General features: G+C 36.1%; 7 protein-coding genes and 1 pseudogene across 11 annotated transcripts; 6 read left to right on the plus strand and 2 right to left on the minus strand.

Moving 5' to 3' along the window:
• The first annotated feature begins 478 nt into the window (after nucleotides 1–478).
• LOC126689648 (uncharacterized acetyltransferase At3g50280-like) lies at nucleotides 479–1,819 on the plus strand. Its single transcript, XM_050384872.1, has one exon. The coding sequence runs from the start codon at nucleotides 479–481 to the stop codon at nucleotides 1,817–1,819; it is 1,341 nt and encodes a 446-aa protein (XP_050240829.1).
• A 7,670-nt stretch (nucleotides 1,820–9,489) lies between these two features.
• LOC126689858 (uncharacterized acetyltransferase At3g50280-like) lies at nucleotides 9,490–10,810 on the plus strand (annotated as a pseudogene).
• Nucleotides 10,811–31,831: 21,021 nt separating this feature from the next.
• On the plus strand, nucleotides 31,832–33,348 carry LOC126689860 (uncharacterized acetyltransferase At3g50280-like). The gene has a single exon (XM_050385028.1). It carries the CDS (start codon nucleotides 31,832–31,834, stop codon nucleotides 33,179–33,181), a length of 1,350 nt encoding a protein of 449 aa, XP_050240985.1. The 3' UTR covers nucleotides 33,182–33,348.
• A 1,979-nt stretch (nucleotides 33,349–35,327) lies between these two features.
• LOC126732797 (protein IN CHLOROPLAST ATPASE BIOGENESIS, chloroplastic) lies at nucleotides 35,328–69,928 on the plus strand. Of its 2 annotated transcripts, none has more exons than XM_050435823.1 (11): nucleotides 35,328–35,482; nucleotides 66,032–66,115; nucleotides 68,094–68,168; nucleotides 68,263–68,305; nucleotides 68,388–68,445; nucleotides 68,529–68,696; nucleotides 68,792–68,854; nucleotides 68,944–69,038; nucleotides 69,141–69,222; nucleotides 69,354–69,464; nucleotides 69,610–69,928. In XM_050435823.1, the coding sequence occupies exons 2-11, from the start codon at nucleotides 66,100–66,102 to the stop codon at nucleotides 69,748–69,750; spliced, it is 852 nt and encodes a 283-aa protein (XP_050291780.1). In that variant the 5' UTR covers nucleotides 35,328–35,482; nucleotides 66,032–66,099; the 3' UTR covers nucleotides 69,751–69,928. The 2 variants fall into 2 exon arrangements, with proteins under 2 accessions (XP_050291780.1, XP_050291779.1); XM_050435822.1 differs by lacking the exon at nucleotides 35,328–35,482 and adding an exon at nucleotides 65,722–65,903.
• LOC126732795 (uncharacterized acetyltransferase At3g50280-like) lies at nucleotides 61,726–63,355 on the plus strand. Its single transcript, XM_050435821.1, has one exon. It carries the CDS (start codon nucleotides 61,841–61,843, stop codon nucleotides 63,182–63,184), a length of 1,344 nt encoding a protein of 447 aa, XP_050291778.1. The 5' UTR covers nucleotides 61,726–61,840; the 3' UTR covers nucleotides 63,185–63,355.
• A 1,567-nt stretch (nucleotides 69,929–71,495) lies between the features above and the next one.
• On the minus strand, nucleotides 71,496–81,065 carry LOC126732794 (filament-like plant protein 7). 2 transcript variants are annotated; one of them, XM_050435819.1, is made up of 6 exons: nucleotides 80,615–81,065; nucleotides 79,721–79,868; nucleotides 78,162–78,306; nucleotides 74,193–76,689; nucleotides 74,000–74,090; nucleotides 71,496–72,295 (listed from the first exon to the last, which is right to left on the minus strand). In XM_050435819.1, exons 2-6 carry the CDS (start codon nucleotides 79,817–79,819, stop codon nucleotides 71,801–71,803), a joined length of 3,327 nt encoding a protein of 1,108 aa, XP_050291776.1. In that variant the 5' UTR covers nucleotides 79,820–79,868; nucleotides 80,615–81,065; the 3' UTR covers nucleotides 71,496–71,800. The 2 variants fall into 2 exon arrangements, with proteins under 2 accessions (XP_050291776.1, XP_050291777.1); XM_050435820.1 differs by having other exon boundaries at nucleotides 74,030–74,090; nucleotides 80,615–81,060.
• A 12,970-nt stretch (nucleotides 81,066–94,035) lies between these two features.
• Nucleotides 94,036–104,993, plus strand: LOC126732798 (OVARIAN TUMOR DOMAIN-containing deubiquitinating enzyme 7). 3 transcript variants are annotated; one of them, XM_050435827.1, is made up of 14 exons: nucleotides 94,064–94,228; nucleotides 95,091–95,321; nucleotides 95,441–95,547; nucleotides 95,808–95,883; nucleotides 96,539–96,688; nucleotides 98,180–98,241; nucleotides 101,478–101,562; nucleotides 101,682–101,831; nucleotides 102,013–102,143; nucleotides 102,963–103,089; nucleotides 103,219–103,313; nucleotides 103,986–104,128; nucleotides 104,221–104,270; nucleotides 104,486–104,993. In XM_050435827.1, the coding sequence occupies exons 4-12, from the start codon at nucleotides 95,863–95,865 to the stop codon at nucleotides 104,113–104,115; spliced, it is 951 nt and encodes a 316-aa protein (XP_050291784.1). In that variant the 5' UTR covers nucleotides 94,064–94,228; nucleotides 95,091–95,321; nucleotides 95,441–95,547; nucleotides 95,808–95,862; the 3' UTR covers nucleotides 104,116–104,128; nucleotides 104,221–104,270; nucleotides 104,486–104,993. The 3 variants fall into 3 exon arrangements, with proteins under 3 accessions (XP_050291782.1, XP_050291781.1, XP_050291784.1); XM_050435825.1 differs by lacking the exon at nucleotides 95,091–95,321 and having other exon boundaries at nucleotides 94,036–94,228; nucleotides 104,224–104,270; XM_050435824.1 differs by lacking the exon at nucleotides 95,091–95,321 and having other exon boundaries at nucleotides 94,038–94,228.
• Nucleotides 104,994–125,135: 20,142 nt separating this feature from the next.
• LOC126732799 (floral homeotic protein APETALA 2-like) lies at nucleotides 125,136–128,833 on the minus strand. Its single transcript, XM_050435828.1, has 10 exons — nucleotides 127,719–128,833; nucleotides 127,584–127,609; nucleotides 127,437–127,467; nucleotides 127,218–127,305; nucleotides 126,872–127,017; nucleotides 126,703–126,747; nucleotides 126,488–126,582; nucleotides 126,229–126,401; nucleotides 125,915–126,127; nucleotides 125,136–125,819 (listed from the first exon to the last, which is right to left on the minus strand). The coding sequence occupies exons 1-10, from the start codon at nucleotides 128,249–128,251 to the stop codon at nucleotides 125,619–125,621; spliced, it is 1,551 nt and encodes a 516-aa protein (XP_050291785.1). The 5' UTR covers nucleotides 128,252–128,833; the 3' UTR covers nucleotides 125,136–125,618.
• Between the last annotated feature and the right edge of the window lie 15,346 nt (nucleotides 128,834–144,179).

Here is a 144,179-nt window from a genome sequence, read left to right on the forward strand (position 1 = left end):
TCAGATAATTGAATAAGAGATCTAGAGTTTAATTTCTGCCTAAACCAAAAATCGATTGATGTCTTAGTCTAATAATAAATAATTATTATTATGATCAAATGTCATAGTTTGAAACTACAAAAAAAAAAAAAAAAAAAAATCCAATCTATTTAAAACCTAATTTTTCTTACAACAACTTATTATTTTTAAATATAAAATTTCAATGAAAAAGTATATAATTTTTTAGAAATTAATTGTTCATGTCTTATTTTAAAAATGCACACATAAAGTAAATTTAAATTAACTCAGTTCCTCAAAAAAAAAAAAAAATTTGAAGTCAAGAAGTAAAATAATTATAGTGAATTTTGGTTGGCTAACCCCGGAGGTAGACTTGAATTTAGGCTAATTAACCGCATTAATTTGGTGCTTGCTATTTTGTGTTATGGTGCTTGCTATATTACTATTATTTTGCTTGTATTTTCACAACACAAAATTTAACATGGTTCGCTTCCTATCCACCAGTACCATCCGAGCAACGAGTCACAATGACTCAACTAATAGAGTCGAGTTAACTCCATGGGATCTCCGACACCTCATAGTTGGGTATATTCAGAGGGGCCTCCTCTTTGTCAAACCTACATCTTCACAAGAAAAACAACTTGATGAAGAAAACAATGTGATCGATCACCTAGCATCCTCCCTCTCTCGCACATTGGATATATTCTATCCTCTTGCTGGCCGACTTGCCATGATTGAAAACAGTGAAGATGATACCACCTCCTTCTTCATTGACTGCAATAACCAAGGAGCCCAATTTGTCCATGCAGTTGCAGATGGTATCACTGTGGCTGATATCCTTGAGCCTATCTATATCCCTGATCACATTATTGATTCCTTGCTACTTATGAACAGTGTTCCGAACTATGAAGGCGTTTCCAAACCATTGCTTGCCGTGCAAGTAACTGAGCTTGTTGACGGCATCTTCATCGGTTGCTCTCTAAACCATGCCGTTGCTGATGCAACCACATTCTGGCATTTCTTTAATACTTGGTCTGAGATTTCTCGAGGCAACAGTGACAATTTGCAACCGTACCCCATATTTGAACGTAGTGGTTTTGACGGTGTTATCAACTTTCCCATTCACATACCAAGCCCTCTAAAAGTAAAAGCTGAGAAATTCATTCCTGATCAACAGCTGCAACGAAGGTATTTTCACTTTACAAAGGAAAAAATTGCAGAACTTAAAGCAAAGGCCAACAAAGAAATGGACACTGACAGGATCTCATCTCTGCAAGCAGTCGTGGGTCATTTTTGGCGATCCACAACTCGCTGTCGGAGTCTAGATTCCGGCGAAAAGGTTATCTGCATTGTAGCTCTGGGGACGAGGCATAGAATGCAACCTCCATTGCCAAAACAGTACTTTGGGAACGCAGTGCATGGGGAGATAGTCATAAGCACAGCAGGGGACTTGATAGAACACGGAATCGGCTGGGCGGCTTGGCGTATAAACAATATGATTGCTTCAAAGACAACACAAGAAGTGAGAAAGTACTTGGATGAGTGGGTGAAAAATCCTTGGGTGGTGAACACTACCAGCAGCCCAGCCATAAGTAATAAAGTGCTCTTAGGAAGCTCGCCATGGTTCAACGTGTATGGTAATGACTTTGGTTGGGGAAAACCCATCGCGTTGCGAGGCGGTTTTGGGGCTAAATTTGATGGGTCGTTACTTGTGTTTCCTGGGAAAGAAGAGGGTAGCTTTGATTTTGAAGTTTGCCTTTTGCCTGAGACTCTAGTTGCTATGGGAGAGGATGCAGAGTTTATGGAGGCTGTGGCCACATGAACTTATGAGGCTGGTTTAGATTGAAGAAGAGTAAAGTAGAATAGATCGAAAATTCTCAATCCAAACCGACCAATAATTACTTATGGCCAATAATTAATGGGTGGCTTTACTTGGGTTAGTCCAAATTGGATCGTAAGAACTGGATGCTTTTTTAATTTTTCGTCGTCTCACTACTATGGTCAATTTACTTTCTTGGGATCTTTAGTCCGAACATTTTATTATTTTGTGTCTGCATTTATTTCTTGCAAATTTCTTAGCCATCATGTTTGTCAAACTTATTCAGTTCAAAGGTTAATTCCCTTGTACTTAGGAGAACAAAGAAATTTGCAGTAAATGGAGACTATCTATAGACTTTCTCTTAATTAGGTCTTGTAAACCCTCTTTTTAGAATAATGAACAGGCGTTTTGCTTTATGTTTGATGTCATGTCAGCTAATTGTTGTACTCTGTTGCTGTTTCTCAGCTGTACCCTTTGTTGCTGTGTGGCAATTTGTTCTAAATAAAGATTTCCCTTGATTATAATTTAAAAAAAAAAAATGTTGCTTCGTTCATGGATATGCCACTAGTCCCAGTCATTTTTGTCACATTTATTATGTACAATGCTTTTCAAAACAACGAACAGATGACAAGAAGTCATGGTGCACCCCTAGTTTAGCAAAACTTATATTGCTTCATTAAACTGTTTTGGGCATGTCAATTTGTTAGCAGCAGCAACAGAATAAGAAATCTAAGAGAGATGGTGGGGAGAGGAATCAATAAGTCTAGACTCACAAATTTTTTTCACTACGTACTGTTTGATGTGTTGAGTTTAAATTAGTAATTGTAAAAAAAAAAAAAAAAAAAATTTTTTTGAGAAGTTATTGTGAAAAAAAATTATTTCACTAATAACAAGAATTTTTAAATATTCTTTGCCAATAATCACGTAAAACATGGCAGGAGTTATGATCAATTGATCATATCTCATGTTGGCAAAAGATATTAAAAAGATTATTGTCAATGAAACCCCAGCTAGTTTTCGATTAATTAAGAAGGCTGATTGCTCTAGCTTGATTTTTGTCAATGAAACCCCACCAATTCTCCACCGAAGCCGTGTCCAACCGGATGGAGGAGAGAGAGAGAGAGAGAGAGAGAGAGAGAGAGAGAGAGAGAGAGAGATATTAATATATATATATATATATATATATATATTGTTTTGATGATGGTGTTAATTAAGGTACTGTTCATTTATTATTTTTGCTCAACGGAGTGTTGAGCCAAATGCCCGTGGGTGATCTCCTCCTTCAAAGCCCGTGAAACTTGACCTGGCCGAAATACAAAAATTTCAGTGATTTTTCAAGATTTTCAACGAAGTTCATCAGATCTAGTGAGTTCTTTGCACAATTTGGTGGAAATCTCTCAAGATCCAACGAGATCTCAGCAAGATCTTGCTGAATCTAACGAGATCTTACCACTTTTCGGTGGTTTTTGGTTTCACCTAAAACCAATCACCACCTAATGGAGACTCGAGCTAACGAACCCAATATTGTTATAGGTTGGCTGCGGGTTTGGAAAATACCCACCCAATCTAATCGGGTCGGTTGTGGGTTGGGCACAAACCCAACCCAAATCGACCCCTATACAACCCTAGTTGGAATGCAGGATGTTGTGAGATGTGTTGTAGCTCCATATATTGTGATTTGATGAAAAAATTGATGTGTTTGAATGTTTGAAGCTGAGGGTCTGTTTGAGATCCGCTTATTTTGCTGAAACTGAAAACTTTTTCCTGAAAGTACTGTAGATAAATGTAAAAGTTAGCTGAAATAGTATAGTGGAACCCATGAATAGTACCAAAAAATGCAATGAGACCTATGAATAGTAGCGAAAATAAGTTGACAAAATTAATTTTTGCCAAGCGAACACTAAATGTGTTAAAGATCTAAGAAAGCTAATATTTTCTCTCATAATTTTTGTAGCATCTCACCACTCTTAAATTTTTAATAAAACTCTTAAGTCACAAAAAGTTGGAATCCTCTAATTTGGTGGTGGGGGTGTGCTATTTATAGAGGAAAATGTATTACAAAGCTTGAATTTTCCTCATTTCCATTCCTGTAGGAGTTTTTGAAGTTGTTTTTATCCTCATGCACATTTAGTGTCCGTTTGACATGATTAATTTTACCAACTTATTTTACTATATTCAGCTTATTTTTTCTACTATTTATGGGTCTCATCGTACTATTTTACCTAACTTTTACCTTTATTTACAGTACTTTCAGTAAAATAAGTGGATTCCAAACAGACTCTTAAACTATGTTTCAAGTTGATAAAGTGTGCCAAAACTCGAATTTGCCAGCAATTAGGACACGGGTGCCAATTGGCACCTGTGTCTGGGCATATTTTTACTCCAACTTTGATTTTTGGCTGGTTTCGCTTGATTTTCAAATTTTAATTTGAGGATAATTACAAGTTTTCAAGTCATTTTAAAGCCACTTCATAATCAGAATATTCTATTAATGATTTCAATTTTCAATTGTCCCTCTCCTTTCAAGGAGGGAAAATTAAAAATGGTTTAATTTATCTCATAACTTTTTTGATTTTCCGTAATTACATCATTGTCTTAAAATTAAACGAATGAAATTTTGACATGAAATTAATTGTAATTGATCCAATTAAGGGTCAATTAGAGTTAAACACTCATAATCACATGGTTTATACTATACTAGCTTGTAACCCCATGCATATGCATGGATACACCTAAAAAAGATACATAATATAAATTCCTATATATAAAATTTAAATACTATTGATAGTCATTTTTATATTTTGTTAATTCTTTAAAAAATTTTGTAGGGATATTATTAAGTATAAAATGTAAATTGTTTAGGAATGGCAATAGGTTGGGTTCGGGCCGGGTTTTTTCATATCCGGACTCGACCTGTTTATTAAACGGGTTTTTTTTCCCGAGGCCTAGACCCGCCCCGCCGGGCTCCGCGGCCCCACGGGCCCCGTCCAGCCAGGTCAGATTTGGGCCCAATTTGTTGGCCAATCAAAAAACAGTCCAAAAATGCCACTCCGTCCAGCAAAGTCTTATTTTTTTTTTTTTGGGCCCAATCACCGTTCAATAATGTCTTTTTTTTTTTTTTTGGAGGCACTGCATCAATAACAAACACAAAAAACAAATCAAATACAAACCAACTCTCATAAAAAATAAAAAAAAATAAAAAATAAAAAACCTACAAACCAACCACAACAAATCAACTGCAATGAACTAGCCCTAAAACAAACCCAAAGTTATTAGAAAGACAAAAAATAAAAAAATTGGACTAAAACAATATGATTGGTGACCTAATCCCTTAGTTTTTAACCGGAAAAGATTGAAATGAAGCAATGGCCGTGAGAAATGAAACTGTGATGAACTTCAGGGTCGGCGGTGACAGCGCTTGAGGGTCGGCAGTGAGAGCTTGACTGCTTGAGGCTAGCGGTGAGATCGAATGATGGCCGGTGGTGATAGAGCTTGAGACTAGCGGTGATAGCGCTTGAGGGTCGGCGGTGAGATCGAGGGATGGCCGGCGGTGATAGAGCTTGAGGGTGAGTGAGGGTGAGTGAGAGTGAGGAGAATTAGGGAAATGAGAGGGTAGGGATGGGGCGGCTGAGTGCTTGAGTGAAATGAGAGGTAGGGTTTTATTAGTTTATATATATATATATATATGTGGTTTTTTTGGTAATTTTCTATCTAAGCGGGTCGGGTCGGGTTTTTCTCAAAACCTGGACCTGACCTGGACTCGCTTCGGGTTTTTTTTTAAAAACCCAAACCCGACCCGATTCTTTATCGAACCGGGTAAAATAGGGTCGGGCCGAGCCGGGTACCAGCGGGTTGGGTAGAAATTGCCATCCCTAAAATTGTTCATGTTTTTTTTTATTTTTTATTTTTTATTTTATTATTGTGAAGCACTTGGATAAATATTTAAGACCTCACTTGGATGAATATTTATGATGTGGTTCCATATTTGATTCTAAAATTAAGAAATAAAACTCTTTAAGATTAAATAATTTAAGACACATGGCGCAAAATTGGAACTCTAATTTGAAATTTTAATTTGAGTTTCTCTCAGCTTCACCTATTATTATCTATATAGATATATAGACTAGTGTGTAACCCCGTGTACATGCACAGGTACATTTAAAAAAATCATAATTATATATATGTGTGTGTGTGTGAGAGAGAGAGAGAGAGAGAGAGAGAGAGAGAGAGAGAGAGAGAGAGAGAGAGAGAGAGAGAGAGAGAGAGAGAAGGGGGGGGGGAAATTAGGTGCTCTCAAAAAAGAGATTTTTGGGTGCTTTTTCAAGGCACCTCTCTTTTTGGGTAAGCGGTGTGGAGTCACCACATATTTTTTATACAAAAAAATAAGAAAAAATTAAGTACAAATTTACATGACTGAATTGTTCTATTCTCATTGATTGAATAAAAATACAAACTTAATAAATTGAGTATTACATGGTGTTGGGTCCTAGTTACAAACTACCATAGGATTACATGGCTCTTTGTCCTAGTTACAATCTACCAAAAAAAGAAAAAAAGAAAAAAAGAAAGAAAGATAAAGCCTAGGTCTACCTATCCAAAGATACTAAATTTGGAGGCTAGGTTACGGAATGAGAAGGTGTTAGGCACCCATTCCGCCCAGACAGAGTCTGGTTTTATAAACTCTCATGGCCAATGTACCCTTTTATGCATGCTATGAATGATATGTTGTACACATGAAACACTTTAACCAAACTAAGTCACATAAGTCTATTTATGAGTGTATCCTCTTCTTAAAAAAAAAAAAAAAAAAAAATCAAATCTGTCTTGTAATAAAAAAAAAAAATGATTTGGTTTAAAAAAAATCAGATTTGTTTTTGTATATGTAAAAAAAAAATGGTTTTTGGTGAAGAAAAAAAAATCAGATATGTTTTATTAAGTAAAACAAAGTCCTTTTGTTTTAAAAAATATCAGATCTATTTTGGGAACTAATGAAAAAAATTGGTTTTTGGTTTGTATGTAAAAAAAATCAGATATGTTTTGCAATAAAAAAATCAAGATTTGTAGAGAATAAAAAAATCAGACCTGTTTTTTTATGTGAAATAATTTTTTTTTTCTTTTTTAAGAAGAGAAATACATTCATGAAATAAACCTACGCTACTTGCATCAAACAAGACAAAACATTACTACTCATAACCTTCTTTTTTTATTTCAAAATCTGCTATGTTTAAAAAAATTCAGATCTATATCTAAAGAAGATATAGATCTATTTTTGTGTTAAAAAATCCAGATCATATCTTAGGAAGACACAAATCTGTTTTTGCTTTGAAAAAAAATTCAGATTTGCATCTAAGGAAGATGCAAATCAGTTTTTGATTTTGAAAAATTCAGATCTGTATCTAAAGAAGATACAATTCTGTTTTTTTTTTTTTTTTTTGAAAAAATTCAAATCTGCATCTAAGGAAGATGCAAATCAGTTTTTGATTAAAAAATTCAGATCTATATCTAAGAAAGATACAAATCTGTTTTTGATTAAAAAAATTCCGATTTGCATCTAAGGAAGATACAAATCAATATTTTGATTTTGAAAAAGATGTGATGACAAGCTGATTTTTGAAACTAAAAAATAGATCATAACAATAAAGACATCAGGAACATATTTCAACAAAAAAAAAATATTGACCACACATGATATGAACATTTAGAAATTAAAACTAAAAAACATTTACTCATACATTACCAAATTAAAAGAGACGGAAGAAAAAAAAAGTAAAGAAAAACTACCTCTTACATGGACGTACTCTTCTTATTGAGGGAATATTTTAGGGTTCAAAGAAATTTGTTCAATTATCTTTGAAACCTAAAATACCTTGCTTACAAAAAAAAAAAAAAAAAAAAAAAATCTTAAGGTTAGAGCCTCCAGAACTTCTTTAACGTAAGAGTAAGAATAATAGAAAGGAGAGTCAGAAAGAGGGGAAATCTGAGAGCATAAAAAAGTGTGCTGAATTCTGAGATGCAGTCTCTATTTATAGAGGTTGGGAGGCTCAAAAAAATAGCTAAATGATCAGAATACAAACTGGGACACGTCCTTATCTCTAAAAATCGAAAATGATGAGGTTTATCTCGATCTAAGTGCCCTCGGGCCAAGGGTTGAATTTGTGCCAATCGGCACTCCAAAAGTGCCGAATGGGTGCTAGACCCTCGTTTGAATTTTAGTCCATTTTGGACTCCTTTTTTTTGAGATTTTTTGAGCTAGGACTTGCACTTAGACGCGTTTTTAATTCACATTCTAAAAATTAAACTCTTTTCTAAATAATTCAGGTCTTTTCAGTAACCATTATCTTGTAGATAAATACTCTAAAAGTCTTGATTATCCATAATTTAATTGTTATCCAATTATCTCATTTATTCCCATGCAAGCAAACCTATTTTTGACACTAACTAACAACCAATCACAAAATCATTTAATTAATTTTAATTGTTTAACCAATCAAAATTAATTTAAATTAATCATGCGTGGTTGATTCTACCTAAACACAATGCATGCTGATCGTGCAAACTTGATCATGCGATATTTTTCGATCCGGCGGTCTGATTTGGAAACTGGGCATACCGTTGTGAACGTTAGAATATCAAGATCATTTTTATGATATGCAATGAACAAATTAATTCATGTAATGCAATCATGAATTTTGGGTACATGAATGGTCACTTTAGTCATCTTCCTTGATTAAATCATGGGTGCAAGATCTAGTGTCTACAATATATATATATATATATATATATAATTTAGAATTTAATTGGATTTAGACTCTTCGGTTTTTGCACCCAATAATTTACTTGCAACAAAAATTAAAAAATTAGATGGGACACATGATGCAGAATTGAATTTTAATTTAAAATCTAATTGAATTTAGACTCTTTGATTTTTGCACCTAATAATCCACTTGACACAAATTTAAAAATTAGATGAGCATGTGGCGTAAAAATAGACTCCAACTTAGAATTTAATTGAATTTTCTCTTAGTTTTGCCTGTTAGGCTAATTTCTATTCAACTCCCCTCAACTCCGTCTCCTTTCCCTCAATCCAAACAGGCCATTAGGGTTGTGGATAACTTTTAAGAGATAATTAGTTACTAAGGGCTGGTCGTTTTTTTTTCCCCTTAATTAAAGAAAAAAAATGCTAATGTAGAAAGTTGTGTTTAAACTTTAAACCAAATTTGTATCCTTGGAAAAAAAAAAGAGATTTAATCATATAATTTCTTGGTATCACATACACACACGCATATATTGTTAAACTTCTCCATATATTATTGCCCGAATTTCCTTTAGTATACAATAAAATATGAAACCTTACTACGTAAAATAGTTATTGACTTATTGCAAAAGTTTGTGATTTAGTTTATATGTGGTACTACAATTACTTATAAATATTAGCTCTACTTTAATTTGACCTATATTTTATTCTTTTGTGTTCTCAAATCTCCCCTTCCTCTTGAACCCAGCATCTCTATATATGTTATACTTGTCCTGTATCCCTAGCTATAGTACTATAACTTGTACTTGTCAAATTCTCTTTTGGTCTAATTCTCACTCTCTCCCTCCATCCTTGCATCACTACTAGTTTATAGCTTATACTAGTTTAGAGGAAAAGCAAATTGTAACATGGTTCGTTCCTATCCACCAGTACCATCCGAACTACAACGGGTCACAATGACTCAATTAGACGAACTGAGTTAACTCCATGGGATCTCCGACATCTCATGATTGGTTACATTCAGAGGGGCCTCCTCTTTGTCAAACCTACATCTTCACAAGAAAAACAACTTGATGAAGAAAACAATATGATTGATCACCTAGCATCCTCCTTCTCTCGCGCATTGGATATATTCTATCCCCTAGCTGGCCGACTTGCCATGATTGAAAACAATGAAGATGATACCGCCTCCTTCTTCATTGACTGCAATAACCAAGGAGCCCAGTTTGTCCACGCAGCTGCAGATGGTATCACTATATCTGATATCCTTGAGCCTATCGATGATGCCCAGATTGTCGATTCCTTGTTACTTATGAACAATGTTCTGAACTACGAAGGCATTTCCAACCCATTGCTGGCCGTGCAAGTAACTGAGCTTGTTGACGGCATATTCATTGGTTGCTCTCTAAACCATGCTGTTGCTGATGTTACCACGTTCCAGCATTTCTTTAATACTTGGTCTGAGATTTCTCGAGGCAACTGTGACAATTTACAACCGCATCCCATAATTGAACGTAATTTTTTTGACGGTATCATCAACTTTCCCATTCAAGTACCAAGCCCCCTAAAAGTAAAAGCTGAGAGATTCATTCCTAAACCGCTGCAACGAAGGTATTTTCACTTTACAAAGGAAAAAATAGCAGAACTTAAAGCAAAGGCCAACAATATTGAAATGGGCACTGACAGGATCTCATCTCTGCAAGCAGTGGTGGGTTTTTTGGCGATCCATGCCTCGCAGTCGGTGTCTAGATTCTGACGAAAAGGTTTGGTGCATTATAGGTCTGGGGACAAGGCATAGAATGCAACCTCCATTGCCAAAACAGAACTTTGGGAATGCAGTGCATGGGGAGCTAGTCCCAAGCACAGCAAGGGAACTGATAGAGCACGGTCTCGGCTGGGCAGGTTGGCGTATAAATAATACGATTGCTTCGAAGACAACACAAGAAGTGAGAAAGTACTTGGATGATTGGGTGAAAATTCCTAAGGTGGTGAACCGAAGCCCCCTCACATCTGCTTCATTATTGATCTTAGGAAGCTCACCATGGTTCGACATGTACGGTAATGACTTTGGCTGGGGAAAACCCGTGGCGCAACGTGGTTCTGGGCACGAATTTGATGGGATGTTAGTTGTGTGTCCTGGGAAGGAAGAAGGTAGTATTGATTTTGAAGTTAGCATGTTGCCTGAGACACTAGATGCTATGAGAGAGGATGCAGAGTTTAAGGAGGCTGTGGCCACATGAACCTATAGTTACTTCTAATTAACTAGCACTGTGTGACTTTTGTTGGAAGTGGTAGTAGACCAAATCGTGTCATTTGATTTTTTATGACAATTTTATGTCTTTGTATTTTTCACGTTCTAGATTTTTTTTTGGTTATGAATTGAAAAGTCATTTGAATAAAGACAACTCTTGTAATCTCATTTGGTTGAAACTCTATAAAAGGAGAAGAGGCGTGGTATGAAAGAGTGAGGGAAAAAAAAATGTAGTGTTCTCAAGGTAACAACCTAATGTCTTCTAGTATGTGTGAGATAAATTTTTGGAGGCTGCTTAAGGCAGTAACCTTATTTGTGAAAGTTCTGTTCAAGGCAGTAGCCATATTTGTGGAGAATTATGTAACCTGATTTCTCATTGTTTGTGAGTTTGAGCTTTGAAGTACTCTAATAAAAACTATCATTTTCCCTCTTTCTTGTGAGTGTTTATTTTTCAGTAGGCTTTGCAAAGCTAATAAAGTGGTATCAAAGCTTTCGCCCATTCCAACAACTTTACTATATGGATGCTTTCAGTAGAATCTAGTGATGTCACGGAAGCCTAGAGAAAGCACACACGATGCTCTCTTGATGGAATAGAAACTAAACTGTTAGTTTCTGGTAGTAAACCTCGAATCCACGAGAGGTTTCCCTAAATCTACAAGGAGAAATAAACTGGAATCCACCAGAAGAAAATTTGACAAAACGTCTGTTTTTATTGATAATAGTCTAATTTGCCACTGACGGCTTCAAAACATATAAATACTGAGAAAAACGTCTAAAAACCCTAATTCGCCCTAATTACGCGATTAGGTCACAAAAGTACCGAATTTTACCAAAAATGGCAAAATTGAGTTAAATGCAAAATCATAAACTACTGACCTTAAGGGTCGTCCCAAAACAGACAGGACCTTATTTTAACTTTTAAATTAAAAGTTATTAAGGAAAAACAAATATTACTATAAATAGCAAAAACATTGTTTTCGGGGTCTTAATGAAGGAATTTGCCTAAATTTTGGCGACATTCATGATATGACTCTGGATCAGAATGCCGTTTCCCTTCAACCTGCCAAATTTCATGCAATTCTGACTCTGTTACCCCAATGGCCCCTACTGGCACCCCCCTTTGATCTTGCGTTGTGACTTCCTACGCCCCTACTGCTCCAGGAATGCATGTGCTTTCTGTTCTACATCAGTTTTGTCCCCCCCACTTGAAAAGAACTCAACCCTGAGTTCCTACCATTTGGTTCATTAGGAGGATGATAATCATACAAGTCAGCAACATTGAAGGTAGAAGAAATGCTTATGTCTGGAGGAAGAGCAACCACATAAGCATTGTTGTTGATCTTCTTAGTAATCTGAAACGGCCCATACTTCTTGTCCTTCAATTTGTTGTAGGTACCAACAGGAATCTCTCTTTTCTAAGATAGACCATCACTAAATCCCCAACATTGAATATCTTACGCCTCTTCTTATCAGCAGCTTCCTTGTACTTGGCATTTGTAGCTTCAAGTTTCTGCCTCACCTCCTCTTGCATGGCCTGAATATGTTCAGCCATATTTTCTGCTGCTTGACTCACTCCTGGAAGCTCAGGTAAAGGTACCAAGTCCAAAGCGTGTTTTGGGGGCACGTAGTAGACAATGGCAAATGGAGACTTACCAGTGCTTCTATTGACTGAGCTATTGTATGCAAAGTCTGCTTGGGACAATGCAAGATCCCACTGCTTGGGCTTCTCGCCTGAGATACACCGGATTAGATTCCCCAAAGTGCGATTAACTACTTCTGTCTAGCCATCAGTCTGAGGATGACTAGTGCTGCTGTAATTCAAGGAAGTGTCAAAACGCTTCCACAAAGTCCGCCAGAAGTGACTAATGAACTTGGTATTAGAGGTGATGGACTTTGGCACTCCATGCAAACGCACAACTTCCTTAAAGAACAGATTGGCCACTTAAGTAGCATCTGAAGTCTTCTTGCATGCTATGAAATGGGACATCTTCGAGTACCTATCAACCATAACAAAAACAGAATCCATACCTCGCTGGGTTCGAGGAAGACCCAGTATAAAGTCCATAGACAGATCCTCCCATGGTGCTTGTGGAACTGGCAAAGGCATGTATAAACCAGTATTCTGAGATTGGCCCTTAGCAATTTGGCAAATTGGACACTTCCTCACATGATTGCCAACATCCCTCTTGAGTTGTGGCCAATAATACCCCTCTTCCACCAGTGCTATAGTCTTATCTCTGCCCATATGTCCACCTAAACCTCCACCATGCAGCTCCCTAATAATCTGCTCCCTCAATGAACTTTTAGGGATGCATAATTGGTTACCCCGAAAGAGGAAACCATCCTGGATGTACATACTATTAATAGCAGTATGAGTTTGTTGACACTTACCCCAAATATCACCAAAATCCTCATCATTCTCGTACAGCTCCTTGAGGCAATCAAACCCGACAACTTCAGTATGTAGGGTGGTCAACAAAGATGCTCGCCTACTGAGTGCGTCAGCCACCTTATTAGTGACACTAGACTTGTGCTTCAATGTGAAATGGAAGCGTTGTATATAAGCTACCCACCGAGCATGCATCCTGTTAATGCTAACTTGACTATTGATGTGCTTCAATGCCTGATGATCCGTGTATAATACAAACTCCCTCTGAATCAGGTAGTGCTCCCAATACTTAAGAGTCCGTATTACAACAAAGAACTCCAACTCATAGGCCGACCATTTACTTCGAGCTTCACAAACTTTCTCATTGAAGAATGCTACTGGTCTGTTGTCTTGTGAAAGAACAGCGCCTATCCCGATCACAGATGCATCACACTCCACCTGAAACACCTTATCGAAGTTGGGCAATGCCAAAACCGGGGTTGTACTCAACTTTTCCTTGATCAAGGCAAAGCTTTGTTCTGCCTCCTTTCCCCATAAGAACTTCCCCTTCTTCAAACACTCAGTGATAGGGGCTACTATGCTAATGAAATCTCGAACAAACCTCCGATAGAAGGTTGCTAGCCCATGGAAGCTTCGCACATCATTCATTGTCTTTGGGGTTGGCCATTCTCTGACTGCACGGACCTTGTCCTCATCAACGTGAATCCCATCTGTATTGACCACATACCCTAAGAACAGCAACTTATCAGTCAAGAAGCTGCACTTCTTCAAGTTGATATACAACTCATTGCCCTGTAACACCGCTAATACTTCTCGCACATGATTATAGTGGGGTTGCTTCTGTCTTACTGTAAATCAAGATATCGTCAAAATAAACTACCACAAACTTTCCAATAAATGGTTTCAATACCTGATTTATAAGTCTCATGAAAGTGCTGGGAGCATTGGACAACCTGAAATGCATTACCATCCACTTATACAACCCCTCCTTTGTCTTAAAAGCTGTCTTCCACTCATCTCCAGGTCGGATTCGAATCTGATGATACCCACTCTTGAGATCCAGCTTGGTGTAACACTTGGACCCACTCAGCATATCAAACATGTCATCTAGTTGAGGAATAGGAAATTGATACCTGACTGTGATCTTGTTGATGACTCGACTATCCACACATATACGCCAGCTCCCATCCTTTTTTGGTGTTAACAAGGCCGGTACTGCACATGGACTCATACTCTCCCTGATATGTCCCTTGCTTAGAAGCTCATCCACCTGCCCTTGTAGAATCTGACCTTCTTGAGGATTCATTCTGTAATGTGGCAGATTTGGTAGACTAGCCCCAGGAGCTAAATCAATGCAATGCTGGATGTCGCACATTGGTGGTAAACCTGCAGGCAGCTCTTCTGGAAAAAGCACTTCAAACTCCTTGATTAATGGTTGGATTGCCTCTAGTATTACAGTAACCTTCTTTGGCTCGCCATCCGTCACCACTACAGCATATACCTATTTTAACTCCTTACACTCCCTATCAAACTCATCTTCATTGTTCACTATAAGGAGTGCTGGCTTCCCCTCTACTTTAGAAGTTTTGGGTATACTGCCTTCCTTAATAGGACCAAGGACAATTTTTTTGCCATTCTTAAAAAACACATACACATTATCCTTACACCTATGAGTAGCATCTACATCATATTGCCAAGGTCTACCCAGTATTAAATGACATGCATCCATTTCAACAACATCACAAACTACTTCATCTAAATAAAATTTACCCATAGAAAAAGTAATACGGCATCGTTGAGTAACAAGAGTTTCCGTACCTTTCTTGATCCAACCTATCTTGTACGGAGAGGGATGCTTTTCTGTTTTTAGTCCCAGCTTGGTAACCAAACTCTTCAACGCAATGTTCTCTACACTGCCACTATTAATGATCAAATCACAGACCCTCTTACTGATGGTGCATTGTGTTTGGAAGATCTCACTCCGCTGATCACCATATTCCACCCTTGGTGTGAGCAACAACCTCTGAATCACCAAAGATTGCCCTAATGGCACGCCTTCCTCGTCCTCTTGGGCCTCATTGGGATCATAGGCATACGGATCAGCATCATTATACACCTCTTCACCCTCCTGTTCACCTTCTACCTCGCCCTCTTCTGCCACCACCAGATTCATTGCGGCTCGCTTAGGGCAAGTACTAGATCGATGTCCTGGTTCTCCGCACCTATAACACTTATTCCCAGTTGGCCTAACATAAAGGTTGGCATTCGTTATCGGTTAGGCTGCGGAACTTGCTACTGCCACGGTGGATTGGTTGACACCACTATTCTCCCTAACCATGGGTTGTGATCGTGGTGTAAACATATGTTGTTTACCTTTATTGGCAGTTGAACCAGAGGACTCCGAATTGCGGTTGGAAAACTTCGAACCTGCCTTGAGATGCTGATATTCTATTTTCTTGGATAAGGTTACAGCCTCATTCAAAGTATATAGGGTCTGTAGGGATACCTGATCTCGGATGGAAACTCGCAACCTGTGTACAAATCTAGATATCCGTTGATCTTCAGTTTCCTCCAAATCATTGCGATTCGCCAACCTGTCAAACTCCTCCATGTACTCATTAACTGTCCGGGTTCCCTGCCTGCAATCCTGGTATTGTCTGAACAACTCCTGCTGGTAATCTGGTGGTAAGAACCGATCTGCCATTAATCTTTTCATTCTCCTCCATGATCGTATTGGAAGCTTCCGTTCGTGGGTACGATTTAACTGAACATGATCCCACCATGCAGATGCTCCTCCCTTCAATTTGTAGGCCACCAAACACACCTGTTTGTCATCTGCTGTACCCATATAATCGAAAAACTTTTCCACCTCACTGACCCAATCTAGATACTCTTCAATGGAGACATTACCATTAAAGGATGGTAACTCTACTTTCATCCGATAGTCCCTTTGCTCCTGATAATCTCGGCCATTATCCCTCACGGGAACATGATGATTTCCAAGGACTCTCTTTGCATACTCCTCGTCTTCACTGTCTTCTTCATGGTAGTCTTACTGCCTGTTCCGGTTTGGGCCACAATGGGGAGGGCCACGCGCTCGGTTATCACGTTGCTCTTCGTCATCACGATTACGGTTTCGGTTAAGCAAGGTGGCAAGCGCTTCTTGAATCTGGTCCAGAGTTTGTTGGGTTGAATCACGAAATTATTGATTTTCATCACGAAAATCAAGGAACTCAGCCCTAGTGAGGACTGGGTTATCAACGTCGTCATCGCTGTCATTGTTGTGGTGGTCACCGTCTCGTCGGTTAGCCATTAGACCAGGGTAAGTCAAGGCTCTGATACCAACTGATGTCGTGGAAGCCTAGAGAAAGCACACACGATGTTCTCTTGATGGAATAGAAACTAAACTGTTAGTTCCTGGTAGTAAACCTCGAATCCACGAGGGGTTTCCCTGAATCCACAAGGAGAAATAAACTGGAATCCACCAGAAGAAAATTTGACAAAACGTCTGTTTTTATTAATAATAGTCTAATTTGCCACTGACGGCTACAAAACATATAAATACTGAGAAAAACGTCTAAAAACCCTAATTCACCCTAATTACGCGATTAGGTCACAAAAATACCAAATTTTACCAAAAATGGCAAAATTGAGTTAAATGCAAAATCATAAACTACTGACCTTAAGGGTCGTCCCAAAACAAACGGGACCTTATTCTGACTTTTAAATTAAAAGTTATTAAGGAAAAATAAATATTACTATAAATAGCAAAAATATTGTTTTCAGGGCCTTAATGAAGGAATTCGCCTAAATTTCGGCGACAATCATAACATGAATCTGGATCAGAATGCCGTTTCCCTTCAACTTGTCAAATTTCATGCAATTCCGACACTGTTATCCCAATGGCCCCTCCTGGCACCCCCCTTTGATCTTGCGTTGTGACTTCCTACGCCCCTGCTGCTCCAGGAATACATGTACTGTCTGTTCTACATCATCTAGTGATGTTCAGTTTATGCCCTTCTTGTTGCTTGGTTGATGGATGTGCCACTAGTCTTGGTTTTTTTCACATTTATGTACGATGCTTTTAAAAACAAAGAATTGAGATGACAAGAAGACATGGGGAATATGCCCCCAGTTTAGCAAAACCTATGGCTTGATTAAACTGTTTATATAGGGCATGTGAAAGTGTCAATTTGTTAGCAGCAACAGCAGGAAAAGAAGAAAATGAGAATTACAATTTGTTCGCAGCAATTTTAATTTAGTAAATTACAATTTTAACCTTATTTTTTTATTTTTTAAGAATAAGAATTATCTAATTAGATTAAGGGTATTTTTTACATTTTTTGAAGGCATAACTAACTTTCTGAATCTTCTTCATATATATATATATATATATATTAATATAAGCAGAGATCTCATATCTCAAAAAAAAAAACAGAAATCTCATGTGGGAAAGCATGAGGTTCTGCGAAGTGACACATTCTATGTAAAAAAAATTGAAATATTCTCATGTGCAACATAAGAGATAAGAACAAATTAAATATTGACATTTTGTTTTATTTGGTTCAATATTTCAAGACTTTTTTAATTAAAAAATAAATATTCTTTATATCATTTGGTTTAATGTGCAAAACTTTTTATCCCTCACACATATACATAAGTCTCTTTGCATTTTAATACACCATTTTCATCACTTTACCTTCAATTTTTAATCTTTCATGTCTCACTGCCACGTTCAATTTACTTTCCTGGGATCTTTTGTCAAACATTTTTTTACTTTGTGTTTGCATTTATTTCTTGCAGATTTTAATTAGACCATCTTGTTTGTCAGACTTATTGTTTATACAAGGATCTACTGCTATTTGTGCCTTCTACGTTGCTTGGTTGATGGACGTGCCACTAGCCCACTAGTCATGGTTTTTGCCACATATACGTTCAATAAAAACAAAGAATTGAGATGTCAAGGAGTAATGCTACTTGTAGCTTACAGAACAATAGCTTTTCCCACATAGGTAGGTAGACGAGCCGCAATAGAGTAGATCATGCCTTGGCTAGACGTGAGAGGTAAGTATTCTTTGTCATTGTTAGTTTGGATGAAATCTATTCCCGGTGATGATTGATATTCAAATCTCTCTTGAAAAAGATTGTATTTCATAGTTGGATAAAAGTTAGTTGTGCTGACACCTAGGTACGGAGGGAGACTTGGACATGGGGGCAATGCTCCTATTTTTTTTTAATTAATATATACATAGTCATCAATTTTAGTAATTTTGTTCTATAAAATCACACTTTGCTCTCCTTAATATTATCATTGATTCTTTTAGGAGTACTACTCTAGTCACAAAATTTTCTATAACATTTTTACAAACTGTTGTGGGAGTAAACTTTTATTAGTTTGTATCTGGGCCTATCATTTACATCACATTTTTATTTACTAATAATCACTCAACACATTAATAATTTGTAAAAAAAAGTTTTTAATTCTAGCATTTTCCTCCTTTTAAAGACCAGATCTAAAATCTAAATCTAAATAAACAAGCCCAAAAAAATTATTCAATAACAAAAATTACCAATAGTAAAGCTAAAAACAATTAAACTCAATCAACCAATTTTACCTAAAACAAACAACCTGACCCTTAAAAAAATTTTAAACAAAAAAATTTTGTCCATATCTGGATGCACACATAAAAAAACACACACACACACACCAAAAAAAAAAAAAAAAACTTATTAGCTATTACGCAACTAAGCCGGAAGCTAGAGCCACCGCATGCAACTAACAGCAAAACTGCCCCCTCTAACTTCAAGTTCTGGCTCCGTCCTTGCTGACACCCCCACCTCCCCCAAAGAAAATTACAATTCAAAAATCTACATCAAATTTATAACGCAAAACTCTCTCTACTTTTTGTTTGATTCCAGATCTTAGCTGCATGTCTCACTCCTTAACTCAAAATTTTGGAAACATCCTAAATGCTGAACTCAGTTTCCATGAGTCTAACTCAAAATTTTGGATTTTGAATTATGAAACACAACTCAAAAACTAAACCAAACAACTTACATTTTAATAGGGCCTATATTTTTTGAGTTTTGGATGATGAAAATTGAGTATATAACTCAAAACTTATCAAACCAAACATGCTAGCTTGTAAAGTCATAAAATTGAAGAAGTGTCATGTTTGATGAAAAAAATCCACAAGCACCTAAATTCCCAATGGATCTTCCTCAAAAACTTGGATTTTAGTGTGAACCCCTCCTCTTATAAGAGAGGGAAAGGGTATTGATTGATGAGTTTTAGAATTTCCAATTATTAAGTCAGATAATGATGGATTCATCAAGGGAAAAAAAAAATGATAACAGGCTGAAAATTTGCGCATGGAGCAACAAGTGTCGAATTGTTGACTATGTGCCGATTGGCTCTTGGTTGGGGCTCCAAGTCCCAATTCACTTCTATATTTTTATTATTATTTGCACCTTCAAAGATTTTCTTCTTGTTTTTGGGTTCAATTTGTTTTTGGGACCTAATTTTTAGCCGTTTTAAGGTTAATTGATACCGGTGGATATTTCAATTAAAATAATAATTTCTAAGATAATAATTTTAAAAAAAAAATCCAATCATCTATTAAAATACTAATCTTATGTTTATTGATACACCCTTATCCTAAACCTAGACCATCATTGATTATAATTAAACCTTTAGGCCCGTTTGATTGGAGCAATTTTAATTAGGAGGGATGGAAAAAAGAGAGGAGAGAAAATGAGAAATTTGTGTGTTTGATTGGACAAGAAAATAGGGTGGAAAACTAGTGGAGATCAGATATTTTCTTTCTGAACTCACCAAAATGCTATCTTCTCAATTTGAGGAGAAAATGAAGATTAAAAAACACTTGAGATGCGACTTGACAGAGACCAAAATAGTCCTAGGCTGTGCACAAAGTTTCCATTTGCTTCACGTTTCTTCATCCTTCTGTCCTTTTCTATTACTTTTCTCTGGTTTGTATTTCTTTTATATTTTGTCTTTCCTCATTTGTCTTGGCTTTTTAAATTTTTTTTCATCCTTTTTTCCTTTTTTTTTTTTTTTAATGAAGTGCACATTCATACACAAAATTTTAATAAAAATATAATTTCTTACTTTTTTTATTCAATAGGAGAATGAGAGTAAATTTATACAAACTATATTTTCCATTATCTCAATTTTCTTCTCAACCAAATAAAAGATTTTTTCATCCTCTCAACCAAACACACATGAGAGAAAATTAAATCACTTCTACAATTCCACTTTTCTATCTCTTCTTTCCCTCTATTTTTCCATCCTCCCAACCAAATGCCTTTATGAGAAAACTAAAATCTATTTTATCCTCTCACTTTTCATTCCTCTCAACCAAATAAACCCTTAAAGAACCAATCATAATTAGTTAGCTATAATCACGCGTGTCTAGTCTTAGTTGTAGAAAGGTATGTATGGTTACTGTTAAATCTTAATTCAACTTTTAACTTTTAATTTGGTGATCCACTTACGCACATGGCATATTGTTTTAGTTATTAGAACTTTTAGATTTGTTTTTAATGGAGTATTGGAAAATCTAATGACCAAAATTGCAACTTTACTCGTATATATATCATGAAGTAAAGAAATTACTCCTTGAAGTGAGATAGAACGGAGATTGCTAAATATGACATCCACAATCTTTTATAAACTTAATTTGAACTTATCTCATTTGATAAATAAATAAACAAAAGCAATTTTTTTTTTAGAAAAATCCAAACTTTAGAACCCAATAGGCAACAACTCTCGTCGTATTCAATTTTGTACCATTGTGAGAAATCAATCACGTGATTCACGTCACTGGTGAGAATCTAGTCCATCAATTAATAGACCAATTGAGGCCAAAATAGCAAAATATCATTTTCATGCAAACTTTTTAGTAAAATGCACATATAAACTTTTTAGCAAAATGTCAATGTTTTGAAATTATCTAGGAAAATGCTTCTATTTGAAAATCGAGTTTTTAAAACTCGAGTTCCAATGAAAAATTCGATTCACCCAAAATCGAGTTATAGGCAAAAACTTGAAAAAATTTACATGGAACTTGAGTTCTATGTAAATTTTTTCAAATAACTCGATTTTCAAAACATGAACATTTTCCTAAATAATTTCAGAATATGAGTATTTTATTGAAAAGTTTGCACGAAAGGAGCAAAGGCCAATTTTCTCCACCAATTGACTGGTACCAAAAATTGCAATATGTACCGATTGCTTGCTAAGCATTAAACAATTACTGTCCATGGAAAATATAGAGTTTGTTTCGTTAAAAAAAAATTCAAACCAAAATTCTTTTTGGAAATTCACTGTACATGTAGAGAGTTTGTTTCGTTAAAAAAAAATATATATATATATTAAACCAATTTTTTTTTTTTTTTTGGAAATTCACTGTCCATGGAAATTTTAAGAAAATGTTTTGCTTGAAAAATATTCAAGTCAGTTTTTTTAGTTGGAGTAGACGGTAGAGTGGGACTCACGAAGTCATTTTTATTTTTAATATTGTTTAATTTTTAATTTTATAAAAATGCCACTCATCTCAATTTTTTGTATATTAAAAAACCAAATACTGAAAATAAAAATCATACCCAAACATGTTTTTATTTGGTGAGAGTGAGACACAAGAAATGAAAACAGAAAAAACCTGGTTTCAAAAAAAATGAAAACAGTAAAAACCTGTTCAATGTGCCGTGTGGTACCACTAGTTTGTTATTTTTTTAAAGAAGAAGGATAGAATGAATTTATTTAAGAGAAATGTTAATGGATACTCCAACAGAATTAGTTGAGGAACCATTTTAAAAAATATTTTATTGAAAAATGATAAAATAATTAATTTTTTTGACAGTTTTTATATTTCTCATTAAAGTTGTGTTAAAACTTTCCCGAATATGATTTAGGGTAAGTTTAGTTAAGCTTTTTCAAATTGTGCTTTTTGAAAAAGTGACGGTTTTAAAAAGTGCGGTATGAAATTGAGTTTTTTAAAAAAGCAGAGTGTTTGGTAAAAACCATCAAAAAGTGTTTTTTGAAAAATTTGAGTGTTTAAATAGCACTCATAAAAGTGGTGGTTTGAGTTGTAAATTACAAATAAGGACAAGATATATATATATATATATATATATAAAAGAGAATTTTTTTTTTTTTAAAGCTCGAAATTGTGTAAAAACACAAGAACTTGTTTAGACCCTAAATTAAAAATTACGGCTTGGTTGATTTTACTCTAATTTAATTAAGTGTGTAATAAGAGTAAATGCGATCGAACACACAATAAAACTACTCTACGCCATTTTCATCAAATAACAGCAATAAAATGAAATTTAAAAAGAGTTGGGAAGAAGGATGCAAACACAAGATAACACTGCAATGTGTTATCGAAGAGGAAACCGAAGAACTTGGCGAAAAACCTCACTGCCACCCTCCAAGCAGTAAATCAATCCACTAAAGAATAAGTTAGAGTACATAAATAACAAAAGACCCTCCAAACCTAGCCGACCCCACGAACTTGAGCTCTCCAAGCTCCTGCTATCAATTGACTTGACGAAACCTTATCTTCTCTAGCTCTCCGGATCACGCAATTCAGCTCGATTGCATCCGCCAAACGATTGGTTTCTTCCAATACTTCCTAGCAACTCCAAAACCTCAGTTTACACTCAGAATGGGTATAGTAAGTGTTTGGATATGGAGAGGTAGGAGTTGAGAAAAACCACAAAGGATTGTGTAGAGGATTGTGGGTATAACAATCTCTAACTCTCAAGGGTAATATCTAGGATTTTCTCTCTGAAAAGCACTTCTTACAATATGTGGGTAATATGAGTATATATAATATGGGTGAAGACATGATGTAGCAGATAAGCCAAAATAGCAAAACAGAATGTTTCGTGGAAAAGCCTTACACGTGAATTACTCGCGAAAACCAGCTGTCATGACTCTTCGCATTCCAATCATGTGCTCTACATATGACTCACTTCGTGGGATATCTTCTCGCGAATCTTCTTGCGAAATCCACTTTGTCTTCAATAGGTGCTTGAGTCTTCACACTCTCTCTCTCTCACATAACCCATACAATAAAATCCCACATAAAATATAGGGTACATATGATTGAACAAAAATACTATCAAATTTGACACGAAATTAAAACCAACATAAAATAGTTGTAAATAACAACTTTACAGCTTTAATTACTTCCTTCTTTTTAATAATAATAATAATAATAATAATTGTAAGGACACAAAATCTCCGACGGCCCAAGGACGATGTTGGGCTCGCACGCGGAAAGTCCCTCACAATAGTATTTGTAGAGAGTGGGCTTGAAAGGCCAACGTTGGATCACAGGGCGACGTTCGGGCCGGACTGTAGGTGAGCCAATACGAGAAAGAGCTTTGGGCTGGATATTCAGGCCCTTCAACCTTGTATCTAGGAGGATTTGGCTCCTCGGATCATGTCCGAGGAGCGATGGTGTTGTCCCCGGTTACCCGTCGGCGGGTTTTTAGGTGGTGTCCTGCGTATATTCTCCAGGCATTCTCTTTCATCCAGTCTTTTTTAGAAGTTCGATGGGAGACCTCCTCCCTTATTAGTTTACCTTTCCTTTTATACTAGCCTACGTTTGTTGTCCCTCGTCCACGTGTAGGGTCGATCTTTCCAGGACAGATATCTGTCCCATCAATCTAATCCCAAAATTACTGTAGATGATCCATAAAGCCTAAGATCCCGGCTCTGTTAGGGGCAGTGTCATGTCAGGGAAGGGCATTAAAGACAACTTTCCCAGGATATTTTCTGATCTTTCCAGCTTACTCGTGTTCCATTCCTATCCCTGAGGTTTTGGGCCTGCCGAGGACGAAACCGTCCTCGGCTATGTCTTCGGGCTATTTTTAGGTTTCCTAGTTTCGAGTTTGGGCCCTGGCCTCCTTCAGTTTAAGACCGGTGGGCTTCCCATAAGCGTGTGGGCTGGACCCATAAATTATTGGACCCCACAATAATAATAATAATAATAATATTATTATTATTATTAATGACTTCTCAATAGTAATTGACTCTTTTAATTTTTCTTAGAATGGAATACATCATCATTATCTTAAAACTTAATAATTTTAGTTGTATAAATCTTTGTAATAAGTTTTTATTGAGACTTATACTTTTCTTTTAGTAATTATTATACTCATTATTATTAATACTAATGAACTCTTTTAAAATTATTTTTTTCCCTTAATAAAAGTTATGCACTCAACATTTTCACAATAAATTCGCAATAAAGTCTATGTGATAGATTGTTAATGGTAGATATAAAAAAAAAAAAAAAAAAAATTTAATGTCAGTAGTAGGTCCAGATGATAATCAATAACAACTTGCTACGAAAAGTTTTTTATGAAATTATTATGAAAATATTGTGTGAATAGCACTATCTTTTTTTCTAAAGAAAAATAACACCAATTTAAAAAATTTAGGGAGACAATAAAATGTCATAATATTTTTATTACAATATTCCGTGTTTTTAGTTCTGATCAATCCTAGTATAATATTTTATTAATTAATTATTATTATTATTATTTTTTTTTACATATGAAATATTTGACACCTCAACTGTTGTGAAAAATTTTGTAATAATTTATTGTGTCCTAATTTTATAAATCTCCTTACATGTATCCCACTCAACCCACTTTTTATTTTTCTTTCTATTTTTTTTTCTTCTCTTTTTTTCTCATCCACCCATTTCTTCCCAATTCCCATCAAATATCTTTTCTTTCCTCCACCCACCAATGTCTCTATTCTTCAGCTCCGCTTCTTCACCCTAAACACAAGAAGAAGAAGAAGAAAGAGAAGAAAAAGAAGCCAGAAGCTAGCAGCAATCTGAACTCTAAGGTCGAGTTGATATTTTTTTTGTTAGAGATTTTTTTTGGCTTAAAGATCTCAGTAAAATTGGGATTTCAAAATAAAAACAAGGGTAATTTGGGGATAATATGCAGAACTAGCAATGATAACAATGCAAGCTTGGAGTGCGTTTTCGTATTCCATCTTAGATGGTACATTATCAAAATGTGCTTTTGGGTCGATTGCAATTTCAAACGCATGATTTGGAAATCTTACCAAATGCCAAAAAATGAAAAAATCCTGATTTAAAATCGCAATCATGTGTTTTGGCCCAAAAACACTGAACCAAACGAGCACTTATTAACAATTACCTTAAGAGTACCTGTTAACATGACCCTTTATTCAATAGTGAAAGTGTTATGATCCTAGTGTCTCACATGGATTAAGAATAAGCTTAATCATGTGTTTATAAGCTCTTGGGCACCCTCCCCTTGCAAGCCAGTTTTCACGGGTGAGTTCTACCCATGGGTTGTAACATTTGGTATAAGAGCCAATCACCAACCCGATTAATCGGGCATAGCTCATTGAGTATGAGATTAAATGAATTGCGGTTTTGTGGTCGAATCTCGAAATGGGCGACCTATAGGCTAAATTAAAATTACTGATAGTTGAGTGGAGCCACTAAAAAGAGAAAGGGCTACCAACGGGTTAGTGTCACTAGATTGAGCCGTCGTGGTCGTCGGTTGCAGAGCATGGTGGTATATGTTATAATCCTAATGTCTCACATGGATTAAGAATAAGTTTAATCATGTGTTTATAAGCTCTTGGGCACCCTCCCTTTGCAAGCTGGTTTTCAAGGGTGAGTTCTACCCATGGGTTGTAATAAAAAGGAGTTGCATAAGATTTTAGAGCATATAGAGAACTACCCTAAGCTTCAAAGAAACGCAAAAGGATCACAAAATAGTGGTTTCCTCGATGAAGACATGTATTGTACAAATAATTGTAGGGTTTTATTGATATATATTCTTAGGGCATCTATTAATAAATTATTTTAAAAAAATTATAGGAAAATAAAAAACTAACTATTTTTTTCAATTTTTAATAAAATTTTTATTAAAATGAATGATTAATGTAGGCAAATATTAACCGAACCCATAGTAATAAAGAGAGCTGCCCGAAAATGAAAATAAAAGTTCAAAGAGGTAGTCCCAAAATTGCTAACGTGGGAAAGAAATATTTAAGATAGAAAGAAACTTCCAATATTTTGCTAACCGTTTTAAGAATCCAATTTCTTTGGCCAGAAAAAAGTTTAGTGTCATATCATATGCATGATTGGCGATACATAGATAAGTGGTGATATGGAGAAGCTGGGATAGATATGCATTCTCTACATTTTTATTAAAAAAAAAAAAAACTATGTTTACAATATTTTTACAATACTTTCACAACAAATCCTAAATAGTACGTTGTTACTGGCTATAATTTAAATAGTGAATTCAAATTAGAAGTAACTAGTTGCTAACTTGTGCTATGCACGGGAACTTACCTATTTGTGAGGTAGACTAAAGTAATTTTATAAAATCTTAAATTGATTAAGAAATTACACCATTGCATGATTTGCTTTTGTATAATTTCAATTTGTGTTACAATTTGATGAAGAAGTCATTACTTGAACGTGCAACGGCTTATAAAAAATTTGTTAGATAGCTTCAGATACTATAAAAAAATAACTCAAAAATTCAGATATTAAAACTTCTAAAAGACCAAAAAATATTAAAGAATCAGATGATTCACTGCTTAAAAATTATTGAAACAAAATAAAATATATATGACTGAACAATAGAGAAATATGAGTTACATTCAAAAGAATAATCCATAGTTATAACTATTGAAAAGAATCAAAAGATTCAGAGCCTACAAATAATAGATAATATGTATGTGTGTGCGTGTGTGCGCACACGCGTGTGTGTGTGACTACACAAATTCAGATGTTAAAACTTCTAAAATGCCAAAAAAGATATATAATTAAAGAATAAGTTATTGAAACAATTCAAAAAATATATGACTATTCAAATGAGAAAAAAGAAAAAAGAAAAAAAAAAAGTACACGAACCCATAAAACAATGAGTTTTAAATTTTAACGGAACTAAACTTTAAACGAACCTTATCAGCATGTGGCCCACGCTAAAAAATGTTGAGCAGGAGCCCACGTTGAAATAATAAAAGGCATACCTCCTCTTAATATATCGTATATAAACTTTTTGCCCAAGAAATTAACATACTTTCATATTGTGAGGTAAAACAAAAACATATGCAATAGCAGCAACCTTAAATTTCAATTATTGCAAGTTTTTTTATCTTATAAAAAATGGTTAAAGAGAGTTTGATGGTTCATGTACAAAAAATATTTTTTAAAAAATACAGGAAAAATCATAATATATATATATATATATATATATTAATATTAACAAAGTAAAGGAGAAGAAAATAACATAGGAATGGCTCATATCTCTACTTAGCCTTTAAAAAATATATATTAGGGTTTGCACTGTTTTTATAGTGTTCATGATTAACCTCGCAAATTTTAAAGATAAATTATCAACGTTTGAGTTAGAGTTTAAGTTGAACTTGTTAGAGAGATAGAATTTCACTCCTTATTAAGTTTGGACTAAATAAAAATAATTTTGTTTTAAAAAAATGATAATGATGAATTTGAGTTTGAGTTTAAGTTGGACTTATTAGAGAGATAGAGTTTCACTTCTTGTTAAGTTTGGAATAAACAAAAATAATTTTATTTTAAAAAATAATAATGATGTGGCAAATTCTGAAGAGGTCAATAAAAAGTCAAATGCTTCGGTTTTATATATATACTAGTATTATGCCCATGTGATGCACGGTTTAATAAAAGAATTATATATAAATTTTTTTTTAAAAATATTTTTAGATAATATAATTAAATTTAATAACAAATAAAATAGTAAAAATATTTAAAAAATTTATGGCAAGTTGTATAATTCTAAAAACTTTTAGTAGTAAACGTGTGTTGCACGGTTTTGGTCATAAACTGATAGCATGAATAATTTTATTGAGGAACACTAATTAATGATTGAAGAGAAATGCTATACCTGGTCGGATTAAGACATAATTTTTACTTGTTGAAATAGCAATTAAAGTGAAGTAGGGTGAGGAACAACAAATAATAATTATAACATACCGACGAAATAACATTTATATTTAATTATAATATGTCAAATTAATAACAATACTGAACATGACATGTTTATGTTAATTAATGTAAATAAGCATAAAATTAATATCAACATTTGACACCCTACTATTGCATGAATTATGATTAAAATTGATCTAATATTTTTACTTTAACCCAAGAAATCATCCCGAATTTATAAATTAAAAACTACCCAAATTTATAAAATAAAATAAAAAATTGAAGCAAAATTCACTACAACACACACATAAATATATACACACAAAGAAACTCCTAATTTAATAATAAAAATAATAATAAAAAACAATATAAATTTCTAAACATTAAAAAAAATGGAATTCGAGTTAAAGTAAAAACACTCACATGAAAATTGAATTAACTTTGACAACAAGAGAGAAGCAAGCGAAGTCATGTAGATTTCACATCATCTTAAATATACATTGTTTTTACATCACAATTAATTTTTCGTCTCCATTCTTTGTGGAGTGATGTTCATTATCATGGTTTTGGATGTTCAAATCTTGGTCTCATGGCTACCTGTGGGATCTACACATACTAGAAAAAATCAATGATAGTGCTTTACTTTTATATATATATATATATATATATATATAAAACAGATCTTTCAAAAAGCAAATAAGATTTTTGTTAAAATTAATCTGTTAGTTCTCATGGAAGATATACCATTGATTCTAATGACCATAATATGCATATAAATTAGATCAAAGTTAGCAAAAATAACTTAAAACAAAAGGCAATCTACACACAAAACATATTCAATTTGATGAAAAAAAATAAAGAAGGGAATTTTATGAAAAAACAAAAAGAAGAAGGCAAATACATACTTGCAAGTTTCATAGGTAAGGTAAGTATGAGAAGAAAAAATACATCAAGAAACCATAAGTTAGGAAAAGGGGAAAAATACACCAAAACCATATATATACCCCCACTTTTATACTTTTTTAGATAATTTAAATTTGTGAAGAAGTTGATAACTTAATATGAACAAAAAAAACAAAAAGGATTTTACGTAATCAAGAAGTTTACATTAATTACATATTAGTTTTTATTTTTATTTTTTATTTTATCAAAAAAAAAGTTAACGTTATTATATATATATATATATATATATTTTAGTTTACGTTAAAGTTAACACATATTAACTATATTTTTTTTAATACTTTATCTAAAAAAAGCTTTTTTTTAGAAGAAAAAAAATACTTTCAAATTTGTTACTTTATTATTAGGAAATATATATGGTGTGGGATAAATGTTTATCCCAAATATATATATATATACACACACACATACACTCACTAACATAAGCTAAGAGTAAAATTGTTACTTTATAAAATTTAAAAAAAAAAAAAAAAAAAAGGAAGAAGAAGCTAATATAAACACTTATTGTTACTTTATCCAAAGAAGTTAATAAGATTAAAAAAAAATAAAAAAAAATAAAAAATAAAAACCTTCTTGTTTTTACCTAAAAACTTACTGCAATTTAGTGGAACTACTTGGTGCAATCAATTACACATATATTTTTACAAATTTCTGCAATTTGGTGAAGCTACTTAGCGTAACCATGACTTCTAAGCCCAACTTTTATTATATAGTATATGATATATATATATATATATATATGAGATAGGTTCAAGTTATACTTGGTGTAACTTTAAAGAGTTACGCCTTTTTTAAATCATTGGATTTAAATAGATCCAACGGTTAAAAAAATATCCTCATTAATGCTAATATTCTCTTTCTTTTTATTTGCATGTCTCTCTCTTTTTAAACCATGGCTTCTTTTTCTCTCTTACGTTAACGTTACACCTGCATGTCTCTTTCTTTTTATCTTTGCACGTTTCTCTCTCTATCTCCTCCACGGCTTTTCCACCTCCACGGCCAGGTTGCCGCAATAACAAAAAAAAAAAAAAAAAGAGCACTGAACATGTTTTCCAGTTGAACTGAAGCAATGATTATTATTGAGATTTTTTTTTCTTTTCATTGTTTAATATGTTCTCTAGTTATGCTGGAATGATTTGAATCCCAATAATCGTCACAGAAAGATGGCCCTCGAATTTTTTCAAAGAACTTAACATAAAATAAAAAATAAACTATATAATCACATTAAAGTTATTACAGTCTCCAGATTAAAATTTTTCTATATAGTCTCCAAATGAAAATTTTGTATGCTCTATTTCTTTAATTAACCACAACACTTTCCTTCATCAATATCTTTTGTCTCTTGTGACATTTTCTTTTTATGATATCTTCGGCCAACCATGTCACTCTCTTATGGTCATCAGAGTTGTTGTCGTCAATCCACTATTCGTCGTTGTCCATTGTTATTGTCGATGTTTGTCTTACATGCATGTGCAATCCTTGAGTCACCGTTCTTCTGTTGGTATCCTCTAGTCTCTGTTATTGTCAATGTTTGTCTTACATGCATATGCAATCCTTGAGTCACCGTTCTTCTGTTGGTATCCTCTAGTCACTAGTGCATTGTCCTCCAACCACAATATATAGTCATCTTTTGGCCCCCATCCATCATTAATTAATAGTTGTCATTTACTATGATCCTGGGCATTTCAATTCATGTCAAGTTCAATCCATTCTACATCTAATTTGGTCATTTATGGCTCGTGGTTAATTTCTTCTGCAGGAACTTTCATTCCAAACTCGTGACATCTTCAAACTTTCATCTTGAATTTGAGAGGGGATATTCAAATATATTAGGATGTTGTTATAACTATGTAGACCATAGCTTTGTAGAATCCTATGAGCTATTAGGACAATTGAGCTCAAAACCAGCACACACTTGTTCATAAATAATAAAAAAAAGAAAAAAGAAAAAAAAGCACACAACCTATTGTTTGTGAGATTAAAGCGTGAACCCATGTCTCATATGAGATTACACTAGGTGAGATTAAAGTGTAGTAGAGATTAAAGCATAGTTGAGTTTAATTTACATATAAAAAAAAAAAAAAAAAAAAAAAAAAAAAAGCACACAACCATATGAGATTAATGAAACTAATACTTGTTTGTAGTGGGTTCTTGTTGAAAAAACAACCTTCATGATCATGAGAAAAGATCTAGAGTGTTCATGTTGATGAGGCAAGGAGCATGCTGGTGAGATTGGAATTAAGAGAAAGGCAATGAAATTGATTTGGAGAAAAGCGATGGAGGAGAAAGAGAGAGTAGAGAAAAACGTGATTATGGAGGAGAGAGAGAGAGAGAAACATAGACTTTCTTTTTTTGGGTTTAGAGATAAGTATAAAATGTATAAAATAAAGGATAATAAATGAGATCAATTAGAATATTATCATTAACGAGGGTTTTTTTTTTTAACCGTTAGATTTACTTAAATCTAAATAAATCTAACGGTTTAAAAAATGTGTAACTCGATGTAACTTGAACCCATCTCTTTCTATATATATATATATATATATATATATATATATATATATATATATATAACAGCTTACTACATTACTCCGTAGCACTTCTCTTACATATAAGCTCATGCTTGTGCACGGAGAAAGCAGTTGCATAAACTAACATGGCAGGCATTCGACTCATCTCAACGAGTACTGTCAAAGCCGCGAGTCACAAGCCGGAGCACCCAACTCAGAGAATTGAGTTAACTCCATGGGATCTCCAGCTCCTTCTAGTAGACCCCATCCAAAAAGGACTCCTTTTCCACAACCCCAAAACCTCACAAGCCAAAGAGGCAGAGTCAGAGTCAGGATCAGAAATCACTCTCTTAGTCCATCACCTTAGAACCACCTTATCTCGCACGTTAGACTTCTTCACACCCTTTGCTGGTCGCCTTGCCACCATTGAAAACAAGGATAACAACACCATATCCTATTTCATTGACTGCAACAACGCTGGAGCACAGTTTGTGCACGCTGTAGCCAATGGTGTTAGCGTTGCTGACATCCTTGAGCCTGTTTACGTTCCCCTACAACTTGTCAACTCGTTTTTCCCACTCAATGGTGTGCGCAACTATGAAGGCATTTCTAAGCCCTTGCTTGGAGTGCAAATCACTGAGCTTGTTGATGGCATCTTCATCGGGTGCACCATTAACCACACAGTTGTTGATGGCACGTCGTTTTGGCATTTTTTCAACTCTTGGTCTGAAATCTCTCGGGGTTTTGATCAAATATCCAAACCTCCGGTCCTTCAACGTTTTTTCCTTGATGGGATTGATTGTCCAATCAAAATTCCTTACGGGAAAAAACTCTCTGATAGTGACAGTTTGATCACTCCCCCAACATTGAAAGAAAGAGTTTTCCATTTCACAAAAGAAAACGTTGCAAGATTGAAAGCAAAGGCCAATTCAGAGATTGGCACCAACCGGATATCCTCTCTACAAGCACTCTTAGCTCATTTCTGGCGGTCTGTAATTCGTAGCCAAAATCTTGACCCAAATCAACGAGTCCTTTACCGGTTGCTAATAGGAGCTAGACCAAGATTGCACCCACCATTGCCTGACGAATACCTTGGAAATGCAGTGCAGGCAGGGACTGTGGCAATCAAAGCAGGTGATCTACTCAAACGTGGACTTGGCTTTGCAGCTTGGGAAATGAACAAGATGGTTGCTACGCACACAGAAGAGAAACTTAGGAGCTTTTTGGAGTCATGGGTAGAAAAGCCTGAGATACTCACAGAGAGTAGCATGGCCAGCACTGCTTTGGTTACGAGCAGCTCGCCGAGGTTCAATGTGTATGGCAACGACTTTGGATGGGGAAGACCAGTAGCTGTGCGAAGCGGTGGTGGGAACAAAACTCATGGAAAGATCACAGTTTTTCCTGGGGTGGCACATGGTAGCATTGACATTGAAGCTTGTCTTTCGCCGGAGATATTGAAGGCTATAGGAAATGATTCAGAGTTCATCGATGTTTAATTAGTTTCAAGCAAAAACAGTAACAATAATCATCATGGGATTTCTATTTTGCGTGTTTTTCTTTCTATCATAAAATTGATTTGTCAATTGAAGATTGTCATGTATTTTTACAACACTTTTTCATCTATACATACTTTCACAACACTCAAACAACGTTAATAAAACAACATTACCAAATGGGCCTGACTCTTACAACACATTTATTCTTGACAAATGTTTGCATCAATCATCTGAATTGGTATGCAATATGCAAATAAATGAATAAAAGTACATTCTTACTTATAGTAGATGTTTTTCTTGATTACATTTTTTTTTTTTAAGGATTGTTATGTCATTTGTGGGTTAACTAATTCAAACCAAATTCTTCCAATATCTCTATTAACCATCTCTTCACAATATCCAACTAGGAATTTACTATTGATCAATTGTCATCAATATCGATATTCTACTCTACTATAAATTTATTACAAAATTTTTATAAACTTATGCAGTAATGAATGTGGTAAATAAATGTTTAATTTATTTTTTGGTAATTTAAAATACATCCATTTGTAAGTTTTATATAACAAATTTTTAATAAGTCTAACATCACTATTGATCTAAAGATTAAATTTTATGCAACTTTCACTTAACAAAAAAAGATAAAACAAAAAGTTTTTGGTAGCAAGACAAAAATTCTTATAATTGTTGAAATATAATGATATGATTAGTGTTAACAAAAGCGATGTACTTAATGAATTTATGTAAAAATATATATATATATATATATATTTTTTTTAGATCAAGTAAGAGTAAAAATAATGTTACTCGAATCACAAATTACTACGTGTTCAATTAGGAAAAAATTTAATAAAAAAGCTTATTTGTGTGCGTTTATGAAACAAAAAATGCTAGGATCAAAGTTTTTGACACAACTTACCCATATGACAAGTTGTGAGAAATGGAATAAAATGCGCAAAGTTAAGAAAAAGATTATAAAAAAGCAAATCAATTTGTGCACGTATATGAAAACAATCCGGTCTAACTAGGCCTAACTCATGGCTGCTAATGTCCTAATCAGGCCTAACTGACACAATGTCATCATCTTCTCCTGCTCTTCAGTAACAAGAAGTAAACACTCCACCTAATCCTTTTGGACTTTGAGCCGTACTTATATCCCTACAAACGCTATAGGCCTAACTAGACCTACTTAATCAGCAGTTTAAGTGGGCCTTCAAATATATTTAGGATAAATTTCTTCATTGAATTATTGGGTAATGTTCAATCTCTTAGGCCCAATCTAACCCAAAACAAAAAATTGAAAAAGAAAAAAAGAGATAGAAAGAAAAGGACGAACGAGCCAATAACATGAGGCGGTATATGCTGTTTCCATTGCATGTATCTTCCTCCTCCCATGCGAGGGAAAAGATACATGCAATGGAAATAGCATGTATTTTCTCCGATAGCAGAGACTTGTAGTTGTATTAAGGGGGGCTTCTTTTTTTTAAGCCAAATATTAAGTTTTTGTGAAAAATATTTTTTGAACAAAGTTTGACTACAACCTTAGTTTTAGCCTAAAGTTACAAATTCCTTTAAGATAATTAACATTGTTACGTATTTGAAAGTTTAACATTTAGATTACATGTTCTTTGTGCTCATAACACACGTGTTGTAATTGATTAATAACATAGTTATTGATCTTTGATTTTCTCAAAATTTTGCAAGCATGAAGGATATAAAAAGAAAATGAAATTCAATTTTGAATTTATCAAAATTCACATCTAATAAAAAAATATTAAGTGAAGTTTTAGTTTTAGGCTACAACTAAATTTGTAACCAAGCCTTGTCTAAAAATATTTTTCACAAAAACTTAATATTTGGCACACAAAAAAACCCTTAGTACAACTACACCTATTTATTTAGGAGAAATGCTAATGCCACAAAAAGTTTCATAACTTTTATTACAACTTACCGCATAGCGGGTTATGGCAAAAATTGTGAAAACTTTTTGTGGTTTATTTAATAGTGTAAGTAGGCCTTCAAACTTGGGTACCTCACATTTTCAACCATGAGCAATGTCTTAGGCCCAATCTGACCCCAATCAAAAAGAGATTGAAGGAAATGGACGAACTTGAGCCAATAGCAGAGAGAATTGTAGTAGAGAGCATTTCATTTCATTTGTAGTGTGCGTGTAAGCTCAAAGAAGAAAATGAAGGTGGGGTGGAGTGGTGTATGGCGGGCCACGTGGCACCGCTCTGCCCACTCTACTTCTTGGTCAAGGCAGGGCTCGCCTTCGCTGCTATTCTTCCTCTCCAACTCCAGGTATGTACCATGTGCAGTTTGACTGTGAAATGTGAATTCGTTCATTATTATTTGGAAAAAAGAAAAAAGAAAAAGAAAAAAAGAAGTGCTTGCTTCAAAATTTGATATTTGTTGGCATTTGGGTATTTCATTCAGACCATATAACGTTCATAAAGGATGTGGCAGCGACTCAGCCTCCGCAGCATTTGTGTCACTTGTTAAGAATGCTTAAGACCAAAGGTGGGTCATTTTTTGTTCCATGTTTTTTTTTTCTTGTTCCTAGATTTTTCAGAACTTGGTATTATCGTTTGCTTTGTTGTCACTTGGGTTTTTTGATGTCTTTGGCTATGTGCGTGTGTTTGTGTGCTCTATATGTTAATTTCAATAAAATGTACTTAGAAATTATGCGTGCAAAATGTTTTAGAGTACTGAGTTGAGTGCTTTGTAATTGAAGTGCAGAGCCTTTCAAGTGAGAATTTATGGTTATGATTGAATGCGCCATATTGGGTCCTTGATTTTTGTATTCCCCTGTTCAGAAAGCTATTCAGAAGGCAAATGCCTGATATTATTTTAGGTTCTGAGATTTATCTAATTCCCATAGTTTGCATTTGGATTTTGAGGATTTAAAATCAATGGATTTGAAGAACAATTGTTAGTATAAATTGCTTCATATGAATTTAACAACACATAATAATGTGAGCTTTAGAGATTTTGTTAAAAGAAAAACACTTAGTAATATTATTGATTTAAAATGACTTCTTACACCTAGTTGTTTCAAATTCACATATTAATAAATCTCCAAATCCCATCATAGAATTCATCTATTATAAAACTTCTATCATTTCATACTTTATTCAAGTAATTTAAACTCAATATTGAAATCCAAAGCCTTCTCTTTAAATTCCTTTATCCAAATAACACATTAAGTCATTTAAACTAAAAATTGAAATCCAATTTTTTTTCATGTCTATCCAAACGAACCAATATTGCTTTCCTTTTCCCTGTGCGTTTATTATTTTATCGATTTCTGCCATGTTTAGTGGTACAGCTTTTGCTTGTCTTAAAAACCATGTGGAAAGGATTGGTTTAGACCCCAATTCGATTAGGCAGAATATTAATTAATTATTTACCAATTAATTATATGATCACAAGTTTAACAATTTAATCACAACCACAGCAAGTACCAAATCTGTAAATAAAGTAATAAATGACAGATGCCATGCAGATTCGGTCACGAAGTGAAAACCAATGGAGAGCAACTCCAAAGGAAAAAACAATCCAAGGGGGACACTCCTCAAATACCCTAGACACTACAACCAATAGATGAACTTACTGACGCTACCCACACCGGTTTTGGAATGTCTGAACTCTTCATACATGGAATCTTTGACGAATGACCTGTCCATAATTGACCAGAATTTCTGACTGATTCCAAGGACCCCAACAGCTATTCCATCCCCGTTGTCCATTGAGCCCGCTCTGAATAATCCCCCCTTTGCCGGATTATTACCGATGTAATCATAAAAAGCCAATTTTTCAGGAATTTTAGACCAAGCCTCTGATAAACTTTGATTTTCGGCTATCCCAGCGTTAACTCTTCGATATATTTCTTGCTGGAAGTATCCCTGATACCATTGATAACGCCTTGAAGGTTTGAATACTTCAGTGACACACTGGGATGTTGGTTCTGTGACTTCAATTTTGATCACAAATATGGCAGCAACACCATTGTTAAAATCAGCTTTCTGAATTTATGGGTTATACAATTAAGGCTTAGAATATCTCTCTTTAAGGTGCACGGCTATAGCCTCCAAAACCCTTATGAACTTGCCTTTTACATGTTATGCAAGTAGAGTACAAAAACCAAGGCAGCCGACTTCAGAAATTAAAACACATTAGAGTCTGCGATTTCTGATCGATCAAGTGGAGATTGAGAGCTGTTGAAAATCTTCTTTTGATCAATTGAGAAGCAATCAAATGTCTGTCAAAACTTGGATTTCAATTGATCGAATGGCAGTTGAAATACTGACAGAACGTCCTCTTTGAGCTGCATCTTCACACTTTGAGCTTGAACATTGTATAACACAATCATTGATTATTACATTGTCATGGAATTTGCCAATCTAATACCTAAGACTATGTAGCAAGAGGCTTTTCATGTCTTTGAGTTTTCACTGTCCTTGATATTCCAGTCATGAACTTCAGTTATCAATAGTCCTAGCATCCAGGGAGATAACAAATCTGGATTCAGCATAGATATATTCTCTTTTTACAGTGCACAAATACCATGCATTGACCAACATTTGTCCCACATGTTCTATACCTCCTTTTTTTTTCAACTGGTAAGTGCTTCTTGTTCAGTTTTCTCATAACTAATAGAATCCTAATGTGATCTATCACGTTTCTTGCTTTGTAATAGGTGAATCCATTTTATCTCCTGGGGCCAAGCAAGGGTTAATCCCTCTTGCCATTCCATTGTCAAAAAACAGCTCTGGTATGGCTAAGGCATTGCATTTGCATATGTTTGGCGTTGGATATTCCTGAGAAATATTGGACCAAAAATATAAATACCCAAAAGAAGAAACATTTCCAGCAGAACATCAACAATGTGTTTAGCATTTAATACCTGGCTGAGAGTAACATCACCAGCCATTTAATACTCAATCCCAGCAACCAGCTACTATACCCAAAATAGCAAGATATCCTTAAAAGAGATCTTATCAATTTTAGCTAAATCCATGAAATAAATGCTGAATATTCTCTCTAGTAGTTTGACATCATCCAGCTGACCTCATCTACTTCAACCCCAAGCAGCAGCTATCCTATGACAACTACGACAGCTTTTTCAGAACTGATGGAACAGCTAACCTAACGGCCTTAACATTATAGATTTTCCCTATTTGGCTAAAAACCAAAACTAATCAAAGAAACTATCATTTTCTTGCTAAAATCCTTTTCTTTTTTGCTGGTCTTTCCTCTAGCTGCTATTACTCAAAACAACAAAAACTCCTTAAAGCTGAACATACCATTTTGGCCAAATCCTAGGATGGATTTTTTGATGATTTATTATTGATTGGGATAGATTTTAGCTAAGATTCTTTACTAAATACTCCCTTAAACTCAACTATAAATAGAGCCCTTCACCAACATACCAAAGCACACCAATAAAGAAGAACAACTCTCTTGTAAACTTCTCTATTTTCTCTCCCTCTAATTATCTTCTTAAACTCTTAATGAAGTTCTGAGCTTCTGAGTTTTTAGTTTCCAAATTAGGAACTAAACTCTTCAGGCCTTAACTTATAATTGCCCTCATAAGCCCTTATCCATCCTCCCGCAGAAAATCCCAGCAACATTGTTAAACACACTACAACACCATTACTCTTCTTATACTCATTCTCTCATTCTCCATATTTAGAAAATATATCTATCTTGCTTCTCATATCTCCAAATATCTAAACACATCTTCATACTCTTCTCTTACAAAATCTTTCCTCTTGGAAAGCAATCTCTACAACTTCTCCAACAACTATAATCTCATATCTTTACTATCTTTAACCTCCATATCTCGCATACTTCCATGTATCTTACAAATTATAAATATTACATCTCACAAAACATTTATATCTTTTACCATCTCCATACTTCTCAAGAGATATTAAACACTCATATTAAAAGCCCTTCTCATAGAAGACATAAACTTCCAATACTAAAGCCCTTCTCCTAGAATGTACAAATACTTCTTTCCAAAGCCCTTCACATGGAAGGCACAAACCTATCTTACAAAAACCTTTCCCATGGAAGGCAATACTATTCATAGCTTCACAATAACTAAAAGAGTATTATCAAGGGGAAATTCATTTAAGTGCATGATAAAGGGGACAAACTTAACCAACCTCTACACACAGCTGGACATACTTTCTCTCCCCCCAGTTGCACCCATTTTTTCCATTCAATCTTGAAGTTATCAAGGCAAACTGTCTCTCCACCGCTGGAGTCATCCTACTGGACTGCTATAAACTCATTGATGCTACACAGCTGGGGTTACAAATCATACAAAGATAAGTCACTATGTTTTCATATCTTTAAATCTACATTATTGAATACATGATTTCTTCCCTTTTAAATACGTATTAATTTATTTCAACTACTATTACCACTATTAATCACTATTATACTAAACACATATTATTTATTTATTCAATCATTATCATGATTCTTAGGCTTTGGGCTTTACCTATTTTGTAGACCTAAAAATACGCCGGTAGCTATTGGACTACATGGCCCAATGTTGAGTTCCGGATGCAACTCCCCAAACATATTCGAGTTTAGCAAAGTCACCCCTCCAACGAACAAAACGTGGCTGCACACCGAAAAATGGCCCCCCAAAACTCATCAAACCAAAAATGCTAGCTTGTAAAGTCATAAAATTGAAGGAGTGTCGTGTTTGACGAAAAAATCCACAAGCACCTAAATTCCTAACGAATCTTCCTCAAAAACTTGGATTTTAGTGTGAACCCCTCCTCTTATGAGAAAGGGAAAGGGCATTGATTGATGAGTTTTATACTCTTAGAATTTTCCATTATTAAGTCAGATAATGATGGATTCATCAGGAGAAAAAAAAAATATGATAACGGGCTGAAAATTCACGCATGGAGTAACAAGTGTTGAATTGTTAACTATGTGCCGATTGGCTCTTGTTTGAGGCTTTGAGTCCCAATTCACCTTCAAAGATTTTCCTTCTTGGTTTTGGGTTCAATTTGTTTTTGGGACCTAATTTTTAGCCGTTTTAAGGTTAAATAACATTGGTGGATATTTCAATTAAAATAATAATTTCTAAGATAATAATTTTTTTTTTAAAAATCCAATCATCTATTTAAATACTAATCTTATTGTGGGGACCAGCCCAGAATAATAGGTTAACTAGGCCCTGGGCCCGTTTGAGGACCAATCCGTCCGAGGAGACATCGTGGCCCAGAATCCTTATTTTAGGTCCACTGGGGCAAAGAGAATATGTCTGAGGAGGAATTCCTCCTCGGACGCTGCAAAATCCAGATCAAAGGTGCGCCTCAGCCACTGTAGCCCATTCCCCGAATACGCAAAAAGGAAGGAGACCCAAAATATCTCAGCAAAGGCTGCCACCACCACATTAAATGTATCACAACTACTCTCCTGGCCGCATTAATGAGGAGAAGACCCCTGAACAGTGCTACATTGGCCACTGCAACTCACAAAGAACTGATAAGGGTGTCTGATGGGACAGATGCTCAAGTAGGGGTTTGGATGATCAACAAGTGTAAAGCCCAGATGATAGGAGAGAGCCTATATAATATGTAAAAGTCTCCCAAGAGAGGGGGACGGGAGACAGAGAGAAAGAGAGAAGAGAACACTGTAGAGAATTTTTATTTGCATGAATCTGTGCCCATTAGTCAAGTTGGAGACCTGATCATTTGAGAAAGATCTCTCTTCACTGCTACCTCTTTTTATTCTTGTCTCTATACCCCCTGAGCCCATGCAACAAACCATTCAAGCTAACTGAAACCAAGTTTTTTAGCCCATACTCTACAAAAAATTCATTGTGTGGGACCTTTTGGGCCAAGGCCTGGCCAACAAGGATCGGGTCAACTAAAACCGTGTCCCGACAATTGGCGCCGTCTGTGGGAAGAACTAAAATATCAGTAAGTACAACGGTCGAACATGGCAGAACTAGGTCCACACTAGGAGAATCCTCATCAGGCTAACCCTCAACAGACAGAACCCATTGAGTCCCAACGGCAAAATAATCCTGCCAACCCAGGCAGCACAAGAAATCGTGAGGGAAGCGTACATACTACCCAGATGAGCCAAAGTCATACCCAGATAGGTAGTCACGTATCCCAAAGGCGAAACAGTCATCAGGCCATGCAGCGAGAGATAGATGACCTGAAAAGGAAGTTGCGACGTGCGCAGCGAAAGCGATCTCCCTCCAGCTCAGATGTGTCCTCTAACGAGGAGGTCGTGAGTTATCGACGGAGATCAAGAACACCCCCAAGTGAAACCTTTTCTTACGAGAAGGAGTCTCGCCCTGTACGAAAGTATGAGAGCCCATCCAGCAAGGGTTTGGGCAATGATGCTATGAATAGGGCATTAGACCAGATTTCAAGATCACCCTTCATGTACAGAATTGAAGGGGCTAAGTTGCCTCGACGCTTTAATCAACCAACGTTCGCCATCTACAATGGCCGAGCAAACCCGGTGGAGCACGTGAGTCAGTTTAACCAAAAAATGACTATCTACTCGCAAAATAAAGTCCTAATGTGCAAAGTCTTCCCATCCAGCTTGGGACCAATGGCGATGAGATGGTTCAACAGCCTGAAGACAAATTCCATAGACTCATATAAGCAGCTCACTCAGGCTTTCTGCTCTCGCTTTATTACAAATAGCAGAGTCCTTCGACCCCTAAGTTCGTTGTTGTCCTTATCCATGCACGAGGGAGAGACCCTGAAGGCGTATTCGGATAGATATTGGGAGATGTATAACGAGTTGGATGAGAACCATGATGATGTCGCTATCAGCACATTTAAAAGCGGTCTCCCCACCGAGCATGGCTTAAGGAAATCTCTCACTAGTAAACCAATTGCCAACGTTCATCAGTTGATGGACAGGATTGACAAGTACAAAAGGGTGGAAGAAGATCAGCTACAAGGAAAGGGAAAGGAGAAGATCATTCCCCCCAAAACGAATGATTTCAGGTCGGAACGATATAACCATAACCAGCCGAGGAGAGATTTTTCGAGACAGGCTGGACAAAATAACATGCAAATGGTGAATGCCGTGTTCAGAGAGCCAGTACAACAAGTGCTGGAGAAAGTGAGGAACGAACCCTTCTTCAGATGGCCGGAAAAGATGGCTGGAGACCCTTCAAAACGTAACCAGAACTTGTATTGCCACTATCATCAGGACCATGGACATACCACTAAGGATTGCAGGAATCTATGGAATCACCTAGATCAGTTGGTCCGAGAAGGAAAGTTACGTCACCTTTTACACCCCTCGAGCGGTCATCCAGGCCAGGCAATGTAAGAGCCTCGAAAAGATGTATCCTTAAGACCCCCTACAAGAACGATTCATGTCATCCTCGCCGCTCCAGGAAGAACCGGGTCATTTCCTTCCAAGGTGCTGTCTGTGGCTTGGCTCTCTGCCGAGGACGGGGGAAGAGAATTTAAAAGGCCTAAAAAGGGAAGCTCGTTAATATTAGGATTCTCGGACGAGGATAAGAGGGGAACTATCCAACCTCACGACGATGCCTTAATGGTTACGCTAAAAATCGGAGGCTTCGATGTGAGAAGGGTGCTGGTGGACTAGGGTAGCGCAGTAGAGGTAATGTACCCTGATCTATACAAGGGGCTAAACTTGAGGCCGGAGGATCTGACGGCTTATAACTCTCCCCTTATCAACTTCAAAGGGAAAACTGTTACGCCAAAAGGGCAGATCAGACTACCCATACAGACTGGGTCAGAGGTGGTGGAGGTGAACTTTATCGTGGTCGATGCCTACTCGCCCTACACAATGATAGTAGCCAGGCCATGGATCCATGCCCTAGAAGCTGTATCCTCCACACTTCACCAAAAGGTAAAATACCCGTCCAGAGGCCAAGTAGAAGAGATTCGTGGAGATCAGGCCATGGCCAGGTAGTGTATGGTGGCCGCCATCTCATGTAGGTCCCATGCAGAGTCCTCGGCCTCTGAGAACTTATAGCAACCAGCCACCTCGGCAGGGTAGGTCAATGAGTCAGCCGAGGAGATAAGGTGTTTAGAGAAGTTTATCGTTGACAATGACCCGGAGAGATTTTTCCAGGTCGGCTCCGAGTTGCCTCCTCAAGAAAAAGAGGAACTGGTCGGATTTCTGAGAAGAAATGTCGATGTGTTTGCATAGGACGCTTACGACGCCCCAGGAGTTGACCCTAGCCTTATTTGTCACCACTTGAATGTTAACCCATCTTCCATTCCAAAGAAGCAACCACCCCGACGTCCCTCAAAGGAACATACCAGTGCCGTTAGAGATGAAGTGACAAAACTGAAAAAGGCAGGGGCTATTAAAGAGGTCTTTTACCCCGAATGGCTGGCAAATACGGTGGTGGTAAGAAAGAAAACGGGAAAGTGGCGAGTCTGCGTCGACTTCACAGACTTGAACAAGGCCTACCCGAAAGACCCATTCTCGTTACCTCGAATAAACTGACTGGTAGATGTGACTGTAGGCCACACTCGAATGAGCTTCCTGGATGCCTTCCAGGGCTATCATCAGATACCTCTGGCATTAGAGGATCAGGAGAAAACGACGTTCATGACACCCGTCGGAAACTACCACTATAAGGTGATGCCTTTCGGACTAAAGAACTCAGGGTCAACGTACCAAAGGATGATGACCAGAATGTTTGAACCGCAACTAGGCAAAGTTATTGAAGTCTACATAGATGATATGGTGGTAAAAAGTAAGGTGGTGTTCGAGCACGTGAAAGACCTAGAGATCATTTTTGGCATCTTAAGGGAGCACAAGTTGCGGCTCAATGCCTCCAAGTGCTCATTCGAGGTCGGGTCTGGGAAATTCCTAGGCTATATGGTAACCCACAGAGGGATAGAGGTAAGCCCAGATCAAATCAAAGCGATTAATAGCCTACAGGCTCCTCGTAATCCGAAAGAAGTGCAGAAACTCACTGGCATAATCGCAGCATTAAACCGGTTCATATCACGATCTACAGACCGATGTCGACCTTTCTACCTCTTGATAAATAAGTGGAAAGGGTTTGAGTGGTCAGAGGATTGTGTCCAGGCCTTCCAACAACTTAAGGAATACTTGTCGCGACCACCCATCATGTCTAGCCCTGAGGCAGACGAGGTACTGTTTGCATACATAGCCGTAGCCCCTCATGCTGTAAGCCTGGTACTGATACGGGATGACAATGGGGTATAGCGACCAGTATACTACGTAAGTAAATCATTACATGAGGTCGAAGTACAATACTTACCATTGGAGAAAGCAATTCTGGCGGTAGTGCACGCCACATGGAAGCTCCTTCATTACTTTCAGGCACACACGGTCATCGTCCTAACCCATCTTCCCCTTCGAGCGTGCTTCGAAGCGCCGACTACACAGGAAGGATCGCCATGTGGAGTGCACTTTTGGGAGCCTTTGATATTAAATATATGCCTAGGTCCTCTGTCAAGGGTCAAGTCCTCGCGGACTTAGTCGCAGAATTCGCTGAACCTTCTGTAGAAACAATAACTGAGAAGAAAGACATGGATGGAAAATCGATTGGCACAATCTCAGCACGGGAGACCTTGCGTTGGAGGGTCTACGTGGATGGTACGGCCAACCAAAGAGGATCTGGAATTGGGCTAGTTTTGATATCACCCGAAGGTATTGCCATTGAGAAATCACTAAGACTCGGGTTCTCGGCTACGAACAACGAGGCCGAGTACGAAGCCTTACTTCAAGGGATGATGATGGTTCAAAAATTGGGCGGAAGGGTAATGGAAGCGTTCTTGGACTCCAAATTGGTCGTTGGCCAAGTGATGGGTGAGTTAGAAGCTAGAGATGCTAGAATGCAAGAGTATCTCGGACGAGTCAAACGCCTGCAATCGGGTTTTAAATCCTTCAATCTGACACACGTTTCCAAAAGTGGGAACACCCATGCAGATTCGCTGGCCACTCTTGCCACATCCTCGACGCATGATCTGCCGCGAATAATCCTTGTCGAGGATCTAGTCCAAGCAAGTTCAATTAGAAGAAACCCAGCTCAGGTCCATCAAGTTAGAAAGAGTCCCTGCTGGATGGATCCTATAATGAACTTCCTCAAAGACGATACACTACCAGAGGGAAAACTAGAAGCCGAGAAGATACGAGGGAATGCTCCTCGGTTTTGGTTGTCGGAAGACCACAAGCTATACCGGCGTTCCTATTCTGGGCCGTACCTATTGTGTATACACCCAGAGGGGTCCAAGTCCTTGCTTGAGGAGCTACATGAGGGAATTTGTGGAAGTCACACAGGAGGAAGATCGCTGGCGCACAGGGCACTCACCCAGGGATACTGGTGGCCGAATATGCAGAGAGATGCCCAAGAATATACGAAGAAGTGTGATCAATGCCAGAGATTCGCCCCAAATATCCACCAACCTGGAGGAATCCTTAACCCCCTCTCCAGCCCTTGGCCGTTTGCTCAATGGGGTCTTGATATTGTCGGTCCTTTCCCTAAAGCAGCAGGGAATAAGCGATACATAATAGTCGGCACCGACTATTTCACCAAGTGGGTAGAGGCTGAACCTTTGGCCAACATCAGGGACGTGGATGCCAAGAAATTCATTTGGAAAAATATTATTACGTGCTTCGGAACTCCTCACACCCTCATCTCGGACAATGGTCTTCAATTTGATAGTAAGAACTTCAGGGAATACTGCAACGAGTTTGGCATCACCAACAGATATTCCACTCCTGCCTACCCCCAAGGAAATGGGCAAGCCGAGGCCGTGAACAAAGTCATAGTAAGCGGTCTGAAAAAGAGATTGGATGATGCAAAGGGGAGATGGGTGGAAGAGCTCCCGCATGTTTTATGAACCTATCGAACGACGCCGCGACGGTCGATGGGCGAAACTCCCTTTTCAATGACTTATGGGGCCGAAGCTGTACTCCCAATCGAGAACAGCTTCCCTACATTGAGGTCTAGCACTTTTACCCCAGAAAAAAATGAAGAGTTACTGGGAAGAAGTCTAGACTTAGCTGAGGAAAGAAGGGAAAAAGCGATGATCCATATGGCCTACTATCATCAGAAGCTAAAGCAGGGATATGACGCCAATGTAAAGCTGCGACCTTTAAGTCCAGGCGACCTCGTAATGAGGAAAATTCTCGGCAGCGCTAAGAACCCTTCCTGGGGCAAGCTGGGACTCAACTGGGAGGGACCGTATCGCATCACATCCGTGGCCGGAATAGGTGCCTATTACCTAGAAGACTTAGATGAAAAAACTGTACCTCGCCCGTGGAATGTAAATAATCTAAGAAGATATTATTATTAATGAAAGCAGCTCAGCCTATGTTTTGTTCCATGATCATCGCACTGGTCCATTTCCGTCTATCCAAGTTTTAAATAGAACTTAAGTCCTGCATGACTCCTCGGACCACAAGCTTAGGGGAAATTAACAACTTACGGCATCTATCCAAGTCTTAAACAGAACCTAAGTCCTGCATGGCTCTTCGGACCACAGGCTTAAGGGAAATTAATATCTTGAGACATCTCTACAAGTTTTAAACAGAACCTAAGTCCTGCATGACTCCTCGGACCACAGGCTTAGGAGAAATTAACAACTTATGGCATCTATCCAAGTCTTAAACAGAACCTAAGTCCTGCATGGCTCCTCGGACCACAGGCTTAGGGGAAATTAATATCTTGAGACATCTCTACAAGTTTTAAATAGAACCTAAGTCTTGCATGGCTCCTTGGACCACAGGCTTAGGGGAAATTAACAACTTATGGCATCTATCCAAGTCTTAAACAGAACCTAAGTCCTGCATTGGCTCCTCGGACCACAGGCTTAGGGGAAATTAATATCTTGAGACATCTCTACAAGTTTTAAACAGAACCTAAGTCCTGCATGGCTCCTCGGACCACATGCTTAGGGGAAATTAACAACTTATGGCATCTATCCAAGTTTTAAACAGAATCTAAGTCCTGCATGGCTCCTCGGACCACAGACTTAAAGGAAATTAACAACTTATGGCATCTATCCAAGTCTTAAACAGAACCTAAGTCCTGCATGGCTTCTCGGACCACAGACTTAGGGGAGATTAATAGCTTAGAGCTCTTGTGCAATTTCAAGGTACGTGTGTAGTTTAGTATAATTACGACTATCGTTCAAATTCGCCGCATGGCATTCCTTTTTCTTATTCGTTTATATTTGTTTATATCGTTGTGAATGTTAAATAAAGGAATAGTGTTAGTAAACATCCGAAGAGAATAAAGAGAACATTCTATATTAATATTCCGAGGTCAATACAAAGAGAGGTCTTTACAAGAGAACAAAAATAAGACAACTCTCATTCAAAAAAAAAAGTACAATAATTAAAAACCTAAAATCTAAGCCTCAGCAGGAGGATTCTCTTTCTGCTCTGGCTGAGGAGGAGGAACCTCGAAGATGGACTCCTTGGCAGGATCCTTGGCTTTATCAAGCACGGGGATGGCATCAGGAATAGCCCTGGCCTGCTCAGAAGCTTCAGGAGCACCATCAGGATTCTCTCGGATCTCTGGCAAAAAGAAGACCTTCCCGGGCAACCTCAGCGCTGAGTCTGCAGGAATTCCTGCAGCATCAAGGGCATGAGCCCATGAGATGTTGCAATACTCCCTGCATACCTCTGGAATCTCCTCAGAGAGCCTGGCTTCAGTCTCCTCAGCCCCAAGCTGATAAGAGGCCTTCTTCTCAGCCTCGGCTGCTTCCCGAGCTAGCTGAACCTCTTCTTTAGCCCGTCGGACCTCCTCCTTAGCTTTTTGTAGCGTAGCCTTGAGATCCAGCACTGTTTGTTTTTCAGTGGCCACGCTGGTCTCGGTCACGTACAATTGTTGGCGTTGGTCTTCCGCTTGGGTTTCAGCGTTCTTCAAGCCGGCCTCAGCACTCCGGCGCTTTTTCTCCGCCTCTTTGAACTTCTTAGCAAGTTCAAAGTTCTCTTGCTTGAGGGACCCCACGGTTTTCTCCACCTCTGTCCGAGATTGGGCCTCAGCTTCAGCTAAACTGCGGTTGCTGCGACAGAACTCCTCAGCCACAAACACCTGCTGAGTGATCTGCCAACAAAACAAAAATTGTCTTAGAATGCAACAATGTCTAATGATTTAACGAAATGGTAGAAGAGTGACTTACCATTGCAATGTCCTTCTTAAGGGATAGAAAGAGCTCGGGCTGAGAGAACCGCCTGTAGGCCTCCATATCCCGAGAGAGGAGTATTGGCTGCTCCAAAGCCTCAGCTATGTACCTTGCTCGGCCCCTGTTGTATTCTCGGACCGATGTAGTGTAAGGGATAGCAACCCCATCCAGCTCCAACTTTAGGCTCCAAGTGCGCGGTTAAACACGCACTTCAGCTCGGTTCTCCTCCTCTCGGCTCTCTACGGAGGAAGCCCTTTTATTCTTTTGCCCCCGAGTGGTTTTTTGCTGCTTGCCCTGACGGGCACCACCTCGCCTTCCTCAGGGATTTCAGCCGGCCTTTTCTTTCTTAGGTCCGAGTTAACCTTGAGGCCAAGGTTAGAAGGAACCTGAGGAGCAACTGGAGGAAGGTCCTGGGTCTGCGACTGAGCAAGCACCTTCGAAGATTGACGTTTTCCTCGGGAGGACATCAATTCTCGTAAGGTTTTTCCTTTGCCAGCCATATTGTCTACCTCCTCGTCTGAAGAGTCATCCGAGCAGGCTATAATAATCAGAGCGCCGACCACAGAGTTTCGATCTTGCTCTCCTTCATGGTCTGAAAGCTCAATCAAGGGGGCTTTATGAACCTCATCTTCAAAATAGAACTAGTCTATCTCCTCCTCAAGAGAAAGACGAGATGATTCGATCTCTCCTTCAACTGGCGCAGCAACTTCAAGGTTGTCTGGCGGAGGCAATTGCGCAGCTAGTGGAGGATTCCGAACACCAGGTAACACGACTGGCTTAAGATCTTCTCGGGCCAGAAACTTGGGCTTGGATACGTCAATCCTAGCCAACCTTGGACTACCAGCTCTTATTGCATGGCCAATGGCTTGGAAGGAACGGGTTAGTGGTTGGTAGCCCAAAACCAGATGACACGCGCGTAGCTGCCCGTCCTCGGCAACGTAGATTTCTGACCTTAGAAGATAGTTCAAGGCCTGAACGTTCACGTAGCTCAGCTTGGGAGCAACCAGAGCTCTATCTGCAATACAGCCGAGGAGGAGATTAGAGTTAAACTATAAAATTTATGACTTAAGCAAAAAAGAGAGTGAATCCGAAGAGCTAAGCCCCCTCCCTAAAGGATTGGCCCTAAAGGCGCCGCACCTGGAATTCCTGCCCGAGTTGGACAATGAAAACCATCGCTCCATTCTCCTGAGGCAATGAGGAAGTCATCCTTCATAGTCTTATTGGATATGGGGAGGCAGGAGATTAGCCTAACCACCTTGGATCAAGATTTAAGGTAATACCCTCCCTTCTCGACGTAGTGGCACTCGTACATGTGAACCACATCATGCCAGGTCAGGCCTAGACCCATCCGCTCGTTCAAGACATCTATGCAGCCTAATACCCTGAACATGTTTGGAGCGCACTGATGTGGTGTCAACCTGTGGTGGAACAAGTAGTCCCGAGTAATCCTACGCATGGGAAGTGTCATTCCTCCTTGTATAAAGGCAATCATAGGAATGACCACTTCACCCACGTCTTTATCTATCAATACTCCTTCTGGGGGACAGTACCGCAGAACCACCCCCTGCGGGATGTGGTATTTTGCCCTAAAGGCCTCCATGGCAGCCAGAGTGTCTACTAGGTCTTTGAATCTACCCATATAAGTTGAACTGGAGGGACGGAAATAAAAACCGAGGAGAAAAGTGAAATCCGAGGAGAAATTCGAAGCAACGAAACGAACGGAACTTACGAGTATCTTCACAAACAACCAGTGAGATGCTTGAAAATCTCTTCTAGGAAGGACGCTTCGCGAAAACGATTATGGAAATTTGAAGAACGGAAGTGCTCGTAGATTTCTGGGCGCTGGAGTTCTTTGGAGTTCTCTGGACTTCTGATATGCAGATAAAAAAGAAAAGATGAGTTTCTCTAGCGCTTTATATAGCAAGAGAGAGAAAGAGAAAACCACTCCCGCTCAAGAATTCGAGGAAAAATGCTGGCCGTCAGATCCACGCCTCGCCGTTGGATGAAGGAGACATAAAGCTACCCGGAGTAAATGGCCGCGCCTCGTAAATTGTAGCGCGTTAAAAGTAACTATCCGCACGCGCGAACCCAGATCTCATTAATTCCATCATTTGTAAATGTCAAAACCCCATTTTTCTCCTCGGAAGGAGATCAAAAACCGAAGTTTTGAGGGGCTATTGTGGGGACCGGCCCAAAATAATAGGTTGATTAGGCCCTGGGCCCGTCCGAGGACCAATCCGTCCGAGGAGACATCGTAGCCCAGAATCCTTATTTTAGGCCCACTGGAGCAAAGAGAATATGTCCGAGGAAGAATTCCTCCTCGGACGCTGCAAAATCCAGATCAGAGGTGCGTCTCAGCCACTGTAGCCCATTCCCCGAATACGCAAAAAGGAAGGAGACCCAAAATATCTCAGCAAAGGCTGCCACCACCACATTAAATGTATCACAACTACTCTCCTGGCCGCATTAATGAGGAGAAGACCCCTGAACAGTGCTACATTGGCCACTGCAACTCACAAAGAACTGATAAGGGTGTCTGATGAGACAGGTGCTCAAGTAGGGGTTTGGATGATCAACAAGTGTAAAGCCCAGATGATAGGAGAGGGCCTATATAATATGTAAAAGTCCCCCAAGAGAGGGGGACGGGAGACGGAGAGAAAGAGATGAGAGAACACTGTAGAGAATTTTTATTTGCATGAATCTGTGCCCATTAGTCAAGTTGGAGACCTGATCATTTGAGAAAGATCTCTCTTCACTGCTACCTCTTTTTATTCTTGTCTCTGTACCCCCTGAGCCCATGCAACAAACCGTTCAAGCTAACTGAAACCAAGTTCTTTAGCCCATACTCTACAAAAAATTCATTGTGTGGGACCTTTTGGGCCAAGGCCTGGCCAACAAGGATCGGGTCAACTAAATTCGTGTCCCTACACTTATGTTTATTGATAGATCTTTATCCTAAACCTAGACCATCATTGATTATAATTAAACCTTTAGGCCGGTTTGATTGGAGCGATTTTAATTAGGAGGGATGGAAAAAAGAGGAGAGAAAAAAAGAAATTAGTGTATTTGATTGGACAAGAAAATAGGGTGGAAAGAGATCAGATATTTTTTGCCTGGAGTCACCAAAATACTATCTTCTCAATTTGAGGAGAAAATGAAGATTAAAGAACACTTGACAAAGACCAAAAAGTCCTAGGCTGTGCACAACATGATTCATTTGCTTTTGTTGTTTTCTATTTTTTTCGTCCACATGTTTCTTCATCCTTTTTGTCCTTCTCTATTACTTTTCTTTGGTTTGTATTTTTTTTTCCTTTTTTTATTTTTTTTTTGTCTTTCCTCGTTTGTCTTGGCTTTTGTTAATTTATTTTCATCCTCCCCACTCCGCCCTCTCTCTTTTCTTTTTTTTTAATGAAGTGCACATTCATATATAAAATTTTAATAAAAATATAATTTGTTACTTTTTTTATTCAATAAGGACATAAGAGTAAATTTATATAAACTATATTTTGCATCCTCTCCATTTTTTTCTCAATCAAATAAAAGATTCTTTAAAATTAAATCACTTATACAATTTCACTTTTCTACTGTGTTTGGTTGGGGTGAATTTAGGGGAATGGAAAACATAGAGAGGAAAATAAGGTAGAAAACAGCGTTTTTTACTGCTTGGCAAAAGAAGGAAAATTGGGAGGAAGGAAATCCTGGGATAAAATTTTCTCTCCCGGGCCCACAAAATTCATCCTCCCAAATCGGGAGGAAAAGGATGGAGAGAAAGTGTTCTTACAGCACTTTTACAAAAATGCCCTCTCCCAACGTCTACAGCAACCCAGCACTGCAGAATAAGAAGAAGGAAGCAAAAAATAACCACAACACCAAACCCAGCACCACCACCAAACACCACAATCTAGCACAGAAAATTAACCCAAAATCAACGGAAAATTAACCCTCTCCAACCAAACAAAAGAGTTTTTCACCCTCTTACTTTTCCACCCTTCCAACCAAACACACAAGAAGGAAAACTAAATATTTTCTATCCTCCCACAATTTTTCATCCTTCCACTTTTCCACACCTCCCACTTTTCCATTTTTCCACAATTTTCATCTCTTCCTCTTTTCTATCCCTTCATTTTTCCATCCTCCTAATTAGACGCCTTTAAGAGAAAACTAAAATCTATTTTATCCTCTCATTTTTCCTTCCTTTCAACCAAATGAACCCTAAAAAAACCATTCATAATTAGTTAGCTATAATCACATGTGTCTAGTCTTAGTTGTAGAAAGGTATGTATGTTTACTGTTAAATCTTAATTCACCTTTTAACTTTTAATTTGGTGATCCACTTAAGCAATATTGTTTTAGTTATTAGGGAGTGTTTGGTACTGTTATTTAAATAACAATTTTCAGTGTTTAAACACTACAACACGTATTTCCACAACACTTTTTAACCCATACGTATTTTCACAATACTTAAACAACGATACTAGAAATCTCTTACCAAACGGACCCTAGAACTTTTAGATTTTTTTTTAATGGAGTGTTGGAAAATCTAATGACCAAAATTACAACTTTACTCGTATATATGTCAGGAAGTGAAGAAATTACTCCTTAAAGTGAGATAGAATGGAATATGACATCCAAAATCTTTTAAGAGTATTTATATCCGGTATTTTCAGACTATTCTATTTTACCATCTCAAAAGTTATTTTATCTATTATATCATACCATTTTACAATACATCCAACATCCCAATTTTTATTTTAAAAATACAACAAATTAAAATAATATAAATTATACAATAAAATAATAAACAAATTATCTATCTATCTCTCTCTCTCTCTCTCTCTCTCTCTCTCTCTCTCTCTCTCTCTCATTTCTATCCCTGCCTCTCACTCACTTTCTCAACAACCAAACAAATAATCACCACCACGCCACCACCATGCCCACCATGCCACCACTGCCCTCTGCCCACCAAACCCACCGAAACCAAAAACCAAAAATAAAATAATAATAAAAAACAAAAAAAAACCCATCAAATACCCACCAAAGACCCAGTAAACCCATAGCAAAAACAACCAAACAACCCACTACCCACCACACCACCACCATGCCCACCATGCCACCATTGCCCTCCATGCCACCATTGCCCTCTGCCCATCAAACCCACCGGAACCAAAAACCCAAAAAAAAAAACAAAAAAACAAAACAAAATCCACCAAATACCCAGCAAACCCATAGCAAAAACAACCAAACAATCCACTACCCACCACGCCAACCCAACCAACCAATCCAAATCCAACCCAAACCCCATCAGAATCCAAAATACCAACCCATAGGAATCCAAAATCCAACCCATCCAAACCCAAAAGACAAAAATTAATAGCAAAAAATCAAACAAACCCATCAGAATCCGCCGTACCCATGCCAATCTTGCCACACAGTGACCACTTCGATCTTCGCCACGCGGGGACTACGCTGACTCCACCACGCCATGACCACCCCGAATCCAACCCAACTCTGGTGGCAAGCTTGAACAAGAGAGAGAGATGTGAGCAAAGGAGTGAGAAGTGAAGTAACAGAGAGAATCAAATTAAAAAAATAAAGGAAATGAAGAAAAGAAAGAAGTAATGGCTCACAGAGGGAGAGAAAAAAAGAATTATAAAATTTATCCAAGTTACTGTAATACTATTGTAAAAAATTTTATAAGCAGAAGACCGGATAATGAGCTTATTTTATGCTTTGATGCTAAGGATCCATTTGGTAGAGAAATTTGAGTAGTGTTATTTGTATTTGTATTTTTTTTTTTTTTTTTTTTTTGATATAAGATAGAATTTCTACTCTAACTTAATCTAAGTGTATATGTGTGTGAAACTCCCTCCTGGAGACTTGAACCTCGGCCCTTGCCCCCTACACCCCACAAGCATTTATACTTGTAAAGTGACTACCACACCAAAGGTGCACGGTGATAATTGAAAATGGGTGTTTGAAATACCCTACCAAACGAACCCTGCATATGCCATTTGCAATGCCCGATGTAAACGCTTAGAGCATCCATAGCCGGTTTTTATATCTCATCTTATTTTACCATCTCAAAAAACAACTTTATCAATTATACCATACCATTTTACAATATACCCGGCATCCCAAAACTCTATTATTTTACCATTTTATTAAAATATTATTTTTTAATCTTTTTTTTTATCATTTCTCTTTTTCTCCTCCTTTTCCTCTCTTTCACCCTCAACCTCTAGCACCAACCTTAACCTCTAGCAAACCCATACCCAGCAAAATCACAAGAAGCAAATCACAACAAAAATTCACCCAAATCAAACAAGCACCAGAACTAAACAATCTCAACCTCTAGCACCGGCCACAACTAAACAAACAATCACCACCACGCCACCACTACCCTCTGCCCAAACAAACCTAGCAAACACTGAAACCCACCATCAAACCCATCGGAACAAATCCCCCAACCCATCGAAAAAAAATCACAACCACTGGACCTAAATCCAACCACCCAACGCCAACCCAAACACCACCCAAACGCCACCCAAATCAGACCCAAACGCCGAAAACCGAAACCAAAAACCCAAAAAAAAAAAACAAAAAACAAAACAAAATAAAACCCACCAAGTACCCACTACAAACCTAGCAAACCCATAGCAACTCAACCAACCAAACGCCGACCACCAAACCCAGAAACCGACCACCATGTCAACACCACCAAACCTACCAAACGCCGATCTCCACCGCGCTGGCCTCCAGTCACCACGCCCATTGCAGCCGCGGCACCAGCCTCGCCACCACGCCGATCTAGAAATCCGATCCGGCGTGAGCTCCGATCTGGCTTGGTGATTCGGCGTAAGCTCCGAGAGAGAAAGGGGATGAGAAACAGAGAAGGAAGAGAGAGAAAAGAAAGAGAAAAAATGAGAGAGGAAAGAGAAATTGTCGGGTAAAAAGAGCATTAAAAATTTTTTTTTTTATACCATTCAACTACAGTACCATCTTACATTTAAGATGGTACTGTAGTTAAATCTAAAAAAAAAAATGGCTTTTTCCATATGGCCTTCCAATTGCTGAGCATTTCTTGAGCTTGTATGTCAAATGTATCTTACATTTGGCATATGGGAAGCCCACTGTGGATGCTCTTATAAACTTAATTTGAACTTATCTTATTTGATAAATAAATAAACAAAAGCAAATTTTTTTTAGCAAAATCCAAACTTGTGTTTTGTTCTTTTAGAGCACTCCCATTAGCTCTCTCAAATGTGCCAAATGTCAAATATTTGGCACATTTGGCATACCAAACACAAAAACGGACCCTCATCAGGTATGCTAAATGTGCTAAAATTATAGAACATGCTACAGTACGTTCTCATTTTTGAGAGCGTACGGATCCAAATGCCATTTCCATTTATTTTTTTTATTCATCTTTCTCTCTCCTCTCTCATCACTTTATTCTTTTTTTTTTCTCTCCTCTCTCATTCTTCCTCAGACATTCCTATCAACCCATCTCTTCTTTCACTCTTTTTTCTCTCATTGTTGTGGCTTTTCTCTCTTCTGTTCAGCCTCACCGATCTCTGTTGCTATGGGTTTTTTTTTTTTTGGCAGTGATTTGATGGGTGGGTTCGGTAGTGGGTGGCAACCTGATGCCGATCTCTGTTGCTGTGGGTTTTTTTTTTTTTTTTTTTTTGCAATGATTTGATGGGTGGGTTCAGCAATGGGTGGCGACCTCTCTTCCGTTCAGCCTCACCACGCCACTTGATGCCGATCTTTGTGTTTTTTGTTATTGTTTTTTGTTTTTCTGTGGTGGTGGTTTTGGTGTTCTGCTGTGGTGGTTCTAGTGTCTCAGGTGGTGGGGTGGGATGTGGGGTGTTGATGGGTGGGTGGGTGGGTCGACGGTGGATGGGTTAGCAGCGGCAATGGGTTGGTGTGTGGGATGCGGTTGAATTGTGTTTTTTTGTTGTTTTTGTTTTTCTGTGGTGGTGGTTTTGGTGTTCTGCTGTGTTATTTATAGTGTGAGACGGTGGTAGGTGGGATGTGGGTGGGGCGTTGATGGTTGCTGACAGTGGGGGTGGGCTGTGGGTTGTGGTAGGGGTGGTTGGTTTTTATATTTTGTATTTTTATATATTGTTGGTTTTTTTAATGTTATTTTAATATTGGAATATATTATTTTAATATATAGAATTGAAGAATAGAAGATGTGATAAATGGTGAATTGTAAAATGATGTGCTAAAATGATAAAGTAGGTTTTTGATGTGTCAAAATGACATTTTTTATGAGAGAGATGATGAGAATGCTCTTAGACCCAACGGGCAACAACTCTCGTTGTATTTAATTTTGCATTGTTATTGATACTGTTCCGTTCCGGCCGGAACGGCCAGAATTTTTCGTACTAGTATGCAAACCGGTACCAGAATACCCCTCGTTCCACCTCGGGTCAAATTTCAGGCCGTTTCGGACCATTCCGATCATTCCGGCCGAGATGTAAATTCCGACCGGTACAGGATTTAGCCTGTTAAATAAATTTAAAAAAAAAAAAACAGTAAAGGTTCAAAAGACGTCGGCCTACCATTTGCCTGAATGAACCCAGCGTTCCAGCCGGTGATATGAGTAAACTAGCATTGTGTAGCTTTTCTATGTAGTAAGTTAGGCAACTTTTAAAAGAATAATGGAAAGTAGCATCTCGAGTTTTAGAAACTCGAGATCCATATTAAAACTCGAGTCCGAAAGGCTCACTTCGTGAATGTGAAAATGCCACATAGATCTCGAGTCTTTAAGACTCGAGTTTTATGCAAAAACAATTTCACCTATAATGGTGTTTTTAAGCCTTACAGTGACGTTTTAAAGCCCTATAGCGGCTTTTTTCTACAATTTATGGAAATCGAGTCTTCAAAACTCGATTTTCACGTAGATTTTTTTCCAGATCATATCTATCCTCTTACAAATCGAGACTTAAAAACTCGAGTTTTATCTTGAAACTCGAGATGCTAGTTTTCAACATTGTTTTGAAATGTGACAACTAACTAAATTTTTTTTATATTTATTGTTATTTGGCAAGGACGATCCGTTCCAACCACTTCTTCTTCTTTATCTTCTTCTTCTCCGTTTTGTATCCACTGGTTAGTGGGACTGGTCTTTTGCTCTTTTATTTTCCATTATCTTGAGTGTCTAGTGTCTTCTAGAGTATTTCAAATTTCAACTTCAACTTTTCTGAGCCCATCACGTGAGTGGCTTTGAAAATGACAAAAAAAGTTAAAAAATTCAAAAGCAAATGTCTTTTCTTTTTTTTTTTTTCTTTTTGAGCCCCAAAAGCAAATGTCAGAGGTATCATATTAATATTAATTTATTTTTAAAAAAAATATGATTATTAGAAAAATGTTATATTGATAACATCTTCATAATATTTATACAATAAATTGTAAATAATAAGTTGTATATGTGTGTACTCATATACATATACATATATATATATATATTTTTTTTAAAAAAAAAACCCCGAAACATCCTGAAACGATACGCCGAAATAGATCGGTAACGAAATATTCCGTTCCACTAGAGAAACCAAAACGGGTTTGAAATGGAATTAATAACAATGTAAATTTGAACTGTTGTGAGAAATCAATCACGTGATTCACGCCACTGGTGAGAGTCTTGTCCATCAGTTAATAGACCAATTAATTGGCACCAAAAAACTGGCAATATGTACCGATTGCCTGCTAAAGCAATAACACTCACTGTCCATGGAAAATAAAGACAAAGCAGAGAAAAGAAAAGGGAATAGGGTGCTCTTCAAAAAGGCAGTGGTTTTGAAAAGTGGGACATGAAATTTTTTTTTTTTTTAAAAATAGAGCGGGTAAAAGTCATCAAAAAAAAATATTTTTTTTTAAATTAATTGTTTAGTTAGCATCCATAAAAATAACATTTGAGTTATAAATTATTAAAAATGATAATATATATATATGAAAATATTTTTGTTTTAATTACTTCATTCTTTTTAATAATAATAATAATAATATTATTATTATTATTATCATTTTTATTATTGTGGGGGTCAGTTAGTCAAAATGTACTATTAAAATTGTACGAATTGGGCCTATAGCCCAATCCGAAAATATTAACCAATCCAAGGATTGTCAAATAATGTTATTATGGAAATGATATGAGAAGAAGAAATAAGGATTGTATATAATAATCCAAAGTATGTCCGAGAAGAAAAGTCATCTCGGAAACGGAGATTCGAGGTCAGTAAGAATGTCTTATCATCCTAGACATTTTTCAAGATTGCATCACAACTAGAAGTCGGACATTGGATAAGAGATGAGCAAAGGGAGGCAACAAATATCTTTAAAAGTTGTTACCTTCATATTAAATGTCTCTCAACTAACTCTCTGGCCGCATTAATATAGAGGTGATACCTGAACAGTAGTTAAGAAGCCTTACAATTATTAGTTGAAGGTTCTAAGAGGTGTTGAATGGGACAAGAAGGAATCCCTAGAATCTAACCTACACGTGTATGGTAAAGATAACACCAAGATTATAGTATATAGCATGGAAAGGTGGCCTAAAAAAATAAGAAGGATCAGAAAAACGAAGAAATCTTTGTAATAGTCCTTTGAACTCTTGTAACCTTGTTCATCATTAAAACATTATAACATAACTCCTCAAGCCGTGCCGAGAACAGATTTTCTTATCTTAATTATGTTTGATGCTCTTAAATCAACAACTATTATTGTCTTTTTTATTGAATAGAACTAGTTCTTTCACCTACGCTCTACAAATTCATTGTTTGAACTTATTGGGCTAAACCCAATCCTATATTGAGTCTAATCCAAATTCCGTCCCTACAATTATTATTAATGACTTCTCGATAGTAATTGACTCTTTTAATTTTTCTTAGAATAGAATACATCATCATTATCTTAAAACTTAATAATTTTAGTTGTATAAATCTTTGTAATTACTTTTTATTGAGACTTATATTTTTCTTTTTGTAATTATTATACTCATTATTATTAATAGTAACAAACTCTTTTCAAATTATTTTTTTCCTTAATGAAAGTTATGCACACAATATTTTTACAAAAAATTCACAATAAAGTCTATGTAACAAATTGTTAATGGTAGATAAAAAATAATAATAATGTCAGTAATAAGTCCAAATGAGAATCAATAATAACTTGCTACGAGAAGTCCTTTATGAAATTGTTATAAAAATATTGTGTGAATAACACTATCTTTTTTTCTAAAGAAAAATAACACTAATTTAAAAAAATTAGGAAGACAATTAAATGTCACAATATTTTAACAATATTATTTGTTTTTAGTTCTGATCAATCTTAGTATAATATTTTATTAATTAATTAAAAATTTTTTATGACATGAAATATTTGACACCTTTACTGTTATGAAAAATTTTGTGATAATTTATTATGTCATAATTCAATTGTAATTTTTAATTTTATAAATCTCCTTACACGTATCCCACTCAACCCACTTTTTATTTTTCTTTCTATTTTTTCTTTCTCATCCACCCATTTCTTTCCAATTCCCATCAAATATCTTTTCTTTCCTCCACCCACCAATGTCTCTATTCTTCAGCTCTGCTTCTTCACCCAAAACACAAGAAGAAAGAGAAGAAAAAGAAGCCAGAAGCTAGCAGCAGTTTGAACTCTGAAGCCGAGATTATATTTTTTTTTTATTAGAGATATTTTTTTTGGAATAGAGATCTGGGTAAAATTGAGATTTCAAAATAATAACAAGGGTAATTTGGGGATAATACGCAAAACTAGCAATGGTAACAATGCAAGCTTGGAGTGTGTTTTCATATTCCATCTCAATGGTACATTACTAAAACGTGCTTTTGGTTTGATTGCAATTTCAAACGCACGATCTGAAAATCTTACCAAACGCCAAAAATGAAAAAATCCTGATTTAAAATTGCAATAGTGCGTTTTGGCCCAAAAACGCTGAACTAAACTAGCATAGTAGCATTTGTTAGTAATTAACTTAAGAATACCCGTTATCATGACCTTTTATTCAATAACGAAAGGTGTTACATTAGATTTTAAAACAGATGGAGAACTAACCTAAACTTCAGAAAAATGCAACAGATCAAGTAGTGGTGTTCCCCATAGACATGTATTGTACAAATAATAGTAGGGTTTTATTGATATGTATCCTTAGGACATTTATTAATAAATTATTTGAAAAAAAAAATTATGAAAAAATAAAAAACTAACTAATTTTTTCAATTTTTAATAAAAATTTTACTAAAATAAATTATTAATGTAGGCTAGGGGTGTCCACGGGTCGGTCCGGGTCGGGTTTGTGCCCAACCCGGAACCGACCCGCTCACATCGGGTGGGACGTTGAATGACCCGCCGCCGACCGCCGGTAACCTCGGGTCGAGTCGGATCGGGATCCGGTGTACAGCGGTCGGGTCGGTCGAAGTCGACCTGAGTTTTACCCTCCAGATCTTCGCCAGAAATCGCCAAATTTTCGCCGGATCTCGCCGAATCTTCTCTGGATCTTCGCCGGATCTGTGCGACAACCACGGGATCGAAGCAGGAAAGACCACCTCAAGCCCAGATTTGAATGAAAACTTCCATCTCATCGCCGGATCTTCGCCGTTCTTCACGGATCTTCGCCGTTCTTCACTGGATCTTCGCCGAATCTGTTGATTTTTCTTCGGATTTGTGTGACAACCACGGGATCGAAGCCAAAAACACCACCTCAAGCCCAGATTTGAGCGAAAACTTCCATCAAATCGCCGGATCTAACCAAAAACTACCAAATCTTCACCGGATCTGAGTGGTTCTAGGTAGATTCGGTCTTCTTTCACGGGATTCGGCGGTCGGATCAGGTTCATCGGGTTTTGGAGAAGAAAACCCGTCATCCGATCCGCCTGAATCGGTTCTTCGTGGCGAAGACCCGCCGCCGACCGTCACCGGCGTCGGATCGGCCGGTTTTCGGGTCGGTCCGGACGGTTTGAACGGGTGGGTCGGTTTTCGGTTTCTGATGGACAGCCCTAATGTAGGTAAATATTCTCCGGATCCATAGTAATAAAGAGAGCTGCCCGAAAATGAAAATAAAAGTTCAAAGAGGCAGTCCCAAAATTGCTAACGTGGGAAAGAAATAAATTAAGATGGAAAGAAACTTCCAGTATCTTTTTTTTTTTTTTTCGATGAACCAATATCTGCTAACCTTTTTAAGAATCCAATTTCTTTGGCCAGAAAAAAGTTAAGTGTCATAACATGATTGGTGATGCATGGATAAGTGGTAATACGGAGAAGCTGGGATAGATATGCATTCTTTTTTTTTTTTTTTTTTTATAGATTATATCTACAATATAAAATGATACTTTCGCAACAAATTCTAAATAATTTGTTATTACCGGCTATAATTTAAATAATGATTTCAATTCAGAAGTAATAACACTCCCCAGCACTTCTTTTGCATATAAGCCCATGCTTGTGCACGGAGAAAGCAGTTGCATAAACTAACATGGCAGGCATTCGACTCATCTCAACGAGTACTGTCAAAGCCGCAAGTCACAAGCCGGAGCACCCAACTCAGAGAATTGAGTTAACTCCATGGGATCTCCAGCTCCTTCTAGTAGACCCCATCCAAAAAGGACTCCTTTTCCACAACCCCAAAACCTCACAAGCCAAAGAGTCAGAATCAGAAATCACTCTCTTAGTCCATCACCTTAGAACCACCTTATCTCGCACGTTAGACTTCTTCACACCCTTTGCTGGTCGCCTTGCCACCATTGAAAACAAGGATAACAACACCATATCCTATTTCATTGACTGCAACAACGCTGGAGCACAGTTTGTGCACGCTGTAGCCAATGGTGTTAGTGTTGCTGACATCCTTGAGCCTGTTTACGTTCCTCTACAACTTGTCAACTCGTTTTTCCCACTCAATGGTGTGCGCAACTATGAAGGCATTTCTAAGCCCTTGCTTGGAGTGCAAATCACTGAGCTTGTTGATGGCATCTTCATCGGGTGCACCATTAACCACACAGTTGTTGATGGCACGTCGTTTTGGCATTTTTTCAACTCTTGGTCTGAAATCTCTCGGGGTTTTGATCAAATATCCAAACCTCCAGTCCTTCAACGTTTTTTCCTTGATGGGATTGATTGTCCAATCAAAATTCCTTACGGGAAAAAACTCTCTGATAGTGATAGTTTGATCACTCCCCCAACATTGAAAGAAAGAGTTTTCCATTTCACAAAAGAAAACGTTGCAAGATTGAAAGCAAAGGCCAATTCAGAGATTGGCACCAACCGGATATCCTCTCTACAAGCACTCTTAGCTCATTTCTGGCGGTCTGTAATTCGTAGCCAAAATCTTGACCCAAATCAACAAGTCCTTTACCGGTTGCTAATAGGAGCTAGACCAAGATTGCACCCACCATTGCCTGACGAATACCTTGGAAATGCAGTGCAGGCAGGGACTGTGGCAATCAAAGCAGGTGATCTACTCAAACGTGGACTTGGCTATGCAGCTTGGGAAATGAACAAGATGGTTGCTATGCACACAGAAGAGAAACTTAGGAGCTTTTTGGAGTCATGGGTAGAAAAGCCTGAGATACTCACGGAGAGTAGCATGGCTAGCACTGCTTTGGTTACGAGCAGCTCGCCGAGGTTCAATGTGTACGGCAACGACTTTGGATGGGGAAGACCAGTAGCTGTGCGAAGCGGTGGTGGGAACAAAACTCATGGAAAGATCACAGTTTTTCCTGGGGTGGCACAAGGTAGCATTGACATTGAAGCTTGTCTTTCGCCGGAGATATTGAAGGCAATAGGAAATGATTCAGAGTTCACCGATATCGATGTTTAATTAGTTTCAAGCAAAAATAGTAATAATAGTCATCATGGGATTTCTATTTTGCGTGTTTTTCTTTCTATCATAAAATGGATTTGTCAAATGAAGACTTGAAGAGTAAGGGCATATTAGATTGTCTTGTTTAAATAATAGTTTTAGTTGTTTAAATAATACTATATGTATTTTTACGACACTTTTTTATCTATATGTATTTAATTTAAATAACATTATTAGAATAATATTACTAGATAAACTCGACTTTTAAAACACGTTTACTCTTGACAAATGTTTCCATCAATCATCTTAAATGGTATGCAGTATGCAAATAAATGAATAAAAGTCCATTCTTACTTATAGTAGATTTTTTTTTGGTTACTTCTTTTTTTCTTTTTTCCTTTTTATGATTGTTATGTCATATGTGGGTTAACTAATTCAAACCAATTTCTTCCAATTTCTCTACTACCCATCTCTTCACAATATCCAACTAGGAATTTACTATTGATCAATTGTCATCAAAACTATGCTGTAATGAATGTGGTAAATAAATGTTTAATTTATTTTTTGGTAATTTTATAATACATCCATTTGTAAGTTTTATATAACAAATTTTTAATAAGTGTAACATCACTATTGATCTAAAGATTAAATTTTATGCAACTTTCACTTAACAAAAAAAGATAAAACAAAAAGTTTTTGGTAGCAAGACAAAAATTCTCTTAATTGTTGAAATATTATGATATGATTAGTGTTAATAAAAATGATGTACTTAATGGATTTATGTAAAAAAAAATTTTTTTTTTTTTTTTGGATCAAATAAAAGTAAAAGTAATGTTACTCGAATCACATATTACTACGTGTTCAATTAGGAAAAAAATTTATGAAAAAGCTTATTTGTGTATGTTTATGAAATAAAAAATGCTAAGACTAAAGTTTTTGACACAACTTATCTATATGTCAAGTTGTGAGAGGTGAAATAAATGTCGTGGGGTTGAGAAAAAGATTATAAAAAAGCAAATTTGTGCATGCGTATGAAAACAATCCGGTCTAACTAGGCCTAACTCCTGGCTGCTAATGTCTTAATCAGGCCTAACTAACTCAATGTCATCATCTTATCCTCCTCTTCAATAAGAACAAGTAAACACTCCACCCAATCCTTTTGGACTTTGAGCCGTACTTATATCCCTGCAAACGCTATAGGCCTAACTAGACTACTTAATCGGCAGTGTAAGTGGGCCTTCAAAAATATTTAGGATAAATTTCTTCATTGAATTATTGGGTAATGTTCAATCTCTTAGGACCAATCTAACCCAAAACAAAAAATTGAAAAAGAAAAAAAGAGATAGAAAGAAAAGGATGAAGAAGCCAATAGAGGAGGTATAGCAGGAGGTGGTGTATGCTATTTTCATTGCATGTATTTTCCCCCTCACATGGGGGTGGACCCCAAGTGAGGGAGAGGATACATGCAATGAAAACAGCAGGTGGTGTATGCTGTTTTCATTACATGTATTTTCCCCCTCACATGGGGCAGCAGGTGGTGTATGCTGTTTTCATTGCATGTATTTTCCCCCTCACATGAGGGTGGACCCCAAGTGAGGGAGAGGATACATGCAATGAAAACAGCAGGTGGTGTATGCTGTTTTCATTGCATGTATCTTCCCCCTCACATGGGGGTGGACCCCAAGTGAGGGAGAGGATACATGCAATGAAAACAGCATGTATTTTCTCCAATAGCAGAGACTTGTAGTTGTACTAAGAGGGGCTTTTTTTCTTTTTTTTTTAAGCCAAATATTAAGTTTTTGTGAAAAAAAAATTTTGAACAAAGTTTTTGACTACAACCTTAGTTTTAGCCTAAAGTTACAAATTCTTTTAAGAAAATTAGCATTGCTACGTATTTGAAAATCTAACATTTAGATTACATGTTCTTTACGCTCTTAACATACATGTCAAATTTTATACTAATTAAATATTATTTACTATATGAACCATGAACTTATTTTTTATACATAATTTTAAACTACAAAAACTTGCAAATTAAAAAATTGATTAATAACATAGTTATTGATCTTTGATTTTCTCAAAATTTTGCAAATATGAAGGATATAAGAAGAAAATGAAATTCAATTGTGGATTTATCAAAATTCACATCTAATAAAAAAATATTAAGTGAAGTTTTAGTCGTAGATTACAACCAAATTTGTAACTAAGTTTTGTCTAAAAATATTTTTCACAAAAACTTAATATTTGGCACAAAAAAAGGAAAAAAAAAAAACCCTTAATACAACAACAACTATTTATTTAGGAGAAATGCTAATACCATAAAAAGTTTCACAATTTTTATTACAACTTGCCATTTACCATGTAGCGGGTTTGGCAAAAATTGTGAAAACCTTTTGTGGTTTATTTAGAAGTGTAAGTGGGCCTTCAAACTTGGGTACCTCACATTTTCAACCGTGAGCAATGTCTTAGGCCCAATCTGACCCCAACCAAAAAAGAGAATGAAAGAAATGGACGAACCTGAGCCAATAGCAGAGACAAGAGAGACTTGTAGTAGAGAGCATTTCATTTCATTTCATTTGTAGTGTCAAGTGTGTGTCAGTGTGTGTCAGCTCAAAGAAGAAAATGAAGGTGGGGGGTGGAGTGGTGTATGGCGGGCCACGTGGCACCGCTCTGCCCACTCTACTTCTTGGTCACGGCAGGGCTCGCCTTCGCTGCTATTCTTCCTCTCCAACTCCAGGTATGTACTATGTGCAGTTTGACTGTGAAATGTGAATTCGTTCATTATTATTTGAAAAAAAAAAAAAAAAAAGAAGAAGTGCTTGATTCAAAATTTGATATTTGTTGGCATTTGGGTATTTCATTCAGACCATATAACGTTCATAAAGGATGTGGCAGCGACTCAGCCTCCACAGCATTTGTGTCACTTGTTAAGAATGCTTAAGACTAAAGGTGGGTCATTTTTTGTTCCATGTTTGTTTTCCTCTTGTTTCTAGATATTTCAGAACTTGGTAATATCGTTTTGCTTTGTTGTCACTTGGGTTTTTTATATCTTTGGCTATGTGTGTGTGTGTGTGGGCTCTATATGTTACTTTCAATAAAATGTGCTCAGAAATTATGGTTGCAAAATGTTGTAGAGTACTGAGTTGTGTGCATTGTAATTTAAGTGCAGAGCCTCTCAAGTGAGAATTTATGGTTATGATTGAATGCGCCAAATTGGGTCCTTGATTTTTGTATTCCCTCGTTCAGAAAGCTATTCAGAAGGCAAATGCCTGATATTATGTTAGGTTCTGAGATTTATCTAATTCCCATAGTTTGCATTTGGATTTTGAGGATTTAAAATCAATGGATTTGAAGAACAATTGTTAGTGTAAATTGCTTCATATGAATTTAACAACACATAATAAGTGTTTTGCTAAAAGAAAAACACTCAGTGATATTATTGATTTAAAATGACTTCTTACACCTAGTCGTTTCAAATCCACATATTAATAAATCTCCAAACCCCATCATAAAATTCATCTATATAAAAAATTCTATCATTTCATACTTTATTCAAGTAATTTAAACCCAATATTGAAATCCAAAGCCTTCTCTTTAAATTCCTTTATCCAAATAAGTCATTTAAACTAAAAATTGAAATCCAAATTTTTTTTTCTTGTCTATCCAAATGAACCAATATTGCTTTCCTTTTCCCTGTGCATTCAATGGAAGAATCCGATTTCTACCATGTTTATTGGTACAGCTTTTGTTTGTCTTAAAAACCATGTGAAAAGGATTGGTTTTAGACCCCAATTCGATTAGGCAGAAGATTAATTAATTATTTACCAATTAATTATATGATCACAAGTTTAACAATTTAATCACAACCACAGCAAGTACCAAATCTGTAAATAAAGTAATAAATGATAGATGCCATGCAGATTCGGTCACGAAGTGAAAACCAATGGAGAGCAACTCCAAAGGAAAAAACAATCCAAGGGTGACACTCCTCAAATACCCTAGACACTACAACCAATAGATGAACTTACTGATGCTGCCCACACCAGTTTTGGAATGTCTGAGCTCTTCATACATGGAATCTTTGACGAATGACCTGTCCATAATTGACCAGAATTTCTGACTGACTCCAAGGACCCTCCTTGAAGGTTTGAATACTTCAGTGACACACTGGGTTGTTGGTTCTGTGACTTCAATTTTGATCACAAATATGGCAGCAACACCATTGTTAAAATCAGCTTTCTGAACTCATGGGTTATACAGTTAAGGCTTAGAATATCTCTCTTTAAGGTGCACGGCTATAACCTCCAAAAACCTTATGAACTCGAATTTATAACGGGCCTTTTATATGTTATGCAAGTAGTGTACAAAAACCAAGGCAGCCGACTTCAGAAATTAAAACACATTTAGAGTCTATGCGATTTCTGATCGATCAAGTGGAGATCGAGAGTTGTCGAAAATCTTCTTTTGATCAATCAAGAAGCAATCAAATGTCTGTCAAAACTTGGATTTCAATTGATCGAATGGCAGTCAAAATACTGACAGAACGTCCTCTTTGAGCTGCCTCATCACACTTTGAGCTTGAACATTGTATAACACAATCATTGATTATTACATTGTCATGGAATTTGCCAATCTAAAACCTAACACTATGCAACAAGAGGCTTTTTGTGTCTTTGAGTTTTCACTGTCCTTGATATTCCAGTCATGAACTTCAGCTATCAATAGTCCTAGCATCCAGGGAGACAACAAATCTGGATTCAGCATAGATATTTTCTTTTTTTACAGTGCACAAATACCATGCATTGACCAACATTTGTCCCACATGTTCTATACCTTTTTTTTTAAAAGTGGTAAGTGCTTCTTGTTCAGTTTTCTCGTAACTAATAGAATCCTAATGTGATCTATCACATTTCTTGCTTTGTAATAGGTGAATCCATTTTGTCTCCTGGGGCCAAGCAAGGGTTAATCCCCCTTGCCATTCCACTGTCAAAAAACAGCTCTGGTATGGCTAAGGCATTGCATTTGCATATGTTTGGCATTGGATATTCCTGAGAAATATTTGGGTTGAAGCTGTTGTGTGATTGCCTTGTTAATAGGAACTGTAACTGCTCTACTGAGATGGCCTACAGCTCCACCTGGGTATACATGATTACAATATTTTTCACCGCCTTTGTTTGGTTTATTTTGTTTTTGCTTTATTGATTTTCTTTGATACCAACAGCATGGAGATGCCGGTGGTGGAAGTCAGAAAGCATGGAGTGTGGCTTTTAGCCAAGAATGTAAGTAAAGCATGAATAATGTTGTGCATTAAGGCTTGGCTAGAATTCACTAGAAATGCATTTTGGTTTTCTTCTGTGTACAGGTAGACCAATTTATAAACAGACTCCTAGTTGAAGAAGATGCCAACAAATCTCCAGAAATGAAGAACGAGCTATTTCAAGCTCCAGCAGATGATGGGGAGAAATTTTACAGAAAGGGTGACTATGCCAAGTCTCAGATCTCAAATCTAGATGTCTACCTCTTAAGAAAGGTATGAAAGAAATTTCTAAATTGTAAACAATTTAGATGAATATGGTGTTTATATTCTGGGTAACAAATTGTTTACAAGAAAAGGTTCATTTTCAGGTTGGTTTGTTTCCAGATATATTAGAGCGTAAAGTGATGCGGCATTTTGAGGAAGGGGACCATGTAAGACAACTGACTTGGGATACTGTTTCTAACTAAGCAGTATTTTGGTGAACATACGATGTTGATTCTTTATATGTGGTTTATCAAAGGTTTCAGCTATGGTAACTGGAGAATTTTATACCAAGAAGGAGCATTTTCCAGGATTTGCCCGGCCATTTGTTTTCAATGCAGAGCTTTTGCTGAGGTTTCTAAAAATCTTCTCTAATCACCTTCTCCTATGAGCTTTTCCTAAATTTTGACCAATATGGATAGCTTTCATTCTCAAAAGTTTTTGTTATATTCATAGGGTTGGGCGTAATCTAGAAGCGAAAGATGCTGCCAGGGGAGCTTTAAAATCACCATGGTGGACTTTGGGCTGTAAATACCAGGTATGGACGCTTTCATGATATTTCCCGCATGGCCTTCGCAAGCGAGATCTCCCTCTCTTTCTTAGTGTCTTCATTCTTTTTCCTCCCTCTCTTTTCTGGTATTTATATGTGTCTAATTAGTTTATGTCCAGGAAGTTGCAGAAATAGCACAATGGGAGGATGAGCAGATCGAGTACTTTAAGGAGAAGGTGACAGAAGAGGGAAAGCGAGAAGATCTTAAGAAGGGAAAGGCACCTGCTCAGGTACTACGATTAATTTTCAGTATTTATTATCTTAGCTACTATATCATGAACTTCAATATGAAAATTCATTTTAAGATGAACATCACAAGGGAAGTATATTATTTGTCTACATCTGGTGCTCTACTTCTATAATTCAAATGTGCAGGTTGCGTTGGATGAAGCTGCCTTTTTGTTGGATTTATCCTCTGTTGAAGGGACTTGGGACGACTCTGTGGATCGGATTGCTGAATGTTATAAAGAGGCTGGACTCCCTGATGTTGCGAGATTTGTACTATACAGAGATTGAGTATGAACAAAGAGGGACTTGTGTCCATCTTCTCTCCTTTCTTATTCTTTTTGAGGAAAAAAAATTATCTAAAGCCTTTTTTCTGTAAGCTATCCAATATACCATATATGATTAAAATTTAGATGTCATTTTTGTTTCTGAATGCAAAGGGGAATCAAAATATTGAAATATTTTCGAATTTTGGACTTATAGAGCATCGTTATCTATTTTCTTTGTATTGGAAAAGGAAGCTTTTTAGATCTTCAATTGATGATCAGATGATAGCATTAGGTGGCAGACTAATGGCCAATCCCTACTAGATGTAAAGAAAAAGAATGCTATGGTATCTTAAATTACTTAGGCGAACTAGCTAAGCTCTTGGTTGTGAACCCAAATAAGGTAACTAAATTAAGGAACTAAGTTCAGTGACATGCCTGCTGGTGTAAACAACAGTAGAATGAAGACTGGTAACAACAGCAGTCTGAGCTTCTGGCATGCATGCTGATGTAAACAAGGTGTGCTGGGAAAACTTATTAAAGGGCTTCTTAATGCCTGGGGAGTGAAAGTGATGGAAATAGCCTGCTGGTTAAATATGGATTTTCTATTGGGATATGGGACTTCAACTCTCTCCTTTGAGTTCCCCATATGGCTATACCTTTGAAAATATGCATTAAAGCTATTTCTCTTAGCTGTGTAAGTATCTGTGAAGACACTATTCTCTGGGATTCCTCCTCCAATGGGGCCTTTGACCCCAAGAATGCATACTCCATTGCTGCTGGGAATGTCCATCAACCAAATCTTTTTAAAGGTAAATGGATTTGGTCACTGGACATTCTGCCAAAGATTAAACTTCTATGCTGAAATGCTACATATCTTGCTTGCCAATAAAAGTTATGCTGGTTAACAGAGGCAGATAGATTCTAACTGAGAATTCCTGCAGCAATGCCCTTTGCCAGGGTTCTCCTCTCCCTTGGAGACTGATCTTTCTCTTTGGCATTTGGAGTTTGTGTTTACAGAGAAATAACCTGGTATGCAAAAAGGAAGGTCCTAATGTTATGCTCCTTGTTAGAGACTTTTTACAAAGCTGAAGAACACTCCCTTATTATTTCACCTAAGCTGTGTAGGTCCTTAAGAGTTAAGATACTTACAAAAGGTCAGCTGGGAAAAATCACCCTCTTATTGGTTTAAGCTCAACATTGATGGCTCTTCGCTGGGCACTCCAGTCTGGCTGGCGGTGGACTCATTCGAGATCACAATGGTGAGTGGATCAAAGGATTTGCATTAGCCACAGGAGTAACAGTGTTCTTGCCGAACTGTGGGCTTTGAGGGATGGTCTTCTTCTGTGCCTTGTTACTATACCATTCTGTCAAAATTGAGCTAGATGCTAAAATATTTGTGGACTACTTTACCCTAGACTCTTGTTCTTCTAGTTGTAACCTCCCACTAATTACTAATCACAGGACACCATTCAGCAGGATACCCCAGTCAAGGGTAAAGCATTGCTTTAGGGAGGTTAACAAGTGTGCTGATGCTCTTGTTAGAAGGGGAGCTAAACTCAAACAGAATAATTTTTTTTTTTTACTTGTTTCCCCTACTGATATACGCATGTTACTAAGCTTGGATGCTTTGGGTGTAGCCCATGATAGGCATTGTGCTAGCAATGTCGAACCTGACTAAGTCAAGTATTCGCTTTAATATATAGATCTCTTTAAAAATAAAAGAGAGAGAGAGAGAGAGGGAGAAGAAGAAGAAAAGTTCACTCTCGCTCAAGCAACAAAACAAAAGGATCCTCTGATATTAAACTTGGCTCAAGTAAATGTTATCACCTTTAGGAACATCTTCACTATGCAGTAAACCTTATAATGTCCTGGCATCAGTTTTATATACAACATTAATACACACAACATGCAAAACTCTCACTCACGCTCTCTTTCTCATATGATTAATAAAAGCCAAGACTTATTATTTCCCAATTCCTTTACAACAAATCGAACAACTATGATACTAATAATAATAAAAATTGAACCCTGATCACCAAGCTTGCCATCACTTTATCAGTACGGTGATGTTGTCAGGGGGCAAACGGAAGAGATGTTTTCTTACTGTTACCTTTTCTCTTTCTCCACAACAGCTTTCTCCACAAATTCGCGCCTCCTCGATTCTTGCTAGGCACAATTGCCAAAGAACTGCCTGTAGCGTTGTCATCCTCGTGTTTAACACCATTTATAACAAGAATTTTTTCAAGAGGCTGGAATGACCCAATGTCTTTTATAGTGGAATTGCCATTAATTTCTTTGATCTTTGGAGATATAAGAACTTCAGCTGCAGCATCATCCTCTGCTAGCATCTGATCGAGTAGAGAGGAGTGCTGGTTCATGCTCCTGTCCTTGGGTGGGGTTGGGGCTGTGGTGGTGGTAGTGATAATTGTGTCAGTGGAGTTAGCTATGACCTTGTCAAAAAGGGCTGTTTCCCTTGGTGTGGCTAATGCCTTCAATTGCTTGCCCAGGTTTAGGATAGTCTCCTGGCACTCTGCCAACTTTTCTGAAGCAGTTGTGATCTCCCAATCCTGCACAATTGACCAACAGCCCCTCACTCAAAACCAAGTAAGATAGTGTAAAATGTAACTAAGCACTAGTAAGCAACTCTTCAGAATTTTCCAAATTACAATGGCATTGGTAAGAGTGATACTCATTGAATGCATTACAATAATTTTTTTTTTTTTGCTTTCATTTTATTTTACATGAAGTCCTCTCTTTTCAACATTCCTTCTGTGCTAATATAATTAAAGGCGGGTGTACAGCAAACCTAACAGATGACGTAGATTTCTGTTTATTTTCTATAGTATTAATCTTATGGAGAAATCAAGTTTGAGAAGTTCAGTTCAATGCCAATCCTTGCAGCTACTTATTTGTTTTCTGCAGGTAATTCCTACATGTAAGGACATACAGCATTGATCAATTTAATTCATTTTCTGTATGAGGAAAACTTAACAATCTCAAGCAATAAAGGGTGGGAGAGTTTTTCTAAGAATTTGTCTGTCATAGTGGGTGATGGTACCAGTATCCTCTTCTGGCATGATAGGTGGGTTGGGAATAACACCCTTAAATTTCTCTATCCTAAGCTTTACAATTTCTCAGATGACAAGGAAGCTTGTATTTCTGATATTTTGTGTCTTCAGGAGGGGGGAATTGTTAGAGTTCGGGATTTGAGATTTTATAGGGATTTTCAATACTGGAAGCTAGATGCAGCTTGTTCTCGTCTTGATTTATTTAATCTCGTATTCCCCGAGGTGTAAGGAGTGATACTCTTTGTCAGCGCCTCAAAGGAAATGGTAAGTTTGACACTTGGTCTTTCTACCATGAGATCTGGGATGCTCAAAATTCTTTGTTCCCTTGAAAGGGTGTTTGGAAAACTAAGGTTCCTAAAAGAGTGGCTTTCTTTTTGTGGACAGCTACTCATGGTCAAATTCTTACTTTAGATAATCTCATGCTTAGGGGTCGCTCATTGGCAAATCAGCATTGTATGTGCCGTTGTAATGGAGAATCTGTGGACCATTTACTTTTTCATTGTCCTGTTCTACACTCTTTATGGGTTTTTATGCTTCAGGTTTTTGGTGTTCAATGGGTCATGCTAGGCTCTGTGGCGGGGTTGTTATTTTGTTGGCATCATTGGCCTGGGAATCATACTTCAGATATTTGGAATTTGATTCCAAGTTGTTTGATGTGGATTGTATGGTTGGAACGAAATCATCGCTCCTTTTGAGGACACTGAGAAGACATTGGAAGAGTTAAAAGTTCTATGCCAACGTAATCTTTTTTATTGGTCTTGGTGCAAGGGTTTTATGGATTGTTCCTCTCTTTCAGAGTTTAGGTTTTCTCTTAGAATAGCCTCTTGATTTCTTTTTCTTTGTTGTTTGTTTATGTTTACCTGTGTTCATCATCATGAACAACTTGTATTTTTCCTCTCTTTCCATCAATAATATCACTCTAATTATCTATCAAAAAAAAAAAATCTCAAGCAATTCACACATTATGCTCTAGTAGGAAAAGCACATTATTTGTTAATAAAAACAAGGCAATTTTGTTTTCTGATTATATTCTCTATATGCAACAAGAAAATTTTGATGGTCAAATACCCTTTCAACATTGCAAATGTTAGTGAAATACGTTGTAAAAAATTCAGAGTATCAACATCTACAGTGAGCTTCAGTTATCAAATAATTAACAGATTGTAACACTGCAAACAAAAATATAAAGTATTTTCCCACAACCTTAGTATCAGTAACACTGTATGAACTTACAGTCCGAAGTTGCTTTTCTTCCTGATTGAGGTCATGCTTCGGGCTTTTCTTCTTTGTAATGCTGAAAATATATCAGATACAAGGCATATCTTAATAATTCAGACAAATAGAAGTAGTAGTTAATATATTTCAAGGAATTAAAATCATTAGAAAAATAAAGAACCTTTCAAGCTGGAGCTGCAGTTCAAGACATGTGGCCTCCAATTCTTCACAACAGCTATTTTTATTATCCAGCTCCACCTCCAGTGATGAAAGCTTATGCCAAGCCTCATTTAATTCCACTCTGGCTGCTGCAAGTTGTCTATCTAGATCTTCATTCATCAACTTTTGGCCTTCAATGTGACCCTCAATCCTTCCTTTCGATTCTTTTAGAGTTTCCAACTCTGTTTGCAAGCTTCCAATGGTTTTTTCTGATTCAAGAAGTTTATTCATCAGGGATTCACTCTTTTCAGTAGCAGACCGAAGCCTCCCTTCCAAGTCTTTCTTTGCAGATTCCAAATTCATAACTTCATCTCTCAGTTTCCTATTTTCTTCCCTCACATTATATTCAAGCTCTTCCATATGAATATGATGACTGTTAGAAGCAGCAAGCATAGGCAAATATGATAATTGTTCTCTGGGAACACGTAGTTTATCAGCTTCAAAAAAATGACCAATAATTCCAGCTTCTGCTTCACTTTCACTTCGTGATTCATCCCAATCACAATGCTTTTTAATCTCATCCCTCATGCTTGAAACATCTTGTAGGGAAAAGCAATGATTCATAATCCAGTCTAAAGCAGTAGTTACTTCTTGGGCAAATTTGTCTATGTTAGCCTTTCCATTCAACAGATCATAACAACTATGAATAAATTGCTGTAAAACAGCACTGAGTTCAGAAGTTTTCCACTGGAAAACCCGCGCCATGTACCCTGTAGGTGTATCTAAATTTTTGTTGGTGAAAATGTTCCCATCCTTTCTGGATAAGGTCTCAGGGTTATCATAATCCAGAGACGGCAAACTGATCCCTTCAATAAGCTCAATTAGTTTGCCTATCGACTTACCCAGATCCGAGTGCAACTGCTGGTTGCTCTTTTCTGTCAATGAGACGTCAACATGAGATACACCACCAGGAGAATCCATCCCAGAATGTTTTTTTGATGGCTTCCATGAGATGTAGCCATTTACATGTGGGGGATTAGATGCATCAGGATTGTTTGAACTTTCCCTTGCATCAACAACATCTCTGGGGTTTGAACAATTTATATACACCAAAGCTGCTCTAATATCCTCAACTATTTCATCAGGGTCTCTCTGTGTAACACGGTTTTGCTCCAAAACCACTTTCAGTATATCTTGCAGCCAACCAGGAACTTTACCAATTAATGTATCTTTGAACCTGATTTCCTGGTTTGACACAATGAAGCCAGATTCAGAGTCAGAAACTGGAACTATCTCCCTACCCTTTAACTCTGAAGAATCCTCATTTAACTCAGTTTCCAAGGGCTGAGAAGCATGAGAATCTCCAAATGGTTTATCAACAGACACTAACGCTAATCTTTCCATTTCAACAAAGTCATCCATCAGATTAATGTCTGCAGTTCCAATAGTTTTAGATGATGGTGAACCCTTTTGTTTACCATTTTTAAAGTGCTCCAGTTCCGAAATCAAAGCAGAAGCCCATGATTCAGCACAGCTAACCTTATCATCACTGCCAATGTCAGAAATTGATGCCAGAGAGAGCTCATGAGACATACGACTACTCCTTGTTGGCCCCATAATAGTCTGACCTTTTGATACTTCTTCAAGCTGCAACTCACCTTGAGATAATTTGGACGCTGAGCGACCATGCATGATCCTTGAGATTTGGAGTTCATTTGCATTTTGATGAAGGGCTTCCTTGAGATTCTTGTTTTCTTCTTCCATAGCACATAATTGCTCAGTCAGAAAACCAATCTTTCTATTGGTATTCTCGGGAGAGTTATCAATCGCAGAGTCAACCATGATACCAGTTGTATTCAACTTTCTCCTCCTCATTTCAACTGAATCCTTTCCCAGCATTTCAACTTCATTTTTCATTTTCGCTAAAGCAGCAGGACCTGGCAAACGCTTCCTGACTAGGAGACGCAACCTCTGACACTCTGATTCTAACTTTGCAATTTTCTTCACACTCTCTAGGTGTTGCTTGTGAGATGCATCAGCTGTTCGACGATTAAATTCTCTCTCCTCGTTTCGGATTTCAAGCTCCTTCTGAAGTACTCGAACCTCATACTTCAAAGAAGCATTATCTTTCTCTGTGGATTCTAATCTAGTCCTTAGTGCACTAAAATCTGCCTCCAACTGAGTCAACTGTCTATTAACATCTTCGATCAACTTTTCCTTCACCAGGAGGGCCTTGCTAAGCTGAGAATTTTCAACGCCTGTTTTGGCAAGCCTTTTACTTGTCTCTGCTAACTTCTCCTCTAAAACTGCCTGGGTTTTTTCAAATTCCTTTGATGTCATCATAACAGCATCATGAATTCTTTTCTCCTGCTCTTCTCGAACAAAACGTAGCTGTTGCATACATTCCTTGAGTGCTGCATCCAGATGAGCTAATCTTTCTTCACCAACTACCCTCTGCAGTAAAGCTCCATCTAATTCTTGCTTTAGAGACACCACTTCTGCTTCTGCCTTCTCCCAGCCTACATAAAAATTATTTAGCAAAGGATCACTTTCTTGTCATCTGAAGACATAATTTAACCAAGTGCATATCATAAGGTGAGTGGTAATTTTGCAACCCATAACTTTTTTTTTATGCATGAATAATTTTAAGACAAATTGCATTTTAACCTAAGTGGTAACAAAAACCCTAGAGTCTCAAATCTTGCATTTAAAACCACACACTTTCTCAACCATTAAAAAGAGAGGGGGGGGGGGGGGGGGGGGGCGTCCAGTTTTCCCATAATGCTGTCCAAGCACACATGACCCTCTTAACTTAAGAGGGTCTCTTAACTTAAAAACAATGTCATTTGAGCCTAATAACCCCCCCCCCCCCCCCCCCCAAAACAGGAAAAAACATTCACAACCACCACAATCAAAACCCATCACCAAAACACATCTATGGCTCCATCCCCAAAACAAAAAGCACATCAAATGCCCAAACAGCCAATCATCTCCACACCAACTGGCCAAAGGGCCTCGCAACAACTCCCACCTCACTCAAACCCAACCAAGCCCAATCTGCCACACCCAAAACTCATTGCTAAACCAAGGCCACCATCACTGACCATAAAACATAACACATATGCAGCCAGCTGCCAGTTTTTCCAAAATCAAAACAACATCAATTAGAAAAATCAAAATTCTACATTCTTTTCTTTGCCTTTAATTTTCTTGGAAAACAAACAGAAAGTGAACCTGCACCAAAATCCATAGCCAAAAATGACAAAGTATCAAAGTGAACGAAAAGAATTGTGTGTGTGTGTGTGAGAGAGAGACAAATAAAATCATCTCAGTCTGGAGAAACTCCCATTATTCTAATGATATGGTGATTCTTGTTGTAAGAGAATTGGGAAATGGAGTAAAGCAAATTGGGAAAAGCATTCAACATTTTGATGTGTACTGATTGGCTATAATGGGGGGTGGGGGTTTACTGTTTAGATTTTAAATGGTCACAGCAGTGGCAGCATCCTAATATGTTGTCCCAGGATACATCTGAACCTTCTGCAGCTTTACTTTGGTTGGCTATGGTCTTCCTCAGAATGAGGAAACTGAAAAAGGAAAGGAGGAAGAGAAGAAGAGAAAGTGAGTGTTTTCATTTTTTTTTTTTTTTGGTTGTTAAGGAGTTTTTTTAATAAGTTCCAAAACAACATCATTTTAAGTTGAGGGTCCAATATTAATCTTTCTAAAACACACCATTTACAATTTTTCACGTGCTCAGATGTCATTATGGGAAAAATTGACAGAAGGCGATTTTCAATACGGTTGAGAGAGTCAGAGGTTTTAGGTGTAAGATTTGAAACTCCAAGGTTTAATTTAAAATAACCCCAAAAACTATATAGATTAAAGTGCAATTTTTCCAAAATTTTATTTCAAGAAAAGTACACAGTGCAGCCTATAACTTCCCTGCAAAGTACAAGGGAATCTAGAATGGGGAAAAACCACAGTATATCACCTGCAATTGCTTCCTGCGCCATCTTTGCATGGTCCTTCACAAGTTCATCTTTAGCGTCACACTCAGAGAGGGCTGAAGAAAGCTTATCATTTAAAATTCTAAGGTCTTTCTCCAATTTGGCTTTCTCAGTCAGAAGTGTCTGTATCTGAAGAAAGGGAAAAAAGGATAAGGAGCCACAAAAGCCTCAAAGTACATAAAAAAGTTTCCAAATGAAAGACAAAGACATATAGAAAACACTCAAAAATCTGCTCAAGTAGGAATGCCTCTTGGGGAATCACTTTTGAAGTTTCTTTGCCCATACTAGAAGGCACTAGTTTCTTGATAATAGTCACTAGGTTGTGATCCTCGAGAGTCAAAATCTCGTAAAGCTTAGGCATCCCAGAAGGCTAGAACCACACAGGGGAAGCATATTCAGTATCCATAGGAAGCTTTTCCATCTACATTTCATCTTTTGATTGACTTTTGTGATTATTTTAACCAAATCAGGAGTCTTAGTTTGTGATAGAGAATGATCTGAAACATGGTAATGTTTCTCCCTGAGGACAATTGTTGACTGAAAAAGAAACTTTGGTTATTCAGATTTCAGATACACTACTTCAATCTTGTATTATACCGGGTTTTTTATAAACCTCTTTTTAAACCAATATTTCTACTATGAATTACATTTTGGTATTAGCAATAGGAGAGGCACATTATAAAACAAGCTTTTCAGCCAAAGCCTCTAACCAATCTGAAAAATTAATCTAAAAGCTAAAGGCTTCAAGGAAAAACATGCAGATAAAAGGTGGTCAACTCTGGTATTCCAATTCAGATGTTTGTCATTCTGACCCTACTCCCTTGTAGAATATTTAATGGGCAGAATTTGAAACCTGATTTTTTCAACTCCATTGAGTCAAACAATTCCTTTTTTATTTTATTTTTTCCTTTCTAGTCCCCTCTTGATGCATAACCATTTATTGTGTTAATTGGCACTCCTTACAGCAGTATAGCATTTTCTTTTCCTTTATTTTAATTAAAAACTAGAATACAAACTCATTTGGCAGCTGAGATTCAGCTCCTTAATAAAATGACAAAAATCAACTAACACATAATAATCTCATTTCTAAAGCTTGTTCACAAAATTTCCATCATACTCAGGCAAGAAGCCTTTTCTAGTGATACTATAGGCGGTCTAAGAGTATTTAAGCTTTCATCTGTTGAAGTCCTACTGAAGTTCAACTCGACCTTTGACCAATAAACATTCGAGCGAGGACTTCCTCACTATATAAGACAAAAATAGGACTATTAAAGATTTATAGCTAAAGCATTAGACTTAAAACATGTTAAGATGTAGTGCAGTGTGCCTCTGATGTGATGAGAAAATAATACTGTGGAACTCACTAAGCCATGAACTTAAAAGATGACATAATATGAAGAAGATCAACATGTCATCTTGCTAGTAATATTAGTGACTGTTAAATTATCAATTCTCCCAAGAGTTTAAGCTATTGGGACATGGTGAATTTCAATCATTTAACCGCATACTTCTAACAGTGACAAAGAGATAATGACTGAATTACCTCTTCTTCATTTCCTTTTAAAGAGGTGTTTATTTTGTCGGTTGAAAGAACAGTCTTCTCTGAAGATTTCTTCTTCCAAAGCCATGCCTTGTTGTCCATTATATTGCCAAGTCCAGATAGGATAGTATAGGGACTTTATATGAGGAATCTGCATGGAAAAATAAAAGAAGACCAAATTTATAAGTTATAACTCTAATTTTATATCAGTTACTACTGCTGAGCATAAATTCATATATCTGTACAAAAAGATCCGTTCACGAAGAGAAGTTTTCTTGATTGAAAATTAAACAATCCACCATGATGTCACTCTCTTTATATTTTATATCTTCTTTTTGTAATTTTTTATTTTCCTAAAGAGTGCAAAGGGTGCTGCCCAAGTACACAGGAAACATAAAAGAGAATTGCATATCCGTCAAAGAATGAAAGGGAAGAAATAATTTTCACGAACATAACCAATGCACTAATTAAACAACCACTCAATACATTTGGGAAAAAAAAATGAAGCAAACAGCTATGAAAAAGAGCATAACTATTCTTCTACTCTAACCCCATTTACAGAATAACACTGTTTTTCTTCTTACCACTCAACTTTTCAAATAAAATTAGAAATCAAATGATACTCTCTCTCTCTCTCTCTCTCTTACACAATCAAAGATTCAACAAAATTTAACACACAAACTCAAATGAAGTAATATGGCATCAATGAACGTATAGTCAATTAGCTTATCACTAACAATCAGGTAAAAAACTGAGGAATCTCACATTGCAATGGTAATTAAGAAAAAAGCAAAACCCAGAAGCAAGAACTAAATACAGTAATAGCAAGCTAGTTTACCTCCCTTTTTTTTTTTTTTTTCAAATTAGAAAAGACAACAAAAGTTAGATTTACAACACCTCCAAGTTAAAAGTCAATGGAGCAGTAAATCTGAAGGGTCTCTCAACTCAGAAAGTGAAGAAGCCCCCGGGTGTTATTTACTGTGCATGAGGGCTTCAATGCAAAAGAAACCTGAATAAACAAACTATAAAGCGATGAAGAGAGAAAGCAGAGACATGATTAGCATCAACAATGTGCGTGTCAGTACTCACTTCCGATCCCAGCTTGCACAGAAATGGCATAGAGAGAATGAATGAGAGAGAGAGAAATAACGAAGCAAAGCAACACCAACAGAGAGAGAAGAACTAGCAGAGAGCTTTTCTAGAAGAAGAGAGGGTATTAAGTGTGTTTGGTAAACAGGAAAAGTAAAAAGTGGGAAAAGTAGAAAAGTGACAGAAGAGTAGAGAGAGTGTGTGTGTGTTTTTTGGAGTAGAGAAGTACGGAGGAAGAGTTCGGAGATATTTATTTTATTTTGATTTATTTTTGTTGTTTTTGGCAAAAGTGTCGGCTTGGATCTGACGACACAGATGTATCGTTTTATGTGCGTAGTCGTTCAAGGTTTTTCTTTTTTTTTTTGACGCGATTCGTTGCGTTTTGCGCGGTTTGTTTTTGTTTTTTTTTTTTTTTTTTTTTTTTTTTTTTGGCTTTTGCTTTCGCTTTGTTACGACGGACCGGAAGGTCGGAAGTCTTTCTCCACCTGTCAATTCTCTCACTCTCTCTTTTCTCTCTCTCTTGACAAAGTTGATATATATGGAGATACATACTCTTTAACAAAGTTTAACTGTTAGTTCATTAATGTAATAAATTAATAATAACAATTTAATATTTCATAAAAAAAATGTAATAAATTAGTAATAATGTTTATTGAGTAATCAGTAAGTATAATTAATAAAAAAAATCTTGTGATTCATTGACATTCCATTTAGAGATAAGATTCAAATTCTTCACCCCTTTGTTGTAAGAAAACTAATAATAATCCTTATGGAATAAATATATTAAATCTTACCAAAAATTGTTCAACAAAAAAAAAAAAAAAAAAAAAAACTTACTAAAAAGATATTTATTTAGTTTTGTGATATTGCTTTTTGTTTTGTTTTTCAGTTAACATAAGATTTTTAAGTTTGTAGGTATCAAGGATGATAATTTAAAAGATTTAAAGTGATCGGTTCAATTATCTTTTTCTTTTTCTTTTTTCAATTGATTATCATTGGTTATATTTCAATGCATTCAAATCATGTTCAATATTGTCTTCATAATTATGATAGTATGATCTACTTTCATGATATATCTTTTAATGTTTTGCTTGCTTCGAGGAGGCATTAGCTCTCAATATGCTTCAACCTTGAGCTCATCACACGAATAAGATATTTCATGCATTTGATATATGTAATATTAATACGTCTCTCACAGTATATTGATATCACACTACCGTGGATTCCACACAATTATAAGGGTATGTTGGGTAACTGTTTTTTCCACTTAATTTCTGTTTCCAAAAACAATTTTCTATTTTTAAGACTAAAAAATTTGTATGGCAACCCAAAATGGATAGAAAAAAAAAACTGTTCTCAAAACTCAATTTGTGAAGAAAACTGAAAACATGTAAAATGTTGTTTTCAGTTTTTAATTTTCAAAAGTCAATGAAAATACGCATTTAATTTAATGAATCTATCTCATTTAATAAGTTAGCATTAGAGTTCAAATCCTAGTAACAACATATTTTAATATTTTCTATTTTTTTCTTCAAAAAATTATATTTTTAATTTCAACTAACCAAACATGTTTTTGATTTCAAAAATACAAGAAAATTGTTTTTTTTTTGTTATATTCCCAAAAACAAGTTTTTGAAAATAGAAAGCAAAAACTGTTACAAAACATAACCTAAATTTCACACATCGTAATAATCCAATAATTACAACATGGTAAGAGAGATTCAAGCCTTGAACAACTTCGTTGGAAATACTAAGAAGTTTTTATTGAGAAACAAGGCTCTTGGCCATCCACAAATGTAACAAGGAGGAATTATGTGTATTTTATGGCTCAAGGGATTTTATTTATATTATGGAATATCCAATATAATAGAAGTAATAGATCAAAAAAATAGTTGGTTCAATGTAGTTCTAAATTCTAATAATTATGAGTTGTTATTGTATTTTTTATTTATTTAATTACACATTCAATCCTCAACTTCTACTCCATGTTTCACAATGGTTCATGTCTTTTGAATCTTTTATTTTAATTCTTATACTTTAAGTTTGTATCAAAAAGATCTTGCTGCTAACTTTTGCTTTGATTTTGAGTTAAGATTGCTTTGTGAAGTCTAAGGATTTTGACAACAACAAAGGAGGGAAGAGACTAGTTATTCAACTAATTTGTTTTCTTATTTAACATGTGTTTGGAGATAGATAAAATCAAAGTAAGAGTTAGTTGCAAGTACATTTTTGACACAAACATAAAAGTACAAAGACTAAATCGAAACATTTTAAAGGATGAGAATTATTTTTGAAATATGGGACAAAGGCTGAAGATTAAATGTGTAATTAAGCCCTTTTATTTTTTGGTTTATTTGGATGAAACTAAACATGCTCATAGTTAATTACAACAATTTTTTTTCTCATTAACCATGACAATAAGTTAAAGATTTGGATAATAGATCTTTGGAATTGGATAATTCTTAGATACTCTCAAAGTACCAATAAATTATGCTCCCTCCTCTCACATTCATGGTGGATCCTGCCATAAATTTAATAAGTAGACCCCACTATGAATGTGAGAAAAAGGAACACCATTCTCGACACTCTGGAAGTATCTAAGAATTACTCCCAAAATGAAAAAAAAAAAAATCCTTTATTTTTTTTATATAATCCTTAAAAATATCCTCTATAAATAAAAACAAGAACAAAGGCACGAAAGTAAATCAACATAAAATAATTATCTCTTTCACAAAGAATGATAGTCACTTCTACTTATTCACTAGAGGATCAGTGGCCAACACCACATTGGTTTCCTTCCAAAGTTCCAATCATTCCCTTTCTATAGAAGTCTATTTATCACGTTAACTGTACAACCAACCAATTCATCATGTGACATTATAATTTCACTTTTTCTTCCATTTCCGTGTCAAATATTGTTAGCTCTCCATTTGTGGTTTAAACTCGCATCATAACAACAAATTTATATTTCATGACAAAGAATATACGTCTATCTATTTGTAATGATTTTTTTTTTTTTTTAAGTTTGATATTATGTATATCTTTGAGGAAAACTTCTTACACATGGAATTGTAGGAAATGGGGGAAATTGATAACATAAGTTAGTGACATCAAGGTTTCAATCACATAATTATTTCGTTAAAATTCATTGTATTATTCTAATGCAAATTGAGGGTGGCAACATTGGTGGTAGTTGCCAGTTGGAGCATTCAAAATAGTTCAAATCAATAAAGAAATGAAAAAAAAAAAGTCTTGCCAACTACAATGAGTAAAGGGGCAGCATGTGTTACCAATAGAGTGATTCCATGTACTTAAGTCCTCCATACTTTTTGATTTCTTCTAGTAGTGTAGTAGGTGTACTTGGATGCATTTGATATTTCACTTTAAGAGAGATACCAGGGTAGGAATAGCATATAGGACAATAAAAGTCATTAATCACTTACCAATATTGATGTTTTGAGTTTGACATTGTTGCTTATTTCTTTTTCAAAATAAGTGGCATTTCCTTTCTATCTCTTTGCATATAGGACACTTAAAGCATGGTTTATATCTAAATCATCTTTTCAAAAAAAAAAAAATTTCTGAATCAAATACTAATATATGGTCATATATCCATCAATATATGATAGTATAAGTGTAAAGTGTATAACCTATAGTCATTAGGCTTACTGTTGGTATCTGTCTAATCTGAAAGTAAAAAAAGATGATTTTGACATTATAGTTGGCAAGTGGCCCCTCTCTTTCGCATATATACTCGGTTGTTGTGTTCTACCTACCCAAAAAAATAAAAAACCAATCTGCCCCGTTCTTTATCCCTGTCTTTTGGTGCACTCTTTCTTTTCTTTGTTTTGGGATCTTTAATCCAGATTTATATGGCACTACTGGTATGGGTATGTGCAGTTTGCAAGCACTAAGAGCATCTTCAGCAGATTAGACAAATTTTTATATTGTTTGGAGAATGAATAGTAATTTTTATCTTTTAACTACTCATTTTTTCAAATACATTTTCCAACAAATTTTCTATCCCATTCAAATATTATTTATTCATTCATTATTTATTTATTTTTTAACAACTACATATCTTTTAACATTTTTTTTTTTATCCAATACCTGATTATTATAATAATAAAACATTTGAAGAATGAACAACAATCCATCAGACTTGATAAATTACTGTTCATGAGTCAAAAAAATTTCAGATAAAGAAAGTCCATTAAAGACCTATTTTATGAATTTACTCACTATAATAAATAAAATTTTGTATTTAACTCTCGACGCTCTAACAGGTGGCCCCCGTGTATTATATGTCTTTACAATTAAAAAAGCACCTACGCACTCGTATTTTGAGCCACAATTGGAAAAGTAACTATGTCACTTTTTTTTATATTAAATTTGTGGAAAAAGTAACTGTTTCACTTTAATACGACATGCGTATGATCATTGTCTCACAGTAGATGTGGTAAAAATTATGCCATTTTATAACATCAAAGACCTATTTTATTATTTTACCACACCATTTTACAATATCCCATTTATCAGATATTTTATCATACAATTCTATATATTAAAATAATATTTCCTACACATTAAAATAATATTTCCTACGCATTAAACACAATCTACAGCCACTACAAACAACCAACAGCCACCACTACACAACCACCACATCCTCCATAACCCAAAACACAATTCAAAACAAACCCACCACAGCCGTTAATCTCTGCCATTATTGAAAAATTTTAAGGTTTTGGATGTTTTTCTTACTCTGTTTTGGTTTGGAGGCAGAGAGAGATCTTTGATTGATCAACACCCAGCCACAATCACGGCCCCACGCCGCCACTGCACCACCACAACCCAAACAATCAACGACACAAACCCATTACAAAATCACCCCAAACAACCACGGCCCCACGCTGGACCCCATTACAAATCACCCCAACAATCAACGACACCAACCCAGGCACGATCGCCGCCTTGGCCTTGTTGGTCCACCCGATCGTGTTGAAAGCGAACACAAAGAAGAAAGTGAGCACGATGAACTAGGCGAAGAAAAAAGCGAGAGCGATGAGCCACGGGATCAGATCTCCGAAGGCGGAGAACGCGACGGCGAAAGTCAGCGTCTTGGTGAGCACGAAGGCGCCGAGGTCGAGCAGGGCGACGGCGCCGAGAGAAACAGGGAGTTCGACAGAGAGACAGAGTGAGGTTTGAGAGGAGAGGATTTGGGTTTGAGGGAGAAGAGAGGGAACCGGAGAGTGAGAGAGAAGAGAAAAGAAAAAATGAAGGGAGAGGAGAGAGAAAACGAATATAAAACAATAAAATTTTTTACCACATTAGTCCGTACCGTTGCAAATTTGCAACAGTACTGTAGCTATGTTGTATAATTTTTGAGATTTGGCACATCTCATAAAGCATCATTTTTGTGTTTGGTGTGGTAAATGTGCCAAATATTTGGCATTTGGCACATTTACCACACCTGCTATGGGTGCTCTTAGCAATTCCATATGTCGTATTGTTTATAATCAAATTCAATTTGTCAAATCAGAGCACAGGAAATGGAAGTGAGAAGCAAGTCTAGTTATGCGTCACAACATACGTGGGACTTATCACACACCCACACAATGCACGTTTATTCAATCTATAAAATTTGAGGTCTGGCAATCTTCCTATGTTTAAATTTTTTACATCCTCGTCAAAACTCACGTTGTGAGACAGTATCTCCAAATAACATGCCATTACTAAATTAACTCTAATACTATTTATCACGACATGAGAATTAATCACAAGAAAGTTAATACCGTACTGGTATTAGCTTAACTGGAGAAATATGTCATACCGGCCTTTAAACCAATACCGGCACTCGTCCATAATGTATCCAAAAAATATCAGGTTGTACTAGTCTATTTCGGCTCAATATTGGCATTTTGGTCGGTACAATAAAAAAAATTAAAAATTAAAAAAAATTATTTAGTATTATATATTAATTAATGTACTTAAGCTAATATGTAGGTGTAAGGACTCATTTTGTAACGATCCCAAACTTGTCTTGGGTTTGTACGTTAAGGCCCAAACAATAAAATTTGTAGAGCGTGGGCTGAAAGGCTAGACCTTGGTCACCGGGCAGTGGTTAGTCATGGTATTCATGGTAGACGCGCAGAGATGAACTAAGCTTGTCCATGGATCTTGTCCATTAAGCTTAATGTTCTTATTATCCCTCTCTCTTTCTTGCCCCCCCCCCCCTCTTTTTGGCGCATGAATCCTTACATTATATAGCCCTTCTCAGTTGATCCTCACCTTCCATCTGTCGATCAAGCAGATACCTAGTCGAGTGCATGTCCCATCAGTCGCCTCCCCCCACTTTCTGTTAGTTGCAATAACCAAAGTCACACTGTTCAGGGGTCTTTTCCCATCAACGTGGCTAGGACGTTTGTTGGCGCATTCAATGTGGAGGTGACGTCTTCTCCTTGAACCAATCCCACACTATACCCCCGTGCGTGTCCCATTCTACTCGCATTTTCTTTTGGGAGCGCTTTGAAGGCTGTCTTTGATGATGTGTCGTTCTTCCCTTTTATGCCTTGGGATGCCGAGGACATGGTCATCCTCGGCTGCATTCCTAGGCTATTTGATATTTTAATACTTGTCCTCGGCAATTATTCTCCTCAGCGCGGGCCTTGGGCCTTAATGGAAAGTGGGCCAGGACCATAAATTCTCTGGCCCCATAGTAGGCTTATAAAATATGCAGATTTTAAATTTGATGTTAATAAACATAAAAATTAATAAATTCATACTTACATAAATAATACAAATATATATTTATGTATAGAAATATATAAATTGCAGTAATCCTAAAACGGTACACCAATATAAACCAGTACTGAAATATTCTGTTTCCCTGGCTAAACCGAAATAGCCTTAAGTACGAAATTGACTCCCTCAATTAGCCATTACATTTACATTATACCCAAAAGAAGTAGTCAAGTTACAAGCTTACAATTAGAACTTCTCATAATCACTTATATAGTTAATTTCAACCTATTGCGTATCAACACCACTATTTGTCATAACATATACCTATCCAATCTAATCCACAACCTATGACATCACACAAAGAAAACTCTCTTGTGATTATATAACCTAATACACTTGCAATATGTACTTATTAATTGGTAGCCAAATATTGATGGTATAAACAACCTAGAGTTTAAAAATGAAAAGGATTTGGGTTTGGTTATGTAATTGCATGCCCCCAAAAATCAAGTAAGACTCAACGACGCATCTTGACAATCATTCCAAGGATCAAGACCATAGAGACATATGTCCTACTACAATTGGTTGAAATTGCAAAGACACAAGTATAAATAAAGGTTTCATCTGAGAGGAGGTGACACTCCAGCTTTATATGAAAACTTTGCTTGTTTATCATTGTAATCTCCCTTTTTTTTTTGTTATAAAATTAGGCATGATTGTAGTATCTATATCATGTTAATGCAAGTAAAGTTTAATTCCAAAACTTTAGTTTTCTATTTTGTTTAATCTCACACTTTATTTTGTTCGAGTTAGCTTAATTACTCACTTAATCCTGATTAATACAATTGCTCTTGATTATTATCAATTGAGAGATACTAGATTCACAACACTTTTACAATAAATTCTAAGTGATAGGTTGTTATTAAGTGAATAAAAAAGTAATTTTAGTAGTGAGTTTAAATTTAAACAAGTAACAATTTACTAGTTACCACATAAAATTTATTGTGAAAGTGTTAAAAATGTTGACTATATAAAATTTGTTGTAAAAATATTGTGTACAAAGTACAAATTTTTTTTTTGAGAAAGTACAAAGTACATTATCCATCTATTTTTAGAAACTGTTTTATGAGGATTTAAAAAAATTGTCAACAAATTAATAACTTTTTCATTTTTTTTATAAAAAATTTCTTTAAATAGTTTTCTAATTGTATATACGCTAAGGTCATACGTAGTATAACCCATAAATATATCATAAAATTCAATTGGATACGAGTCCCAAAATATCCTGATGGTCAATCTGTATATTTGACGTTAATGACAGTTGGATGGACTGGCTGGGATCAAACCATGTTGGGTTTGTAATAAATTCTATAGTTTGGAAAAACGACAATAATAAAAACTAGTGATTTATGTGGGTATGAAATATGAATGCCACCCTACATTTATGTTATTTATACCCTTGGCTCAAACTAATTGACAGGGTGTATTGTTCACTCACGTGTGTCAACGACCAGAGAAAAGCCAGGTTACTAGACTTTTTTTTTTTTTTTTTTGAGGGAGTAGACTTCTTGTTGTTGATAAACCGAAAGGCAAAACCTATCCTTTCTTTCTTTAAAATTAAATTGTTAAGGTTTCACTTCCATCCAAATTAAAAATGATTTTATATTTTGTAAACAAACAAACTCAATCACAATTTTATCCCACAAGTTTTTCCAATTGCTGCACTTTGACATTTAAGGTGATTTGGCCCAATCACAATTTACTCTCACAAGCCTTTTCAATTACTACATTTTGATTCCTTAAAGTTTGGATTAAATAAAATTGTTTAAGATATTTTGGATAGAACTATTACAATTTTATTTTAACCAAACATTAAACGATCCAATGTAGTAATTAAAAAATAATAATTAAACAAGGTATTTTGGGCAGAAATATTACTATTTCATTTTAATCCATACAAGTTTTTTTTTTTTTTTTTGAGAAACAATCCAAACAAGTTATAAACTAAATTATATTTAGGTTGACTCACGAGTGAATTATATTTACCCTTTTTATGAGCTTGAAATAAGCTACCTATATACTTTCTAGTTTCTGCTACATTGAATTTTTACTTCACTTCACTAGCATTGCATGGCTTTGTCTATACTGAATGAATCTAGCTAACTACAAGACTCAGACAGAACTCTTTAGGTAAAGCGCCATGAAGCCTTTGAATATTGCAGACCCACCATGCCAAATATAAAGCACTAAAACTGTTACTGATACGAAGTTTATTGTTATTCTATCACATCCAGTAGAAGCAGCATCTCCTTTTCACCAATCATTTCAATGTCACACCGTTTACTTACTTTGGTTTGAAGTTGAACCATTCTACCATGGCCGCGTGTAAAGGCTTTGCTTTTTCCAGGAACGAACGACAAGTTGTCAATTTTCATTAGTGGGACTATATTTGGGAGTTGAAACTTGAACTTGTCCTTACTGTTTTGGCATGCTGTTGAGAATGGACCATACTTTGGTGGCAATATGCAGCACTAATTGGCCTAATTAAGCTTATTTTAATATTTGCACCCAAAGGTTTCGTTGAAGAGACTAATTAACACCCATCAAGTCAGTTTAACCGACCGGATTTAACCCTTAATCTAATTTGCAATGATGATTTGTGACTCTTAAGGAGTTTATGGTATGCATTTGCTTGAGACCACACTTGTTCATCCCCGTGAATCAACAATAATTACTACTTTCAAGTATAACCTCATTATCCTTAAAAAATGTGCTGGTTACCCATATACCAAATGTGCTTGATGGATCCTGGGTACAAGATTGTCTTAGGCCTGTCCACAAGTTGGTCTGGGTTGGGTTTGTGCCCAGCCCGGAACCGACCCGACTAGATCGGATGGTCAAAATTTCAACTCGCCACTAACCAAAATGGTTGATCGGATCAGGTGGGTTGGAGCTTCAACAAATGTAGGACGAATCAGTCAGGGTTGAAGATCTGAAAAACGGCAAGAATCCGACAAGGAAAAGATGAAAAACGGCAGAAATCAAGTGAGAAAATTTTGAAAAACAGTTGAAATTTGGCCAGAACTCGCCAGATCCAGTGAGATCTCGGACATTTTTGGCAAGATCTCAGCTAGATTTGGCGAAATCTCGTCGAATCTAGCCTAGATCTTCCAGAAAAAAATACAAAGTTGCCGGATTTTTACAACTTCTCACTGGAAAATAGATGGATCAGTCGGGTCGAGTTTCTCAAATTTGAGAGGAGGAGATTCGACATCTGACCCATCGATCTTGGTTTTTGAAGAATGAAATCTGTCTCTGATCGCCGGAGCAATTGGTTCAGTCAGTGACAGTGGGTGGGTCGGGTCCGACGGGTCTTTGGACAGCCCTAGATTGTCTTTAGGTGGGTTAACATAATGAGAAACAAGGTTGCCCATGTGTTGGTCAAGTGGGCTGAAAGTTTGGCAGCAAATGGATCATGTACTGTGCTTGTGCAAGACTTTCTTGTTCCTGTTAGGAGAGATATTTGGGTTGTCATATGGGCCCTGATGTGATTTTGTTTTTGTTAGGATTTTAAATTGGTTAAATTCACTAGAGAATGTAATCTTGAATCATGTTGTTTACCTTTTGGGATATATCACAGGGGTTGATATATCCCAGATACACTGAATTTTCCCTATATCCTTGGACTTTTGTGAAGATCCGAAGCTGCTTGAAGATGTGCTTGTTTGGGAAGCTTGATCGAGCCAAATTATTAAAATGAATAAAATAATTGAATTTTTATTTCTAGAACCGAATTATTGGGAAGCTTGATCGAACCAAATTATTTCTAAAAAATTATTTCAGAATAAAATGAATACTATTGAATTTTTGTGTTAAAGATATCCATATTAATATTTAGAACAAAAATAATGTTTCTAAGACAGGAATTCGGTATAAAATGAATACTATTTGAATTTTTTCCTTAGAAATATCCAAATTTTAAAGATTTGGATGTCTAATATCCAAACTGATTAGTAGAATCGAATTAGTGTTTTTAAGACACGGTTTCTATCTAGTATGAATACTATTGAATTTTAACCTTAAAGATTTGGATGTCTTATATCTAAATTGGTATGTATAACTGAAATAGTGTAACACAACCCCTTGTGATAAAACCAAGAAAGTTTGACTTTTAGTTGACCTTATAATATTTTATTACATAAGCTTTTAAGGTCTTACAATTTTCACATTATCGTTTATTTTTTTAAAATTCAATTTTGATTATTTTATAACATTGTTTTCAGGCTCGACAAATATTGTATAACTTCATTTAAAACAATATCACAAGAAAGTTAAATGTTACACTAAACTTTAGGAGGTTTTTTTCTAAAAAAATATTTTTATACTAAAGTACATTTTATGATTGTTTCATTTGATTTGTTTTCATGTTGTTATTTTATGTTTAAGGTTTTCATTTTCATGAAAACTTAATCAAATCTAAAGGGTCAAAATAAAAATTTTGAAATGTAAAAGGACCAATATGAAAATATAAGATTCAAAATGAAATCAATCCCAAACTTTATTGGTTAAAAGTGTACTTTTTAGCTTTATTTTATATGTTATAAATGGAAACATGACGGCATAAGGAAATAATAGAAAATATTTGTTGTGTTTTTTTTTTTTTTTTTTTTGGAGGAGAAAAAATATTTGTTGTGTTGAAAACCTTTTTTATTTTTATTTATATATTTGGATTATTTTCTATTGAGCATAAAAAAATTAAAACCAAAGTTCTGGAGGCCCATGGGCTTGATTTTGTCAAACACAAACACAGTTGATTGAACAACGGCGAATGAAAAAAAATTCTCTGAAGAAGTCCCTCTCCCTTCAACATTTAGGAGCATTATGTGTTGCTGATGATGACATAAGGAATGAGGGTGCTTGGGCAACATTGGGCCAATCACTTGGTTTCATGTTTTTTCAACATACTCATGGCTCCTCATGCTTGACTAGTGATGCTCTTAAGCGCTCTTTGAGGGGGACCTGTCCAGTCTCCCTAGTCAAGTTGGATCGATGAGCAATGATGAGGAGCAACATGTGGAGGCACCTTGCTCCACATGATGCCCTAAGGCCATGGTAAAGGAGGGCCATGATGGGCGGCAGCAGGTGGTGCTGACCTTATGTGATGGTGCATCGCATTGGTGGCTTAGTTGTTGGTTCCTTGAGTGTGGGCTTGGTGGCTGGAATGTAAGGCAGGGTTGGGCTGTTGTGATAATTGAATGCTATGTACAAGGCCTTGGGCTAGTGGGGCTGGCTGAATGCATGGACAAGTGCTAGTGGGCTGATGGCAGTTACTTTGTGTATTGCATGTGGGCATGATGTGTGGGCTGTAGTGTTGATGGAAGGCCTTGAGCATGGGCCAAGCCTCTCCAAAACGTGTGAGAACATGTTGGGTGGGCTGCTGGAGGATGGGCAAAGGCCCCATGGTCTGCTAAGACATGGGCTGTGCATGTGTAGCATATGCAACGACAATTACTAAGCAGTTCCTGACTTTCCTGATAATCAGACTTGTTGTGTAGGGGTTGGAAACGTGGAGAGCAAGCTAAGACGGCATTAGTTGAAGGTGTCCTAAGTCAGAACACAAGTGGCATATTGTCCAAGACCCAGACAATTACTAGGCAGTAATTTCCATGGCAGTTAATTCTGTAAATTTAACCCTAAGGCTGTTGGGGGTGTTAACAACAGAGTGTATTTTGGCCTTGGGAAAATTCTATGTAATTCTCTAGGCTTGTAAAAGAGTTTCCTTTGTACTTGAGATTAAGTAATAAAGGTTGGGGGTGGGTTCCCAGTAAATATTATGTGTTGTGTGTTTAAACGTCCCTATATAATATGTTCTAAGTGTTATTGCAGTGTGTGTGGTGTTGGCTGAGACTAAGTCAGGGACTTAGAGCCATCACAGGCAGAAAATTTGAGTGAAAAATTGACCCTGTGACACACGAGGCAGGTTGAATTTGAGAATGAGGTAACGCCATTTCTAATCTTTTATTATAATAATATTTATTTTTTAAAAAAGCACTTATGCCAAAAATAATTAGAAAAAGTAACAAAAATAGAAATTAAAATGCAAATGGTAATCTACTAAAAATTCATTTTATTTTTTTAATTTTCATTTCATTTCTTTCTCAAAAAAAGATTGTATTTCATTTAATTGAGTTCTCCAATTTTTAAATTCATTCAATTTAAGTCTTTGTCCAATTATGTTAAAAAATTGTTGTTAAGTATGCAACTAATTAAGAGGAAATTGCACCTTTATCCTTAAAATACTTTTAAAAAAAAATTTACATAAAAATATCTATAAAATATTTTTATTAATTTTATAGATTTTTTTTATGCAAGAAAAAAAAAAATTAAAGCGGAAGACCTAAATTCAATAAATTTAAAACTTAAAAAAAAGTAAAAAAAAAAAAAAAAAAGAAAAGAAAAGGAAAAAAAGAAAGAGAGAATAGTGATGCAACATCTACAAGGCACTAGTAGTCATTCTCAGTTCAGTTGTCATCCTCTTCTCACTTTAGTTCTTGTTAGTCTCTCGCTGTCGGAGCCCAAACTAGTCTCTTCGGAATTCTCACAGGAAACAGTTTTTGGATTTCCGAGGGGATGGTTAAAAAAAAGCAACAATACTCCAAACCTAAAAAACAGCCTCTCGTAAGCAAATTCACACGCTCTTCCTTCAAATTGTTCCTCCTCCGTATTTTCCTGTTTTATATATCTACTTTTCTTGTTCCATAGCCCAATATTCGTAAACCTTAATGTATAATCGCTCATAAATTTTTTGTTTCAATTTCCTGTTCAGTTCATTGTTTCGGCATTGTGTTCAAACTTGCCCTAACTTCTCAAAACTTAATATCTCACTAGGTTCACAAATTTTGTTGAGCTGCAAGTGTCTGTATATGATCTTGTTTGTACTCTTTGTTTGTTAATTTGTTCAGTCCGTGGTTTTGTTTTTATGCAATTAGAGAATGTTATAAGTCTATCTAAGACATGTAACATAAGAAACTTTAGCTGCAGCTTGAATTGGAGGCGAGGTTGTAATGAATTACTAGTCGAGAAATGTCAAATCTATTGTTCTATAGGTCTTATCATGTTATAATTTTTCAAAAAATTGCTCATGTCGCCTTATCGTACCCGTACCCGTGTCTATGCCTGTGCATCCTAGGCGAGTAGTTGAGATGCTATTTGCTGTAAATATATTTGAGCATTGCTTTACCAGCACATCTATTTAGTATGATAATAGAGTAACTATATATTGGTTTCATTTTCTCAAATAACTGAAATTTGGTTAATGCCATAATGGGGTGGGAAGAATTGGGTTAAGTTTTAGGTTTGGATCAATCATGCCTGGCAATAGATTTTACATGATTGAGGTAGCCTAACTATGCGTTTGGGGAGTGATCGTGTTGTAGCGCATAGACACATGGTGGGGGGGAGTGGTGTAGTAGAGATTATATTGTTTAATTGGATACGTGGTAAGGTCTTGGTCGAGAATAATTTTGTTTGAGAAATTCAGGATTAGATGAAGCATGTGGCATATCACTGAGATGGACGGTGTGTGACATTCATGGTTATGGGAAGGCAAGAAAGGGTTTATATTCTTTTGGCAAATGAGATAGAATCGAAGATGTGCATGGGTTGCACGCTTGTCCCTTGAGTTACTGAATGATGAACTGAGTTTATTTTAGCTAACCTGGGACTCTGTGTTGGTCATTTGGATGATGGAATTGGAGGGACTGTTTATCAAGTTAAGTGATTAAGCTATATTTAGCATATTCTGGACCATGCTTGATATTGATGCTTTAATAAGTGTTTCCTTTTAAAAATTTACAAAACTGTTTGGATGGGATATTTTTTGTTGGACAGGTCAAAAAGCAGGGAAAGCCAACTGATCTTTCTCAGTTCCGTGCTCAGCTTGATGCATTGGGCCTTAAAATTGTCCATGTGACTGCAGATGGTAATTGTTTCTTCAGGTCAGTGCTTATATGGGCACTATATATTGAAATTCTTCTTCTGAAATTTTTAACTTGATATATTGTAAGGTTGCATTTTATGTTTGCACACGTGCATAGAGTTTTCAGCTTCTCTTGTGTGTGTGTGTATATATATTTTTTGATAAGTAGCTTTTCTTGTACACAATCGGTGACTCTTAGTCTTGACCAACAAAAATATATTTGTTAAAACCTTTTTCTTTTAAATGCAGTTTAAGTTGTTTGCTCTTGTTAATTTGTAGGGCCCTTGGAGATCAGTTGGAAGGCAATGAAGCGGAACATAAAAAGTATCGCGGCATGGTGGTAGAATATATTATGGTACATGGATTTTGAAAGAAATAAAACTTTTATCCATGACTTTTCCCCCTTTATTGTTGAGAAAATTGATCTCACACCCTTTTTCCATTTCTCCATTATATGGTGTTTTTAACCATATTTAGTATTTTCTGAAAAACTATTTGTTATTTATAAGTAAATTAACTATATGTTATTTATTCTTCCATAAGTAAATGGACTGCAGTAATTAGTGGATTTTGAGCTATAATAAGCATAGAGGGGCTGAGTGAAAGAAATGGCTGTCATTTGAAAGAAATAATAAGTGATAGATATAAGATGCTCGTTTCAAATAACTGGCAATCATCACAATTACGCTGTTTTATGATTTTGTTTGACTATGCTCTTAAAGTTATTTTGTGTTTTAAGTAGCAGTATGCTGCAGAGCCGCAGACAGGTAGATGTCCTGCCTGCCAATGTGAAATATCCCTTATTTCGATTTTTACAACTTTATTTATTGCTATTTGCAACAAATAGCATTTTTTATGTTGTTTCTTACCATGAAATTGGGAACTGGTTGCATAATTTACAAGCTGCCCCCCACCCCATCCAAAAAAAAACTAAAATAAAGAAGTCCTTTTTATTTATTTATTGGGTAACCAACTTGTAAATAATCTGACATTGGAGCTGCAACTAACAGAAGAATCGCGAAATGTTCGAACCATTTATTGAGGATGATGTCCCATTTGATGAATACTGCCAATGCATGGAAAAGGATGGCACATGGGCTGGACATATGGAACTGCAGGCAGCTTCTCTTGTGACACATAGTAATATGTGCATTCACCGGGTGAGACCTTTTTCTTCCCTGTTTGCAATTATTATCAGCTCTTATCCATCTGGTTCTCACTATTGGGTTAGTGCTCGTGTTTTTCCTTCATTTTTTCTTTTTGATAAGTAATGCTTTATTGTGTACTTAGGATGCAGTAAAACTTCACCCAAAATTACATAAATGTAGAAATTCCTCTAAGGTAGAAAAGGAATGGCCACTTAAGGCAGCCAACAACCAAACATGGTTTGTAAAAGATACAATTTTAGCTCCACAGATGAACGCTCAATTCCATCAAAATTAGGAGGTTTCTCTCCCTCGAAATGGTCCACATAACACAATGAGGCATGTGCCCACATACGTCAAGAGCATGATGTTTGCCAAAGCCTCCCTTCTAGCACTCCAACAACTCCACCTCCTTTGGCATCACCCAATGCACTCCAAAAAGACAAAACACCACAGACCATAGGTTGTAAGCATAATTGCAATGAAGTAACAAAAAGTCAATGGTCTCCCCACTGTGCTTACACATGCAACACCAATCAACAAGTATTCTTGTCTTTTTCTCGCTTCCATTTGGTTGCATTCTTAAAGCTAGTCTTTAAGTGCTGTTGTAAAATTTAATGGTAGCCTCATTGTTGTACAATAATGAGGTTGCCTATTACTATTATTAGCATTACATACCTAGTCCAAGGTATTCTGGGTCAATTTTTTAAATCAAGACATTATGACTTCAGTGAATATTAATAATTAACTGTTAAGATGTATTTCTTATGTCTATTTATAAACCAAAAAAAGAAAAAACCTTAGGCATGCACAAGTATCTGTATTAAATGAGAGTATTAGAATTTATTCTAATTATAATTGGGCTTTCTATTGATTGTTCTGAGTTGTCTCCTTTTGAGCAATAATCAGATTCTCAATTATGGGAAGTTAACTGTCGTGGAGTTTAAAACTAGCTTTTTGAAATCATTATTTGAGTGGTCCCAAACCATAGGCATTAGTGATTGGAATTCTATTATAGATTTTATTGATTCCCTTTCTTTTCATTTATAATGATTGGAGCTTGTAATCTTAATACTGCATTCACATCCAGTGTGCATGAAAGTACTTACTCTCTCTCAATAAATTTTTATTACTCGTAGGAAAATATAAGCTTGATATGTTGTATTATAATGTAAAAATACTATTCAGGAAGTGAACTGAAAACGTGATAGAACTCAGCAAAAACATGGGAGACCAATCTTCCTGAAACTTAACCAGTGACCTCAAAGAGAGTATATGTAACTTTTGATACCTGACATGATGAAAGTTTCTATTTATGCACCATATTTTCTTCTGTCAAAATCTTTTTCTAATAACTTTTTTGGCTGGAAGAATTTTGAAACATGGAAATACCAGGTGGAGTTTTTACATTTCTATGACATTTTTTTCTTTGATAAATACATTTCTATGACATTGTTGACTTATGCTAATTTGCTATATGCTCCCGTACAAATACACTTGGTGCAGAACATGTCGCCTCGCTGGTACATTCGTAATTTTGACGAGTGTGGAGCTTGCATGGTCCATTTGTAAGTAAATCTTGAGTCTTTATCATAATTTACTGCATTTATGCTTTGCATGTCTTTTGACTATGGACGAGGTGTAGAAAGGTCCCTTGCAATTGCCTATTCTCAGAGAAAATTCTTCTCCAATGGCTCTTAAAAGAGTTGGTAGATGAAAAGGGATTTCATAGCTAGGGCTTAGGGCTTAGGGCTGTAAACAAGTCGAGCCAAAATGAGTATTTAAAGTTTCGTTTTGTTCATTTAGTTTTATTTCAAACATGAGCCGAGCTCAATCTCATCAACAAACTAGATTACATGTTCAAGCTCGGTTCATTTTTTTGTCAAACAATCTCGAGCTTGTTTGCAAGCTACTTGATTAACTTATTCTTTTCCCATATATAGGAAATCACCACAACTAAATATTTTAAAAAATCTCTTACATATCTATGCTAATGATTAATAAATAAATTATAGTTGAAATTATATTATTTGATTAAATTAGATAGAATGATTTCGTTTCTGAGCTTATAAAAATTAAATTCACCAACCTTAAAGGTCGTTCCTAGTGCCCAAAGCTCCCACTTTTGAGGGGTTTGGGAGAGGTTATGGTTGACAACCTTATTATGTTATTAGGCCAATATGGAGATCTTTATGGGCTTCTCAATATTTTTCCATTTGACGTTTAATTAAGAAAATAACTTTCATTGTAATTCAATAATTGGGCTTTGAACCAAGTCAATTAGGATTAGGGTATAGTCTTACTAGTTTATATAAGTGTTCCATTGGATTTCCTTGGAGACAAGTTTATAATGAATTACATTTCGGTTGGAATTTTTCCAATGATTTGGTGTTGACTCCATCCAACCCTAGGTGCTGATTGCTAGTTTTTATATTCTGTTTGGTGCTGATTCCAAGCAACCCTAGATGTTGGCTTGTCTTATCTTTTTTGTTCCTTTGTTTCTTTGTCACAAATTTCTTTGGAGTTTTGTTTTAAATCACTTTACCCTAATAATAAATAGGCAAACACCTGGTGCTGCTTTCCTCTGCCAGCTTCTGTACCATAGCTCTTTTGTCCTACATCATACTGGTTTTTTTTTTTTTTTTTTTTTTTTTTTTTTTTTTTTTTAAATTTTTAAAATTTTTTTTATAAGTAAATGCTTCATTGAAAATAAAAATAAAATGAAAAAGAACCCCCCAAGCACACAGGCAGTGTACTAAGGACACAACGAAGAGTCAATCAAAATTACATAAATTTAGGAATTCCTCTAAGGAAGAAAAGGAATGGCCACTGAGGGCAGCCACCCAATCAAACATGGTACATAAAAGATGCAATTTTAGCTCCACAGATGAGCACTCAATCCCATTAAAATTATGGAGATTCTGCTACCTCCAAATGGTCCACATAACACAATGAGGCATGGCCCCCATCCATACATCAACAGCATAATATCTTCCAAAGCCCCATTTTCCAATATTTCAACAACACCGCTCTCCTCAGCAAGACCCATTGCACGCCAAAAATACAAAACCACCATACAGCATTTAGTCATACGCATAGTCATAATGAAGTAACAAATAGTAGGTGGTCTTCTCACTGTGTTTGCAAATACAACACCAATCAACAATGCACATATTCCACTTTCGAAGATTCTCCATAGTGAGGATATTTCTCCAAGCTGCTGTCCATAAGGCTACCTTAGAAGAAATTCTAACCTTCCAAATGGTTTTCCATGGAAAGTAAGGTGTCATCATCTCCCACCTTGAAGCTACATCATACTGTCCTATATATACTAATTGTAAGAGTTAGTTCTAGTTGTTGTTTATTTTAGCATATTAATAAGGGCATTTTTGTAATCATGTTATAAACCCTAATATAAATATATGCTAAGGTGTCATATTAATAAGGGCATTTTATCTTGATAAGTTAATGCCCTCAACCTTTACTTTCTTTTCTCTTTGTCTCTCTATTCTTCTCTTCCTCATTATTCTCATTTAACCTTAAATCGTCAAATTTTACAACTTAACTCTAATCTAATGTTACCTAACAATTTTTTTTTTTTTTTTTTACTAGAGAGGTAGTAAGAAATCCAGTAATTCAAAGTACTTGACAGGCCACATCACCACCTTAATTTAATTTATCAAGGTTTTGTCCTCAATAGAATTCTGACTTGGAATATTACCAGATTTGATTTGGAAGCCTTGAGTTATATTTATTATAGATTTTTGACATATAGTGAATGATGATCAATTATTACATGGGAAAGACATGGGAAAGCAAATAAGCACTGTACAGTTGTACACATGCTACTTGAACAAATGATTTTATGGTCTCTTTACAAGTGGATGACTGTTTTAGGCTGCATCCCTTCTTTCGTAGATTTTCTAGACCTTTTGAATTTGAGATTGTAAATGTTTAGGAGTAGGCCAATGCACATTTCCTGTACTTGACACAGTTCCTCTTTTGAATAAAACTACTTAGTAATCTGTGCAATGCACAAGAATGATTGGCAAGATATTATTATTATTTTTCTCTTTTAGTTTTTGTCTAAATATGAAATTTGATAGTTATGGTAATTATTAATAGACATTTATTATGATTGTGTTTGTAAATGGAACTATTATTCTATCATTTAAAGAAAATATGACATGGCAAGATTCTAATGGAGGGTTTAAATATAGAATGGAATTTAAAATCAATAAAAAAAAAAAGTATTAGAACAATGTCGTCTAAAATTGTGAGGTCACAAAAGCTTATTTGGCAAAATATTATGAGGTCAATCAAAAGTCAAACATCTTCGGTTATATATATAATAGATTATTTTACTTAAAAAAGAAAAAAAGAAAGAAATGGCAACATACAGATGCCTCTCTCTGATTATGTTGAAGGAAAAGGAGAATTAAGGAATAATGACATCACTTATACTTGGCAGCCAACAAATTTTTTTTTTTTGGATTAAAAAAAAAAGCCCATATATGCCTGCTGATACTAGCAATATCAGTTAAGGCTTTTCAATTCACAGAATATCATTGGTGTTTTAAGGCATGGCAGCCACTTTCCTTTAGTGGTGTCATGAGCCTTATACGTAGGAACATTTATATGGTTTTTAATGCTTTGAGATATATCAGGAGTTCGATTTGGATCCACTTCTGCATTTCCTATAGTTATGGTATACTGTTATTACTAAAATTAAATAAGCACTTCCTCTTATAGTAGATGGCTGCTTGTTTTGGTTCTGAAATATGATATCTAATTGGTTTTTTAGATCTTATCATGATGAAGAACATTACAATAGTGTGCGGTTAAAGGAAGACCCTTGTGATGGGCCAGCTAGGCCAATCATTATCAAGGTTTATGCTCGATTTCCCCCCCCTTTGTTTTAAATACAGCTTATCACTACAACCGCAATCTATACATGAGTTTGAACATATACTGGTGCAATATCCTGATAATTTATAGTTTGTGAAAGGCGGATGCTGATCTTTCAGCAACAGCCCATCAACCAAAAGCTGGAGCAAGGAAGTCTAAAGAAGGAACTGGTGTGGATAATATTCATGCTGGATCCATAAAAATGGTAATGGCTGGAAGTGGATGTGAAAATGCTGAAAAAGTCAAACAGGTGATAATTGGCTGCCTTTTTTCCTCCCCCCCCCCCCCCCCCCACCTTTTTTCTTTGTACAACTGCAGTTTCTGTCAATTCTTATATCTTCTTTTTTTAATCTTAAACTTCAAATTACTGGTATCCTTACACTGCATGGAGGTTTTGAGGTGTTATCTTATGTTTGTTGTTCTCATCCCAGGTTTTAGGACAAGTATATGGTGATGTTGATGCCGCAATAGAGTTTCTGATAGCAGAACAAGGAGCAGAAGAGTACCCGGTACAAACTGATTCACTTCCTGATCAAGTAGATACTTCTTATGGTAATGTCCGGTCAGTACTTTTTGCCCTTCCTGGATAATTTTAGGAGGGGTTACTGATAAAAAAATTCTGTTTATTTTTGTTAATTCTTTTAATCATATTTTATGTTCTATATAAACAGTTTGTACTGTGTTTGCTTACCACTCTTAGTCTATGCTGTAGGTGAGAAAATTGGATGTTTTTATGATAAGTTTGTTGATAGGTTGCATGCTTATATAAGGGTTCATGTGATATGATCATATTGTTAAAAAAATTTACTTTTATTTATTGATCTGTCAAGGCTTGGTGCAATGGCAAGTGCCTTCCACCAAAAGTTACAGGTCGCGAATTTGAGTCCGGGAATCAGTCTCTCCAATAAATTGGGAGGTAGGGCTACCTACCATAACCTCTCGTAGAGCCCGCAAAAGTGGGAGCTTTGTGCATTGGGTACTACCTTTTTTTTGGTCGGTCTTTCATTTTGTGGTATCTAATTGTTTCTTGTAATTGGTATTAGTGGTGTTTCATTGATGAATTAGTAAGTCTTATTGGTTGGGGTTTTGTTAAATTTTCCTGTTTCTTTGGAATATTAGTTGATGTACTAAGATATTTAGTTTGGGATAAAAGGTGGATTGAACTGGAGAATGGAAAAATCTGTCTGTTTTGCTTGAAAGAGAATACATAAAAACTGGAACATGTTTAGCAGTTCTTGTTAAGGTATAAGTTGAGGATACTCTGTTTACCAATTATTGTTTAGGTAATAAACAATAATTACTTTTACTTCATTGTTGGTTGAACCTTTTAAATATGTTTCTTTTCTTGTACTTTTTACTATCCTGATTTTAATATATCCAGGGTTGATGAAAATGGAAATTGTGAGCAACATGAGGAAGAACCATTAGAGAGGACCTGCAAACAAGATGCATCCAGTAGTAGTGTTAAAAGAAGTCATGATAATAGAAGTTCCCAACCAGATGACAAGGTTCTTTTCTTTTTCTTTTTTTCTCCCAATATAATGCAAATTAGACGTCATTATTTGCTTCCATTAACGTGGAGGCTGTGATGCCGGTTTGTTCATCTCCTCCCACATTCCCCCCCAAAAAATATCCAGGTCTCAAAAAATAAGGTCTGCCCATGCGGTTCAAAGAAGAAATACAAAGCTTGCTGTGGAGCAGCCACTGGGAGATCTGTTGCTAAGTTTGTAGTGTATGTTTTCTTGAACTCCTATTTTGTAGACTTAAGCCTTTTTATTTTTTTGGCGTTGTGAAAAAATTATAAAAGATGGGTGATGGCACCACCCCACGGCCCAGGAACTTGGGAAGGGTATATCCAGCTGACTGCATATAGAAAAGTACCATTTCACCGCCTGTGTAGCAGGATTCAAACCCACTTATTGAGGATAACGAGTGCATTTACCACTTATTCACTTGCTGGGAAGGTGCTGTTTAACCTAAAGCCAGTATTCAACTTGAGCACATGCGCTCACACACACACTTACATATGCAGGCCTGTCCTTGACCTCCCGCAAGTGTGTATGTGTGAGCATAATTGAATACTGGCTTGCTAGCAAGGGATTTATTGATTACCATTGGTGAAAGGGGCAGATCTTATCTAGCATATGAAGAGAAATTTGAAGAGGTTCTTTCACTGGTTCTCTCAACCATGATGTTACATAGAGCTTGGATAACGATGTTTGATCTCAAGTGTTGTTCATATGCTTTGTTTTGTTATTGGTTATTAGTTGTTACCAAGGTCTAATTGCTGGTTGGTTTATACTATAGATTTACAATGACCCCACCCCCTCCCTGTTCTGGCAGCTGGATGTGGGGGCCCTTTAAAATCATGTTATTTTCTAATATGGTGGTGGTGTTGTATCAGTAATCAATCAGTTGACTCTAGAAAAGGTAGAAAGGAACGCAAGCAAGGCAAGAAGAGTGGACCTGCTAAAGCCACATCAACCTGTGGAGTTGATGGAGGGCTACCTGACATGGGTGCACTTTGTATTTGATCTTGATCTGAATGTATGAGTAATACTGGCTATTGTAGTGCCCTACAATTTTCCATTTTTTTTTCGTGAATTTGACGGATTTATTGCTTTGTTTTTCTTTTTCAGCAGAAGACAATTCTGCCATCTCTGAAAGAGTGGAATTACTGTTGTCACAGGTCAGTACTATTAAAGCTAATGTTTGTCATTGGTATTCTAAGCATCACTTCTGTAATTTGTCTATCTCTTTCATGTTTAGGGAAGAATAAGGATCTATTTTTCCTAAGTCATGTTTAGGGATGACTAATTAGGTGCAAATTAGAGGAATTGACACATTGTAAAAGGATACTGGTAATATTTGAGTTCTAATTAATTTTGGTTTGCTGCCCTGTAGGTCCCTATGCAGTTCATATAAGATGGCAGCACCCACCTGTGCTTGTGAATCATGTGTGACAGTTGGGCAATGTGGAGTTTTGTGGTTCACCCTTGCAAAAAGAACTTCGATAAATAAATCAGCAGACACGAAGACTGGGGCTAGAAGCATATGCTATATCCTCCATGATTCATTGTTATACATGTAAAGAAGCACACTGCACACACTACATGGACTTCGTTCCCCGATAATATTTGGATTTGGATTTTTTGCATACATGTTTTTTGGCAGAAATGAGTTCATGCAATGGGGGAAGGATAGAAAGGAATAGAATAGAAATTTGTTCCAACTTTTGTCCTAGACAATGTGATTTAAGTATTTACTATTTAGGTAGCCATAAATATATGCTAAAGAATTGTACTTTTCTATAAGAGCTGATGTGAAAGAGCATTCATTATCACGATAACATAGCACATTTATTTTTGGGATTGTAGTCGAAATGATTAGACTAATAAGATATTTGCAGCCAGTATCATTTCAACCAAATGTATGTGTGGATTAGTGCAGACTTTTGTGTATTTGTATATGTGTGCATGTGTATGTAAGTTTAATAACTTTGTGTTGGCCATAATTATACGGTTGTATGATTCAATGTGTGTCATAGAGTGAGAGAGTTTGAGGATGAGTAAATGATACGAAGATTGTGTTGCTGGTTGTGGAAAGTGTAACGTGCATTACTACATGGCATTCTATTGAAAACCTATCTGGAGTATGCATTATATGCTCCATATGGATTAATATGTACCACATGAGATGAATATAATTTTGGATTAGTGCACGACATGATTAAGAATGTGTTCGGAAGCAACTGTTATCTGCCATTTTCTAAAATGTTGTGGAGATACCATGGATTAGCTACGGCCTACGGTTCCTTTACTGGGGATGAACAAAGTTGAAACTAGAGTGAGTGGTTAATTGTATATAACATTTTCTTTTATGTATTATATATTTATAATAAAATTTAATAAAACTAAATGAAATGACATTTCAAAGAAAAATAAATAAAATTGATCAAAATGTGACCAGTTTAGCACTTAGCAATATCTCTCATTTCATTCTTTGCCAACAACCTAGACCTCTCTCTCGCTCTCTCTCTATGTGTTCAAAAGTTCAAAGAGAGATTAGATTAGACGGTAGAAGGAAAAGGGGAGGAGATGTGGCTGGGGTGGTGGGGCGGATAGATATCCCAACCATGGTTTTAAAAATTAAATCGATCAATGACTGGTTTGGCACTTAGTTCCCAATTTTTGCCGGTTTTGGCTGGTTTTACCGGACCGGATTAGTGGCCGATTTCCAATTGAACCGGTCGAACCAGCCAATTCGGTTCGATTTTTAAAACCTTGATCCCCACCCTTTGTGTGGATATTTTTAATTTTTAAATTGGGAAGGAGAGGAAATGATAAATATCATATAAATTGGCAATTATACTTCTCTTTTGTTCAATTTAAAGAAATAAATATAAATTTACATGGTATGGACAAATTTAAAATTTTAATTTAATTTTTTAATATGAGTGGAACTCCTCCCTCTCCCAATTCTCCTAATTTGAGGGAATTAAAAATTATGGGTTTAAATCTAAAATAATAATAATAATGGGGTTTACATTGGTAAGTCCATATTCCCTCAAACCTTTGAAAGAATCCAAATAAAGTTCAATTAAACACCCTTACCCCTTTCCTAGACTCCCCATCTTTTCTCCCTCCACCCAAACACAAAGAAAGAAGGAAGAGTAGCATATTTTTTTCAAGTATCAAATATTATAGAGATTGCGTTCGGATAAGAAATTTCATTCAAATACTGTCTATTTTCTAGACACAAAATTCATATAAATATGGGTTGAAGGAAACAATTATTTATCTATTTTATTTTAGGCCCAAATCCAAAAATCTGGGTTTAATAAAAAAAAAAAATCATTGTATGCCCAATAAAGCCCAACCCAGTTAGCTTCATACCCAGTTCGATTCTAAGGGTGCGTTTGTTTTGGGGGAAAATGATTTCAGGAAATCATTTTCCCCCAAGCCCATGTGTTTGGCAGCAACGGTAAATTTTATTTTCCGGAAAATAGCTTCCTGTTGACTGAAATTTTCCCCTTTGACCCGGAAATGATTTTACACTCCTATTTTCACTTCAAATCATTTCCGGGGTCACGCCACTCGTCGGACTATCGCACCGCGCCGACGAGCGGTGCGATCGACGATCGCGATTGATGAGATCGCGCGGTGCGATCGTCTAACGAGCGGCGCGATCGCAATCGTCGATCGCGCCACTCGTCGGACGATCGCACCGATCTCGCCTCCGCTCGATGTCGCCTTCACCGCGCGATCTCATCTTCTCCTCCGTCACGCGATCTCAATTTGACCGGATTTGATGAATTTTTTTTGCTGGGTTTTGTTTCGTTTTTGAATGAGTGTGGAATTGATTCATTTTCTTTTGCTGGGTTTTGTTTCTTTTGCTGGATTTGATGCATTTTCTGTAAAAATGTTTGAATGAACCAAACATCGGAATTAATTTTCCGTAAAACGAATTTTGTGACAGCCAAACACATGAAAACGTTTTCCTTTCCGGAAAATAGCATTTCCAGAAAATGGAATATTTTCCGAAAATGCTTTTACGCGAACCAAACACAGCCTAAAGCGTATTTGACTATTTGTAATGTATCACCGCACTGTACGTAATTCTCTCTGTAGAGTGCAGAAAGACGTTGTGGAATGGTGATATTGGTACCAACTACTTCTAGTAGGGACTAGAGTTTGTGATTGACGCATTTACAATAGAAGATTCAACGACTTTGGGATTGGGCTTTTTGTTACATATTTATGGGTAATCTTAATGGGCACTTTTATGTTACCCGACAAGAAAAAGTTTTTTTTTTTTTTTTTTTAATCAAGTTTTAACCCATATCTTGTACTCTTTATCATCAGATTAAAACATTAATCAGTTTTTGACATAAGCGGTGATTAAACTTTAGATTTCTTATGTTAGATTTTTTACCAATTTTATAGGGTGTACAACAAATAAAACTAACTTTTTGAGTTTCATTTATCACTTTAGTAATATTTTCAGTTACCTCATTAATTTATACAATTTTTTTTTATTAAGTATACTCCACAATAAATATTCCTTAACACGCGGAATAGTGGGTTGGAGACTTTTCAAACCAAACCCATTAGACCGAATAAGGTATTGTACTTCCTTGTTCTTCTAGTAGTGATCGAGATATTTACGTCTAGTAAACATACAGACTTTATTTTTTATTTTTGGAAAATATAAATCTTAAATATTTCTGTTAGAAATAATAGCTGATAGTGTGATATCAATTAGTTGACTTACAAGGTTCTTAGCAATGTGTTTATGAATTTATTGAATAAAAATTTTAATGACACGAGTTTCATCTAGAAGTCCACAATCATAAAAAAAAACTCTAACAAATAATATTTTACATTTTATTAATGCCTTATTTGTTTACCCATTTTTTTAAAAATACTAAATATTAAATACAAAGTTTATGCTAAGGCTTGTTTGTGATGTCACCTTCCACCTTTTACCTTAAAAATAAAAAATAAAAGATACTCCCATTTAATATTAAAAAAAAATCCTTGGAACATGTACTAAAATGGGTTTACAATTAGGCTTGCTTGAGTAATTTTCAAACTTGTACAAATGGATCTGCACCAAACCTTGCTCCTAATTGAGTCCTAATTGAGTTCTTGATCCGACGTAATACGTACCAAACTACTAAGGTTTTATTTTGACCTATGACCAAATTAATAAATTACAATTTTTTTTGCCCCTATTGGTTGCAGGGAGAATTTATTTTAATTAATTTCTTGGTAGGAGTCAAATTACTCTTAATTGCTATTCAAGAGAATGACAAAATTTGAACCTGCCCTTTTATTTTGGTCCATTAATTAAATCTTCATTAACAAAAGGTGGCTTTCGGGTTAGGCCTGTCTAAGTTCAAACTTCAAACCCTTAACACTGATTCGTCAAAATTCCTATAGCACTGAGCTTCCTCGCAACTTCCAGACCAAAAGTAACAAAATACAAAAGGGTTTATAGAGTTGATTCAGTGGAATTGAAGTAACAGAATTAAATAAAGGTTTATGGAGAATTGGGCCAGCACCTAAATAGAGTAGTGAAATGTTTTCCAACTACTTAACCTATTGTTGGAGGCTATACAAAGAGCCCAACACATAATAATTTTGGCATAGAAAAGTAGAAAACTATCAAAAATTCAAAACCATACTCTCTCTCTCTCTCTCTCTTATTTTTTATTATTATTATTTGGGTAGATAAAATTTTCTTTGTTGATTGTTCACACTCTACGAACTTACAGAGAAAGGGAATAAGGAAATTGTTTTCCAACTACTTAACCTTTTTGGTCTTCCAAAATTGCAAATAATAAGACTACAAACTTGACATGACTAAGTGCTTAGCTTAGCAAATGAGAAAAACCCCGAAACTAGAAGGTGGGCGAGGGTGAGGGTGACAGCAACAGCTTACGTTGAATTCCAAGTTTCTTTCAATATGGGTAAAGATGGAAACCCAAAAGTCCATTACAGCCCACAAACACAGTTATCCAAAAAACCCAAAAAGGAAATTACCTTTGGAACGTTCAATCGAGCCCATCGTTTATTTTGGGAAAGTTAGGTCATAGACATATATAGTATCCACAACTTTTATGGGTGCTCAATGCGTCTATTACTGTGCTCTGTGCATGTGATAAGAACCCCACTTTTTTCTTGTAAAACACAAGTTTTTGATTGCAAATATAATTCAAAGTCTTTCTTTCCAAATTGGGAACTCGTAACCGACCCTCGCTCTAATAAATAGGGGAAATTTCATTTTCATTGAGAAAAAATGAACCATTTTAACAAACATCAAGAGCAATAGTTTATATACTGTCGACTGATGTCTATGTGCCTCAGTTAGATTTTTCAGGTTGGTTTTAAATACCTCAAATATTACTAATAATGATGAATAAGTATTTACCCATAGGGTTGCGAACATGTGTTGGGTCGATCTTGGCTTTTCTAGCAGTTTTATATGTGACATGTTTATAAACCTAGGCAAAAGAAAATTAATGCACCTAGAGAGCTACCTAGGGAAAGAATCATTTTAGACTAGGAATTGCTGGGCTTTGCTTTAGATTGATTACTACTTAATTCATTATTGTTTACACGCTAAGACAACGTAAATCGGACATATGATATGAAAATTAAAAATTGTGATGGCAAATAATTTAGATTTTGCAAAGCTTGAATTGAATTTTCTGTCTTACCTTAACATGCTTATAGAGGCTATTATATTTATAATTGAATTAGTGTTTAATAGACACCTAAATAGTGTAGCACACCAAAATATACCGCAAAATATTCTAATCCTATCGCTTTCTGATAAAAGTCTATCTTGCGCTTTGCACGGGATGTATGAGCATTATCTTTCTTGACTATTCTTAACACACACCCCTCAAACTCAACTATAGTAAAATAACATTTACCTTGGTTAAAATGTCTGCTAACTAGTCACAACAACTACAGAGATACTTACCATCAAGAATTTTGTTGGCAACTATATCACAAACAATGTAGAAATTAATTTTCACATGTTTGGTTTTTTTTTTTTTTGGGCTGAGATTCACATGCTTGGTTCTAGCATGAAAGCCAGGTCCCTGATGTTATCATACCAAAGAATAGGAGACAGTGAGTGCGACACCAAGTTCAGACTACAACGACTGCAACCACTTGATTTCAGCCGCTGTCTTTACAAGAGCTTTATACTCAAGACTTTAGTACTTGACTGTGCAACTGTGGTTTGCTTTTTATAGCTCCAAGATATCATGTTAGGCTCAATGTATTATGTGTTGGCAAATTCGTATTCAAAATCCTATTTTGTTGTAATTGAGTAGTAATTTTTAGTGAAGAGATTAGGATTTGAAGATCTACATTGAAGACACAATAAACAACTCAAGAAACTATAAACTTAAATCTTTATGTTGTTAAATATTCAACGAATATTTCAAATTCAGGATCTAGAACTATCATGAATTTCACATTGATATAAAACACAATCAAATAGTCAAGAGACTTATCTAGATCCATTAATGCAATTATCTTGAGATCCAGTGAATAATAATTCTTTGTAGGATTGGTTTCTCTCTCTTCACCATTTTGTTCTACGATGGAAAAAAATAAATACCTTAATGGGTAGAGAGATGACCAATTTCTTAGTTTACTTTAATATTCACTTGCTATCAAAGTTAGAGTCACATTTAGAAACCACTTCTCTGATTGACCAATCAAATAAGATACTAACGAATATGCCTTTATATCCCCATTAAACCTGTAACTTGTTACATGTGCCTCATCATGTGGGCCACCAAATAAATTAATAAATTAATTTAGTCTTACAGAAACTAAAAGCTGAAGGTTCTGTTAGCTCGACTACAAGCTCAACACCACTCAACTGATAGAAACTCAAGATTTCAATTTTCTCAATTTAAAGCCAATGAATTCTAAAACTTAGGAATCCATACACTATGATCCCATAACATATAAAAGCTTGTGTTAGGTCTTCATAAACATAGGGAAAACATTCTATGAGGAGGAGATCTTGTTGCACCGTTTGTACATCAATGGTTTGTACCAAGAAAAGTCTCTAGCAACGAATTAAAGATCAAATAGTGTCTCACGAGAAGTTGTTGCACCAAGAACCAACATCAATCAAGTCATTTATGTAGTGTTAGACACAAATTGGATACTAGTGCCCTAAAGGGATTCACACGGTGAGTTAAGTCCTAATACATAGCAATACCAAGATTGGGTAATAAGCTTGTATTGTTGTACTTCAATTCTACTATACTGAATTCTTTATAAGCTACAAACCACATATAGGATTTTTCTTATTATGGTCTTCCATTTGTAATTATATATCACTTGTGACAAAATTTAAACACTTTAAATATTTTTGCGATATGGTTGTTACCAGTGCCGGCTCAAGGCCTAGGCAACTTAGGCCTAAGCCTAAGGCCTCACAACAAATAAAAAATTTCCCTACTAAAAAAAGGCCCCATCTCCCTTAGTAAAAAGCCCAAAATTTTATAAAAATATAACATTTTTTAAATAATTGGTACTTTTTTTTAAGAGTAATGCTAAAAATACCACAAATATTATTATAGATTTAACTGACATATCACCAATCACATAAAAAAGTAATTCAAACACAAATAAATTAAGTTGTTAAAATTTATCAATTACAGTCATAATCACATTTATTGTGAACATTTTGTAGTATTTTTAATATTTTTCTTTTTCATTTCTAACAAGGCTTTTAAAATAGGAGACCAATAAAAATTTAACCCAATTGAAACCCTAAAAGATGTTTCAAATAAAATGCTGCAAATGTGATAAATCACCAATGATGACTAATCTCCTACTAAGCCATACTCCAAATAATATATATCTATCTCTTTCTCTTAAAAAGAATATATAAAATTAAAATTTGGATTACAACTGTACTTAACTATGCATAGTCATATACTTAACTATGCATAGTCATATATCCAAGTTAAAGTAAGTTCCTTTTGATTCAACTATAATATTCAATCTTCTATTTGAAATTAGCCTTAGCTTAGCTTGTATTATTCATCAATTTCTGTATTTACATCAAATTAGTCTTAATTTAATTAGTATTATATAATTTTATTTAATTAATGTTTACATATAAAAAGACACCATATAAAATTTTTGCCTTAGACCCCAAATTTTGTTGGGCCGGCCCTGGTTGTTACCATCACAAGTTTAATTGGACCATTGCATAATTGGATAACTAATCAACTTGGATAATTGGTTAAAATCAACAAGGGTTTGAATTTCCGAACAAATTAAATTGACACTAAGAAAGACACAAAAACCTCTTGTAGATTGTATGTCATTATGACAACTTGCACAACTCATAATGCTTAAAAAATCTTGGAATAGGATTCTTCGTTTAGAGACCAAACTGAATGGTGTACTTAAGATAGCGCAAAAGACATTTGAAAGATTCCTAGGGAAGATGCATGGGCTGATTCATGAACTAGGAAAGCTTATTGACAATGAAAGACGCATTTGGTCTAGTGATGGATAAGAATTGTAAGGCACCAACAGTACTTCTATACAAGGTGATGTTGACATAGGGCTAAACTTCAAAGGAAAACAGGTGTGTAGAAATAGCCATGGTAATGCTGATAGCTAGGTCTGGTATCCAACATCAATGTCCAAAATTTACCTCTTTCGCGACTTCAAAATGCCTTATGATAGGGAATCTCAATGCCCATAAAGAAATTCAGACCACTCAAATCTTTGATGGCAACATTTAAGGTTAAAAGCTTGAATTAATTAATTAACACTCAACGATCAAGCTTGATATTTTGAATAATCAATTTTCATAAATCTATCTCACAAGGGTGTTTTATTGTCTCTTATCAAGATGATGGATTTCATCTTGACGAATAGTACTTCCATAATGTTACATATTATTACCTAATGTAAAGATATTGATCGTACAAGATTTCACTCCAATATACATCAAAACAACATATATTTCACATTAAAGCCCACAATCTCTTCAAAATTAAGATTCTACATGCATTTAGCAATTGTGAAATCATTTGTTCAAATAATAGTAGTTTATGGATGGCTGAATTGCCACCTTATCAATGCTGAGTTGCCAACTAGATTGGTCAAAGAAGCAACATTAATTAACATTTCTCTCTCAGATGCAATGGTTTGACATTCGTTGCATACCTAAGGAATCATACCGGATGCAACACTTTTCGATGATTGATATCTGTCTTTGATTTTTTTTTTTTTTTTTTTTTAAAATTAAGTTGAATTATAAAAATTTTAAAATTTGAAGGAAAAAAAAAATTGTTAGTGATTTATAGGTGTTGTACGGTGTTTTTTTTTTTTTTTTTTTTTTTTGAGAACCTTGCACGGTGTTAGTTCTAACTATTGCACTACATCCAAATTAATCTTGTTAACACTCTATAGTTATGCTTATCAATTCTAATCTTATGACTTTTTATATATGAAGCTTCCTTGCATGGGATGGATAAGCATTATCTTGTCTATCCTGAACCGATTTGTAATTTCCATGGAACTACGTGAAAATAACGTGGCTATGGAAATATCCAGAAATCTCTTTCCTATATATGTGCAAACTTTTGAGGTTCCCAAGTTTGACGATTGTCTCCCTGTTTAGGGCTTAGATTCGTGAGCTAAGGTTCTCTCTTCAATCTATGTATCCAGAAGCGTCATAATGCAGAGAGAAAGAGTGACCTCGGCGAGTTTGCAGGATTATCCCTCCAATCATTTACAAGCTCAACACCCAATAAATAAATAAAATAACATTACCGTATATACAGGAATCTCCTCTCCCCCTCAAGTTTCACCCCCTCTATTCTATAAAGCCAAACCTTTCATTTTCATATTTCATATATAAAAAACAATAATGAGAATAATAATCATCGTAATAACAAGAATTTTATGACCATCATATATTAAGTAAAAAATCATTTCCATGCCTTACAAATTCTGTCTTCTTCTCAAGGACAATATAGAGAAATACTATTACATCACTATGCCCAAGGAAGCATCATACTCACACCACACATAACACAAAAACATGCGTGTGCTCAAAATTTCATAAAGTTATTACCTTGCTAATATTGTGGTTAATCGATGTAAATTGACACTATTAGGATGTGTTTATTTAGAGATGAAATAGGGTGGAAGGAAAATTTTGAAGAAAAAATAGGAGAAAAAAAATGAATTTGTATATTGTTTAGTTAGGAGGGGAGGGGAAAAAAAACTTTTATATGAGACCCAGGTATTTTCCACCTAAGTTCACACAAAATTTGTCTCTTCAATTTGGAGAGAAAATTGGGTATGGGAAGTTTGATGGCGAAATGACAAAATTTGCACATGGGCAAAGTCCAGTTGCCTCTTGTTTCTTTTTTTCTTTTCTTTCTTATGGTTTCCTGGGCAACATTGCCTCTCTTTTTTTCTAATTATTTTATTATATTCTTTTTCTTTTGATTTCCTGGGTGTGGTGTTTTGTGTTTTGTGTGTGTGTGTGTGTGTGTTTTTTTTTTTTTAATTATTTTTTTTAATTTTTTTCTTTTAATTTCCTGAGCATGGTGCTTTGTGTTTTTTTTTCTTCTTCTTATGGTTTCCTGGGCAACGTTGCCTCTTTTTTTTTTTTTGATTTCCTGGGCATGGTGCCTTGTGGTTTTTTTTTTTTTTTTTAAATAAAAAACTAGAATTGATTTTTTAAAAAAAATTGGGTGATTTTTTTTTAGTTGCTTATCACTTTTTTGTTTTAATTGGGCATCATTTTTTAACAAGGGTATATGAGTAAATTTATACAAACTCATTTTTTCCATATTTCCACTTTTTCACTCCCAACCAAACAAAAATGAGGGAAATTGAAATCTTTTCTATCCTCCCACCATTTTCTATCCTCCAAATTTTTCAACCCTCTAACCAAACACACCCTTAATGTGTTTTGAAATTTTCATGCAACTTTCTATTAAAACCAAAGAATACAAGTCTCTTTATTAAAGAGCATGTGAAACAATAATAAACTTAAGAAGGTGCAATTTAAAGCATCCTATGATCCTCAAACCTAAAATAATAATAGGAAAGGGAAAAAAAGAGTAATTCAAATTTGTACAAAATTGTTATAATTTGGATTCTAGAATGAGCACATATATAGCCAAAAAAATATATATGGTATTGAAAGGAAACAGTAATAAGCTAATAGACAAAGTTTAGCTATAAAATTAGTTGTAGCCTAAGGCTACAATCTTACTCAATAAAATAAATATTACTGCATATTTTGAAAATCTAATTATAAAATTGCATGTTCTTTATATGCTTAATACACATATCAAATTTTGTGTTAATCAGATATGTTAGGTTCTAAATGTTTAGAATAATTGACAAATCGTAAATACAAACTTGTCTAGATATAGATCTTAGAGTCTATAGGTTTTATTAGACAATGTTCAAGGTGATTCAAGTCAAGATTCAAGAACATACAAGCTGCAGGAAGAAGATTTCATAATCTGTCTGGTTCGATCAATTGAAAGACAGGCTCGATCGATCGAAAGTCGTATCTGCAAAATTTTAATTAAGCCCAAACAGCAGTTCAAGCCCATTAAGGATTAGGGTTTCTAATCTACTTATCCCAGTATATAAAGGAAACCCTAAGCACGTTTTTATGTGGCTTTTCAGAGAGAAAAGAGTATGCCTCTTTTGTATTTAGGGTTTTGTTCCTAAAAAGCTCTCTTATGTCTTCTACCGGTGCTATTCCTTGAAGAATCTCAAGATCCGGTATTGTAGAAGTTGTTGTCTTCTCTTATCATCAAAGGTGTTGATAATCTAAACCTTCAAGGGTGGTCTTGGAGTCACACAGGAGAGTTTGTGTTGCTAAACCTTTGAGTGGGATCTCAAAGTCACAAACAGGGGTGTTTGTGTTTTGCAAAAGCCAAAGAAAGAAGGAGTCCGCGGATTCGGAGCTTGCACGTGGTCGTGTCAGTAAGTTCTACTGATTGGTAGTAATAAGAAGTCGAGTGTGGGGGCTTGTAAGTCTTATTGTATGAATTTCGATTCTTTCAAGATAGTGGATTCAAGTTTACCTTGAGGATAGCTAGGTCAAATTCTCCCCAGGTTTTTACCGGTTTGATTTCCTGGGTGATCATATCGTGTGTTATTTATTTTCCGCTGCTTTGCATGATTTGATCTTTATTATTGTGATAACCTAGACTTGTTTAATTGGACTAAGTAACAACTTGGCTAATTACCTAGAGGTTTAATCAATTGTTTAAGGGGTCTAAAAACTAACAAGATATTATTTACTTTATGATCTAAATGTTTATATTTTATGCATAGTTTTAAACTACAAAAACTTACAATTTAAATAATTTATTAATGACATACCTATTAATCTTCAATTTTCTAAAAAATTTGCAAGTATGAAGGATATAAGAAGAAAATGTAATCCAATAGTGGATTTGTCAAAATTAACCTTTAATAAAAATATATTGAATAAAGTTGTAGTCTTAGGTTACAATCAAGTTAAATTATGTCTTAAGTTAATTAATTTTTACAAAATGATTTCTTTTTTCCCCTGAAAATAAGGAAGCTTTATTCCTATATTATCAAACATAAAAACCAAGCAATCAAAGCATAATTGTTTGATTTAGGTGATTTTTGTTTTAGCAAAATTGCTATTAGAGAAAAGGAAAAAAGATTGGCTCACTAGTCACCACATGTTTTTTAGACACACAAATTATGTGGGCTGAGCCACTTATAGTTTTCAATTAAGAAAAAATTATTGGGGAAGATGCATACCTAACCTAACACGTAGGCAATTCCTTTTTTTTTAATTATCGTATCCACTTGCTATCCACTTTTCCACATCAATGCCTAAAAAGTAAAGGAGTGGCTAGAGATGATTGGCTTTGCGGTTACCATTTACAAATTTAAAACCCTCACCAAAATCCATACTCACAACTTTCCATACTAGGAAAGTATCCAAAACCCTACATCAACTTTTCTTTATTCTTACAAAAATAAACAAACAAAAGAAAAAAGCTAGCTCCCTCATGCTTCATCTTTCTCACTCTCACCTAACCCATTTGTCCTCTGCAACTTCAATTGGTTTTCTGGTACTAGTATTTCTACTCCCATGTCCAACCAGGCAACCATTATCATGGAAGTAATTAACTTCCACAGCAGCACAGAGCGCGTGAGATTTTTGTACAAAAGGTAGTACTAGTACTAGTATAATACCACGTGTATACGTGATGATACGAACATATTCATTATTTCATGTTTGTTTTTAACTATGGGCCAGTGAGTCAGTCAAATGGTATCTTTTTTTTTTAATTTTTTTTTAGAATCAGTCAAATGGTATCTATAGCTAGTAAAAGCAATGAAACCCCAGTCTTTTTTATTTCGGGCAAAGCTTGTGTCCAGTGCTGTACTGCACAGCTCTGGACCAAACCAAAACCCCTTTCAAATTCAGCTAAACTACAAAAGATGCAGATTTATTAGATTTCTCAAGCTGAATGATGTCTTTCCCATCAGTTTTCTTGTTTGTTCTCTAGTTGCTAGACTTAACTGCAGGCATTTTATTTGTTTGGTTTTAGTGTGTTTTTACTCTCCTGTTTTTTGGATAAAACCCAATCTTTCCTCAATTGCTCAACAACAAAAAAAGAGGAAGAGATTGCCTGTAACAAAATCCAAAAAGCCTATAAGCAGAAATAAACTTAGCTCTTTAATTAAACAGAAGTTGGATACTCCCATTCATCTAGCATTTATTGGTAGTGAGAACTTACGAGGTTCCAATCTATGGCAATTTGTAATAAGATGAATAATAAGAAAGAACTAAAATTGTGCATAAGCCGAATTTCTATATAGTTTTTCCAAACACTGAAGGGTAAAATTTTTTAAAACACTGATTAAGCTAAGCCATCAAGCACTTACGGCCTCTAGGAAAACACTGAACCACACAGTTTTATTTAAACCGTCCGGTTTTTTAATTTTGAGTTTTTTTTTTTTTATCAAAATATCCATATTTTCTTTTGATTTTGGTCTTTTATATATGAAATTTTCATTTTTTGTTTTTTAAATTGAAAAAAGTAATTAAATATCAATTCAAGTGTCTTTTTTGTCATTTTTATATACTTAAAAAAAATTGAATTCTATATTTGAATTAATTTTCTAAAAAATAATACTCTATTGATTTAATCGTTTCTATATTTGCATTTTTATTTTTATTTTTTTTGGAGAAAGAGGAATATAATTTTTTTTTTGAGAAACAACAAAGATTAATAATTAAACAGTACAAAGTCTTGAGTACCTTACACTCCAATCTAATATGGAAACAAGGATCTTTTGGCCATTTATTAATGACTATTTTGTGACACAATGACCTGAGTCACCTGACCTAACAACTTGACTATTTATTTCTTTACATTTCAATGGGGAAAAAAAAAAATGATCTAACAATTGATGTGCTATATATGGTTTTTTTTTTTTTTTTTTTTTAATTTGATGTTCTTGTGCAGAGTTTCATAGAATTTTAACGGTACCTTTGTCAATTTGAGCAAATAATCCAGTAATCCTTTAAATGGGGTTATATTTATATGTGTGTATATATATATATATTTTTATATATCCTTTTCTTCCTCTCATTCCAGTAAAATGGGTCGAGCAAAGAAAAGACACTTCAAGCCAAGAACTGAAGCAATCAACCCTTCTGAGCCTACTGCTAAATGACACTAGTTTACATTTATATAGATTGCTGCTATATGTTGGTACTTGGTACAGGTTGATTTTTTTTTTTGATATGCACGCATCAAGTTCTAACACTTTCCCTTTTCACATTCACTTTTCTTAGTAAGTTTTCTTTATTTTTATTTTTATTAATTGTTTGCGGAACTGATCAATTATCTGTCTTTTTTTTGGTTAAGTGCAAGAGCTAATGTAGTTTTAATGGCAAGAGAACAAAGATAATAGTTTCTCAAAAAAAAAAAAAAAAAAAGAGAACAAAGATAATCATTTCTTGTATTTATGACAATTTGGCCATTTAATATAGGCATTGGCGAACCATGATCCATCATCCATGACAGTTTGGTCATTTACTAGTAGGCATTAGATGTTGAGAATTGTCTATTTCACACACTCACTTGCACACATGATATACATATTCACTACTTTTGCATAAAAATTGTGACTTGAAATCATAATTTTAATTAGTTCTAAAAACTAAGTGTATGTATTGCGTGTGCAAAAGAAATTTCTCTTAGATATTTGCCAAGAACATTGGCCATTCACAGACTAGAATTTTTTTAAATTAAAATAATAGACTTGAGAATTAGCCTTACTAATTAGGACATGCCATATTCCTTTAGGAAAGTCGAATGAACTAACTTTCATCACTATAAGAAAAAAAAAATGTTTATTACAAAGAAAAAATTGTTACAATAATATTTGTGTCATTGTAATAGTTGATGTGAATTGTTTCAATAAAATTTGAGGTAATAGATTTATGTAACAAAAAAATTCCGTTGTAATAAACTCCAAATATTTTAATGACAATTTTGATAATAATTTATATGTTGTTGCAATAAATAATTTATTGCTTCAAATATCTTGTAGTAATAAACTATTACTTCACAAATTTTATTGCAATATATCAGAAATAATTGACAAAAATAATTTGGATTAAATTATTGCAACTGTAAGGGCACGTTTGCTCCCAAAGCCCAAATGAAATGGACAAAGGTTCAAAGAGCCCAAAACAATGAATTTGTAGAGAGTGTGCTAGAAACTGAACTTCAATAAGTTGGACAACGATCACAATAGGCAAATTGTTGCTTGAAAGTATAAACAAACAGTTGTGGGTAAGGAAAATCATCCTCGGCAATATCCAAGGAAGGTTGTTCTTATGTATTTCTCTTAGATTTAACCACAATTACAGTTCTTGAGTGTATAGTAATTTTTTTACAGATTATCTGATAATCCTTTTACAATGGGATTTTCCTTCTTTATATTCCCCTTCCTTACTTCATCTTAACCCTCCACGTATAGATCAGATTGCTGGCTTAGATACTTGTCTCATTAGCACATTCCTAAAGTCTTGATTGGTAACTGTAAGGCTGAATGTTACTATTCAAATATCACCTCCACATTAATGCAGTCAGGGGATTAGCTGCAGAGCATTCAATGCGGTGGTAGCAGCTTTCTTTTCAAATATTTCCCAACTCTCTTTTGTCTTATCCCCACCTGATGTTTATCCATGCCAATATGATCGTCTGTTGCTTTGTTCTTGATGAAAGGTCAGACTTATGACCTTTGCTCTGTTCAGCCGAGGAGGTACTTCTCCTCGAACAACATTTCCAATTCCTCATAACCAAATCCCTTCCACGGACCATTGTCTTGTAGGCCTCCATCATCATTACCTGTCCTCGGACTACTTGATGTCTTCGGACATGGCCCACGGTGCAATAACCATATTTGGGCCCTTTATCCCTACAGCAATGATATATTTTTTGTAATAGATAATTATTTCATGTTTGTCATTGCAATATATTATAAAATAATTGATATCTTAATATTTTTTATTACAATAAATTGTAAAAAATTTTATAACAAGTTATTGTAATGATAACTTTGTTACAATAAGTTATCATTTCGAAATTTTCATTGCAATAAATTGCAAAAATAATTAGTATCAAATTATTATAAAGATTTCTTCATTTTAAATTACTGCAACAAATCTAAGGCAATAAGATATTAAAGTTAATTTGTATTGCAATCGAAAATTATAAGTTATTGCAACTAATTATTGTTGATGTAATAATTTGCCAATTTTAAGTTATTATTGCAACAAATTTTAACTTATAAATGCAACATTTTGTTTAATATCACTATACATGTGCAATTTCTCTTCAAATATAACTATATTTTTTCTTTCTTTCTTTATACCATATTTGATGCAGCTTCTTGGGAGATTGAGAACTAGGTAGGTGTGTAATTTCGATCTCAACTTAAAAAAAAAAAAAAAAGGACTTCAACCTAACTTCACTCTTCTAGGTAAGGGGGAAAAGAATACTAGATTAGGTGCGTCAATTCCGATCAAGTCCCTAATCCTTCCATTACGGAGTACTCTGGTAGACAGTAGCACATCAAGGCTGGCTTAATTAAGCTACGTAACATGGTGCTTAACAACACGAGCTTTGAACTTATGACTCGAAATTCAAGGAGACGTGCTTCTTAATCCAAATTGAAAATTACAAGAGACTTAAGATATTATTAGGACAAATGGAAACAATATCAATTCTTACCCTCCTTCACCGCACGTGGAAGCCACACTCCTATGTTAAAAAATACTAGCCGTACAATCACTAATTAAGCAACAGCCTTGCCCCAGATAATCACGTTCTCAAGTCTCTATCATTTATTATTACTATTTCCGTCTCAGTTTATTTGTTCTCTATTTTATTTTAAAATGTTTCAAAATATTGTTCTGTTTCTAAAAATAAAAATTATTAGTTTACTAATGTTCCTATTATACTCTTATTTTATTTTCAAAACCATTTGAAAAGAAAACTGGAGTACCTAATATTTAAAAAAATTAATTTAATTGGGACACCTTTTTAGTTGCCTCATTAAGAATAGCTATTTAAAAAAAAAAACTTATAAATTTATTTAAGGGTAGTTTTGTAAACTTATATATTTTTATAAGGCAGATAAGACAATAAATGATATTTTCTTAAAAATTTTGACTTTTCAAATAGGAGTATTATTTTTCTTTTAAACTAATTAGAAATATTTTATTACATAATGAATACATACCCTACCTCCATCGTTGCCTTGTGCTTGAATCAAGATTCCGCGTACTATTGCAGGTGTAATTTTAATGGTAAAAGTCCTCGTATCACTTTACATCATACTTGGTAAGGTTAAACAGTTTGAGTAGTAGCGCTTTAACAAATATGTTATGCTTGCTATAATAGTCTTATCAAAGTCTTGGTGATATACATTGTATTACATATTATCATCACATGACGTGAGGTCAATGAATCCACATTAGAGACCCCTTTTCTTATTCAACCAACAAAAAAATCAAGATCCCATTTTCTTACATACATTAAAGTATGCAGAGGCACCACAATTCAACTCACCCGGTGGTGTTTTCAACTGATATTAAGGTAAGGTAAAAAAGTCCGACTTTCACATCCTCATGAAACAGGACGTGGAGCTAATCTAACCCCTACTTCCAAAAGGTATTTGAACTTGGAAATTAAATTACATTGGAGCGAGATGAAGAAGGAAACGTGGAAATAGGTGTAAAAACTTGTGGACACAAAAAAAACCCCCAAAAGCATGCCATAAAAGGAAAGCGTATGAAAGCATATAGTGGGAGAGATAAGGCAAGCACAGGTAAGGTCGGTGTTATAAAAGAGAGAGTAAAGAGAGTAAGCGCGTCCCAGAAAGGGAAACCAAAAGAGTAGTTTGTCTGAGTGAATTATGAAAGCGATCTAACACTTCACGCACAATATATATGCATATAAATAAGAAGGACCAATGCCCCCACCATCAAAGTCCTAGTCGCACTCACAGTCACATTCATTGGTGTAATTAGTATCAGACACAGACACAAAACACAGCAATCACCAACACACACCACTCGCCCAACAAAAAAAATTTCTTATAAAAACAACATCAACAATTTCCAACCGTTGAAGAAATCCCATTTTTGGAACCCCTCATCTTTATTGAAAACGAAAGTAACTCAACCCAACCCCGTGTTAAATTTACTCTTTTTTTTTGTTTCCCAAACCAATTCTCTTTCATTTAAAATTTTTTTTCCCTACTTGTGCTTGTGTACCTACTCTTTTCTCAACGGGGTGAACTGATGGGTTTTTACTTTTACGTGTGTGTATATATGTATACTGCTGTTTACACCACAAATTTTGATAGTAAAAAGAGAAGCATAAATAGAGAGAGATGGATCTGTCTGTCTGAGCCTTTGCAGTGCTTCTTAGATTCGATGCCAAGGAAAGGATCTAAGGAGGGACTCTTTAATCTACTAGTCACTTTGCTCCTTTTAGAAATAGTTATTTTTTTACCTCCACACATATATAGACTGAAGGAGAATGGGGTTAGGGCTGTGGACCACCTTTCAATTTCTATATTTTTTTACCTTTTTCTTTTCATTTATGTATAATATTTCATTTCTATATAACCTATATCATTTTTCACAAAATAAACAAAATTCTCAAAAAATAAATAAATTATACCACTTCTATAATATAAAGTAAACCACAAGTTTTAGAAGATTAATGTTATATTCTTTTTTTTAATTAATAATTGGCAGAATATAGATATACATAACAAGCTTATAGTGATAAATTCAAAAAAAGAAAAGAAAAAGGAAACTGCCTTAATTGTAGCAAAGATCCAAACTCCAAAGGGTTTGATTATGGCAATTTTTGCATGGCAAGCCAAATGATCACAGCCAAAACAAGAGAGAGGAAAAGAAATAAGGTAGGAAAAATCAAAAGAGAAAAAGGGAAAAGGGAAGTGCAAGGTCTTAATTAACTAGAACAAAGAAATATATAATCAGAACTTCTAACGCTATCAATGTGCTTTCACATGTGTATGATCTGTAAAAAGATATTATCATCATAACTCTCTAAATGCTTTCTATGGATCAACCAATCCCTTCTTTTTGTATATATGAATTGGTAAGATCGAGTGCATAAAAAAAAAAGTGTCATACACACGGGATTAGAAGGGTACAAATTTGTCTTTTACTCTAGTATTGCAAATCAATGTAAATTTAATTATTTGATGAAGTACTACGAGTGATGGTGAGGTTTATGTAGCATCAAGAACAAAGCATAATCAGTACGATGAGCAGTTCATCAAATGCTGAAAGGGGCATGTCCTCATTGAAGCTTTTGCTTCTTAAAGTATCTATTTGTTGATGACGCATGTAATGAGGATAGCATCCATTTTAATTAATTGTTTATTGATTAGATTATCCCATTATAATTCTTTCCTTGTACCTAACAACCATACATATGATAATATATTAATGGATTAATGGATGATAATATTATATTATGGGACTAATCAAATGGCATACCGCGTAGGGCAAAGCTAGCAAATCTTCATAAAAAGGTTGTTCATGGGAATCTCCACCAATATTAATTAAGAAAATAAGTCCTAGCCTTCACTCTTCTGTACTTGGAGGTGTAAACCTACTAAAGTATTAAATCTTTTTTTTTTTTTAAATACAAGTCCAAAGTATTAAAAACTTGCCCGTAACTCTCTCTCTCTCTATGTAGGGTAAAAAATAAAAATACAGAATTGAATCTGCCCACTTTACTTTTTAACCCAAAAAATCTGTTTGATAAACTTTTATTTTATGTGTGGCCACACTATTCGATCTCTTTTTTTCTTTTTTTTTTAATCTCTTAAGTAAAACCCAGATAAACTCAAACCCGCACAAACTTTCTGAGGTTCTTTTTTAGAGTATGACAAGTTTACCCTAACCCTAATACTTAGACCCTTTTGGTCTTTCTCTCTCTTTTTTTCTTTTCTTTCGCAGACATAAACAGTGTCCTTTGTAACCTTGGGGCTACAACGATAGGTACCTCTCGTAATAATAGCCATATGTCTGACTGCTTTTGGCCGAAGAGAACTGATTCGAAGGACACCGATGATAGTGACTATTCATCGCTATCCAATGATATTTCCAACGCCACAAAATACACATTTCGTTGAGCTGTATTTCTGTCTCTAGCCCCATCTTTAATAGAAAATTCACGCTTTAGATTTTTCCAATCCTATGCCTCAGACAAAAGCAGTGTTGTAATTAGCATTACCCTACCAGGAAGCAAAGAACCACAGTGTCCTTAAAAAACACAGTTCCTAGAATCTTCATAACATGACAGTCTGATAGATTTATCGAAAACCTTCAGTAAGTAAAGTCGGCCAACAAGTTTAACAAACAAAAAAATAAAAATAAGAACCCAATCAAAAAATAAATAAATAAAATAGTTCATCCCATTTTACTTGAGCTAAAAAATTAGCTGGCTAAGTACAATAAATGGGGACTAAAAATTACAGTAGGTGCAGGATAAAAAGTACCATAGTCTGGCAAAACAATATATACATACACACCCATCCAAGAGTTACTAAAATATCAGCGAATATCAGTCAGAACACAGAAAATTCATTTGAAAATTTCGTTGTTTTGTTAGTTTGACCAACGACCAACATTCCCCGAGAGTGAGCATTCCGTTAATTTTTTTTTTTCTTTTTCTTTTTCTTTTTTTTTTTTTCTCTCTCTTGACAATAATTTTGGGTTTTCATTTGCCTCTCTAATAAAGCGGGTTGAAAATTCGAATATGAAAATAAGTCTCAGAAGTACTTCATTCTTTACATGCTTATAAATAAGGTTGGCGGAAAGAAGGGAAATTTGGAGATTATGGCAAGGCAGAAAGACCAAAGTGGGTTTAGGACACTCAGGAGGGTCTCATGAGAGTGTGGAATCCATTTTTCTGCAGCCAATGTTGGGAGGATTTGATCTGCGGTGAGAATCCTGATGATGCTGCAGTAGCTGCAAACAATTGGGGAGGAGCGGATTGCAATTGTTGATCATTTATAGTTAGTGAAAGATCGCCTCCAATTCGGCCTCCGTTGCTGCTGCTGCTTGGGTACTGAACCTAAAATGACACATACATGAACAAATACTACTTAAAAACATCTTCTTTTATGGATATACCCCAAATTGTGCAATGAGCTTATTTAGCCTACCCACTTGATAATTTGGCGGACTAATGTGTGGGGTAAAGTTATGTTGCATTTGGGTCTCTCCAGCTCTCCTGAAATACATATGTCTTTGCATTTCATTGGAGTTGGAGGATGCAGATTGAAGATGGGTTCGGCTCAGAATCTGCATGGTATCAATCTCGCTGTACCCATCTCTACCGTGACTGTGACCTTGACCATCACTCTCACCTCTAGATGCTTCCTGATTATAATACGAAGCAAAGAATTGATTGGTTTGGCATATTTGAATATACAATTTAAAGGGTTGAGGATCAAAATAAACTATAGTTAGATATATGAAACCTTATTAGGCCTAAATCCCTGATTCCGCCAATCAGCTTCAAGTGGCATTAACATCAAATTCTGTCCCATTGCAGCATTATAACCATCATTCCCCAATGCTAAATCGTTTTGTTTTGAGTTCGAATTGCCCAAACTCAAATCAAGATTGTGTTCTGCTGCACTGCCTGAAGATTCTATATACCCAATATATTTTAAATGAGATAGGAAAATAGCTGCCAATGTTAAAAAAGACAACATTACTAATCAAAGTTAAAATTACCAGTGGAATTATTTAGCTCATTCTCGTAGATGCTTGGATCAAAGTTGGTGACAGCTTCTTTGCCGTTGCACTTAATTGCAGCTTTATCATATGCCCTACATATGTACCAGAAATTTTAAACCCAACCATACCGACATTTTATTCTTCACGACCATATATGACAATAGTACTATAATCTAGGAACAAAGTCCAATTTAAGTTTGCAAAGCACACACCTTGCGGCTTCAATCTCAGTATCAAACAAACCCAAATAAACGTACCTGTTAAATCAGATTGAGATTAAGAACAACCATTCGATAATCAAATTAAAGAACATACACACAAAAACTGAAAAGGTGTATGTGAGATTTGGGGATAAGTATATAGAGAAAGATGAAAGCGTACTTTTTGCCTAAAAATTGGCCCATCCGAGCCTCCCATCTTCCACACTTGTGCAAGGTTACACCTCTGTACTTAGAGCTTCCTCTAGGAAATCCGGTGCTTTGTCGGCGAAGTACGTGAACAAACTCTTCCTTAGTCAGATTGTTCATCTATTACAGACAACACCATTACAAATCCTTCCATTTGTAGATATATATTTCATTAACCAAATAAAGAAAGATAAAGCAATTCGGAATATCAGATATACAACTGTAGAAGATAAGGTTTGCACTGTTCAAGATAACATAATATAATACAAATAGAAATCTCTCTCCATGTTTCTTTCTCTCAAACACACACACACGCATACCTGCTTCAAGTCTTCCTCATAGTCCTCAATACGAAAATTGATGTCTGCCTCCACTCCTCGGAACTTGATGGCCGCCCTATCATACGCACTGCAACACATATTTTCCTTTTTCAATCTCACATTTTCCAGACAAAATTTTATTCGTTCGCTTCAAGATGAAGGCAAGCAATATATATTACAAGCTTGCTAAACAAAAGGAGCTAGAATCAAGAGGCTCACCGAGCAGCTGCATGTGCAGTGTCAAATCCACCTACATACACATTCATTTCCAACCAACTCATAAGAAAATTTCCCATATCATTAATCAAAGAAAATTAAACCCATTTCTCTCCAGATGAAAAAAAAAAACTGAATAAATAGTCTTACCCAAATAAACTTGCTTTCCACAATCCCTACATTAAGCACAAGAAGAATCCAAACACACAAAACCTTGATTATCCAAAATTTCCAAAAATAGAAAGTAAATTCACCGATCACGCATAGCAGAAGAAGAAGACTAACCATATGTGAGACTCCCAGCGGCCAGTTCTCCGGTAAAACGTGACACCTCGATACTGTGAGCTCCTAGACCTTGGTCCTCGGCGGCTCTTCTTCATGGGCTGTGAGACCTCCACACACTTTCCAGGGCTAAGCGAATCCGATTGGCAAAACTTAACCCCAACCCAGTGAGCCCGAGGAAACGTAGCAGCAGAGGCACCACCAGTACTTTCCACAGCTCCTACTAGTGCACCACAAGATGTAGCTCCCATTTCTGACTCATCCACCGGAAAAAACTGGTGGGTCACGGGTTGTGGCTCGTTGAAAGAGAACCCGAATAGCTTGTTGGGGCTACTACGCCGCTTGAATTTTTTTGGGTCACAGTCTTGATCGTCGTCGGATCCGTCCTCGATGACCAAGGCGGAGGAGCTTGAATTCGACATGGATCCGACCCTTTTGCCCTTGTCATCGTCCCCATCAAAAGAAGTCTTCTGAGAAGAGCAGCCTTCGGATTCATCGTCTCTTCGTTGATCAGGTGAGTCATTTAGATCCCACATTTTTTTTTTTACTTTTTTTGGTTGGTGATCTCTGTGAAAGACAAGCTTGTTTTTTTGAGGTGGGAAGATGGGACCTTTAGTGTTTTGTTGTGGTACAAATTCTGATCATTAGTCTCACTCTCATATAAACACCTGATTATATGTTTGTCTTTGGTACAAAAAGTTAAAATAAAATAAGATAAAAGAGGTAGCTTTGTTTCTGGTTAAATAAGGAGGGGGAGAGAAGAAGATGCGTAAGGAAGACAATAGTGAAGTGAAGAAGGTAAAGAAAAACCTAGGACAAAGGAGATAGGAGTTTTGATGTGGGTGTGTTGCGAAAAGGTAGTAAGAAGGTGGAGATGTTCCAAGATCTTGTATCCCTAACTGCCCAATACAGCATAGACGAGGCCAGTTTCAGCAAAGCTTTAGCCCAAAGCATCCCACACCCTCCTTATTGCTTATATCTCTCTTTCTCTATCTCTCTCTCTCTCTCTCTCTAACCACTTGCCTCCACCTCTTTTCCTTTCTTTTCAATGACTCATAATTCACTCTCTCTCTTTCTCTCTCTCTCTCTCTCTCTCTACAATACTACTTCCAAAACAAATTATCTATTTTTCCCAATCATTCATGAATTTGGTTGTCTATTTTGGCTTTCTTTATTTAACCTGTGCCTTCGGGTTTTAAATTCGTTTATAATTTTTCGTGTGTACTAGCTTTCTTTACTGTTCTCTTTGTCTAGGAGACTAGGACTACTACATGTATGATCACTACTCTTTTTTATTTTTTATTTTTTATTTTCTTTTTTCTTTTTCTTATTGGTGGGTTCAAAAGAAACATTTAGATGGGAAAATGGGAAAGAAAGAGCCATCCCTTTCCTTATACAACTTTCCCACGTTAACCAAATCGAAAAGCACTCTCTCTCTCTCTCTCTCTCTCTTTTCCTTTCTCTTTCTAAATTACCCACTAATAGAAATAGACAGCACAAAGACTAAAAGAGATGGCTAATTACTCAATTACCTTTATTAGCTACTAATTACTCATTCACGTCACAAGTCACCTCCTATATTTCTCTCTCTCTCTCTCTTTATTTCACGTTCACCTAGTTTCACCTGGTTTTTACCATATGGGAGAGCAGTAAATAAGAAGTGTTGCAAAGAAGAGGGGCAACTTGGGGAAGGAGCTGTTGCACAATAATTGTGACTCCAAGGCCAGGGAATAGAGAGATGGTTTGGTATCAGAAAAGGAAATGGGAATAATAGTAAGAAAAGGAAGCTCTTTCCAGAAATGTCCAATCCAAGAGTACGGGAAATGGGCCACCTTTGCCTCTTTCGTTCTTCTAGCGACCAATAGCCTTCCTATGCGGTACCTCGTATTTATGACTCATTGCTTCCCTTACCACCCACTTTTGGCGCGTGCTTCTCACCTTTCTCTTTCCCTTAGGCCTTAATACCTTTTCATCTGCGCTCAAATTCACCAATACCCTCCCGACACTTTCATCTTTCTCTTTTTCATAATTGTTTTGAAACTTCTTTTTTTTTTTTTTCTTTTTCTTTTTCTTTTTTTTTTCTTTTTTTAAATTTTGGGACCGTATTCCATAGTTATTACTACTTATTAGAACTGTAATGACACAGCAATTTAAGTCAGTGAATCGTATAAAGTTTCGGATCGGTATTAAAAAAAGAAACAGATTTGCAGAAAGTTAGATAAAATACTGAAAAGTAGATGGTGTTTTAGAGAAAGGATCATGGTAAATATCATTAGATAATTTTTCACTTAGAAAATTATCATTAAGGAACCCAAAGATTAAAGCAAGTGTCATAATTTTAGTCGTTCTTATAAAATATTTGGATTTTTTTTTTTTTATATATACAAGATAAAAATTCTACTCTAAACTAATTTAAATGTATATGTATGTGAAACTCTCCCCTAAAGACTTGAACTCTGGCAATTGCCCCTCACACTCCACAAGCACTTATACTTGTGAAATGACCATCCCACCAAGGATGTACAGTGATACATCTAGATTCTATATTGGGATAAAGTGTAATCAATTGATTAAGTAATTAATTCAAGTGTAATATTTTTATTCATTTTTATGTTTAGATTGAATATCATTCCATTTCTTATAGTTTATCTTCTTTTTATCTATTCTTTAATTATTTATATTTTTTTATAATAAATTGACTATTTAGTATTTATCCAACTATCATACCACTCTTTCAATGATTCAATGCTCGATACGATTCTAATAACTTAGACTTTTTTTTTTTTTTTTTTAGAATACTGAATATTTTTAACATGCACATACATGGGGAGAGGGGAAAAAATTTTAAAGAAACTTACAGTGATTTTGATAAATGGATCAAAATAAACAACAACAAAATTATTAATAAATATATAAAAGTTTGTATAGTTTTTCAATTTTAAAGTAAAAAATCATAAATATACTTTATATAAAATTATCAAAATATATATTGTAGGGACTGGGTTTGAGCACTTCTTCTATTAGATGAGTGGACTCAGGCCCAATTAGCCCAATATAATAAATTTATAGAGAATGGTTTTAAGAACTAGGCTTTAGTGAGGGTTACAACAACTGGGCATGGTTATGAGTGGATTGAATAACAAGGATGTGGGCTAAAGTGTGAAATTATGTCCTCGGCCCTCATCCATGGAGCTTGTTGTTCTTATTATTTCTTCAGTGCTTGGTTACAAAGGTTTCAATGATCATACAAATTGTTACAGTATTCTCTATTTCAAACTCCCCATTCCCCTTTTCCTGGAGGATTTCTTACATTATATATCCCTTTTCAGTTGATCTTGGCCCTCCATTTGTTGATCATGCAGGTCATTACTCGAATGCTTGTCCCATCAGCCGCCTTTCCAAGTCTTCTGTGAGTTACAGCAACCAAGGCAGCATTGTTCAGGGGTCATTTCCCCATTAATGCGGCCAAAACGTTAGTTGTGGGCATTTAATGCGAATGTGACAGTTTCTCCTTGAATTGCTCCTCCACCATGCTCCCATGGCTGACCCACTATACTTGTCCTTTTTCTTGGGATGCTCTGGGAGGCTGCCTTTGATGGCGTGCCTCTCTTTCCTTCTATGATCTCGGCTGGCCGAGAACAGGATTGTCCTCGGCGATATTTCTTGGCAATTTGGACTTTTTTCGTTCGTCCTTGGGCATTTCTTCCTCCTCGGTATGGGCCTTGGGCTTAGTATAAAGTAGGCCGAGATTGTCAAATTCTTTGACCCCACATATATATAAACACGTAAAAGATTAAAGAGAACTTATATTCCTAAATTCAAATGAATATATGAAATTAAAATTGTCTACTTCAAATGAATTCTCCAATAGGTTACTTCAAAGTTGTAGTGCCCCGAATATTCAAAATCATGGGGTAATGTGTATCTCCTTTGTCTAGTTACGATTTTTTTTTAATTTTCAAAAATTTCCAATCCCAGCAAGAAAAATAAGGGAAATGGATATGGATACTCAATTTAAACCAAGTAAAAAAAGTTCCATACTTGATCTTATAGATAGAATTACTGCTGAATCCATGAGCAAGTAAGAGACAACTTTGCAAACTAAAACATCTTAGTGGTTAGAGAAAAAGAAAACAAAAGGTCGGCATTGTTGGATCACTATGGTCAACCTTTTTCCTTGCTCGACAAGTAGGTCTTGTAGTCAAGCTAATGCTCTAACTAAACGAATTGGATTGAGGTGGAAAAGATATATATTAGCATCTTCAAATGAAAAGTTTATTATTTTTTATAAGTATTGTAGGGATAAAGGGCTCAAGAATATATGTTGGGCCTTGGGCCTTATCTGAGGACGCTTAGTAATCTGAGAATAGATAAACAATAATGAAGATGTAAAACTCAGAACTCCACGAGCAAACTACGAATGAGAAGGGTGGGGAAGGTAGGCCGAGGAGGAGTATCTCCTCGATTAAATGAAGCAGAGGTTAAAAGGTATGTTCTGTAATTCAGAGTAATATTCCAAGAAATTCTATTGATAAAGATATGCATCATGAACGTACAGGACAAATGGGAGCTATGAAATATCTAAGGGAAAGCTGTTACAACCGCATTGACTGCTCTGCAGCTAACTCTCTAACCGCATTAATGAGGAAATGATACCTGAACAGTAGTTTTCAACCTTACAGCTACTCCCCAAAGATTTCAAGAAGGTACTAATGTGATAAGGATCAACACTAACAATCTAATCTACACGTGAAGGGCAGAGATGAAAGGAGGAAGATAGTATAAAATAAAAGGGAGGCCTTGAAAGAAGGGGATCGGAGAACTGAAAGAAAAATACTGTAGCAATAAGAACTACACTTGTAATCAACTTCAAGAATTATATACAATGACTAATCTCCTCGGACTGTGCCGATGATGATTTTCTTTAAATAAAACCACTATATTTTTACTTTATTGTCATTTGGATCCAATATAATTGCTATCCAACTCATTAAAGCCTAATTTTCCAACTCATTCTCTACAAATTCATTGTATTGGACTTTTTGAGCCTAGATCCTTTTAACTTTTGGGCTTAGGACCCAAATTGGGTCCTTACATTTGGCGCCGTCTGTGGGGAATTCTGGTGCTGTAATGAGTTTAACGTTCAATTATGGTAGGTTTAGGTCCGAATCGGGAGGAATTTATAGGGTCCCAACATCAAGATCATTTTGTTAATCTTGAGCGAAGAAGGGACCGGGACGTTAGTGTGCATACCACCCATACTAGTAGAAACCATTCTCGAAAGGGGAGTCATATCTCTCATAAGGAAAACACTAAAGCCATGCAACTGGAGATTGATCATTTGAAGAGGAAGTTACGCCACAAAAGGCAAAGGCGAACTCCCTCCAACTCCGAGGACCAAAAGTTATTTTTCCGGGCCATATTTACTACCCTGAGGCATCAGAGCTACTTCTGGAGGAGTTACAAAAAGGAGTTTATGGAAGCTATACATGAGGCAGATCTTTATCTCACAAAGCCCTTTCTTAAGGATATTAGTAGTCGAACATGCAGAAGGAAGCACAAGAGTATGTGAAGAAGTGTGACCAGCGCCAAAAATTTGACCCAAACATTCATTAACCAGGGGGTGTCCTTAATCCTCTATCCAGCCCTTGGCCTTTTGCTTAGTGAGGCTTGGATATTGTGGGGCCTTTCCCTAAGGCAGCAAGAAATAGGAGCTGGCTGCTAGTTGGCACGGATTACTTCACTAAGTGGGTTGAAGCTGAACCATTAGCAAATATCAGGGATGTGGATGCCAAAAGATTTGTGTGGAAAAGTATTGTCACTCGATTTGGGATCCCCCATGCCTTCATCTCGAACAATGGTTTTCAATTTGATAGCAAAGCTTTCAGGAGGTACCATTGTGACCTGGGAATTTCGAATAGGTATTCCACCCCTTCTTATCCATAGGGGAATGGACAGAATGAGGTTATCAATAAGGTCATAGTGAATAGACTCAAGAAGAGGCTGGATGATGCAAAAGAAAAATGGACGAAAGAGCTATCACATGTCCTTTGGACATATCGGACCACTCCTTGCAGGTCAACAGGGAAGACACTTTTTTCAATGACTTATGGGGTTGAAACTATGATTCCTCTAGAGACTGGATTCCCCACACTGAGGACGAATTCCTTCAGTCCGGGCAACAATGATGAGTTGTTAGAAAAGATTTTAGATTTGATTGAAAAGAGAAGAGAAAATGCCATGATTCAATTGGCATATTATCAACATAAGCTCAAGCAAGGATACGACGCCAATGTGAAGTTAAGGCCATTAGTGCCTGGGGACTTGGTATTGAGAAAAGTTTTGGGTACTACAAAGAACCTAGCATGAAGAAAGTTAGAGTCCAACTGGGAAGGGCCATATCGCATCACCTCGGTAGCTGGAATAGGTAAATATTATCTTGAAGATCTAGATAAAAATGTTGTGCCACACCCCTGGAATGTAAATAACCTGCGAAGTTATTATTATTAATGAAAGTCATTTCTGTCATATTTTTATTACATTATGTGTTATACCTATTATTTGTCTAAGTGTTAAATAAAACCTTAGTCATGCCTAGCTCCTTGGACCACATGTTTTGGGTAAATTAATACTTCAGGTCATTTTTCTAAGTATAAAACAGAGCCTTGGTCATGTCTAGCTCCTTGGACCACATACTTTGAGTAAATTGATATAATAAATTATTTTTCTAAGTGTTAAATAGAACCTTAATCATGTCTAACTCCTCAGACCACATGCCTTGGGTAAATTAATACTTCATGACATTTTATCTAAGTGTTAAACAAAACCTTAGTTATGCCTGGATCCTCAGACCACCTGCTTTGGGTAAATTAATACTTCATGACATTTTATCTAAGTGTTAAACAGAACTTTAGTCATGCCTGGCTCTTCAGACCACATGCTTTAGGTAAATTAATACTTCATAACATTTTATCTAAGTTTTAAACAGAACCTTAGTTATGTTTGGCTCCTTGGACCACATGTAGAAATGGCAATGGGTTGGGTTCGGGCCGGGTTTTTCTATATCAGGACTCGACCTGCGGACCTAGACCCGCAGCCCGGACCCGGCCCGTTTATTAAACGGATTTTTTTTCGGGGCCCAGACCCAATCCACGGGCCCCATTTAGGCCAACCAGATTTAGGCCAATCCGTGGCCCAAATCGTGGGCTAATCAGTGAAAAAAAAAAAATTTGAAGCCTAAACAGAGCCCTAACGAAAATCTAATCACAGTTTAGTAACTAAAATTTTTCAAAAACCTCAAAATCAAATTAAAAACCAAAAAAATACATGAGAATTGAATCAAAGCAATGAATAATTAAAACTCTAACGATTCCTCTTTTTTCTCACATTTTCTCAGTAACCAAACAGAGCCAGAAAATCACGATTCACAAACACAGAAATCCCAAAATCACAAACACAGAAATCATTGAAAATGCATGTATAAATAAAAATAATTACAACAGATATTCTTCAACGACAAGTTGTTTGGGGGTTTGGTGGCTTTGAATTCGCTGAGGAACAGTGGGGGTTTTGATCAGAGGGTAAAGGAAATGTTAAGCACGAAATGTCCATCGGATGATGCTGCACCTGCATCGTCTGTGTACGAGTTTCTGGGCTTGGTTGGGGCTGTGGTGGTGAGAAGAGAAGAGAGTGAGTGAGGCTCAATTGTGGCTGTGGTGGTCAGAGGAGAGGAGAGTGAGTGAGTGAGAATGGGGCGGCTGAAAATGTGAAATGATATGAGATAGTAGGGTTTATTACTATATATATATATATATATATGAGGGTATTTTAGAACTTAAGTATATAACCAGGTCGGGTACCCGTCGGGTTTTTATTAAAACTCGGACCAAACCCGACCCTATTCTTTATCAAGTCAGGCCGGGCCGGGTACCCGCGGGTCGGGCAAAAATTGTCATCCCTAACCACATGCTCTGGGTAAATGAATACTTCATATTATTTTTCTAAGTGTTAAACAGAACTTTGGTTATGTCTGGTCCTTCAGACCATCTACCTTGGGTAAATTAACACTCTTCGTTACCTATGTAAGTATTAAACAGAACCTTGGTTATTTTTGACTCCTCGGACCACATGTCTTGGGTAAATTAATATTCTGAATTATCCGTTTAAGCGTTGAACAAAACTTGGAACGTGTCAGGTTCCTCGGATCACATGCCTAGGGGAAATTAACACTTGGAAAGCTTACCCTTAGTCTTAATTAAAGGATTCTAAGGGCACATTAGTAAGATGCTCTTAAAATGAGATACCTCGGACACCCTCTTTTCCTACTAAGTATTTTGTTTGTCTCTAAGGACTTAGCCATTTTTTTTCTCACCATGCACACAAGTTTAATTTATTTAAGTTAACGACAAATTATTACTGCTAGCTTTTGTTAAAGTGTGGGTGTTCACCTTAGGAAACATTATCAGTTCAAAGATCTCAACATAGGGCAAAACAATGATTACAGCCACTTAACAATAAATATTGCAAGGAAAGAGAAAGATTCATAAGGTAAAAGTTGAAGTCTTTCATTAAATAAAGGAAGAGTACACCAGGAACAACGGTAAAGCTGACACAATCAAGGAAATTTACATGTAAACAAAAAACAAGAAGAGCAAAAGAAAGGGATCCTAAGCTATGCCTTGGACTTCGGAGCAGGGTCTTCTTTGTTGCTCGACTGAGAGGCAGGAGCGTCTTTGGCCTAGGGATTAGCCTATTTGGATTTGTCCTCGGCCTCTTTGCCTTGAGAGCAGCATCCTTGGCCTTAGAAGGGGCATCCTTGAGCTTGGGGGCGGCCTCTGGATCTTTGGCCTCTGACAGGGGCTTGACCTCCTTACCCTTGCCCTTATCCTTATTCACCTCAACCCCCTAGCCTTGTCACCAGCTTGGCCAGGTCCTTTGGAAACCTCGGCAAAAGGAAGAAATGTCTGGATGATAAGGGGCTGCTTAGATGAAACTAATGCAAGGGCAGTGGGAGGTGGGAGTTTGGTTGGGACTTCGCAAATGTCCAGAGGATAGTAGACATTCCCAGCCTGCCTCTACTCTGAGGTAGTAGGGACTCCTACAAGGTTGAGGGCCTCCATCCACACCTCTTTACAGTAATCCCTACAGACCTCAGCCAGCTCATCTGCCAGATGAACCTCTCTGTCACTTGCACCCCGAGCTCGTAGGACTCCAGCTTTAAACCCTCAGCAACCTCCTTTGCTTTCCCCAGCTCAACCTTTAGCTATAGGACCTGCTATTTTGTTGTGACTAACTCTAGTTCGGTATGGTAAAGCCTTTTGTGTTGGTCCTCAACTTGGTCCTAGGCGCTTTAAAGACCGGCCTCAACACTCTTTTGTGCCCTCTTCTTAGCCGTCAGCTTCACTGCAAGCTCCTTATTCTTCTGCTCAGATGAGCCCAATGCCTTGTTTGCCTCAGCGCGGAGGTTGGCCTCAACCCTGACCTCATTCCAGGCATCCTTGACCCACTCCTCAGCTACAAAAACCCCCCTGGATAGCCTACATATAAACAATAAGGGAGTACGTTAAAAAAAATAATAAAAAATAAAATAAAATAAAAAAAAGAAAGCCTTCAGTAGGCATGCTAAGAGGCTTACCAGGGCTAGATCCCTCTTCAGGAACATGAAGAGGTCCGGTTGCCTCATGTGCCTCAAGGTAGCCATGTTCTTTGGTAGAAGGAGAGGCTGCTCCAGGGCCTTGGCCAAGTATTGTGTGTGCCCTTTCTGGAACTCCCTGATGGTGGAGTTCTATGAAATGGCTGCGCTGTCTAACTTCAACCGAGGAGCCCAGGTATGATGTTGTTGGTGCACCTCAGCCACACCCAGGTCCTCCTTACTCTCCACTGAGAAGGCCCGTCCTTTGTCTTGGGCCATTTTCTTCTGCTTGGCTTCCTTCTGGCAAACCACCTCACCCTCCTCCACTTCCTGCTCCTTCCTTTTCTTCTTCAAGTTAAGGATGGGGAGCAGGCCGATGGTAGGAGGAGGAGAAGGGGGGAGAGTAGGAAGGGGCAGAGAATTTAGGGCCTTCTTAGAGGACGACCCCTTATTTCTCCCCTAGAGGAGATCCTTCAAGCCTTTCCTCGGGTTCAGGGCCATCTCTTCTTCTTCCTCCTCAGAGCTGTTGTCTATATTCACGTCCACGAGGCCTGAGGTGCGAAAACCTGAAAACTTGTCAAACTTGTCCTCTGCGTCTGATATATGGATAACAGGATCTCCCTGCTCCTCCCTCTCTTCCTTGAGTTGGAATTGGTCTATTTCTTCATCAACTGATAGACGGGAGGAAGCAGTCTCTTCCCTCGAAGTCGCTGCTTTAGGGGGAGTACGTTAGGAAGGCTGATTAATCGGCACAACGTCTTCTTAGGCAAGGAATTCGGGTACTGAAATGCCTATCTTACATAGCCAAGGATCGCTTGCCCTGATTGCATGCCCATGTCCTGGAACTTGTCTGATAATGGCACGAAGTCTAGGATAAGGTGGACCACTCTTAGCTGCCTGTTCTCGCTCACAAACATCTCAAACCTTAGGACTTTGTTGAGGTTTGCGACGTTGACGAAGTTGAGATTGGGCGCTATATGCTTTTTATCTGCAAAAACAACTAAGGAGCAGAATCACAGTCAGAATGATGAAACCCATCATAAAAAAGAAATGAAGTACTAAAGGAAAGAGTAGCAAAACTAATGAACTAAGTCTCGTGTCAAAGGGCTTAATCCTAAGGCACCCCATCTAGCTCTCCCTCCCGAGTTGGGTAGTGAAGACCATCATGCCATTCCCCAAAAGCAATTAGGTAGTCGTCTTTCATGCCCTTATTGGACTTGGGAAGACACGATACAAGCCTAACAATTGAGGACCTAGACTTGAGGTAATACTCCACGTTAGTGAGCGAATGACATTCGTATATATAGATGACATCATGCCAGGTGAGTCTCAAACTGATTTGCTCGTTGAAAGTATCGACGCTACCTAATACTCTAAATAGGTTAGGTGAACATTGGTGAGAACACAGCTTATGGGCAATTAGGTAGTCTCTGGTTATCCTACCCATGGGAAGCGTCATTCCCTTTTCTATGAAGGCGATCATGGGAATGACGACCTCTCTTTTGTTCCTATGGATAAGCACCTAATCCGGAGTACAATACCACAGGGAAACTCCTTGAGGAATGTGGTACTTAGCCCTAAAGCCCTCCATACCGGTGGGAGAATCTACAAAGTGCTTGAATCTACCCATCTAAGCAAGTTAAGGGGAAGTAAGGGAAGTGTTTTTGAAAGGGGAGTGAAGGTTAGAAGGCTAAGGAGACTGGCCGAGAAGAAAAGAACCTAAGAGCGTGAAAACTTACGAGAGTAAAAAACAGGTGACACTTCATAAGCTTCTTGAAAGTTGGGAGATTTGGGAAGTCTTGAAAGCCTGAAAGTTTGAAAAGTCTTAAGAGTTTGCAGATTTGTGAAGTAGAAAAAAATAAACTCACCAGGTGCCTTATATAGGAGGCGGAATTAAGTGGGAGTTATCCTGCTCAAAATTTGAGGAAAAATGTCAGCCATAGGATCTACATTTCACCGTAAGATACAGGAAACAAAGTGTCGCTTGGAGCATTTAATGAGACATCGCGAGCTTCGAAGCATCAGGAACACTTACGGGACACGCGAAGCAACATTCTCATGTGTGAAAATCAAAGAAACATATGGAATTAATTATCCAAAGTCAAAACCCCATTTTTTTCTCCTCGGACAGGAGGGGAAAAATCGGAGTTTTGAGGGACTATTGTAGGGATAACGGGCCCAAGAATATATGTTGGGCCCTGGACCTTGTCTAAGGACGCTTAGTGGTCCGAGGATAGATAAACAGTAATGAAGATGTAAGACTCAGAACTTCACGAGCAAGCTATGAATGAGAAGGGTGGGAAAGGTAGTTCAAGGAGAAATATCTCCTCGGCTAAACGAAGCAGAGGTCAGAAGGTATGTTCTGTCATCCAAAGTAACATTCTAGGAAATTCTATTGATAAGGATATGCATCATGAACGTACAAAGCAAATGGGAGCTATGAAATATCTAAGGGAAAGCTACTACTACCGCATTGAATACTCTGCAGCTAACTCTTTGGCCGCATTAATGAGGAAATGATACCTGAACAATAGTTTTTACAGCTACTCCCCAAAGATTTTAGGAAGGTGCTGATGTGACAAGGATTAACACCAACAATCTAATCTACACGTGGAGGGCAGAGATGAAAGGAGAAAGATAGTATAAAATAGAAGGGAGGCCTTGAGAGAAAGAGATCGAGGAACTGAAAGAGAAATATTGTAGCAGTAAGAACTATACTTGTAATCAACTTCAAGAATTATATACAAGAACTGATCTCCTCGGACTGTGCCAAGGATGATTTTTTTTAGATAAAACCAGTCTATTTTTATTTTATTGTTATTTGGATCCACTATAATTGCTACTCAACTCATTAGAGTCTAGTTTTTCAACCCAATCTCTACAAATTCATTGTATTGGGCTCTTTGGGCCTAGATCCTTTTAACTTTTGGGCTTAGGACCCAAATTGCGTCCTTACAAGTATTATTTTTTATATTTGTTTAAGATTTTATTTGTTATATTTCAAAAAATAATCCTTCCTCTTGAAACTTTTGTAATAATATGTATTAAAAACATATATTGGAAGTATGTTTCTTGTTTCATAGTCGAAAATTGTGATATTTTAGCATCTTATAAAGATTTAAAGATATATTTTAATGACGTAAATGCACTTTTAGTCCCTATGTTTTTCACGTTTTTCTATTTTGGTCCCAAAGTTTTTTTTTTACCACTTTTAGTCCCAAAAACAATTAACACCCCACATTTTAGTCCTTACCGTCAGCCAACTAACGGGGGATGTTGATGTGGCTGACGGAGAGAACTGTAAATCATTTTAAAATATTAAAAAGTACAGTTCCTTTTAACACGTGGCCTTCCCGCTACTTTATCACCGTAAATCCCCAAATCAACTACTTTATCATTTTTGATCTTTAATCCCTAGACTTTACCTTAGAGTTCCTCATCATCGAAAATCCCAGCTTGTTCATCACCGAAAATCCCTAAATATCGTCTTTGATCTTTAATCCCTAGACTTTACCTCAGACTTCCTCATCACTGAAAATTTTAGCTTGTTCATCACCGAAAATCCCCAAATCAGCTACTTTATCATCTTTGATCTTTAATCCCTAGACAGTACCAGAAAATCAATACCAAAACTTCCTCACCTCTCCAGCCACACAGCCTCGAAGCCAGATGGCTAACCCACCAAAGAAGTTAGGTTCCCCAATTTCAGCCGTTTAACTATCAACGCATAAGATATGTGTAAGTTGTTTTAATTTTTATTCACCATTACTAATCCAAGTTGTGCTTATTGATTGATTTAGGGTTTTTTATTTATTTATTGACATTCTCTTAAACCTCTATATCTCCCTTTTCCTTTAGTACTAAATCTGAATTCACAAAATATAAATGGGGTTTTATGGGTTTGTCTATGGATTTCTGTATTTCTATGAGTTATTGTTTGTGGCTTTGTCTCCATTTTGTTTTGTTTTGTTTTGTTTTTATGTTTATATTTGGGTTGTGCGGGTTTAGTTTGGATTTGTCTATCTGGGTCTGTATTTATTGGTAAAGCTTGGACTTGGGAATTGCAATGTTGTTGATTTTTTTTTTTTTTTTTGGAGTTATATATGAGATTTTGAGAATTGGGTTGGTTTGTTTGTGTTAAGGAATTGTTGGATTTTTTATGTTTTTAGAGTTCAATGTTGGATTAATTGAAGATGCAAATTAAGTGTTTGATGAAATGACTTTGTGAGCTATGTGTGATTTATTGACTGAGATGACTTTGATATCTTTCTCCATTTACAATGGTTACTAAGTTCTCAGAAGTATTTTGTTTGTCTAAGCTAGGTGGTTGTTCAACAGGTTCCAGAATGGAAGCAAGCTGTTCAATAGGTTCCAACATGAGGAGGAGAGTATCAATGAGGTGCGACTGTAATCAAAAACCTGCCATAGTTGTGTCATAGACATCAGATAATCTTGGCAGAAGATTCTACGGCTGTCCAAACTACTGGGTAAATTGTTAGTTATTTTTAGTTAAAATTGTTGTTTCAAAATGTGATGGTTCTAAAAATTTTAACAATTTTTAGTTAAAATTGTTAGTTATTTTCAGTTTTTCCCTCTTCTTCAACCAAGAAATTTCAGAAAGTGCACTAATAGACACTTTATGTTCTTCATGATTTTTAGATGAGAGTAGTTAGTAGTTAGTAGTTAGTAATTCACTGAATAAGAAAAACTGCAGTTACATTCAATAAACTTGACTCTAAAAGAATTGTTTATAATGTAATACAAATTAAATAGAAAAAAGTTTTAATTTTCTGAGCATTATTTGCATTTCAGGTGGGGCGTAAGTGTAGGTTCTTCCAATGGCGTGATGATGAGATATGTGCTCGTGGTAAGGTGTTTATCCCATAGCAAAGGCAGAGGATCATCACACTTGAGACTGAGGTTGCAAGCTGCAAGAAGAGGGAGAAGTTTTTAGTTGTGGCTGTGGTATTGTTAGTGGTGATGTGTGTAATTTTGTGTTTGCTTAGGTAATGTAGGTAATGTATGTAGTGTAGTGTTTGGTTAGGTAATGAATGTAGTTTTGTGTTTGCTGTTGTGTGCTGCTGCTGCTGTATGCTACTGCTGTTGATGCTGTGTGCTGTTATCAATATTGTTAACAGGGCTGGCAGTTTAGATGTATGTAGGGTAGTGATTGTTATGGGAATTATTAGGGCAGCTTTAGTTTATGTTGCGCTGGCAGTTTTAGCCATGTATTCCCTCATGGTAATTTTGTGCTCATGCCAGTTGTCAGCAATGTAACCCACTTCCCTATGCAATGAATAGAGTTTTTGTTCAAGATATAAATGTAAATTCTGATTTGAATGCATACACCAGTTGCAGAAAATGTTGCAGAAAATGTATTTACCATACTATTGTTGTTGCAGAAAATGAATACACTTGCTGTTTTGCAGAAAATGAATACACCAGTTGTAGAAAATGAATACACTTGCTGTTTTGCAGAAAATGAATACACCAGTTGCAGAAAATGAATACACTTGTTGTTTTGCAGAAAATGAATACACCAGTTGCAGAAAATGTATACACTTGCTATTTTGCAGAAAATGAATACACCAGTGTGTAATATTGCTGTTTTGTACTTATAAATGTACCTGTTTTGCAGAAAATTTTGTTTTGCAGAAAATGTATCTACCTGTAAATGTATTAACCAGCTAGTTGTACTATTCTCAATGCAAATACATTAACTGCCTCTCATTGATGTGAGTACCAAAAGTAAAGGACACAAGATTCAATATTAAACTAAAAACACAAATTGAATAGAAATACAGCTGCTATTGTTATCATTGACTGCTAACAACCACAGTCACCATAATTATAGTCACCATAATTACATAGTTTAACTACAACACTAACAACCACAGACACCATAATTACATAGTTCAAATACAACACTAACAACCACAGTCACCATAATTACATAGTTCAACACTATCATCACCAGAATTGCACAAAATATGGCATTGTTCCATAATTACATAATTACATAGTTAAGCCAAAATATGGCATTGTTCCATAGTGAGGCAAATCACCATAAACTTCTCAAAACAGTAGACATAACTACACAAAACAAGTGACCCTCATCAACAAAAGGAAAAATCTACTTCTTGCTCTCTTCATTTCCTTGGACCTTGCACAGATGATTGACTTCCAGCATATTTGATTGCTTCCATGTATCTGGATGCATTCTTAGAAGCCTTCAGAGTCTCTGATGTGACCATCATTTTCTTTTTTTGCCTTGAGGTTGGGTTGCTGCTATTGGAGCTATGATGTGCACCTGACTGGTGTGATGCATTTGGGGTGGAGTTATGCTACTGTGTACTGGGATATGGTGCAAACTGAGTGGCTGGTCTAAACTGGTACGGTGCACTTGGAGTGGATGGGCTATGCATGGCAGCTTGGGGTGGTGCAAATGGTGTGGATGAGGTTGTCCTAGCCTGTGATGGAGCACTTGTGGTTCTACTAGTCTACAAATAAGAAATTCACAAACAAGGTTAGTAGTAAGTATTGAATAGCAATTATTTCACCCTAATGTCACTTTATTATCTTATTATATGTCCTGGTTTTTTTTTTTTTTTTTTTTTTTTTTTTTGTGGTGCCTGGCAGTGAAGAGTTCCCTCCAATCTCACCCTTACAAGTTCTCTTATTGTGCCCTAACTTACCACAAGTCTTACACTGCTTAGAGATGCCAGCTCTCTTACCACTTGTTGGCTCATAAGGTTCCCTTGCTCTTTTCTTCTTAGGCTTGCCAGGTGGTCTTCTTTTGATAGGAGGCTGAATTGGGGTCACATCACTTGGTC

The sequence above is a fragment of the Quercus robur genome, chromosome 6, assembly GCF_932294415.1.
Source record: "Quercus robur chromosome 6, dhQueRobu3.1, whole genome shotgun sequence".
Classification (NCBI taxonomy): Eukaryota; Viridiplantae; Streptophyta; class Magnoliopsida; order Fagales; family Fagaceae; genus Quercus; species Quercus robur.

Bases quoted from the DNA above. Each gene is read 5' to 3' on its own strand.
- LOC126689648 (XM_050384872.1), top strand. From the start codon at position 479: ATGGTTCGCTTCCTATCCACCAGTACCATCCGAGCAACGAGTCACAAT.
- LOC126689860 (XM_050385028.1), top strand. From the start codon at position 31,832: ATGGCAGGCATTCGACTCATCTCAACGAGTACTGTCAAAGCCGCGAGT.
- LOC126732795 (XM_050435821.1), top strand. From the start codon at position 61,841: ATGGCAGGCATTCGACTCATCTCAACGAGTACTGTCAAAGCCGCAAGT.
- LOC126732797 (XM_050435822.1), top strand. From the start codon at position 65,789: ATGAAGGTGGGGGGTGGAGTGGTGTATGGCGGGCCACGTGGCACCGCT. The intron at 66,116-68,093 runs GTGGGTCATTTT...GCTTTGTAATAG, and splicing joins AAGAATGCTTAAGACTAAAG to GTGAATCCATTTTGTCTCCT. The intron at 68,855-68,943 runs GTAAGACAACTG...GGTTTATCAAAG, and splicing joins ATTTTGAGGAAGGGGACCAT to GTTTCAGCTATGGTAACTGG.
- LOC126732794 (XM_050435819.1), bottom strand. From the start codon at position 79,819: ATGGACAACAAGGCATGGCTTTGGAAGAAGAAATCTTCAGAGAAGACT. The intron at 78,307-79,720 runs GTAATTCAGTCA...CCCTTTCTTCAG, and splicing joins TAAAAGGAAATGAAGAAGAG to ATACAGACACTTCTGACTGA. The intron at 72,296-73,999 runs GTTGTGGGAAAA...TCAATTGTGCAG, and splicing joins ACAGTGTTACTGATACTAAG to GATTGGGAGATCACAACTGC.
- LOC126732798 (XM_050435825.1), top strand. From the start codon at position 94,181: ATGGTTAAAAAAAAGCAACAATACTCCAAACCTAAAAAACAGCCTCTC. The intron at 98,242-101,477 runs GTAAGTAAATCT...TTGGTTTTTTAG, and splicing joins GGAGCTTGCATGGTCCATTT to ATCTTATCATGATGAAGAAC. The intron at 103,314-103,985 runs GTATGTTTTCTT...GTGTTGTATCAG, and splicing joins TCTGTTGCTAAGTTTGTAGT to TAATCAATCAGTTGACTCTA.
- LOC126732799 (XM_050435828.1), bottom strand. From the start codon at position 128,251: ATGTGGGATCTAAATGACTCACCTGATCAACGAAGAGACGATGAATCC. The intron at 127,610-127,718 runs GTTAGTCTTCTT...TGCTTAATGTAG, and splicing joins CGCTGGGAGTCTCACATATG to GGATTGTGGAAAGCAAGTTT. The intron at 126,128-126,228 runs GTTTCATATATC...TATTATAATCAG, and splicing joins AGGGATTTAGGCCTAATAAG to GAAGCATCTAGAGGTGAGAG.